The sequence below is a fragment of the Micrasema longulum genome, unplaced genomic scaffold (genome assembly GCF_059751315.1).
Source record: "Micrasema longulum isolate JH-2025_06_02 unplaced genomic scaffold, ASM5975131v1 h1tg000340l, whole genome shotgun sequence".
Classification (NCBI taxonomy): domain Eukaryota; kingdom Metazoa; phylum Arthropoda; class Insecta; order Trichoptera; family Brachycentridae; genus Micrasema; species Micrasema longulum.
Window position 1 is genome coordinate 2,164,667 of NW_028277543.1, and position 117,363 is coordinate 2,282,029.

The 117,363-nt window shown below is 35.6% G+C and overlaps 2 protein-coding genes across 2 annotated transcripts; both read left to right on the forward strand.

The window, feature by feature from the left end:
• The first annotated feature begins 38,093 nt into the window (after positions 1-38,093).
• LOC148282339 (T-complex protein 11-like protein 1) lies at positions 38,094-55,784 on the forward strand. Its single transcript, XM_088225275.1, has 9 exons — positions 38,094-38,572; positions 41,052-41,237; positions 42,156-42,276; positions 43,412-43,618; positions 49,051-49,201; positions 51,423-51,586; positions 53,722-53,906; positions 54,273-54,439; positions 55,051-55,784. The coding sequence occupies exons 1-9, from the start codon at positions 38,433-38,435 to the stop codon at positions 55,245-55,247; spliced, it is 1,518 nt and encodes a 505-aa protein (XP_088081401.1). The 5' UTR covers positions 38,094-38,432; the 3' UTR covers positions 55,248-55,784.
• A 5,696-nt stretch (positions 55,785-61,480) lies between these two features.
• Positions 61,481-112,630, forward strand: Tmem131 (Transmembrane protein 131). The gene is made up of 21 exons (XM_088225276.1): positions 61,481-61,708; positions 79,343-79,389; positions 81,785-81,994; positions 82,346-82,459; positions 83,623-83,745; positions 84,371-84,531; positions 85,392-85,524; positions 86,717-86,897; positions 87,759-87,891; positions 89,637-89,757; positions 90,757-90,927; positions 91,049-91,258; positions 91,786-91,977; positions 92,954-93,173; positions 93,853-94,001; positions 94,847-95,055; positions 96,309-96,695; positions 97,479-100,216; positions 101,653-101,808; positions 110,062-110,246; positions 110,756-112,630. Exons 1-21 carry the CDS (start codon positions 61,588-61,590, stop codon positions 110,909-110,911), a joined length of 6,117 nt encoding a protein of 2,038 aa, XP_088081402.1. The 5' UTR covers positions 61,481-61,587; the 3' UTR covers positions 110,912-112,630.
• Positions 112,631-117,363: the final 4,733 nt, after the last annotated feature.

Sequence of the window (117,363 nt, forward strand, 5' to 3'; positions counted from 1 at the left end):
TTCTTAAATATGGTGATTCTAGGAATAGAATAGACTTACAAACTATCATTTTCTTATAAGACGGCTTTAAATTTTGAAATATGTCTGAATCAGGGTGTCTATAAAATTGTAAAATGTGGTGAAAGAGTTGCTATGTATAAGCTGTTGTAGAATGGCTGGTGGAAGGGTGGTAATGGCTCTGGTTTGCTCGATCGGACGTGGTTTTCCTGGTCTACTGAGGGCCGGTTTTATAAACATCTGATCAAACTTACGTAAGTGTAACGAACCGTTGGCCGTTCGTTACGACAACCGACGGTTTTGCGTTATATAAACCATTTTTGTTAACGGACGGTCGCCGGTAAGCATTTTCATAGAAATTGATTTTTTTTGTAAATTGTCTGTGGAAAAACTTTTTTATCTAAGCTCTTTCTGTCAAATGCGAACGGTGCGCATTCGCATTGAATGAAAAAATTCATCAAATGCAAATACTCGACAATTTTGAACAAAGTATTTACACAAAAAAGAACTATGAATTGAGAGTACTATGAATTAAAATTAAAATTATTAAAAGCGAGCAGGTACGATGGATAGTTGTTACTATTATCAGTTATTTTAGTATACATTTATATCGATAAATCATGTTTAAAATTTTTTTAAATTAACTGCTGATTATATTTATCCATCAGACTAAAGTTGATTTTATACCACCACGCAGAGTAAAAAACATATTAAACTGGTAATTCAACTAAATCCCAAAATAATGACTATCTGCATGTTAATTGGGCGGAGATTTGATCAAATAACAATGTGATAAAACAACTGTCGTGTCAAATACGGCAGCGGCGCTGAAGGTAACGGATCGTAATGCATTTAACCGGCCAAAATCGGCCAGTAACCATTTAACCATAGATTTAACGGCTCGTAACGCTACGAACGTTTATAAAACGCAAAAATCGGCCGGTATACCAAATATTAGTTAAAAATGGTATCAAGTTAACGAACGGATGTTTATAAAACCGGCCCTAACAAGTTTATGAACTAACATACCCTTTCAACGTATTGGAAAAAAAGAATAAAGGTTGATGGGCAAATTAAATAATATAGACTGAGGTGCGCTAACAGTGTTATTATTTGTTTTTTTTTCAATATTTACGTAATAGTCTTAAATTCCTGCTGAGTTGTATACATACAACTCGTCAGCAGGTTCTTGTAAATTGCTTCGATTATTCATACTTAACCTACATAAATAATCATTTTATTTGAAAAACGTTAAATACAATACCATATTTTATTACATTATAAAAACTAAAAACTACCACTTCATAGCATACGTCTCACTCCTGTATTTAAATCAGTATTTTTAATATTGTTTGGTAACATGTTAAATATTTTAGGTAAACTATATTGCAGTGTCCTTTTGCCATATTAATTGCAATACCTAAGAACAGCTAACCCTCCCATACTAGTCAACCTGATTTTAAAACAGTAAGTGTAAATAACGCAAATCCTTTATAAATTAAGCACAGTCATGGTTAAGGGAGGTTTTTCACGTTTCACACCATCGGAATTGAATACTTGAACAATTAAATCGGGTTGTGGTCCCGTGGCTAGTGTTGCGGACTCACGGATCAGAGGTCCGAGGTTCGAAACCCACTTTTACCACGACTTGATTTCCATTTTCTTATAGTGAGTTATTTACAACTCGTTGAAAATGACCACCAAAATGGAAATATTTGGAAAAATTATGTGAACGCTAATACGTATTTAAAAAAAATAATAAAAATCACAATATTTGGAACGTGAAGGGTGCTTAGTAATGGATCTAGGTATATTCGTACGCATATCGATCTGTTTAATTTAGCATATGAAATGTGTTATTATTAATCATTGATTTTTCTGAATTTTATTTAATGCGTAATAATTATATGGGTGGTTTGGTAATGGGAGTCTCCCTATGTATTATACCCCTATCAGACGACGAGGCCCAATTAAAATAGTTAAAAATCACATTAAGTTTTTGTGTTCTCATCGAGAATCGAACCTTTAACCTTTTGTGCATGAATCAAGTGTCATAGCCACTATTATTATCATCATATTATTATTATAAAGCTCACTTCAAGAAGCAAATAATTACGTGTAAAATTTTCGACTCAAGAATTATAGAAAAACAAAAAAGTCCTAATATTTTCAAGACTCTGTAAAGGTTTGAAGGTACATGTAAAAAGGTGGGTGATGAAACAGCAATAAAACTGAGAGCGACAGATATATTTTATTACTCAGTTCGAAAAAAAGTTCCACGAACTCTCATTGGAGGAGAATTAAAAAGTGTACTTCAGATGTTTTTATTATAGAGTTTTTTACGAATTTTGATGAAGTCTTCGCGCCTTTTATATTCTCTGAAAACATAAATACTTTAATGTAAAAATATTTGTTTTACAGTTCTTGGTTGTTTTTTAAAGATATTTTACTGTAAAAGTTTACGCACCCCAATCCGGTAATCCAATCAAATATTTTGAGTCTAAGGAATTTTTCGTTGACCAAAAAGGGAGTTATTAATATCAATATATTACAACACAGATGAAAATTTTACAAAAGTCTAGACATTTACAGGGCTTTTCACCTGTTATTGGCTGGTTTAAGTGGCAACTTTACACACTGTGTAACATTCAACATTCTGCCTATGTTTAAACACATATATTCCTTCATTGTTTTTGTTTTTGAACACCTACATTGACCATAAAATTTTAGTCCAACCTCAAGTAGATAGTGAAAGTATATTTCTCCACATACCCGAAACAGTTTTAAATACCTTGAGCCTCCCTATTGGTTTCACTCACAAACAATATTAAAAAAAGCAATGTTTTTTTTGTCAATACTCTTTTAAAATTTAAAATTTTATAGATCTTTATTGAATTAAACTCTACTACATTCACTGCCTCTTACGCTAAGAGTTTGGTAAATTATATGTTGGACCGTTGTCGCATATTGTAATTTATCCTCCTGACCATATTGCAAACTTAAAAAGCACCAAAAACTGTATTTAAATTTGTTACAACAGAGCGAAAATATTTTTCAGAAAAGAATACGGAAGTCTAGGCATTTACAGGGCTTATTACTTGTCATTGGCTGGTTTAAGTGGCTCTTTCACACACTATGTAACATTCACCATTCTATCTATGTTTGAACATCCACATTTCCTAAACTTTCCCATCTGTTGACTTTTGCAAGTAGAAGATCTGAAACCTTAATCATGTGGGTGAGATTCATTCGTCTGAACCAATGTACCTACTAGGCTACGCTTAAAAACAATTTTCCAAATTTTAAACTTCTTGATTTACCAGGCAGTTAATTCAACGATGTTTCGAGTATGTCTAAACGCTTGCAGACTGGCTGGATTTCCTCTATCATGGATGTTCAAACATAGGCAGAATAGTGAATGCTACACGGTGTGTGAAGTGGCCACTTAAACCAGTCAATGACATGTCATAAGCCCTGTAATTGCCTTGACCTCCATATTCCCTTCTCGAAAATGTTATCCCTCTGTTGCAACAAATTCAAATATGAATAACTCCCTTGGAAGGAAATTCAGCCAGTCTGCAAGCATTTGGACATACTAAAAACATTTTTGAAAACTTGATTTACTTGTATCACAATAGCCTATGTCAATTAAACGTAGTTGTTATACAGAAAGCAGCCAGTTATAGAAAAGTTAAACTTGGATAATAGCACTTTTGTGAAAAGAGTGAATAATTAAGTTTACACAACAATTGGAATGTTTTTAACGTTGACAAATGATAAACAATGAATACATTAGTTTCTTCCATACTACAAACAAGATTCTTATTATATATTTGAGAAGTTTTAATGATTTCAATGTACCGTAAGATTTTTCTGGAGCTGGGGGTGTTTTCTGCAAACTGCGAAATGCCGTTTTTGGTAATAGCAGTAATAGCAGGGCATCATTAATGTGTTTTTGACCCGGAGCAAGAACTTTTATTTTCTTTTAAATATTATATAATATGCCAACACTTATAATCAATCTGTCTGTGGGTTCAGGAGAAGTAGCTATTGGTAGAAAATAGTCAAAAGTAACCACGAAAATTCCAAAAGTATTTTCTGTTGTCCTTCGAGCTCGTGATGATCGATAATTATCTACAGCTTTTAAAGGATCATGCAGAGATTGCTGTCTCGGATACGGTTTCATTAAGTTTTCGTGAAGAGCAAACGCTTCATCTTCTACAATCACATTGGATACGATATTGTTTGTTCCGGATAGTGCTTTTGGTCCTGGTATGTTGAATGGACTATTGTTATTTTTTTTCCAATTAGATGTCAGCATTTCATTCTCTACCATAGGAACCGACATCAATAGCAGTAAATTTGCAATCTGCATCTACAACTGCGAGCAAAACTATTTAGTACTACTCTTTATAATTGAAGTTTAATGATCCACTGCTTTTGGGATCTTTTATATTTATGGGGTTTCCATCTATCGCTCTGACGCAGTTTGGAAAATTTCCATTTTAAAAGATATTGGCTACTGATTTGCTGTAGTTGATCTTTTCAATGACACCGTTTTCCTCGGAAACCACTATTTAGTCAATGTTACGACGGCTGTCCACCGCATTACCGTTCATTACGGCCGCTAGATATTGACACCGCTTTCTTAGGAAACCAGAGCTTTCTAGGGATAAATATATATATTTTTTTTAAATTTCTTATTTGTTCATTTAAACTCCCTGTACGCTTTTACGTGTTTAACATATATTTATATATACAAAACGGACATATATTTTACATAAAAGTAGCAAAAAATTAAAAATAAATTAATAAGAACAAGAAAATAAAAATATTTAAAAACTAATCTTACATATAGTACATACATACATATATTCCAGTAGAGAGAACAGAAGTTTCTTTTTTCCCATCGATTATATTAAAAGAATCTTAAAATTAGAAGAACGTAAAAAAATAATAATTAAGAATGCAGATATGAATTAATAAAAGGTATACAATAGAAAACAACGTAGTATAATTTGAGTATTTAAATTTGAAGATATTGAATTGAGACACTGCCTTTTAAAATTAAAAAAGGTTGTATTAAATATATCTATATCATTTGCGTATTCATTTGCAAACACATGAATTCTCCTTATAGGCGAGTGTGCACTGTAGTATGTTGTAGATACATTTATATAGAAGAGTTTATTAAATCTCCCAATGTATTTATTAAATATGTCCCTTTGTATGATTTAACAAATAAAAATAAACAAATTTTAAAATCAAGTCAGTTGTTGGTAGGACGGTGCAACGTGTGACAATTTCAACATCAAGGGCAACACTACTTTCCTTTGATGGAAAAGGTTTCAACCGGACAGTATCACAACACCGTACTGCATTCCTTCCATGCGCCTTGAACGTAGACGCCGATAATATAAATCATACATTTATTCGGGAGACTCGCCAATCCAGTAATATATGTATCGAGCTTAGTAGATACTTAAATATTCAACTAATGTCATACGAAATGGACCATAATTCAAAAATTCCCAGCGAATTTCAGCATACGGTTTACCAAAAAGGATTTACCGAAAACTTTTCAACGCAGATTCGTCATGTAAAATAGAGTCCTTTTCTATAATAAATGTAATTCTCAAGTCGTAAATCCGAGACGCTTCATAACTTTCAGTAAAGGTGTGAAAAAAGACACTGAAAACTTGAAATAAGACATTTAACGGGCGCTTTCAGGAGTTTTCAGGTCCTCTGGAAAGGTTGTAATTATAAGTCGGGATATTTAAAACTTTTCAGCTTTCCAAAGCTAATGAATACTTAGAAACAGTATAAATACGAAGCTCTGATTGGTTAAGGTGATTTTACGCAGAGGGGGGTCTAATTTCGTAAACCCTGTTCAAACCAAACGATACGTTCAAAAATTTATTAAAGTTTTATTTTCATTTCATCAGTCAATCTTATACAATTTCTTTTAAGTTTTTTTTTTTAATAATTATTTTCATAGTGTTCTTTGTGTGTTTTCATGTTCATTATTTGTTTAGTTTTTAAATACATTTATAATATTATGAGTGTTTGAAAAATATATGATTTTCAGGTTATTTTTCGGAAGATCAAACAATTTGTAAAAACTTTTGCTTCATTCAAATTGACGAGTTGACGAAGTAATTTAGATGTTCTAATATAAACTTGTAGAATGACGAAAGTTAAATAATATTTATTTTTTCTTAATCATGAATTTCTTTCTTTATTATGATGTATTGTTTTATTATTAAATATTATATAGACTGCTATTTTGTGAAATTGTTAATGACTTTAATAAATACTTTATATACAATTCCTTCATTTTAATTAAAATGATCTATCTGTCTTATTTTCTTTTGATTTGTATGATTCTATTATTGTGTATATTGGATTATGTTTATTACTACATAATATGTATATCTCTTTTTTTTAAAGTATTAAAAGACATTTTTTTAAATATTTTTATTCTTAATGTTGCTATCATTTTATATTTAGGGCTTCCAGTCTTGAGACTAAGATGAAACTCGGAGGCCAAGTCTCGAAATTTCTAGATGTTTTAAGACTTCAAGATTGTTCGATTTTTTTGAAAATTCCTTTGAAAAATAGTGATTGTAGTAAATATAACATCTTAACATCATTATTATATGTCATAGCATACTTTTAATCAAACTATCAAAATAAATATAAAACATAATTAACTTTTCCTTTATCACCAAATATAGATCATAATAGCCTAACTAAAATAACATAATTAATTTTAATGGTACACTAATTATTTATATTTTTATGTAGTTCATTGCTTTATATTTGTTTTTTATTATATATTATACTATATTATTTATGTTTAAGTAACATTTATTCTTGGCACATATTTATACTTTATATTTGTATAATAACGATTTTTAATTTCTTACATTTGATTAGCTAGGCATTTATAATTAAGTAGTTTTTTTTTTTGTGTTATTGATTTTTTAGTAAAGGACTATTTATTTATTTATTTAACTTTTTGTACATAATGTTATTTGTACATTGGCGGACTTATTGCCAAATGGCAATTTCATCCAATAAAATAAAAGTTTTATTTTTATAATTCAAGTTACAGAACATATTTAATAGAAAATAAAAATATATAAAAATAGAAACAAACGTATTTGTTTATAAATTACCTTAAATCAAAACTATTACTCAATGGGAAAGGGGAAAAAAGAGGAAAGAGGAAAAAGGAAAGGAGGAGAGATTAAGGAAGAGAAAGGAGATGTAAAAGATAAAAAATCTCCATCTTAGAACAAGCTGAGCCATGTTAGATGGAGACTATCATAAACAGAGAACACTTCGTTTTCATTTAATATTTATTAGTTTTATATAGATTCCCTGTTATTAAATATGTAACCTAAATTTATGCAATAAATTTATAAAATAAACAAACAACAGAAAGATCTTCTTTAATCATCAAAAATGTAAAAAAAATAATAAAAATGAACTACTCATAACTACATCACAAGTTCTTCCGAATCAACCAATTATAGAGTGTTGCGATAGATTTCCTGTTTCTGTAAAGCTAACTCACCGATCAACAGAACTCCCGAAGTGAATTTGTGACGTCACACGCCGAGTTATTTAAAAAATTACAAAACTTTCTAAAATCATAGCGCTGGTAATACGATTCATAAATGAACGTAGTTATGCAGAAAGCAGCCAGTTCACAATTTTGAAAAAAATATATATTGGTGTTTTCGGATGCAGTAAGGTCAATTCTATGTTCTGTTAAAAACAGACAGGCTGCTTTCATATAAAAAAACTGGAATTGTCACATTCTGAAAATAGCGTCGATCCCAAAAACGGCATTTCTCAATTTGCAAAAAACATCCACAGCGTTATAAAAATCTTACGGTACTTTGATAATCATTAAAACTGGTCAAATACACAATTAGATTCTTGTTTGTAATGTAAAAAAACTTATGTACTTGTATTAATTGTTTATCATTTCGCTGCACTAGTTCTCAAGCTAATATGTTGATTTTCTTATTACGCGTTCATGTAACTAAAGAATAATTATTTTTTGAGAGCCAATCTCAGCTCACTGATGTACACATTTCATAAAGGTGGTATTACATAAGTTTCACTTTTCTATGGCTAGCTACTTTATATATATTTAAAGATTATCTAAACCGTAAAGTTTTATTGTCCTGGAGAGGCTCCTGAAACATTATCTTCGTGTAACAGATGATAAAAATACACTGTATTTGGTTTACAAATGCAGTGCCCTATGCATCACTGGGCGTGAAAAGGTGTTATGATATTTTTTGTCTATGAAAATAAATATTTGCGTTCTTTTGAAGTACCTTAATATTATTTGATGATTTTTAGACCGAAAATCATTGTATTGAAGGGTGTTTTTTTGTTTACTATCAGTAAGTACATACTTTAATTAAGTTATTTAGCATCGACTTTACCCTTGTGTATCTGTTTTTTTTCTTGGGATTATTCATAGAGCTCTGTTTTGTAATATGGTGAATTTGTTTCAAATAATCTATGCAATATTTTTGTGATTGTTTTCAAGTGTACATAAATTAATAAAATAAACAAAACAACTTTGTTTTTAACCACTAATTTATTTTAATTTTTCCCACTGACCGGTTTCAAAGCAAACAAGCTTCTTCGTCAAGGTTTACGTAACTTATTAATTATTTTCTATTTTATTTTTATCATATCTATCTACATAAATTATTTGGAAATGTATATATTTTAATGATAATTAGATAAAAGTTAATATAATGATATTCATGTATTATGTTTGTACTATTTTAAGATAAGATAATAAAAAATACATATAAAAAGTTAAAAACTTTGTGAAAAAAATAAGAAGATTTTCATTGAGTTTTAAATGAGAGACTATCACTCCCTCTCATTTCTGTTCAATGTACTTCATAGTCCTACCGCTCCTATATACCTGGGTGAAAAATTTCAACGCTTATCAGTTAGTTGTTTACCTCTTCGTTCTAATTCTCAAAACACCCTCTTAATTCTCATCCAGAACTTCTCTTTCTTCTCTAACTCATATAGTGTCCATGCCGCTCGACTGTGGAATCATCTCTCATCCACCATCAAAGATGTTACTACAGTATCTTTGTTGAAATCACGTCTGAAAAAACATCTCCTTTCTCTTCCTTAATCGTTCCTCTTCTCTTTATTTCTCTTTTTTCCTGTTTTTTCCTCTTTTTTCCTATTTCCTATCGAGTAATAGTATTCATTTAAGGTAATTTATAAGCAAAAACGTTTATTTCTATTTTTGTATACCTTTTGCTTTTTAATCTTCATTTTCTATTGAATATGTTTTGTAACTTGAATTATAAAAATACTACTATTATTTTATTGGTTGGTTGGAAGAAATTGCTATTTGGCAACAAGCCCGTCAATGTATATTAATAATAACTTTATGTACAAAAAGTTTAAAAAATAAATAACTCACCATTATAAAATGGAATTAAGGCAACCTCCGTAAAGTAATGGATAATATCTTAATATGCTGCATATGGTTAATAAATTAAGTGCTTTATGCACCACTACGTGCGGAAAGAAAAATGAAAAAAAACACTTTTAAGACTGTAAGTTTTCTTCTCGAATCCACCCCTCGAGCTGTGCAGGGTTGGAACACGTAACGTAATATTATGAAGTTCCGCGGGAAAGTTGTTGCTTCGTGCTTTGATTTTAATCAGTGATTAAAGCCCGTTTCATTTCCTTTGCCTTTGAGGTTTTTCAAACTTTCGCCCGATAATAAATTATCGGACTGCCACGGCGAGGTGGAGCGGAGGAATAAGCGACATCTGATGGCCGCGGTCCGAGATATCGGATCGGGAAATTCACCAAATATAGGGAAAATCTGATACAGGCTTCTCGGGACAGGTTGCGTTTTTACTTACAGGACATTCAGAAGGATAATAAAGGGATGTCTTGTTTAAGGGCGTAGAAATAACCCTGACGTATCGCTGATTGCAAATATAAAAATATACCAAAATTTTGACAAAAGATTAATGGGTATAGTTTTTTTTTTTTAATTTATTTCAACAGAGAGGGAAAACATTTTTGAGAAGGGAATATGGAAGTCTAATACAATAAATAACGAATAAAAAAAAATTAAAAAAATGAAAGTGGCTTTATCGATTGCATTTTTGTATTTAGTGTTACATTTACATTTTTACATTACACTTTTTTTTGCACCACAACAGGCCGGGAGGCCTAATTACAGTGGTGAATTACATCACAGAGCACCCAGGCTTGAGAAAAATCACATTTTTAATTTTTGTGTTCTCACCGGGAATCGAACCCGAAACCTTTCGTGCGTGAGTCAAGCGTCTTGACCACTACACCACGGAGGCCGCCACCTCTAGTGTTCTAAGGTGGTCAAAGATGCTTGAATGATAACATGTTTTATGGTACTTATACTACAATCTTTGAGTATGTCCAAATGCTTGCAGACTGGCTGGATTTCCTCCCTAGGGAGTAGGGAGTATTCATTCAGTTTATATTTAAATTTATTTCAACAGAGAGGGAAAACATTTGTAAGAAGGGAATATGGAAGTCTAGGCGTTTACAGGGCTTATGACCTGTCATTGGCTGGTTTAAGTGGCCACTTTTCACACTGTGTAACATTCACCATTCTACCCATGTTTGAACATCCACATTTCCTCAACTCTTCCATCTGTTGACTTTTGTGAAGTAAAAGAGCTGAAACCTTTATCACGTTTGTGAGATTCATCCGGCTGAACCAAATCACCTACTAGGCAACGCCTGAAAACAATTTTCCAATGTTAATACTTCTTATTTTACCAGGTAGTAATTCAACGATATTTTAGTATGTCTAAACGCTTGCAGACTGGCTGGATTTTCTCCCAAGGGAGTTATTCATATTTTAAAAATTTTCAACAGAGAGGGAAAACATTTTTGAGAAGTTTTTTTTATTGATTATTATAATTACATTTAATTTATTTTATTTTATCTATTAAACGAATTTACAGACAATATCTAATTCAAACAAATCAAATAAGAAAAAACAATAACAATACAGTAGCAAATAAATAATAAAAAATCAAAAGCGTTACACATTACGTCCCTATATAATAGACCAAAAGAAGATTTGTTAATATATGCACACACTCACGAATGCTTGCATATCAATCTACAAGACTGTAAATGCACAAAAATAGATCACGTATCAAAATATAAGTATTAAGGTATTATTATAGATTCCACTTTTAATTGGGAAGAACAGATAAAAACGGTTTGCAATAAGCTAAGAGTTTGCCTACTTAACATGTACCATTTAAAACCATACATACCATACCCAGTGCTGAGACTAATTTACTTGGGGCTAGTTGACCCAGTTATTCAATATGGATTAAGAATATGGGGACTAAGTTTTAAATCTCATACGAATAGAGTCTTGAACTTACAGGTACAAATTTTAAAAATGATCGTACCTGTAAAAATAAAGAATGAGGCAAAAGACAACAATGAAATATTATTTGATTTTGTTAACGTTTTGCCAATTAACAAACAGTGTCAGTATAAGATAATGACGGATCATTTCCTCGATTGCAATTTTAAATCCAAAATAAACCACCAGATCATGACTCGACAAGTATCGGCACAGCAGCTGATGGTACCACGACAGAAAAACTAGTATGGTGACAGAACAATGGGTAGCGTAGTACCAAAACTGCATAATTTAATACCAGCTAAAAATTGTTAAGAAAAAAACTCAATTTCATTAAAAAAAATAGTCAAAAAATTATTAAACAGCAAGTGAAACTTAAGTGTATAAATATATTTTATTCTTCAATTATTATTAAACGATGTACTTACTTATATATTTTTTTTATAAATGTAATGTAACCCGCAGACAAGCTTTGGCTTTGAGGGAACAAAAATACAATTATGTACGTTACTTATTTGTTAAAATGAATAAAACTTGAAAAAAAAAAAAAAATAATAATAATTAAGGTATACAACAATAAAAATATACAGTCAATTTTTTAGGAATATTTCTTCGGTCTATTTGTAAAAAAACTCAATTTACAATAAAAATAATTAAGATCTTGATTTTCATTACAAATCTTATCATTCTGGGTAGAGGCAAATGGAAACCATAACTAATCTTATAATGACCGTGGAACAGAATTTCATTATTTCCGAGTCTATGTAAAGGAACATAATGAGATATTTGTAAGAGAATAGTCGGGACATCAAATAAACTATTATTTTTTTTTTTTTTTTTATTTATTTTTCTTTTACAAATTCTAAACCATTTTGCAAATTAAATCTGCATTTAATTGACGTTGTGAGAGACTTGACATAATCAGGAAAAGTTTACTGTCGGTGTAGTTATAGTAATCTCTTGTGACGCCTAGTTTGTACGCAATTTTTTTTTTAATATCATAAGTGAGACTTGTTTTTTATTACTATAAAATCTACTTTTTACCATTTTTTTATGTTGAAGCTATTACTTTCCAAAAAATAGACTAGTTCTTGTGCTTGGAGAGTGACTAACACTATTTTACGGCAACAAGCTGGATAAGGTTAATAATAAAGTGTTTCTCCCGAAAGGTTTCACTTTTGCAGTTATACTCTAGTGTTAAATTTAATTATATGAAAGTCCCCTGACGGGGTTTAAAATATACGAAATAAACGCTTATTGGGTACCCACTTGTATAATTATTTTGTAAAAGTAGCCCACGTGGAGGAATGGGTAGCATTTAATAGCCATAGCCTGAGATTTCTATAAAATTGGGAATATAGTAAGTCAAAGCAAGTCTAAGAAGGAATCGTGTGTTAGAAATACCACATTGTAAAACGAGGCTAGCACAGAGACATGCATATGATATAGGCCCAATTTTTCTCTATTCTTTCTTTACTGATAATATTTTTCAATCTCCACTCACTTAGAAGGTTGCAAAAATTCTTACCCATTAATACTAAATGTACCCTTGTACAAGCATCACTACTACCCATTCTAGATTACGCTGATGTTTCCAAACTGATTTAAGGTGTGAGCAACTCAACAAACTTGAACGACTTCAAAACACATGCATAAGGTACATTTTTGGTCTTAGGAAATATGAACACATTTCTCATTATCGTAGGCAACTGAAATGGCTCAAAATCACTCCCTCTCACTTCTGTTCCATATACTTCATAGTCCTAACGCTCCTATATACCTGCGTGAAAAATTTCAACGCTTATCTGTTCATGGTTTACCTCTTCGTTCTAATACTCAAGGCACTCTCTTAATACCCATCCACATTTCCTCTTTCTTCTCTAACTCATATAGTGTCCATGCGGTTCGACTGTGGAATCATCTCCCATCCACCATCGAAGATGTTACTACATTATCTCTGTTTAAATCACGTCTGAAGAAACATTTCCTTTCTCTTCCTTAATCTCTCCTCCTTTCCTTTTTCCTCTTTTTTCCTTTTTCCCATTGAGTAATAGTTTGGATTTAAAGTAATGTATGAACAGATACGTTTATTTCTATGTTTATATATCCTTTGCTTTTTAATCTTTATTTTCTATTGAATATGTTCTGTAACGTGAAATTAAAAAAAATAAAACTTTTATTTTATTGTTTGGTTGGAAGAAATTGCCATTTGGCAATAAGCCCGCAATGTACAAATAACATTTTGTATAAAAAGTTAAATAAATAATATTTTGTTAATTTTAAACTTTAAAATTTTTCCCTCTTTTAAAACAATCGCACTATCCTGGATTAAACGAAAGATATTAACTCTTTTTTCTTATTATATATATTTTTTGTCCTTTAATAATAAGGAAAAATTTTATGTTTTTTTTTCAACAATTAAAAAATAAAAAAGGACCTCCTAATCTTTTATTGAATACATTTTCTTTTTTCTTTCTTATATTATATGAAAATATTAAAACTGTCTATTTATTATAGGAGCAAACAATTCATAAACATTTTGAGGATACCCTCAAACAGGCCATGTCTTTGGGGGATTTTTGTTTACTATTCTTATTAATAACATGTATTTCATTGCTCTGCAATTTTTTTTTATTGCATACTCTATTTTATGTCTCATATTAATTGTTAAAAAAAAATTAAAAAAACAATCAAAAAACAATTATATAGAAAAATTTAAGTTTCCAAATGTAATTTCAAAAAAGTATATTGTTAAGTGTCCTCGGCACTGGAAACCCCAGTGAAGTCACATAATTTTTATTATTAATTATAGTTTGTAAGCAAAAAATATGAATAAATAAATAAATTAAATATCAATTTAATTTTACTTTTTTAATTTAAGAAATACAATGTACTTTGTCACCACATGCTAAGGATTTATTCGAATGATTTAGAGAACAAGTTGGTTTTAAGTTTCTTCCGAAACATCACTTCACTCTTACAGTTTCACACCTCTGCTGGGAGAGCATTCCATGCCATAGGGCCTGCGACTGCAAATGCGCGTTCGCTAAATTTAGTGCGCTGTTTGCGTAGAGGTATAATAACTTTTCCTTTCGACATAGATGTAGCTGATCTAAGCGTAAGACGTCTGTCAGCTAGTTCATCTGGAATGCAGAGTTTCCTTAGATATTCCGGAGCAGAGTTGTGCAGTGACTTATACATAAGCCAACAGAGTTTGTAGTCCACCCTCTGTTGAAAACGTAGCTAGAGTAATTCCCGAAGTAGTGGAGTGATATGACTAAACTCCGAAAATAAGTTTCGCTGCGGCATTCAATACAGACTGTAGGCAAGTCATTTTATTCATTAATAGACCTGCAATATTAATATATTTATTAATTGGAAATGTATCGTGTATTATATATGTACGTACTTGAAATCTAAATCAAATTTAACGAAACATGTTACTAATTTCTTCTAGGATACTCAGGGATCAGAACATAAAGGGTTTTCTATTCAAGGAGCGCAGAAGTAAGAGAAATCTGATTTCCGCAATCTGAGATCAATTGAATTTGGAAATATTTTGAAAATTCGATACAGTCTTAACGAGAGCAGTTGCTTATTTACTTGCAAAATAATCCGGGGAAGAATATAGAATAGCTGTTTACTCTAGGGACGATGATTTATAAATTAAATTACCTGCTGAAATGAGTTAATTTATAATTTCAAAATGTACAAAAATAACAAAAGCAAACAACGATTTTTCGTCACGCAGAGAAGATACTTTATACATATTTACAAATACACTGCCGGTCGAAGCAAAAAGGCAGTATTTATTTCGACATAGATCTCAACGAATAATGGTAAATCCAATATAAACTTGATACAAAATACTGCTTTAAACAAAAATTAAAAAGGTTTTTTAATCCCTTTTGCCCCTTTTTTGGTGGTAATATTATGTCCAATGAGAATAAGTTTGCAGTTCTCGCGAACATCGAGAAGCTTAATGAGTATGTTTCAGGTTTCAGGCTTCGGGTCTCAGTTTTCAGAGGGTAAAATTTGAAAAGTTTAAATGACATTCACCATTCACACAACGTGGGCTGAGACCGTGAAACTTCAGAAGGCTTTGATGCACTTCCGTGCAGGTGCTTTTAATGCAATTATACGTATGGGTGACTTCCGGGAAAGTAATTAAACTTTATGAATTATTTCTCGACTAAGAAGGCAATTCCGTTGATGAAACATTACAGATTTTATATGAGAAATCAAAGAATATTTATTAAATTACGTAATTTAATGAGATTTTGAGGCATATATTTTTGTTTAAACGCTACGTGACGTCTTATGTCTTTAATTAAGAAAACTTATATTTCATTAATGTGCTCTCATCGGAAGTTAAACGTTAGATGTTTTAGCTACTACCCCACGGATTTGTATGGTAGATTTTTTTTTGTTTAACAATGATATCTGTATCACAATTGACAAACCTCAGGTATCACATTTATTTTATTTATTATCATTATATTACATACACAAAATTATAATTTATACAAAGTTGCGTTGACTGCCTAACTAGGGTTATATACCCCGTTCTAAGACAGTAAAAAAAAAAAACAGTTATCAATTTATAGAAACAGTTATAAAGATAGAGGACAAAGTGAAAAACAAAGAAAAAGTAATAAAAACATATTAAAAATGAAGTAAAAATGTAGTAAAAAACGAAGCAAAAACATAATAAAAACAAAGTAATAAATGTAGTGAAAACATTGTAAAAAACATTAAAAATATATAAATATTTATATGAAAATATTTTAAAACTCAGTAAAATGCGAAATAAAAACAGAATACATAGTAAGAAACATATTTAAAATCATACTTAAGAAATAAATATATGTGTATAGCAAAAAGCATATTAAAAAAAAACACATAGCAAAATACCGAGTAGAAAGAGAAAAAAAAAAATAAAGAAAAAGATGTAATAAAAAAAATTAAAAAGTCACGAGGATCATAAAAAAATAAATCGGTAGAAAAACTAAAAATATATTTTAACAATTTAAATTAAAACATATGTTGGCCATCTAACAGCCACCATCAACCCCTCAGACTTTCTGCGACCAATTTCACTGAGGAAAGTAGTCAGCAACCTCTTTAACTTGTGGTTCTTGCAACATTTCCATGGCTCTGGCATTATATTATATAACATCATACGAGATGTTCAAGAAATAAGATTTGTGATTATGCTATTTCCAAAACATCATAGCTTTTGACCTAAATGAGATTTCTATATAAAGGTGGTCCAACCATAACACACAATGTTAATTATAAATAAAACAAAAAGTTTTCAGAGAATTATATTAATTTTTTTGATTATGATAGAAAAAATTATGACAATTATGTGTGAAACAAAATACTGTCCAAATGCTCACCACGGCTTCGGTGGCATATCTCTATCCGATGGTCCATATTTTCAATGACGCTGAAGCATAATTGAGGTTAAATGTCGTTAATGTGCTGAATTATCTCATCCTTTAGCTCTTGAATTGCTCTTGGCTTATTGACGTACATTTTTTTAAAAATATCTTCAAAGAAAGAAGTCCAACGGTGTCAAATCACAAGATCGTTAAGGCCAATTGACATCGCCACGACGTGAGATAGCAAGGCCATTGAATTTCTGGCGCAAAAGAGCTACTGTTTTGTTGGCTGTGTGGCAAGTGACACCGTCCTGTCTTTTATTTCTGGCCACAAAAAGTCTGTTATCATCTCGCGATAGCGAACACCACTCACGGTAACTGCTTGGCCGACCTCATTTTCGAAGAAGTACAGCCCAATGACGCCGTCAGCGCATAAACCGCACCAAACAGTCACTCTTTTTAGATGCATCGGCTTTTCAACAATCAAAAACAAGTGTACGTCAATAAGCCAGCATTTAGTTGGACCACCCTTTACAGAGAACTTCCAAAATCAAATCATTATTATTTTCATTATAATAGTTCGTATTAAAATAGCGTATCTGGGACCACTGACATTTTTAACATTAAAATAAGGTGAACTTCAGGTTTTTATTTCAACATAAAAAATTTTTTTTATTTAAAATAATTAAATATAATTTTAAATAATATTCCCAAGGAATTTCGGGAAAAACGCATTAAGGGACAATCCTTTTATAACAAAATGTATTTATGGACGTATCAACCCTTTTAACCCTTGTATTGACAGAACGAAATTTTTTTTTTCAAAAATTTTATGGTAGAAAAGGCTCCAGAGCCCCAAACTAAAAAAATAAAATATTGATAATGCATTTGAAAATGAAAAATGTGATAAAACACTATTTACTGAATGCTGTTTCACTTTTGTTTTATTTAATGAGAAAAAAATAGATCACGTGTATCCCATAGAATACATTACCAAGAAAAGGGTTAACAATAAGTTATGAACGAAAATAAAAAATAAAAAATGTTATAGGTAGGTATATAAAAATAAATATCCTTATTTCATTACAATAAAAATATGAATATGTATATAAGTACATACTTATATATCGATGGCTCAGTTCTATAAAACAGTAAGTGGAAAATATAAAGTTTTGAGTTACAAAGTTCTACAAAGATATAATTTTTTTAAATTATTGGTTTTCTCTTGTTAGACGGTTGTTTTTATATGGAAATAAATAAACTTAACAATCTCTCAAATTCATAACTAATTAAATAGTTGCGATAGTTTCCATAGACAAATTAACAAATTTAATTCGTTTGTCATACAAATACACATAAACACACTCTTTTGTTGTACTACAATTTAATATGTATACTTTTTATATAGAAACTTCGCTGGTCTGTCTTTAAATATATTATATACGTATATTTTTTATGTAATTATATCATTGTCGGGTTTTGGTCCTGTGGCTAGTGTCTCGGACTCACGGACCAAAGGTCCGTGGTTCGAATCCCACTCTACCCCAACTCGATTCCATTTTCTAATAGTGAGTTATTTATGACTCGTTGAAAATAGCCATCAAAATTAAATATTTGGGTTAATCATAAGAACGCAAATATTTCTTTAAAAAAAATTGTCGACTGTTTGTTTCTGTAAAATAAATAAATAAAAGGCAACTTTACTCCTAAAACTAGTAACCATTGTGTATATTTTTCCCATAAATTTCTTTTTAGTTTATTTTTTTATTTACTCGAAGGCAGTATATTACACATTATCTGAGACATAAGACTTCTTTATTACCTTGTATATAATGTTCTTCGTCTCTGTTGTAAAACGTTAATATTATCAGCTCTCCAGGGAGTAGAATCCAGTCCATGTCTACAAAAATTTCGACAAACTCAAAATATTGTTGAATAGATTATAACTTTAAAAGTTAGTTTTGACTCGTAAAAAATTCCTTGAGAGAACTAAATTTAGTTCAGGTAAACAGTTAGTTATGAAGGTAAGGAAATAATGTAATGTTGTGAGCAGAGAAGAACAGAGAAAGAGACGAACGAGGATATAGAAGAAGAAAGAAAGATAGTTAGTTGGTTGGTTTCGCATGAGAATCACCAGAGGTGCTCCAAAGTTTGACTGGAAGTTTTAATTAAGTTCTTGAAGTAGACAAACAAGATGGGCAGTGTGTAGAGAGAGGAGAGGAGACAGAAAAGGAAGAGAAGGAATGCACAAAGTGGCTACTCACCTGGAGCTTTGCATTAATCGATATTTAAATCCACCTTTATTATGCAAATACTAAGTAGCCTTTAGTGACTAAATGAGATAATCCTATTTCTACTCATCAAACAAAGCGTTTTAACGATATTATCATTGTTTCGCACGGATATGTTATTCCTATTCTGACATTTCAGTTAATAATATAAAAATAGCAAATATTGCATTGCCCTCGGCGATTTCAATTCATTGATTTAATACTTTGATGCACATTATAAAAAATATATTCAAAACACGAAAAATTTCATTAGCAATGCAATTTAATTGTGATAAAATGGTAAAATAAAAACAGCCAGTAATAAGAGTAAAAGAAAGCTGGCCTCTCTGAACTTTCTTTCAGTAACACGAAATATGTCGATATTCGAAGAGATACGGTTGAGTAAAGACATTGCTCTTCCTACTGGTATTACCATTGGCAGGCTGGTTCTGCAAGGAAGATAAAACAGCTTAAATTGCCTATGTCTAAAGTACTAAAAAAATACTCTCCATTACACCAAATGAGGAAGTTCAGAGGTTTTTTTATTTGTTAATAGACTATCAAACTTAGTCAAAAAACTTACTCCGCCCTCCGCTTTTCTTTATGTATAAAAAGTTTTCTTACACGCGATAAAAATTTAAACATTTAATTGTAAGGTAAAGTTTCTCAAAAATATCTGAAATAAATACGTTTCAATAAAATTGGACTACTTTAGACGGGTACGAGGTTATCTTTTTAAGTGTCCTCGTGACGTCATTTTCATTTTATTTTTATTTTATTTTATTCAGAAAACATACAGTCATACAAAAAAAGTATTAAAAACAACGATTTTCTAACATAAAATGACCAATTAAGTTTTCATAAATTATGCAAAAGATTTAAACACTAAATGTGACAAAAAATAAATAAATAAGAAACTCAAGTGAGAAAATAATAATTGTTAACATTTGCGTTTTCCAAAGAGGTTATCATTGGTAATAAATGCACACCCCGAGCCATCCACGTACACACACATGAACTTACATAAAAACATACACAAACATATACATTACATGCGGCACATATACATAGCACAAACCACTCAAGATGTACATTCAGCAACTGTCCCAAATAATCAACTCCATGAAGAAATTTTCTGTATAAATGCAACGTGCAGTTAAAAATATCTACATCAATACTGAGTCCATTTTAATTTCTACAGGTACGTCTAATGAATGAATTCGTAGTATATTTGTTTTTACAAGTTGGTATATAAAAAAGGGAATTTAATCTGGTATAACGAAGAGGATAACGGAAACCAATATTTTTTTAAAGGTACGGTGAATCAGCCATATTATTTAGAATTTTGAAAAGAAAAATTTAATCATAAAATTAAATTACATATAAGACGTCTATTTTTTAATGATTCTAAATTAAATTAAATCTAAGATTTGCCGTAATCATTTTCAATGTTACCAATATGATAGTTTTTCTCCTGAGGGGGAGAAATTCAGTCTAGATTTGTGTACAGAAATTTGGAAAAATTAAAAATATTTTTGAAAAATAATTCGACAAAAATCAATCCTTCATATGTAATTTTACCGTGTCAATTTGTATTTGAACTATGCCACTGAATAAGCTTAAGATTAATCACCCTCCCTTTAAACTGATCGACATTTGCCCTATTCGGTATTCCACTACAGTTCCTTATGCACTACTGAATGCAGACATGTAAACGATAATAAACTTGTCTCGAGGTCGTTATTTTTGTTCTTGCCTTGTTTTTATATTTAAATAGCTTTTGTATGTAAAAAAATAATATTTTATTTTAAGTATATGGACTGATTGAATACGAAAAAAATAAACGCATTTTGTGTGGTTAGTAAGAAGTTTGCTTTCAGAAGTTAATTTAGTAAAACTCTATGGTCCTTATACAATTATAACTCTTGTTAATTTGCCCATTTGGGGCGCGAAAATCTTAACAAATTGGTAGCAATTAAGAATTATTTATTGTCATCCCTTTGGTTTGCTTTTAACGAATATAATTTCATCTTTTGTTAAAGATTCAATAAAGTAATTTACTGATTTGTTTTTAAGTGTCTACCTCTTGTGTGACTTTAATGTCACACTAGTCTGCATACTTTACAAAATTGAAATATCTTTCTTTTTTTTAATGATGAAGTTCTGTTTTTTGTAATCTTCAAATTGACATTTTCACACCGGATTTTTAAAGTAAAATTTGTATAACCATACTGGATTTTAATACAAAAAATGTTTATCCTTGCCACGCAAAGAATGAATGTGACTCGTGATGCCAATACAGCAAACATCTGTATAAGAGAGAGCACGAAGATAGAACTCATAACAATAAAGACAGAGACGATGTTCTGTGGCCGGTGTTTGTGAGAAGAGATTCAGTCGGTTATGGACATTGATGTAGGATTTGCGCACGCACGTAAGATGACCGGCGTATATATGATTATCGAGGGGTTCTAGACCCGTCGGTATAAACCGATGTACTTACATCGGAACTTGATGGTGGGGGGATCGGTGATTTATCTTTGTAGTCGGTCGGGAGAATTTTATCTTCAACTATCTCGTCGAACTGAAGCTATGTCATTTTAGAGCGTAGGTATGTGTTCCGTGAAGTACGCTTCCCCTTGTTTAAAAAAATGTACTACCCTGGCAACACTAACGAAATTTTCATTTCGTTTCTTCGACAATCTGACAGATGGAAAAATAATTCAATTTTTAAGTAATGTATTTGCTACTCACACATTCATTTGCTAATTACAGATGAAATGTGATCCCATCCTGTTTTTAAAGATCTTAGCAGTATTTCTATACTTTAATAGGACACAACACGGCATGGTTGAATTCAAATCAGGAGTTGCGTACTGAGCGACGTCTACAAAGAAACTAATGGGTCAAAACGTAAATCTATTCATTTATGATTAGTTTAGTCACCTTCTGTTTTAGCCCCGCCACACTATGCTCATTGCGCTGCTCATGCTCATGCTCCTAGCGCTGCTGCCCTCTCACCCGATGTTGCCTTCTCCGCCCACACACTGCTATACTCGCGCAATTAATCGCATTTGTCATTTGTCTTTCTTTACAATGGACGATGAAACTGTAACAGCGTGCGGGCTATGCATTTTTAGTACAGCTAATTATATCAATGTATATTAATATGGAATAATGGAATATTTTTATGTTTTACAGAATATTTTCTTTTCTCTTTCTTATATTACACAAAAATACTATTCCTGTTTATTATAGGAGCAAAAATTCATAAACATTTCTCTTATACTCACGAACAGGCCATGCCTTTGTGGGATTTTTTTGTTTACCTACTATTTTTACTGTTATTTTTTTTTTTTGACACTTTATATACATATACAATATATATACATATAAGGGCGGGCATATTGCCTTAAGGCAATTTCTTCCTACCTACCTAAACCGTTCAGTTTGAGAAAATTATGAATACATGGACATATTGAATTATACAATTTTATACAAAAATTAAAAACAAAGATTAACAAAATAAAAATATATATATATAAAATAAAATTAACACTATGCTATGAAGAGAGGAGAAGGGATGGGAAGGAAAGAAGAAGGCTAAATGAATAATTTAAATATTAAGATAGTGAAATTTCAAAAATGTAAAAAAAGAAGGTGGGCGTCTCTAACATTAGTGTGTAAATTATTCCACAATCGAGCGGCTACTACTGTGAAAGAGGAGGCAAGAAAATTAGAGCGATGACAGGGTATTAAAAGGGTTCTCTCGTTACTAGAACGAAGAGATAGTCCGTGTTGTAAAAGAGGTTGGATGAGCTCTCTCAGATAAGCAGGCGAAGTGGGAATATTCAAAATATTGTGAAGAAGTGATAGAATGTGAACGTTTCTTCTATGCCTGATACTGAGCCAGTGTAGTTACGTGCGATACTCGGTTATGTGGTCATATTTGCGAAGATCAAAGTTATAACGAATACAAATATTCTGCAATCGTTCTAACTTATCAAGTAAACTTTTTCATTAATATGTATTCCATTGCTTTGTAATTATCCTTTATTTTTTATTACTTTGTTTCACCTCTTATGTATATTGTAATAAAAACAACAAAAAAATAAAAAAATAATGTCGTACAAAGAAATATACATCATTCAAAAATGACGCGTGTGTCTTGTGTACGATTATGTGGCCACCGACTCGCGCTCATATTGCCGGTCCTTTGACTCGCGTTCAAAAACCGACAAAATAGGGAGCGGTGGGCACAACGAAGAGCATGACGTGCGGCATGACGAGTGATGTTGCCACACTACGTCTCTTCCTCCTTTCCTCGCTACTTACCATGCCACTCGTTGAGTGTGTGGCAGACCTATTTGATGTGCGTATGTGGTTTCTGAACAATTCTTAATTCTATGATTGGTGAATTGAAATAAAAATTATGACTGCCAGAAGATTGAAAAATAACGTTAGCAGCCAAATATTTCGAACAGGTACTTTTATGCTGATAATACTAGTTGATTCCGGGACCTCCAATACGCCATTTGCTATGAATTTTATATAAATTTAATAAATCATTTATAATTCTTGTTTACTCAAGGAATCTTTGAGACAAATTATCTATGTTTTGCTATAAATTAATGTTCATAATTCAAACATAGGCCAAAGACAATGTAATACAAAGTTTAGAAAATTAATTCTACACAAGTCCATAAAGTTAGGCTAATAAATGAAATGTACAAATGCCGTTTTCGTCCGCCTCTGGCACAGTACCTAACTAAAGTTTCCTTGTGTGCCAGGGGCGGAACATGTATTACACGGGCCTAAAAATCCATTGTTACTGGCTAACGAGGGTGAACCAATTCAGGGTATTTTTACAACTCTAGTAGGTTTTTTGACATTAGTAATTAGCCATACATTAAAATAAAAATATATTTCTAGAAATGGCGTATAATTGAATAGACACAATACAAGCAAACACGTAAAAGATGGAACTTCAGCATAAATAAAAATAGTATGCCTTCAGGAACCGTACACAAACTGATTATGAAAATTATATTTATATATATATATTATCCTCTGTACGTGTGCTGTCACTGAACTCCTCCTAAACGGCTTAACCGATTTACGTGCGGTTTTTAGAGAAATATAGATATTTGCGCTGTGCGTGTTCGTAGATATAAAAATCTTCAATCTTATTATTAAAAAATAAGTAAGGAGAATAAATGTTTTATTCATCGATCTACCACGGTTGCATTCAAAGAGAATATATTTACAAAAAATAGAAAGATGTTGTTTTTTTGTGTGTAAAAAAAGTTTGTTTTTGAATGTTTACAAACAGCATTTGTTTTTTGTGGATCTCATCATATCATCTATCAGATTCTTTCCTTAAATTCCTTATAATTACCAACCATTTATATCTTTTTATTGGATTTTTGGTAATACTAAAACAATATTAAATTCAATACATTTTTAAAAATCGTATTCCTTCACAGGTACACCCCTCTGTTGGTGAGAAGACCGAAGTTTGACGTTTGCAAAAAGAATGCCATATTTGAAAAAATATTTATTTTATGTTTTGGAATTCAACCATAAACAAGTACCTAGGTACCTACTTGAATTCAATATTAGAATATTGTCAGTTTTTAGTTTTGGAATTTAGTCACAAACAAGTACCTAGGTACCCACTTATCAATAAAAAGTATTTTTCAACGCTAATAGCAGGCAAGCCAACGTTAGGGCAGGACAACGTCTGTTGGGTCCGCTGGTACTTTATAAAAATTCAACTTTTCCCTCCAACAAGTTATTTAAGGATGTCGAACTTTTGGAACTAATAGACATTTATTGCCAACTTGCCGTATTTTCTAAAATATATTTTTATGCACCGACATTTATATCCTGAAAATCTGAATTGATCTAGACAAAAGATTTTTTTTTATTCAGAAAACATGCAGTCATACATAATTAGTGTTAAAAAAAAGATTTTTTTAATAAAAAAAAAACAATTGAGTTTTCATTAATTATGTAAAAGATGTAAACATTAAATGTTAAAAAATAAAACGAATTTTGAAAAGAATATTGAATCAACTGCTCCACAAGCGAATAGCTTATGTTATGTTTTTGTTCTTTCATATTGCGTTTTGTAATAAAAATAATATTGATGTACAACACTATTTTGCTTTTTCTAATCAATTGATCTATTTAACACGCCCCTTTATTTATTTAAAAATAAATTAAGACTCATTCTTTTTGGCTGCGATACGATAATTATAATAATAATAATGTTTGGATAATTTATAGAGCGCCATTTTTATGAAAATCACCTCACGATTCCACTTGCTATTTAATGATGCTCAAACTTACACACACTTAAACACTTAATCCCACACAAATACACACAAACACACCTCTACACTTACTCTTTTACAAATACACATAAACACACTCTTTTGTTGTACCACAATTTAAAATGAATGATTTTTTTTTAGAAACTTCGCTGGTCAGTCTTTAAACCGTATCCTTTTTATGTTATAACTTCATCATCGACTGTTTGTTTCTGTAAAATAAATAAATAAATAATCAAAATAATTATAATAAAAAATTAATAGGGTTTAAAACTGTCTGAACATTTTGTTAATTATCTCTGTTTAGTCTTTTTTGTTTATTCTCAATGTAAAAATATTTTTTAAAAGTATATTGTTAAGTGTCCTCGGCACGGGTAACCCCAGTGAGTTCACATTATTTTTATTATTGATTATGGTTTGAAATGGAAAAAACATGATTTAATAAATAAATTATCGTTAACGTTTTCATGGAGGAATTATTAATAATAAATAAAAATACCGAATACACACTCTCGAGTCATCCGTGCACACATATATGAACGTATACACATACTCACACGCATACACACATAATATATATAAAACATACACAAACGTATAAATTACATGCGGTATATATACATATTAAAAACCAGTCGAGATATGTTTTATTCACCAATAATCCTAAATAATCATCTCCATAAAAAAATCTGTAAAAACGCAATGTGCAGTGAAAAATTTCTACATTAATATTGAGTCTATTATATTTTTTACATTTACGTCTTATAAATTAATTTAAGGTATAATTGTTTTTACAAGTTGGTATGTCAAAAAGGGAATTTAATCTGGTCTAGCGAAGAAGACAACGGAAACCAATATTTTGTTAAAGGTACGGCGAATCAACCATATTATTTAAAATTTTGAAAAGAAAATACATGTAAGACACCTTTTTTTATTTAATAAGTAGAGTCTTTCATATTAAAAATCCTAGACTAGAGCAAAGACATTAATTTTTCATTGCTCCAAAACTGTTCAATGCATTCCTTAAGGATAATAGTGGGAAAAAGATCAATTGTTTGAATTCGTTTCGATTTTATCAAATTAAATTAAGGGTTAAAAAAACAGATTTAAATAGCATATTTCTTTAATGTATATTATTTATTATGTGTTAACATAAGTCGTTTTTTTACGAATTTCAAAATAAGCCCCAAAACTTAAACAAAGTGGTAGTGGCTATTTATCAACCAGTATTGATGTTACATCGGGTGTACCTCAGGGTGCTCATTTGGCACCCCTGCTTTTCAATTTGTTTATTAATGATGTTGCTAAATCATTCTCTTACTCTCGTTTTTGGCTCTTCGCGGACGACAACAAAATTCTCAAAATAATTCAAACTTTACAAGACTGCTTTCTTCTTCAATCAGACATTAACTCTTTTAACCGATGGTGTAAAGTCAATAAATTAGAACTAAATATTAAAAAATGCAAAATAATGTCATTTCATAGAACAAAACAACCAATTTCCTTCGAGTACCTATTAGAAAACTCCAAAATTGATGTAGTCAAGTCCATCAGAGATTTAGGAGTTGTTTTGGACTATAAACTGACATACAACGAGCATATAGATAATACAGTAAATAAATCACTGAAATTACTTGGCTTCATTAACAGAATATCCTCTGATTTTACTAATGTCCGTACAATCAAAACTCTTTATTGCTCAACTGTTCGCCCTCTTCTTGAATATGCCTCAGTGGTCTGGTCTCCATTCTATGTCAATCGCATAAATCACATTGAATCAGTCCAACATCGCTTGCTTCGAAAAATAGCGTGGATGCTTGGACTAGAGAGAGATAATTATTTTTATGCCGAAATAGAGTCAATGTTAAATATATCTAGTCTACAAAAACGTAGAACTAATATTGACTCCATATATATGTTCGGCATACTAAATGGTATAATCGATGTTCCATCATTACTGGGACAAGTAAAATTCAATATTCCGACTCGTAGATTGAGAAACAATGAAGTACTGTTCATCGATCAGCATAGAACAAACTATGGCCTAAATTCTCCAATGACCCGCCTTTGTCGTATTGTTAACTCAAGACAGGATCTGGACTTTTTTGGTTTAAGTTTACAACGATTTAAACGAGCACTAAATAAATAGTCCAGATCTTGTCTCGATGTCCCTTATGTTTGTCAATGCTTCTTTCTTTTTTCTTTAAATGTTTTAAACTACTCTTTTATTTGTAATATTTAAACCTTATAAATTGTATACATGGACAATGTCCGTTAATAAATAAATAAATAAATAAATAAATAAATAATGGTCATACGTCATTCCAAAGAAAATTTTCTGCTCTAAAGTAATTGTGTTTGCTTTTACGTTACGTGTATTATTTTATTTTATTACGAGCCTTTAAAATAGAATGTCAAGTAGCATAGAAAGTGAGCATTTTCAACACCTCCTGTTCGCGTTCAACTGAAGAAATAAAGCTGCCAAATTTGCTTGCGATATTTGCGCAGTGCACGGTGAAAATGTCATAAACTATTGACTGATTTGTCATTTTTTTGTTGTATCCTCTTGTTCTCTAAATTTGAAAAAAAAACGGACACAAGTCATAACACCAATTACATTAAAATCTTTTTTTGTAATTTTCTTTATTTAATTCATTTTTAAATCATTAGCATTTTATAAAAATTTGCCATTAAAAATTTATGTTAATGTATCGCAATATTTATCGAAATTCTTTGTCTTCACAATTTATGTAAACCGAAACACACAAATAATAATGTATACGTACATTTCTAAGTGGGCGAAAAACGTAAATTGATATCAAACTTTCTATTGTGCACATTTCATCTATAAACAAGAATGAACTTAAATCTAGCAATAGCAAGGTATTGCCGGGTTCAGCTCGTACATTTATAAATATTATGACACATCACAACTCCTTGAATTTATAACCAGAAGCACAACTGACTTCAAAAATATCAATACTTTTAAAACTCTCTCCTGTTCCCTAGTTCGCCCGCACCTAGAGTATTCCTCAGTTATCTGGTCTCCATATTATGATGTTTACATCAAAAATATTGATTCAGTTCAACATCGATTTTTAAAAAAAGATAGGCTTGAGTTTAGGCTTATCCAGAGACCAATATACGTAAAATGAGTTAAAAACTAGCTTAAATATATCTTATCTTCAAGACCGTCGAAATAAATCCGACCTTCAAGTCCTATTTAAAATTCTCAACTCACTATTTGATGCGCCTGAACTACTGAGCTCCATAAAATTAATAATCCCAACTAGAAACCTCAGACAAAATTTACTCTTTCATACCGATAACCACAGAACTAACTATGGTTTTCATTTCCCTATGCCCAGAATTCTTAGGTCTGCCAACAAACATACCAGTCTTGATTTCTTTGAAAACAAATTATCTTCTTTCAAACGATCACTGAATCAAATTCAATTATAAACACCTATATCCCGCTTTCACTCCCACCAAGTCTACTGTTTACCATTGTGTCTTTCTACTTTCTTTTATAATCATTTCCTACGTTTAAATATGTCCTTAAAAATGCCCATTGGGCGTATATATATAAATAAATGAATTTAAGAAATACTTAATAAAAGTGTAAACATGTCAAGAAATACAATAATTCCATAATGTTAGTTGTTCCATGGCAAGTTTAAATCCATGGTATGGTATTTTTGTGAAAATATTTAGACATGCTTAATATAATTTTTTAAATAATCAGGTACACTTAGCTTAATATCAAAATATGTTTCTGTAGGTTTACTAAACCCATTAGGCGCTGATCGGATTTATTCAATTCTGCAGAATATTCATAAAATAGATCAAATATTCACGTGGAGTATTTTAGCGTATTTCAATAGAATTTCAAACAAAAGGGTTGTAAACGGTTTGTACGTTTCTATGACATAAAGTAAAAATACTGGACGGCTCTTACAACAATGCGATGCATCTGTTTTTGATTTTATTGTTTTTATTTCATTTCCAGGGACCAAAGTGGCCATTTGTATTTCAAAACGACAGGTATCATCCTCAGGCATTTTAAAAGGACAAATGTTAACTATCTTACAATAATATATAATAAGTATTATTACCGAAGGTAAAAATGCTAAATAACTGATACGTCATTACGGCTGTAGTCTGGTAAAATGCACGCAAAATGAGGAAATCATACGATTTAGCCATTTTTAAACTAGTGTTTTTTTTTAGTCGCGCAATAATAAAAAAAATAAAAATCATAAATTAGATAAAAACAATGATTTTTAAAGGTATTTTTATTTTAAAAAATCAATTAAAAGTTTAAATATAATTACTTTTCGACCGACAGATTACGCTATTTCCAATTTAGACTAAACTTAGGTATCTGGGTTCCAGGGGCGAAACGTGTATAGAAGCGATTATGCGCAGGTTACTATTATATTTGACCAAACATAATAATCTTTTACTGTAACTTTATTTACAGAAAAACAAATAAATAATTACATCTTATTTTAAATCATTTTCTCAGTTTGTATGTTTATCCTAATATAAATAATAATATTAATAAACCGCGCCCAGCGCCTGCGGTGAGCCAAGAAACTATCCGATTATTCCAGCTTATTTTTTCATACAAATAATTATACCATATTTTGAATGTCTTCACCCCAGTGCGGGTTTTTTCTCCTAGATTAAACTTGCAGATTACACAAATTATTTGAAGATTCTTGATTTGGAAAACAGTACTTCAAACATTATTTCTTAAGGACTATTTTTCTTTGTGATGATTCTTTTGACATACGAATTGTAATGTTATTAAAAGTTTATATTAGTTCTTAATATGTTATGAACTAACTGAATAAAGCCTAAATAAATAAATAATATGACTCGCAACACACGTGGTGCTCGACGCGGCCGTTTTTGGCATTATTCATTTCTAGAACAAATCACACAGAACCACAGAGAACAATAGCAATTTATAGTATAAATAACTTACATTATATTATGTACCTACTATGTAGGTACAAAAAAATTATATTTTTGTATAGCTTACCTGTAAATAAAATCACCGTTTGTCACTGCTGGGTTCTCCCTTCATACCACTTTCATGTTCAATTTATTATCTTCAAATTATTACAACAAATTTTAGCTTAATACTTAGTATTTATATGAGAACCCTGATACCTAAGATTAGTCCAAATTTAAAATGGCGTAATCTGCTGGTCTAAAAATAATTATATTTTAGTTACATGAAACTTTTGAATTTATTTTTTAATAGAAATATCTTTAAAAATTATTGTTTTTAGCTGATTTGTGTTTTTTTATTTTTGCGCGATTAAAAAAAAATATTCGCTTTAAAATGGCAAAATCGTATTATTTCCTCATTTTGCGTGCGTTTTGCCAGACTACCGCCTTAAGAGTATGTTTTATAAACACCCGTGAGAAAGCTTGATTCCATTTTCAACTTATATTTGGTATTTGAGGGTATTAACTAAGAAATCTCCATTGGAGAAGTTACATATATTTGCGAAAAACTTTGAAAAAATCATTTTGAGATTTCTAATTATTTTATTTTATTTTATTAGGGAAATCAACAGTTCTACATACATATTTTTAGTAAACAAACAAATATAGTGTATAAACTCAGAACTAATAACAGATTTCCACATAGTATACAAAGTTAGTAAAGAAAATATATAACATATCAAATTAATACATACAATTTATACATATCAAAATGTTATTTTCATGTACTCAATAATCAAAGATTTTTTAAATATTAATTTTAAGAACATTAAGTTACTGTAAATTGGGCGGGATAAGGACAAAAATGCTTGAAGAGAGGATAAGGAGGGGAGGGGAGATGTAAATATTTATTATTATAATGTCTACTAAGTAACATAATACATTTATAGTGTAAATTTTAAATCTGACAGAGTGATGTTTGTGTAATCTATATTTTTTAATTTTGTATTGTACATTGAAAAAGTCCTATTATGCTTCACTAACTCAATGGAGAATGCTACTCGTAAATTTGCGATATCAAGTATCTAGTAGTATAATTAAAATCGGTTTTTGTAAGATTTAGGGACGGTTTTGAATTACGCTATTATTTATGTAGGCAGGTTTTTGTGTATAGTTTATTTTGGGATCAATAATTAATTTTCCGTTTTGGTGGAGATTTCTAAGTTTGCTCTTATACCCGCATATCGACCAAAAACATATAACAATATAACATTATCGTATTTATTTATTAATTTTGGGAGAACTAGTGCATCTAAACTACTTAATTGAGTATTAAATGCATGCCGTAATTTATTTTTATATTCAAATAGAGACGCATGATGAGAAACCAGCTTAGACCATAAAAAAGCCTTAACGGACAAAATATTCACAAATCTATATATTGAAATATCGGGTCGTTCTTATTACATTTTTAAAAAATATTAATTTGATTATTGAATTTTGAAAGATTTGAACGAGGTTTATGTTTGTATTGCTAGAAAAACGCAATGTAGTCTAGGAATAGGCAAATATCCTGAATATTGTAGAGTTTAAAGTTATTACGATACCACAATCAAACACACACGTATATAAGTTAATTATTATAACTGTTAAACCAAACAAACCATTCATTTAAATAATATCAATGCTCTAAATAATTAATAATAGATGAAATCTGTCATTCAAAGTAATTTGGTCGCAATTGTCACCAAATTGTCGGCCATGTTTAATTGTGAAAATGACAGCGCGGGAAAACGCACTCAGCGATTGGCGACACTGGCGCGAGAAACAAAAACCGCGGGAACAATGCACCCGTAATCGAGAATAATGGCGTTGGCTGTCATAATATGTATTTATAAATGCTGAATTCGGACTCAATATGCCTGCTATTTCGGGAAATTTGATATCTCCGGTAAAGCCTAGTAATTACGTGATTATTACTTTGTACGATGCATCAGTTTTAGCAAAATACGTGAATAATTATAGCTATATTAAATTTTATTACCAGACTGATATCTTTTAATGTTTCACGGATAAGTACATAATATTATCATTTATGTATTTATTATTGTAGTATTTTGAACGTACCTTTATGAAAAATCGACAATATCATAAAGTATAATGTATGCCTGGGGAACGAATTTGTGATAAACGAAAGTAAGTCAAAAGTGATAATATTTTAAAGGAGAAGTGAGGTTACTGACTGCATAATAAATGTAAACAACGAATGTCTTGAACACGTTGAAGAATTTGTGTATCTAGGAAGCATGTTTTGAGGAGATGTATGAAATAAAATATGTTGAAAGGAGAGTAAATGCGGCCAAAAAAATAATCGGCGCACTAAGCGCAGTAATTGATAATAAAAATATGTCAATCGAAGCTAAAGTGGCAGTGCACAACGGAGTTTTAGTCCCAACACTTATGTATGGAAGTGAAACATATAACTGGCAGAGGAAGAATGAAAGCCGGGTGAACGCGGCCGAAATGTGATCTCTTAGACGAATGTGTGGAACATTAATGGATGAAATCGGGTGAGAGTGTAAATCTGAGTCAGGTATAGTTGATAAGATTAAGAAAGGGTCTCTGATATGGTATGGCCATGTAGAACGAATGGACGACGAAAAAACGATAAAACAAGTATATATGGTGAAAATCTACGGTAACGTGAGACAAGGACGGCCAAAGAAGACGTGACATGATCAGATAAACCAAAATCTTAAGTCTGGTCATGGTCAAAGCAGGCAGAAATGAAGGGCATGTATGACAAGATGAATGTGATGAATTTAATATCTTTGATCTTCGCAAATTTGACCTCATAACCGAATATCGCACGCAACTACACTGGCTGAGTATCAGGCATAGAGGAAACATTCACATTCTATCACTTCTTCACAATATTTTAAATAATCCCACTTCGCCTGTTTATCTGAGAAAGCTCTTCCAACCTTTATTACAACACGGACTATCTCTTCGTTCTAGTAACGAGAGAACCCTTTTAATACCCTTTCATAGCTCTTATTTTCTGGAATAATCTACCCACTAATTTTAGAGACGTCTCTTCTTTATTTACATTTAAGTCAATATTGAAATGTCACTATCTAAATATTTAAATTGTTCCTTTATCCTTCTTCTTTCCTTCCCATCCCCTCTCCACTCTTCATAGTATAGTGTTAATTTTTATATATTTTTATTTTGTTAATCTTTGTTTTTAATTTTTGTACAAAATTGTAAGATTCAGTATGTTTATGTACTTGTAATTTTCTCAAACTGAACGATTTGGGTAGGTACGAAGAAATTTCCTTGGGGCAATATGCCCGCCCTTATATGTGTATAAATTGTATATGTATATAAAGAGTTAAATAATAATAATAAGAAATAATAATGTGGAATAAGCTAGAAATGTATGCCAGGATAGACGTGTATGGCGGTCCATTCTCTCTGCTTACCCCTACGGGGAAATGGCGTGATGGTAGTAGTACTAGTAGTCATAAAGTATTACTTACATAATCAATCTGACAGGGATTTTATGAGGAAGGCATAAATATATATATACCTACGTATTATTTTTATACGTATCTTTATTCAAACATTATAATTTTGAATTCGCTAAAATTATACTTAAAACTATAGGTTTCTCTAACTTAAATCATCCACTGCCCACTTTGAGAATGAAAAATTTGAGAAGAAAAAAAGAGCCCCGCAAAATGTGTTAACCTAACGTTGCTTAAATCTGTTGCATCAAGGTGATTCTAAACATGAAACTAATTATTCATAGATGGCGCTATTATATTTTTTTATTAAAAAATGCCATTTTTACCTTTATTTTCAAAGGAAATTTTACAAAACTTGGTTTGCGGAAACTTTACACTATATTGATTGTAACAAATACCATAACAATATAATTTAAGTCCTTTTTACAATATGGTGTACAAAACAAAAAATTGTATTTTTTTATAATTCTTATAGCAATAAATGGAAACATAATCTGTTGGATTTTTAACTTAGGTTTTCTTTTTTCAGAAACGTTTTTTAGATTGTATTATATTTAATTCGTTTCTGTAGCTTTTGTACTTTATTTTTTATTTCATTATTGTTTGCAATATATTGCATGCTGTGAACCATTTATTGAAAAAAAGTGCGGGTTGTAGACTTTCTGACAGGGCAATGATGTTTTGTATCTTGTCCCTTTGAGATAATAATTATTTATTTGTATATTTTTTAATATATTATGCTGTTTACAATATGTAACGTATGTTGATTTTATCATACTGTTTATATATTAATTAAACAAAAAGTTTATAAACCAATCCATAATTTATTTCATAACATGTCGATTGGTTTATGTGAAAATAAAAATAATTCATCTGTAAAAACGTTAAAAACAAAGAAATTGTTCAAAGAAAAACCAAGTTTTACAAATAATGAAATTAAAAATGATTTGTTTTATAACAACTATAAATATTAACATATTTATCGCTTTAAGAATTTAAACGCAAAATCAGAATAATAAAATGGTTTAAAGTTATTGTGAAGGAATTAAAAACATACCCACGCACAGAGGTCCAGCAACAGAGGCGTCAAAAGCGAATAATATTGTCAATTCAAGGCACAACACAATAAATTATATTTTAGAAATAAAGCGAAACTGCATAACCACAAATGACTTATTCTTACAAATACATAAAATACAGAAATCACAAATAACGTTTTTTATTCACTCACGGCAATGCGACAATATTTGTATCGTTACGCTTTTTTCAAAACGATTAAAAATAAAAAAATCCGCCCGCTCGTAACGAGAAAATTATTCGCACTGACATTTGACAGATAATACATTTTTTATACCATGCGCAAACCTATTTTTTAATTTTCAAAATATTGCGTAATAAGAAGTGAAAAAACAGCACATATTTTTAAACGTTTGAATGGATGAATAAAAATATTATTTTTAAAATAATTTATGAAACACACCGGAAAAATACTTTTGGAGACCTGTGATTGGTGAATTCATTTGTTTCTTATTTGTTGAAACTTTTTTTATGTAGTGACAACAAAACTTTTAAAAATGACATAAGGTATCGTATTAGTAAAGGGTAGAGTTGGATATTGGCGAGTCTTTGAGCTAAATTGCGTTTTACGACAACAAATCAACAAATATTTTCATTTCGATTGAATTTATAGATACATACATTTTTTAATTTTAAATCTTGGATACAACTGTATTTTTGGGCATAAAATTAGATTCTCAACTTCAATGGTATCCACATATAGCTGGTTTATCGAGCAGGCTTAGTTCTGTAGCCTACGTTGCGTCCTGTTTAAAAGATTCGACATCTTACTGATGTAGAAACGGCTAGGTTGGTCTATTTCAGTTACTTCTACAGATTTATGCCTTACGGTATACTGCTGTGGGGAAAGATGCAGATATTGATTCTGTTATTGTGCTGCAGAAGAGAGCTGTTCGATCAATTTACAATATGAATACCAAAGAATCGCTAAGAGATAAGTTTAAAGAACTCAATATATTGACAGTCACATGTCAATATATTTATGAAAACCTGATCTATGTACATAAAAATATTGATGATTTTAAGAGAAACAGGGATTTTCATGGGTTCAGCACGAAAAATAAAGATATGCTAGTTGTGCCCACTGCTAAACTGCAAAAAAAAAAAAAATATTTTGCCTTTTAACTGCATACGATTCTACAACAAGGTATCTCTTGAAATTCAGACTTTGCCAACAATAATTTTTAAAGATTTTGTCAGGTACAGGCTGTTTGGGAAGAGCTACTATGGAGTCGAGGAATATTTGCAGGACAAGACAGCTTGGCAATAGATTCGTGTTTATTGGTTTTATTTTGTTGATCTAAATAGTGTTGAGTTGTGTATTTTTCGCGACGTTCCGCGTTTGAAGTACGATCGAATGTTGTATTGTCCCAATGTCCTGTCCCGCGTGGTTAAGGCTGCTTATGGAGCTGGGACAGGACAGTATTATAATGCATATTATAAATATTGTCGTCTTGTGACCCCTGTTCAAATAAAAAAAATATATACGTAGGTGCACAACGTGACGGTATTTTTATAACTTTACTAAATATTCATGGACAAATTATAAACAATATCCGATACGCGGATTATACTGTCTTTCTAGCATTTAGTATGGAAAGCCTGCAGCTATTATTGGACAAAGTTCACACGGGTAGTTTGAATTAAGGGCTAGAGATGAATATTTCCAAGACTAAATACCTATATGGTTATTCGGAAAAAGCCACAAACATTCCCAATGACTTTAAAACTTGGTGCGCAGGTTATTGAGCAAGTTCGTTAATATAAATATTTAGGATGCTGGCTTAGTGATAAATGGGATCACTCGCAAGAGATCAAAGTCAGAATAGAGATGGCGCGAGACTGCTTTTTCAGGATGCGTGACCTTCTCTGCAATAGAGACTTCAATTTAGACCTCCGAATGCGCATTGCTCGATGTCACGTCTTCTCAATACTTTTTTACGGCGTCGAAACGTGGACACTCACCCAAAACACTTCAAAACAGATCGAAGCCTTTAAAATGTGGTGCTACAGGAGGATATCAAAAATCTCCTGGGTGGATAGAGTTCAAAACGATGATGTTCTCCAACGGATGGAAAAAGATAAACAGGTACTGAAGACCATAAAGAAAAGAAAACTTGAGTACTTTGGGCATGTGATGAGAGGCGAAAAATATATAAATTTTACAAGTCATTCTACAGGGAAGGATTGAAGGAAGACGCAGTGCAGGTAGAAGGCGCATCTCTTGGCTTAAGAACTTGCGCAACGGGTTCCATTGCAACACTCAGTCCTTGTTCAGGGCAGCTGCCAACAGAGTAATAATCGCAACGATTATTTTCAACCTTTATCGGGGAGAGGAACTCTAAGAAGAAGAAAAAGAGATTCAATCATAAATAAACTGAGATTTATTCATTTCAGAACAAAATTCATCTATAGTGTTGGATGAATATAAATCATGGGTTATCGATTATTTTCTATTAATGTTTTCAGATTCCTGCTGCATTAAAATGCATACCTACCTACTGCTTACCTAAAAATGTCCCGAGCAATTCCAAAGCACTGAAATACCTTCAAAAAAAGGTATTATGATTTAAAATCAGAGTAATATGTACCTATTAGATTTGTTTCAGATAATAGCCAATAGTTCTACATTCTTTGAAAACAAGTTGTCTTCTTTCAAACGATCACTGAATCAAATTCAATTATAAACACCTCTCTCCCGCTTCTTCTCCCACAAAGTTTACTATAAACCATTGAGTCTTTCTACTTTTTTTATAATAATTTTCTATGTATAAATGTATCCATAAAAATGTTCATTGGGCGTATATATAAATAAATAAATAATTATCTCCTTATATGTATTAGATTATCTCTGAAATATGCTGTAGTTAGTTATTATCACATACTTCATCATACAATCAAATTTAATATTATAAATTTGAAATCAATAACTATTTTTAAATCTAATATTTTATTATTAAGAACTGTAACTGAACTGTTCTGTAGTGGCACCTTTGAACAAAAATTTAAAGTAATATCACAATCTTTGCCAGTATTAAAAATAAAAAATAAAAACAGCTGATTTTAAAATTTGACGTTTGAGTTTTGTGTTTTGTCTACCTTCGCGTCTTGCATGTGCTTGCATTTTTTGCGTTTCTGTTTATTTATCCATATACAAAATTCCAGTTGTACTGTGCAGGCTACATGAAAATTTTAGTAAACATTCAAATATCTGAATGTGAATAAGTGTAATTTTATTGCGCAGTTTAGGTAAAATTTTATCGTCCATATTAACAAATGAGGTTATGTTATCTTGCGGATTCCGAAGGCGGAAGATCGTAAACAAAGGACTTGTTCGAGAATAACCTTCCACTATCCCCTAATAAGGCTTTGAAAACACTTGTTTTATTTTTATATCCTTAGTGTTTCTCTGTGCTTTGTGTAAAATGAGTGATGCAAGTCAAAACTCGTCGCAGAAAGATGAAGAAAGAAAAGATGAGCCGATGGAACAGGATCAAAATGTTTTACCTGTTTCGTCTCCTGGACCGTCCATTACCGCATCTATTGCATTACCGATAATCAACAGGTAGCTAATTAGACTTTTTTTTAAATTTAATGACAGAACATTCTAATTTATTCCGAAATTAAATGCGTATGTATCGGAGATAATGTAGAACTATTACTAGTTGTATGTATTGCACAAGCATTTGTTGAAATATGACTCACGAATCACCAACAACTAAATATTTCAAATAACAAGTTATTAATCTGACAAAACTGGGGATTTCTTGCATTAAAATTTATGCTGAATCTTTAAATGTTAAGGTGTCGGTGCATTGTGAGTTTTATCCTCAAATTTCCATCATAATTTGCTAACTACTGACAAATGATAAGAAAAAAAAAGGTGGCTTATCAACAAAACAATTTAAATCGGAACTATAACTAATATTTATGCTCTCACACTTACAAGTATCTTGTTTTGATTTTATAGGTCTATTTCAGTACCACTGTTTTAAAGTAATTATTTTGATTTTAAAAAGCCATTAGTGCAACATCGCTCTTTTATTAGACTGTACCTGACTACCAATCTTACTCGTACGTCTTATGATGTAGTGGTTAGGTTAATTTTTCTACAGTGGCTATGCTTTATTTATTGAAACCTATGGTCATATGCACAATAATACTGTTATAATGAAGTGTGTACTTTGCTCTGTTTCGATCCACTGCAACCTATGGAATAGCTGGCTGGGGGGGTTGTGCGGCATCCATTTTAAAGCCTCTCACAATTTCACAGAAATCATTATTGAGAATAATATTCTGGCGCTCTCCAACATACCCGTCAGAACAGTTTTTCCAATACATCAAGGTGCTGGATGTGAGACAACTGTACCTAAAAGAAGCACTTACACACTTCTGGTCGAACAATAAGAAGATATCTCAACAAAATATCCATACGAGGTTTTCCTAGAGCATGAATTATGTCATACCCAAAACCCTTAGGGCTTTTGCTCAGAGACATCTCTCATTTATCGCACTGAGAGTGTTAAATATTTTAGAAGAGTGTGTTAAGCTCTCGAAGACAAAAACTATTTTCAAGAGAGGAGTTAAGGACTGGATTTTCCTTAGAATTTGAGTGGGAAACTCCTTGATGATTTGAGTTTACTGTTTACCATATTGATGTGCCATAAGTATATATGATTTTTAAAATTATTTTTTGTGTTTCTGATCCTATATTTAGCGTGATATACTCATGTGTGTGTGTCAACTAATTGCTCGTTCCATCTCAACACACAACTTTTAGTCCCATGGAGTTGGGACTTATGTCTGAAATAATGTGCAATAAACTTATCTATGTAAATAAATTAATTAAAAAATAAAAACTTTATACTAGAATAAAAATTATATCAAATTTATATTTAACAATATACGTAATGTATCATAAGTTATATTAGTCAAAAATGGAATTTGGAAAACAAAAAATTTAATGTTTGTACATATTTTTTATGTTATTGTTTTATTAGTATAGGACTACTTATGCTCTAAAGATAAAAAATCAGAACAGAACAGGCTGAGCCATGTTAGATGGAAACTATCATAAACAGAGAATACTCCGTTTTCATTTTACATTTTGGAACAATTTAATAGTAATACATTCAAGTTTTCTCTCAAACATAACCATAATACACGCTTCTCGTATAATGATGATTTGGTAGTACCAAAAGTATGTAATAAGTATGGAAATAGAACTCTCAAATATTTAGTACATAGCATTTTTAATTTATTGCCAAAAGAACTTAAATTTAACTCACATTGTAACAAGAAGATAATAAGAGAGTGACTACTCGATCAAAAGTTTATATATGAATAGTAGCTTATGTGTAAATATTTTAATTTTTCATGTATTTTCTTGTATTTAAAAATAAAATTATGTTTTATTATTTATATAAACATGTATATTCTGATCTTTCCGGCTGTTAATTTTTATCTGTTATACGTTGTTTTTATAAATGTAAATAATATTATTAAGTTAGTATAAAAATAATCTTCACCAACAAGCTACAGAAAGTGGCTTGGTGGGATTTTAGTTTTAGTAAAAATATAACAAGTGAAAAAAAAAAATCAATTGTAAAAATGTATAACTATACTATTAAAATTAAAATAAATAAATAAATTAGTTTTATATAGATTCCCTGTATTTAATTTTATAACCACTTACTCGACTGTAAGATCTGTTTTAATATATTGATAAAAACATTTCAAAATTAAAAAACATGTAACTTTGTAAATTTAAAAGGAAAAATAGTATTTTACCTACCTATCATTACTCGCACACAACGATCACGTCGCAGTGACGTCACAAGCTTAGTTAGCAATGACCCACCTACAAGAATATGAATGTACCAAAATCAATTTGAACCTTATTGACATAATTAAACATCAGCGATATGGTACCGTATTGTTAAATTAGATTATAATAATTAGCAATCCATACGGGGGTCGTTTTACTCAGCATTTCCAAAAAAGAGTTTTGATTTTCAATCTTATTATTGCTTCGTTGTTTTCAGGGGACGATCAGAAAATATCCAATTCAGGGTACGAGGATCTACTATAACTGCTGCGTCACCCCCTAAGTTTATCTCTCTCGAGGAAATCATGAAGGCAGCCCACGGAGTGCAGGACATGGCATTGGCTCATGAGATAGCCATTGACCAAGACTTCAGACTGGAGCCTTTTGAACCACCAGATAATAGGTATGATATCCATTCAATCAAATCCATAAACCAGTGGAAAGGTTGGCTCTAAAAAATCAGAATTTTAGTTTAGAAGCCTAATTTTAGTATCAGTAGATGGATTGAACATTTGTTCCTCCTGGATTTTTTTTTCGTCATTGCATGTTTACACAAAATGCTGGCAAATTTGTTTGACATATCATATTTAGCCATCTAGAGCAAAGACGGAAAAACAAGATATATTTAAAATCCCATATTTAGCCATTTTTCTACAGACATGACATACCATCATTAGAAATAGAGTAATCGTTCATGAAACAGGATATGTTTGACATATCATATTTTGCCATCTAAGACTATTGACATGTCTGTCACATTGATGTCATGTTGACATGTCTGTCACGTTGATGTCATGTTGACATGACACGTTAAATGTTTGTTGGATTTGATCATGCCATGTCTTTCTCGGTCTTCCTCGTTTTTCTGCATCCATCAACATTCACATTGTGAATCATTTTGGCCGCTCATTCGCTCTACATGTTCAAACCAACGCAGACTCCTTTTTTTGTCGATATTGCGTATCTCATCATGACAATGCACCATGTAACACAATGCATGAATCTTGATATTTGTGCACCCATCGTGCATAATTTTACCACACATTTGTCTAAGAGATTGCAATTTGAAGCATTCAGCCTACTTTAATTCTTATTTTTCCAATTCTATTTATTTGCCAAGGTGGGTGCACCGTTCTCCCTGTTCTGTTCTGGACACTAAATCTTCTTTCAATATCTTTGTCAATATTTCCATCCCTAGTAAACACACTTCCCAGGTATACAAATTCCCCTACCTACTCATTCACAGTGATTGCAGTTTTATTAAATAGGATAAAATCCTTTTTAAAATTAAATCTTTTTAAATATATTTATTGTGTTTCAGTTATCAAAAGCTTGTCAAGGAAACAATGCATCGTGCATTCTTTGATATCCTACGAGAGGAATTAAACTCTAATCCTCCTATCTTCAGGCAAGCCCTGGTACTCCTAGATGATGTCAAAGAGGTATATTTATTTGAAAATTTTTAGAAATAGTTTTTAATTTTTTTTAAAAAGGAGTAACCCGCTAAGTCTCTACTTTAGAAGCTTATCAGCAGGTGGGAAATAGGATATGGAAGGAAGTTTTGAAAAATACCACACAATACCCAGACCAATTGAGGAAAAATCTTTCTCGGATTTTTTCTAGCAACTGGCGGGAATCGAACCCGCAACCCCAGTTTCACAGTTAGCTGTCTAACCAACTGCGCCACGGCGCCTGCCTGTTATTTAGTTAAATATTGTTGGGTAATTCCTACAACTAGGTAACTCCAAAATCATCATTTTTAGGTTACCCACTAAAAACATATTTTTTATTCTCCATGAATGCTACAAATAGACAAATCATCATATGATTTGAATAAATCACGACTTCTCTATTTTTAGCATTTATGGTGGAAGATACAAATATGTAACTCAATACAAATAGGTAACTCAAAATTGCTGATTTTAAAGTTACCTTACCTCATGAATGTGTGAATGTTATCAAAACGTATCTTATTTACCAGATAATAATTTATATATTTTATAATTTTTCTATTTAAAATGAAACATTTGCATTCTTTTTACTTACTCAAACATTTCGATTTTGGGGGGCATTTTCAATGAGTTGTAAATAACTCGATTAAACGGTACTGCCGATGTGTTCCAACAGCAAAGACAAGCATTCAAGAAGCAAGCAATGTTGGCACTCCTGACTCGCGATGATACACTTCCCATATCCGCCTAGATTATGCCATATTTATACCTTTGTAAATTTAAGTAGACTAAGATTGTTTAGATTAAATGTTATTATATAATATATAATCAATAATGAAAATCTGTTAGGGCTTTCATAAGCCTGTTGATTGGTTAAAAAAATAAATAAAAAATACCTTAATATTAGAAAATGGGAAACAAGTTGTAGTAGAATGGGATGCGAACCTCGGACCTTTGATCCATGAGCCCACGACACTATCCACAACCACTTAAATAAATAAATATTGTTTTTTTACCATCAAAGCCTGACATATTAGTTGACAGATTGATTTATTTTTGTAGATTTTGTATTTTTAATTATAAATTATTCCATTTTTGACTCCAGACTTTGTCAATTTTTTTCCAGGGCTTATTCTCTATTCTCTTGCCTCGGCACACTAAGATTCGCGTCATGATCGAGGAAGTCCTGGATCAGTCCTTCATCAGGCAACAAGCGGAGAGTGGGGTCATCGACTTCCCGAAGTACGCTGCCTTCGTCATAGACCTGATGTCCAAATCAGCCGCTCCGATAAGAGATGAAATGATTCAGGACATTACCAAACTAGAAGATACGGTAAGATTTCAAATCACATTTTTTTAAAGAAATTACAGTTTTCTCAACAACGTTTTTGAAAGAAATTGTCTATGAAAAGGTAAAAAATTACAGAGATTTTTACCTGTTAATGGCTCGTTTACATTTAATGGTTTCTCCCATAGTGTAATGGCTGTGACACCCCCCTCACATACGGAGGGTTCCGGGTTTGATTCCCGGCAAATAAAAATGTGATTTTTTTAAAGCCTGTATTCAGCACTGTAATGAGGAAGTTCAGTGCTACGTGATATTGGATATAAAAAATGTTTTCTTACACGCGGTAAAATTAGAGCATTTAATTGTACTGCAAAATTTCTCGAAAATGTACGAAAAAATGAATAAAAATATCAACATTGAGTATGTCCAAATGCTTGTAGACAGGCTGAATTTCCTCCTTAGGGAGATATTTATTTATTTATTTATTAGTGTGTACACGGCACAAATGCCTTTTATAAACATAAACATAAATACATTTAACATAACAGTGTGCTATTACAAAATTATGAAATAATAAAACAACAATATATCTATACATACTTGTATTACACAGTTGTTTTATACATTATTCTAAATAATAACTGTGATTTTAATACTTGATATACTTAGGTAAAAAAAAATATTTAAAAAATTTATAATAATAAAAATAAAGATAACGCAGTATATTCAAAATAGCAAAAACCATAAATCATTGATTTGATGGGATTGTTGCAATGTATATTGAATGCCCAGGTATAATACTAACTGTCTCCTGATAAGAGCTTAGGGGTTCTCAACTGTTTTAAAAATAAAATATAAAAAGAAACGAAATAATAAACCCTTTTAAAAATTAAAAATTAAATATTAAAAATTATAAAATAAAAAAAATAATTTTAATTTTAAAAACTATAAAAAAAAACAAATATCTAGTCATACGTTTATAAATATATTTGACATGTATTTATTTATCCATTTCTTTTTCTCTTTTTACAAATTAACATAAATAGCATTTAGATCAAAATTTATTACAACAGCGAAAAAATATTTTTTAAAAGGGAATATGGAAGTCTAGGCATTTACAGGGCTTATGACCTGTCATTGGCTGGTTTGAGATACCACTTTACTCACTGTTTAACACTCTCCATTCCGCCTGTGTTTAAACATCCACATTTCCTCAACTCTTCCATCTGGTGACTTTTGTGAAGTAAAAGAGCTGAAACCTTCATCGTGTGGGTGAGATTCATCCGGATGAACCATTTCATCTACTAGGCAACGCCTGAAAACAATTTTTCAATTTTTATCTTAAACCAGCCAATGACAGATCATCAAACAAACAAACCATCACGCCGTTTCTCCGTAGGGGTAGGCAGAGAAGATAAAACGCCATAACACTATCTTGGCATACAGACCTTGCTTCCTCTACATTCATACATCTTCTGATGCACGCAAGCCGATTATTCCTACTTTTGACATGTCCATCTTCAAGTATTTGATGGACTTGATCGTGCCATGTATTTCTCGGTCTTCCTCGTTTTCTGCATCCATCAACATTCGCATCGTAGATTCTTTAAGCCGTTCTTTCGCTGTCCATTCGCTCTACATGTCCAAACCAACGCAGCACCCCTTTCTTGATTCTGTCAATAATGCATGTCTCAGCCTTACACACTACACGGATCTCGACATTTATGCACCTATCATACATCGTTTTACCACACATTCGCCTGAGGGATCGCACTTCGACAGCATTCAACCTACTTTCATCATCATTTTTCCAATTCCATACTTCGCTCCCATACATTAGAGTTGGCACTAGAACTCCATTGTGAACTGCTAGTTTAGCCTCCTGCGATAAAAATTTGTTTGCCAAAGTAGATTTTAGTGCGCCGTTCACCCTGTTCCCGGCAATCACCCTTCTTGGTGGACTGCCGAAACTTATGTGCTATCAGCCTTTTGAGCGCTGTTGGAAATATTTATGGCAGAATACTGATCGAGAGAGTAAGAAAAGTGACTAAAGATAGAGTGTGGGATGTACAAAGTGGATTTATGAATGGAAGAGGATGTATGGATCAAATATTTGCTCTGCGAAATATGAAAAGTTATAAGTGGCCAAACATCAGAAACTTTTCTGTGCATTTGTCGATCTGCAAAAGGCATTTGATAGAGTTGATAGAGAGAAATTGTGGAAGGTTTTATCAAAGTATGGAGTGAATGGTAACCTGACAAGGGCTATTGCGTCTCTGTATAAGGACAGCACAGCATGTGTGAAGGTGAATGGGACATTTACATCGTGGTTTAATATTCCGAAAGGAGTCAAACAGGGATGTGTAATGTCAATGACAGATCATAAGCCCTGTAAATGCCTAGACGGAAGGCTTATGAACTACTTTAAACCATTGTTGGTTCTGGTTATAACAGCTGTTTAGAATAGCCATTTAATTATGTGATTTCCGGTTTTCTCTATTTCTTGTTTACAATTTTTTAAATTAATATTAGCGTTCTTATAATTTACCCAAATATTTAAATTTTGGTAGCTATTTCCAACGAGTTGTAAATACGCTTTTAAAATTAGTTTTTTTTTTTTTACAATACACATAAAGGGTAAAACAGAGTATTTAAAAAATAATTACATAGCAATGAAATATTTATTAACAGTAAAAATAGTAAACAAAAAATCCCACAAAGGTATGGCCTGTTCGTGGGTATACAAGAAATGTTTATGAATTTTTGCTCCTATAATAAATAGACAGTTATAATATTTTTGTGTAACATAAGTAAGAGAAAAGAAAATATCTTGTAAAAGATTATAAGGTATTTTGTTTTGTTTTTGTAGTAATTAAACAAGGAAATAAAAAATATCAAAAAACATAAAACTATTCCTTATCATTAAAGGGTAACAAAATATATCATAGAAAAAAGAGTTCATATCTTTAGTTTGAATCCAGGATAGTGCGTGTTTTTTAAAAGAAGGAAAATTTTGAAAGATTGGAATCAATTAAATGTTATTAGTTAAAAAAGAATCAACAATTTTAGGGCCTATAAAATATGCATGTCTCTGTGGAAATGGAAATCAAGTCGGGGTAGAGTGGGGTTCGAACCTCTGACATCTGATCCGTGAGTCCGCAACACTGCCCACGAGACCACGACCTGTTTTGATTTGTTAAGGGCACTGCAATATTTGTTTTATCTGAGATAGCTAGTAGTGTGTTTGTTTATTATACGTAATTGGATACATATACATTTTTTGTGATTAGAATACAAATACTTTTTTCAAATATTTTCTTTTATTTTATTTTATTAGGGAAATCAACAGTTCTACATACATATTTTTAGTAAACAAACAGATATAGTGTATAAACTCAGAACTAATAACAGATTTCCACATAGTATACAAAGTTAGTAAAGAAAATATATTACATATCAAATAAATACATACAATTTATACAAATAAAAATGTTATTTTCATGTACTCAATAATCAAAGATTTTTTAAATATTAATTTTAAGAACATTAAGTTACTGTAAATTGGGCGGGATAAGGACAAAAATGCTTGAAGAGAGGATAAGGAGGGGAGTGGAGATGTACATATTTATTATTATAATGTCTACTAAGTTACTAAGGCGGCCTCCGTGGTGTAGTGGTCAAGACGCTTGACTCACACACGGAAGGTTCCGGGTTCGATTCCCGGTGAGAACACAAAAAAAAATTAAAATGTGATTTTTCTCAAGCCTGGGTGCTCTGTGATGTAATTCACCACTGTAATTAGGCCTCCTGGCCTGTTGTGGTGCAAAAAAAAAAAAAAAAAAAAAATGTAAAAAAAAAAAAAAAATAATACATTTTTAGTGTAAATTTTAAATCTGACAGAGTGATCAAATATCTTTAAAAAAAAATAAACTTTTTTTCTTCACATGTAAAATTCCTACAACAGTATTTACAACATGTTTATTAACTATACGCAGTTGTTCATACAATCGTTTTATAAAATAATCTTGTTTGTTTTACAACATTAGTCATCTGATTGTTTATCTTGAAGACATTTGTCCAAATATTTTTGCATTATTTTCATTGAGTTTTATGTCCATGACTTTGACTTTAGCATTTTACATAATAATCAACATTTTCAAGCACGGTTATTTCCATCTGGTTAATGTTTCAAAAATTGAAATATTCTATTCGGGTCATAGAATTGATAATAGTCCAGAAACCGCATACGCACATCAAACAGAAGGCGACTCAACTACTCATAAATGAGTAGGTTTATGTTTCGACCCATTAGTTTCTTTGTAAACGTCGCTCAGTATGCAACTCCTGGTTTAAATTCAACTATGCCGTGTTTTGTCCTTTTCAAGTGTAGAAATACTGCTAGAATCTTAAAAAAAACAGGATGCAATCACATTTTATGTATAATTAGCAAATTAATGTGTATGTAACAAATGCTTTACTTAAAAATTGAATTATTTTTCCATCTGTCAGATTGTCGAAGAAATCAAAATGGACATTTCGTTAGTGTTGCCAGGGTAGTAATTTTTTTTACCCTACTTTGCTCATCCGGTGAGAGAACTAATGAAAATTGGACCTCGGATTAAACAACTTTGTGGTGGACATTTGGCTGACATTATCTTTAAAACATCAAATATTATTTAACATGATATAAAAATATCCGTTTTATGTAAAATAAAATTAGTTTTATATTTTAAGTTCAAAGTTCATTAATTCAATTACTCTTATTAAATGACCCTTTACTTATCTACTCTGTAGTGTCAATCAATATTTCCGCGTGCACAATAAAATTTTTGAGGAATTAACAGATTGCTTTTTTTTACCTTACATTTGTGTTATGATTTTTTCCCATTAAGCAACATTACGCAGCAACATCACGAATGCGCGCGGCAAAAGTGGGGCATAGTGGGGGGATTTTTGGACACAGCGGACTGTGTTGGAACGTATTCAAAAATGGTTCTACGCTCCTTCTGGACTATTCTTAACTCTATGATTTGGATTTATCATAACACAAATGTTTATTTTTAAAAAATATTTTTTATTTAAACGGAACAGTGTTTAAATATATATAATTATTTACAAATAATAATAATTCTGTCTACCAGATGCCACAGCAAAGGTAGACTGCAATCTTGTTCATCTGTTTGGTACTTTAATACTTACCACCCCTGTTAAATCAGCGATCTGGAAAAGCTACCGCTTTGCTGAACAACATCGCTCTGGATGTTGCTCTGTTCCATGTCTCCGAAGGGGTTTTCCGGAGCAAGATTCTCGTACTACTTTGACAAGAGTCTCTCTTATTTATTTTTTGTTTTTATAATGTGTGCGCCTTAAATTTAAGTTTGTGATGTCCATATTAGTTTTGAAATGAATTAATTTGAATTGAATAATAAACTGCCAAAATATTTTTAACTACATGTGTCGATTTTTTTCCCTTCTAGGTGGATATATTTCGCTCTATTTTAGAAACCCTGGAGGTTCTCAAACTAGATTTAGCCAACACCTTGATCGCAATGATCCGACCACATGTTCAAGCGCAGAGCGTTCAATACGAACAGGAGAAATTCAAAGAGTTTCTTGAAGTACAAGACGGTAAATATACTAGATATTTATTTATTTTCCATGACATGATTTATCTATTTACCAACTACATATTTTTTTCCATGTGTTTACCTCATTTGACAAAACCTGTATTGAGGTATTATTAATTTAATATTATTTTATTATTCTTTACTATCTCATTTATTTATTTGTTTTGACTAGTTTTTTATTACAAGCAACAGTTTAATTTTACATACACAATCACACAGTGGTTTTTATCTATGCAAATATACATGGTGTGTCCGGAAAGTAATGTCAGTGTTTTTTTTTTTATGATACTGTATGTCGGGGAAGTCAGCTAACGAACGCTGGGTCTCTCGGTCTTCTCCGGACATCTGGAGAGTAAGGACTGGCGTTTCCGCGGAAGTTGTTTTGTGACCTTGTGAAAAAGTCAAAATGCAGCGCTCGGTAGAGCAAAGGATGCCGATCAAGTTTTGCATAAACCTTGGCAATACTGCCGCGGAAACTGTTCAAATGATCAAGACTGCCTTTAAAGAAGATGCTTTATCCGATCGGGAAAAGCGGCGTCCCCTCGCCCCAAGGCCAGAATGAGCAGATCTAAAATCAAGGCGATGCTCATTGCATTTATTCCCAGATATTCAATGTAGTCAACTGGTTTTAAAATCTGGCAATAATAATTTATATCAAAAGACTGGTCCATCACGAGTTTGTACCACCTGGTACAACTGTGAAAGCTAAATTATACGTCGAAGTGCTAAAAAGACTGAAACACATGATTCATCGCGTCCGACCGGACACGGCTGCAAATTGCATAGCAACAACTACCGGTCTACCGATGAATAAAATGACTCGCCTACAGGCTGTATTAAATGCCGCAGCGAGACTTATTTTTGGAATCTCTAAATTCAGTCATATCACTCCACTACTTCGGGAATTGCACTGGCTACGTTTTCCACAGAGGGTGGAATACAAACTCTGTTGGCTTATGTATAAGTCACTGCACAACTCTGCTCCAGAATATCTAAGGGAACTCTGCATTCCAGATGAACTAGCTGACAGACGTCTTACGCTTAGATCAGCTACATCTACGTCGAAAGGAAAAGTTATTATACCTCTACGCAAACAGCGCACTAAAATCGGCGAACGTGCATTTGCGGTCGCAGGCCCTACGGCATAGAATGCTCTCCCAGCAGAAATCCGAAACTGTGAGAGTGAAGTGATGTTTCGGAAGAAACTTAAAACCCACTTGTTCTCTAAATCATTTGAATAAATTCTTAGCATGTGGTGAAAAAGTAGTATGAAAAAGTACAATTTTTTTCTTAAATTAAAAAGTTAAAGTTAAATTTATATCTTTATATAATCACTTTGTAAAGCGCCCTTGAGGTATTATATTATGAAAATGGCGCTATATAAGTTATCCATAATTATTATTATTATAACAATGCGCCGGCCCACAGCGCCTTCTTCGTCACCAACTACCTGGCCAAAGCAGGTGTTCTAATGATACCCCAGCCACCCCTACAGTCGGAACCTGGCTCCCCCCGATTTTTTCCACGCCTTAAAGGACCCATGAAAGGAAAGCATTTCAAGACTTTCAAGGGGATCCAAGCAGCTTGTACCACGGCCTTAAGGAACATTCCGGAGTAGGCCTACTAAGGCGCATTCGGTGCTTTGAATAATCGCTGGAGCTGATGCATCAACGCAGGAGGAGCCTATTCTGAAGAATTTCGATGTGTTGTAATGAATACTTTAATAATTTCTTTGTAATTTCAATTTCAATTTATTTATTTTAAAAACGTTTATGTACATAACAAAAAAATTCAATGCATACATAAAACAAAAAAATGAACACTAAAATTTAAATATACAAAAATGGTAAAATAAAAAATACCCAGCAATTATAGAGAAAGAATGCAATCCTCTCTGAACTTTTTTTCACTGTGTCGCAGACTCCGGATCTGGAGAACTGATGTTCGAATCCCGCTCTGTCACAACTTATTTCACATTTTTATACCTATGTTGATCGTAATACCACGGATCAATCGGAAAAAATACATAAGCAAGTATGCATTTCTTCTTTTCTCCAAACTATTGTAGCCAAGCATTCCCAGTATGAAGTCAGACGGTCAAATAATCGACTCACTGACATTACTTTATGGGCACGCCATGTAGATTGAAATCATGTTGTGTTGTAAAAATATCCTTTAGTTCTTGTACATCAAATATAAAATAAAAAAATGATATTTTTCAGATGGTTTAGAAAATACAAAGAAATGGTTACTAGGACATATAGATAAAGGTGTCACAAAGCCCACAGAATCTGATGGACTTTTTTTGAGGAACACGACATCGCAGACATTGGCCAAGGCTTATCTTGAACTTTTGGAGTGGGACATCAATAAAACTTACCCCGAGGTACTCCATCGAAAACATTAACCAACAATATTTTGAGTGTGTCCAAATGTTTCTAGACAAGACGGGATTTTACTCTCCAGGGAGCTATTAATATTTAAATTTATTGCAACAGAGATGGAAAACATTTTTGAGAAGAGATATGAAAGTTTAAGCATTTACAGGGCTCGATGGCTGATTTAAGCAGCAAATTTAAATATAATATTTGTATTCTTATAATTTACTCAAATATTTCAATTTTGGGTCCATTTACAACAAGTTGTAAATAACTCACTATTAGAAAATGGGAATCAAGTTGGGGTAGAGAGGGGTTCGAACCTCAGACCTCTGATCCGTGAATCCGCAACGCTAGCCACGGGACCACAATCTGCTGCACACTATAACATTCACCATTCTACCCATGTTTGAACATCCACATTTCTTCAACTTTTCTGACTTTTGTCTGAAGTTGTCATCAGTTGATGATGATGAAACATAAAATTATAAATTTGTACAAAGTTGCTTTGACTATGTAACTAGGGTATTTACCCAGTTCTAAGCCAGTCAAAAAAAATCTATAAAAAACAGTAGACATAGTGAAACACATAATAAAATACATATTTTAAAAAAACAGTAAACATAGAAAAATAAATAAAGGTATTAGACACAGTGAAACACATAGTAAAAAACATAGTTGAAAATGTAGTAAGAACAGTAAAAAATAAAGTAAAAATCGTATATAAAAAGCCAGTAAAATACAAAGTAAAAAGAAAATACATATTAAGAAACACAGTAAAAACAGGGTAAAAAATAATGATCCATCAAATACTTGAAGATGGACATGTCAAGATTAGGTAAATCGGCGTGCATGCATGAGAAGATGTATGAATTTAGAGGAAGCGAGGTCTGTACGCCAAGACAGAGTGATATGGCATTCTATCTTCTCTGCCTACCCCTACGGAGAAACGGCGTGATGGTTTGTTTGTTTGTTGTTTAAAAGTAATGAGTTTGCTTTTATGTTACATATATTATTTTATTGTATTAGGAGTCTTCAAAATGCAATGTCAAGTAGACGAAAGTGAGCTTTTCCGACGCCCTCTGCTCACGTTCAATAAAGCTGCCAAAGCTATTCACGGTATTTGCGCAATGTACGGCGAAGATGCTATGAATTATTGACTAATTTGTTGTAAAACAATGAAGGGAATATATTATTGAGTATTGTGCCCTCATGTTCTCTTTATTTGGAAAAAAACGGACACAACTTATCTTAACACCTAATGTTTCTGAGGAAATGTCAACAGATTTAAGAAATGTGGATGTTCAAACCTGGGGAGAATGGGGAACGGTACACAGCGTGTAAAGTGGCCACTTAATCAGCCAGTAAAAAAAAAAGCCTGTAAAATGGATGGTCTCATTTGCCCAAACCAATATTCAATCACCTGCTCCACAAACGTATAGTTTATATTATGTTTTTGTTCTTCTGTTCCGCCTTTTATAATATAAATAATATAGGTATACAGAAATTAAATATAAACATAAATACGTAGTGTTTAAAACATTTTGTAATTTCTCTCTGTATATTAAGTCTTCTTTGTATATTCTCACATGTAAATTATTATTTTTTTAATATATTGTTATTTGTCCTCGGCACGGGTAGGTCACCCCAGTGAGGTCACATTATTTTTATATTTTTTTATTGTTTATAAGGTGAAAAAAATTAATAAATTATATAAATGAGGCAGAGACGAGTTATGGTCCCGAGGGTAGTGTCGCAGACTCCGGATCTGGAGAACTGATGTTCGAATCCCGCTCTGTCACATCTTGTTTCACATTTTCTAGCATGGTTTTTTACGACCAAAAGAAACGACTCCAAAATTTTGTACATATTTGGATAAATCATAAAAACACAACAATTTCTCTACTATAAAAAAATTTGTAAAAAATAACAAGTCTTGCCTAGACCTCCTTCCTTTGACATAAATGTTTTTGCTCTCTGTTGCAATAAATTTTAATCTTAACAATTATTGTTAACTCATAAACCCTTTGATTAGTTTTTAGAATGTAACGATTTTCTCGGCACTTTTCAATCTTCTGTGACAATTTTATTCGATGTTTCTTTGTGAAACTCATGAATCTCAAATGTCTTTTATGTATTTCAGACTGTGATGATGGATGCGTCTCGCTTTGCAGACCTTGGCTATTCGATGTATCGACTCATAGCATCCGCGTGTGTTCTTCTCTCCAGCCCAACTTGTAGTTCAGCCAACGATGCTCTGGCTCTGAAGTTCAAAGTTGAACTGAAGAAGAAGATAGTTATTCTTCTTCAAACTGTTACAAACGACAGGTGTGTACAGCCATTTAAATCTTCAATAGTTTCTATTTTTGTGTGCGTAACAGGTAGTTTACAAATAAAATATTTAGTGCATACACAAACAAAAACTAATTTCAAATTGGTTGATTCTATCCTAAAATTCTGTCTTCTTCTGCTCTACTTAATCCTCATTCTAAACCTTCTTGCAGTGCTCTTCCTTTATGATTATTATTTAATATCTTTTAATATTATATTTCATATTTCTTCTCTGTGTGAACATAAATACTTAGCGTTGGCAACCAGTTTGTTTGTGTCTTTGGCTTTAATTGTTTTTTTTTTTAATTCCGTATTTCCTTGTTTTAATACTTTAAATCCATCAATCAAACCATTCATTTTTAGTGAGTTGGAGAACATCCTTCCGTCTCTCGCTGAGCAAGTTATATCTGATACGGACAAACTTCTCGAGGAGTTAAAGCTTGATCCTCTCGCCGACCAGATGAAAGATGTCATCAAAGGACAAGTTATAGCACTCAAGGATCCTCAACACAAAGTTAGGCAGCTTGTCCGTAAGTGAAAGTCCTTCATTATAAATAGTTTTAATCACCTTCCAAACTCCGATCGTAGATATTTTAAGACATGTACATATCACATTCCTTTTGATTTGTAGATATGAATATGTGGATAGCATAAGCAGTACTTCTAATAGCTTTGGTACACAGTGGATCATGATTCACTGTGTACTATGAACGTTTGATCCACCGTACCCTATGTGGCCATCTTGATTTTCTAATCAAACAAACACAAATTACTAACTTTGTTCATGATAGTGATGCTGTTAAATCTAACCAGAATACATGTAGTTTACAGTAAAATCAATGCCATATGAAAATGTTACGTGTAAATCAGACAAAGAACAAAGAAAACTTACCTTTTTAATTTAGGTGTGAGACATGAAAATGTTTTTTTTTTTAAAATAGACGCACCATGTGTATGCCCTGTCACAGCTACCAGCTGACTGGTTGTGACACATTTGCCTTATGATACCTTCATAGTGTTAGCAGAATGCAATTATAATGCTTATACTTTTACGCGCAGGGTACTTGATCCACTGTACCCACCTGAGCCTAAAAATTAACCAGTGTGTTTCCAAATAACCATTTCGTGTTTGTTTTCATAGATCAACGAGTGACAGAATTCCTGACAGAGATGCTCATATGTGGAGGCGGCTCCAAGCAAGTTCCTGTCGGTCTGTCCACCTTTAGTCCGGAACTAACTTCTATAGCCGGGACTCTTCTGCGTTTGGTCATGCATAATAAGGCGGTGTTTAGTCGGTATTACGCGGAGATCGTTGCCAGCGAATTGGATAATCACTAGAGACACAAGTTCATAATGTCTCATTTTGTCTTCTCCAACAAGATGGCACTGTGTCAGTTTTGTTGGAGACAGTTAATTTTATAACATTGAATAATAAATTAATCAAAGCATGTCAATTTGGCCGCCTTAGCGATCAATGTGTTTAATTAATCCTGAATAACTAATCAACACAAAACTATACCATAATCGACAAAACATCGTAACAGGAGCAATATTTCTCTTAGTTATAAAGGAATATGCTTTGAAAATCGAGTTTTGTTTCGAAGCCGAAACAGAGTTCGATTCTCAAAATATATTCCTTGATAATTGAGAGGAAAAAATGGTCTGTAAAATATTGTTTTTGTCGGTTATGATGTTTTGCTGATCGTGGCTTTATTTTATAAAATTACGTAATTTATGCAAAACAAATGTTTATATATTGCTTTATATAAAGTATCACACTACTGAAAACTAAACTACAATGTGTATAACATAAAATATAAGTGCAATATTGCCAATCAAATTAATAGGTTTTACAAATTATACAAATTGTACAAATCTTTTTTTTTTATTTCTGGCACCTACTTGCTTAATACTATAAAAATAAATACGTAACATGAATTCAACATATTGTATTTTTAATAATATGTAGGAATTTTTATTTTTGTATTTTAAATAACCAGTTAACCTTTTTAGCCCGGGGGTAATTAAAAAATACATGTTATTTAAGATTTATTTACTCCCATACCTACTGAAATTTAAAAGCGGAGAGTTTATGTTTTAATTACTGGTATCCTTGAGTATGTTTCTATTTATTTTCTGCTTACATTAGTAGTCGGCATTACACCGAAAAGTTTGTTTTTTAGTTTGACAGCTGACTTCTGGCTTGTTTGTTTTTGAACGAATTCTAGTCGTCTTTTTAAATGATATTTAAGCCAAGTTTTCAATATAATTCACTAAAATTTAACTAACTTAATGGAATAAACATACACTGTAAAATAATAACACGCGTTATGTGAAGTTTTTCGGTTCATTATCAATTTAACACCCATTGTTCATTGAAAGTTTGAGTAAAAAATAAATATGAAGTGTAAAAGATAAAAAAGTTCAAATATACCAACAATTTTAAAATAGTTCCTTTAGTAATTACAGAGTACAAAATATTTTTCATATCCACAGGAATTCATTCAGGTCTGAAAGGGTTCAATAAGGTTTTGTAAAAATTCAGTTTTTTTTGTTACAATATGAAACGATTTAACGGAAACATTAATCTCATTTTGTTTGGCATTATGACTTTATCCTTCAGAAGTAATTATTCCACTTTTTTATTAACAAATATTAATTTTAGGATACAATGTTTTCATCATAAACTACAGTAAAACCCCCTTTTTTACGTTTTTTAAGGGAACAAGAAAAAAAAGTGTAAAACTGAGGAAAACGCTAAAGCGAGGAAATGAAAAATGTATGGAAATAATAGAAATTATATCAAAATAAAATTGATTTGCTACACAATAGTGTATTTATCTGCTTGGACATAAAATAATATATATAGCCATGTCATTCGCTGTGCATAACTGTGTTTATTTAATATAAATTAATTAATTGGATTCCAAATTATTTTCTATTTTCCAAAAGTATTTTCCTAGTGTACAAATATACTTAAACATTTCGTTTTACTAATTATGGCTTGATATTGCTTTTTCAATATCAAATTGTTTATTTAACCAATAAATATATCGTTAATTTATTTCATTATCCTTAGTGATTATTCATTTTAGTAATTTTAAACTAACAAATTTACTTTAAACTGTAAAGACCGAGCAAAATAAAGTACATGCCTACTTTACTGTCATTTTAGTCAAAGACGAAATGTATTTATTTTAATATTTAGAATCTCCCTAAAAGTTGGCAATTCTGTTTTTTTCTAAATTTGGTAGGTTATTGTTTTTTGTCTCGTTTAGCGCTATTAGTTTCTTTTGTCTATGGTATCCAAATAGTATCTGCTTAAAAACAGAAGTTAAAATGCCGTTTTAGAAAATTCACCACGAAGCAGGATAAATAACCATAAAAATAAAACCCATTAACTTCCTTATATCATTACTCTTCCCCTTTTTGCATTTTTTTAGCAATCTGACCAAATAAATTTCACAATTTTTCAATGTTTTATTATCTGCTTTTCAGTTATGACCCGCGTTGCCAACCTCCATCAAGCTAAAATCGGTAGATTCAGAAAAATAAATTGGTAGATTCGTTTTCACCTGAAACAATTTCACAAAAATTAATTAATCTAGGTCTTACCGCGCTTTAGAAAACTGTTTTTTTACGAGTAGATTTATCATTGAATTTGGTAGATCAGTAGATTGCTCCCAAAATAGGTAGATCAACGGCAACGCTGGCATTAGATTGATGATGTTAGATTATAATTTAAGTGCTTCTGTTATAGATATAAAAAGATAAAAAAACATGATTTTTCTTAATTTGACTGCCAGTGTTTAAAAATAAACAAAAAAATGATTACCTAATATGAAACAAGCTCTGTGTGTGCCTACTATTTAGTGTTAACTTATAAATTTGAAATTTTTGACGAAATCGAGTTATGACCATTTTGCACTTAAACAATTAAATAACATGTAGACCACTTTTGCTCTAATAGATTTAATTGATTTAGTTCAAAAATGTTACATAAACCAGTTTAGTTCCTGGTTAGTCATTTTACATTTTTGTTTTTGGTCTTAACACAGTTATTTATTTTTACACATATCATTTTATTAATTTGGTATAGAATCTATCTTTTAAATGAAAATATCTTGTTTTTTTTCTAATTAAATTTCACTTTTGGTTTGTGTTGTGCAAATTTTCATAAACTTTTAAAACATTCAAATCAGCTTTAACTAAATGTTGCTTTGATTTTTTACTTTCATAAATAATTACACTATCAATTTTATTTTTTTCTAACTAGATACCATTGCAAATTAAGTTGGATTGTATAATTTGTATTGTAGGTACCAACATATGAATAAAGGGTAAACCAAAATATTTTTTAATAATAAAATGTTGCCAACCACACTATGTGTTTTGCCAATAAACATAAAATCTAACCCTAATTAATCAAACTGAAAGCTATGTAATATCATGTATTTATTTATAACAATTTTTATACCGATGAATAATTATATATCTACATAATATAATCATTTTTTTTTTTTTTTTAAACACCCCTCTATAGTCTTAATCAAATTCACTAACAGGAAACAGTCGGTGATTGTTGACTGTTTCTTGGTGTCAAATTCTATCTACCTTATTAAATTAATATGATAAAATAAACTGTTTTACTAAAAAGTGTTATTTCAATTTTAAGTCACTTTAAAATCAATATTTATAAATCACGCTCTTAGCCCCTTGAGGTATTATGTATATTATGAAAATGGCGCTAAATAAGTTATTGATAATAATAATAAATTACATGTGTTATTTAGACACATTCTTATTTTCGCAATGTAAAAAAAAGTTAGAACAATGTAAATACAAATATAAACATAACTGATAGAGAATGAAAATATTCAGTTCAAGGAAATTCAATGCAACATCAATAATAAATATTCTCATGACTCATTTGAATTGCAAGAGTTAGGAAATAATAACACCTGCATTGTAGGTAGGTACACAAAATAATAAAATGACTAATCAGTAAAAAAGGTCAACACTTCTTTCAAACTTTTCAACACTACTTTCAAACTTTTCAACTTCATAGTATTACCAACCCTGAACTTACTGGAATTAAATTACGGGGACAGTAATAAGCTGTGAGTCAGCAAATGAGATGAAATGGAAGAAAATACAAAAAAGACCCTTTATATTATATGTGTGTTACCATCGTGGACAGGGACTAGGCCTGCACTTAATAAAAGTATAACTGTGTTGATTCTCAAACACAAGTCTTATTACCTAAAAAAATTTTTTTTTTACTCAAATGCCATATCGTACCTGGGACTTCAAGCATGGTAGGTATATGATTCAACCACTTCATTACTGGGTGAAATGTCTTCACTCAATTAGATTTCAGGATTTTTATCCAGGTAGCCATTGAGTGGAAAACGTTTGTCCAGGGTTCTGACTTTATTTCACACAGAACTATATTTTTTATTCGCCTGGACATAAACAATTTAATAACACAAACAAAAACTCATTTTCAGTTTTTTTTTCTTTAGACAAAATTAGTTAATTTATTATATATTCACTAAACAAAGTAGTTGAAAATCCAAAAATAATTTTGATGAACTTGTTTTGAAGTTGGTACAGTAATATGGGGAGATTCGCAACTAAGGTACAGGATATCAAATAATGTGTTTTGCAGACCGCCAAAATCAAAACAATACTTCTTAAGCAATTTCCTGCTCTTTTTGCTATCATTGTGTACCTTAAGAAGTCAGTGGTTTTACGTTGGTGAACAAACTTTCAATAATTCTTAGAGATAACCCAAGGTAATGTAACAAATTATTACTTAAATCCATCCAGAGGCCAAACTAGAGGATGGGTCATGGGGTCTACCACAAACTCTGAATTCGGACAAAGAAATTTCAGGTTTCTGGACCCCAAAATATTCAACTTCTCACCCAAACAGTGCAAAACCGTGATCCGGATTCAATTGAATAAATTTGTAAAAAATTGGTTACTGGGTTTAGCTAGAGAAAAATCGGAAAATTTACTCAAAAACTTTTAAATAATAAATGAATATTATTTAACTGCATAGTAAATCAACTAGTAGGTAGTCTGCCTTAAATCATGTTGTACCTAGTTAGGCAGACTAGACATGATCCAAAGAAATTAATTACCTATCTGTGTATGTATTAGATAAAGAAATTGTTATTTTTGTAAATAAACCATAATTATTATCATTATTATCATTTATTAGTTTATCGTCTACAATAAAAATCACAAATATTAAGTTCACAAATGATAAAATCGGATAGACACTATATGATGTGAGGTGATGTCTGATTTTTTATGATAGAAACGGCTAGTGGGGTGAATAGAAACAACTAGTGTGATGAATAGAAATGTCTAGTAAGGTTGATACAAATGATTAGTAAGGTGAATGAAAACGACATGTGAAGAAGTAATAGTTCTACATTATCTTTGATGTGAAGTGAAAAAACATCTTAATTTTTAAAGAGATTTATTTTTGTTTGTACTTACTTGTCCTTTTTTATTTTAAATATATATACCTTCTTATAAACATTTGTCAGAGTTGTACTTTTCCGATTATTAAAATTAATTTAAATGTTTCCATTCACCCCATACGGCGTTGCTGTTGATTCATTTGAGGTGAAAAGCAAAAAGCCATATTTTATAATAAAACTTTGAAAAAGACTTATGTGAGAGCGACATAATTCAAGTTATTCCTAAAATTTTAAGATCTATAATTTGTTTTTATTTGCTTCACAATACCGATATTTACTAGGAAACTCTGGCTAATTTAAAGTCATTTTTTTTAACGAATGAAGACAGGTCTATGAATAGGTACAAAATTCATAATTACATTTTTTGTTGTTTTGTAAATAAATGATTAAATTTGATTGTACAAAAAAGTAATTACGTAAGCAAATAATAAAAAACAGTTTGGTGATAACAAAATACGCGCTTTGTATTTTAGTTATATGGGTTAATTTTCATAACAAAAATATACTTTAAAAAAATACATCTTAAAATTAAGCTATATCGTAATTTGGAAAAAATGCCCACCAAGACTTCAGCATCTGAGCGTTGGCCTTTCCTTTTTAAATATTTTTTCAGTTTATGGTATATAAATATGGTATGACATAACCATGAAAAAAAACATTTTTAACCCATGCTGCTATTATAAAAACAGGATTTATTTGCTGTTTATAAATATGATTTTTTACGAGTGGTTATCTGTTCTTTCCATGCTAATCTAGGATCTCAAACCCAATTTAAACTGTATCAGAGGTTTAATGCTTTGTAATTCCTTCGTTAGAAGATTAAAAGATTTTGGACCAACATGTAAAGAGTTATGTTATTGTTAATCTATAATTATAGTTGTTGTGGAGAGAGGTAGAACAAATAGTATTTTTCTTTAGAGATATTGACATTACAGTATAATTTAGGAAGTAACAAAACCACGACAATTTCTTATTTTTCATGAAGTACCTACTTACGACATTGATATTTTTGTACACGTCTCTATTTTCTTGTAGGCCTTACATTTTTTGTATTGTCAAGTTTGCGACATTGTTAATGTCATTGTTTTTTTCGCGATGCAATGTGAGTGAGATTTGTGAACGAAAGATTTGTAAAGTGTTATGTTTAAAAATGAGATAAATGCCGATATATTTTTAGTGAAATGTTAACAGTGAAGTATCATAAAATCAATATGAATCGGCAAATTGTGTGGTGTTACCTGTTTATGTTGACGTTAATGGAAGTCGTAAAAACTAAAGTGACAGAACAAGGAAATAGTCATGGTAAAAAATCGATTTTATTTTGGTTTCTTGACTCTTAAAATAAATGCAGATTCTTGATATTACTTTTTTTAGTATTGAGTTACGAGGAATCGTAGAACGCTCGAAAAGGATGCATTTTTATCGGTTGTTTTATTTTGGTGTAGATTTCGTAAATATGAAATACAGAGCTGCGTGGAATGAATTATCGCAATACGAAAATAAATTTAGTTTTATGTAATATTTTGGGCATATAACGACCTATTCATTATCAAACGTATTGTTTTTATACGTCGGCGTAGTTTTGTGTCTAAAATTGTAAACTTTTTTATGGTTTTGAATATTGACACTTATTATAGGTCAACTCTGCCCCCCATATGATTAATTATTACCACCCCAGTAGCTCTTTGATCGTTTTCTGGTTATTAAATAACAAAATAAAAACGTGTTACCATGTGAAATATTGTATCATACAAATTGTTTTGCATTCTTGCGAGTTTATTTATTTTTCATTTGTCAATATCCAATCAGTAAGAAAAATGTTAGTAAAGAAGTGTTGTTAATTATCATTCAATATTATCAAAACACTTTTTGAAGAGGTAACAATAAATTGGAACGAGAAAAAAAAGTTTTAACACCTACCTACACGAATATTCAACAATTTGCAATGTTTTTATCCCCATAAGTGATATAAGCAAAGGAGGCGGTCTACTCTGGAGACCCTCGCTTATAGTAATTTACTACCGCTGGGTGATCTCCTCGTTATGACGAAGGAGAAGCAACTGCGCACATGGCAAGAGTTTGGGTAGCCTTCTCCCAAGCCGAGAGTAGACATTTTTTCCAACTGAAGCAAAATGTAATAAAAAAGCCTCGGCTTTCCAAAGTGATTCTAAACAAGTTTGAGACATCCACCATATGCTGAATGCGTATTGGGCACTGTTGCAATGGTTCTCACCTGTTCAAAATCCATGCCCGGGACTCTGATATAAACCATGTTTTTTTTAATGCCCCGTAAATGACTTTTATACGGACTCCTATCCGACCTCTCTGATATTAACATCCCATTCCCTACTCATATTCTAATTCTCCCGTCACCACCCAATAAATATGTATTTAAAATTATTTGGTGTTAAGTTGTAAATGTTTTTTATTTTTTTTTTTTATTTAGAAAAACCACAGAAAATTTATTAAAAAATGTATGTCGTTATGCAGAAAGAGTCCAACCCTCAAAATGCTAAAAATTTGTTCAATGCCGATTTCGATAGCTTACCATGATATCTTTATGTCCTGAAATCGTCCATGCTCCAAGTGCTGTACTTTTTTCCAATGAAAAAATTTAAAAAATAAAAAAAAGATCTGCAGAAAACAGTCAAACCACTTAGATATTTTTAAAATTAATATAACAGTGATAGCCGTGATGTGGGTTAGAAATTTCGTTAATTGGCAAAAAAAAGTATAACACTTGAAGCTTAAAGAGTATGAGTCCAATTTCAGTTTTTCACGACCATACGGGTGTTCTTTAAATCCCGTCACATCCGAAACCACGATGATCAGTATGAGCAAGAAGACATATTGGCACATTAAAATATTTTTTTAGAACGAATAAAATTTAAAAAATAAAATATCCAAAAAAGCAAATGGTTGCTTACTTCTGCAGGGGTGAAATGAGGAGGGGGAAGGGGGAAATCTGATACTGCGCCGCGCTCCCCTCGTTTTTCCCCTGTAAGCAACGATTTGTTTTTTAAAATATTTAAAAAAAAATTTTGTTCTAAATATTATAAAAATATGCTAATTTGTCTTCTTGCCCATACTGATGGTGACAGGGTTTAAAGAACACCTGTATAATACTTTTTGTAGACATACTAATGAACAAATAAAAAATAGAAATATATATTATTAAATAATAATATTTAAAGAATATCAATAGAGATAGTTAAATGAAATAATAATGATTTTGTTCTCAAAGCGTTAGGAGTGATGATTAAGATAAGAAAAGACTAGGATAAAATAAGGAAAAGAAGGGATTATGTTGAGGAGATTACCCTTAAAATGTCTATAAAGAATAGAAACAAGAGAATGATGTGATAGTAATACATATTAATTGAAGTAGTTGTAATTTTAAAAAAATAATGAGAAAGTTGAATAAAATATATCAAGGGAGGAACAAATTTTGTTGTATTCTGTGCAGCTACGGATAATGCAGGAATTTTGAGTGAGGTTATTGGATGGTACAGTATTGTAAAAAAGTCGGACTTGTCTGGTTAATCTGTTAGCGCAGTTTAGATTGATGTTTTCCAAGAGATAAGTACTTTCAATTATATTATTCAAGATCTTGAGTAAGAAGCACAAGTCAGAAATATTATATAATATGTAATGTTTTCTAAATATTAAATACTTACCCACTGACTTGTAGATATTACTAACACATGTGTAAATATCTAAATAAACAAAAACTCGACGCTGGCTAGAACACCCCAGTTGGGAGGTGAAAAGGCCATATAAAACAAAGAAGAAGAAAAAATTCCTATAATTGGATTTAAAATTTATATTCTTTAATGCGCTTACTTTGAAACATGCCAAATATTTAATATTTGTTTACAAAAATCGACGATGTATGCAAGAGGAATGATTTGCCGATGAATGTCGATTAATCCAATGTGATGGTTTTGGAACGATACGAAAGTATGACAAAATGTGAGATCACTGGGAATGGGGTTACATTGAAACAGGTAGAGTAATTTGTATGTCTGGGAAGTATGTTTACTAGGGATGGAATGACAGAAATATATTGAATGGAGGGTGAGTGCCGGGAACAGAGTGAATGGTGTACTTAAATTTGCCTTGACAAATAAATGTTTGTCGCAAGAGGACAAATTAGCAGTTCAAAATGGAGTCCCGGTGTTGACCTTGAATTATCGGAGCGAAGTATGGACTTGGAAAAACAAGGATGAAAGTAGGTTGAATGCTGTTGAAATGTGATAGGTCCACAATGCCGAGATCCGTACATTATGTAAGGCTGAGAGAAGTATTATCGGCAAAATCAGGAATGGAGTTCTACGTTGGCTCGGACATTATTATTTTGAATAAAATAAACTTATGCAATGTATTCCGAAAGTAGAAATGTTTCTGAAACATTCCGTAGGGCTTTTATATAAGTTCTTATACATTTAAAAAAAATGACATTTTAAAATAAAAAGAGAAAAAACATAGCTATCCCAGTTAAGCTAGAACCGGACTGTATCCAGTGGCTAGTGTCGCGGACTCGTGGATCAGAGATCCCAAGTTCGAACCCTGCTCCCCACAACTTGATTCCTGAACTCAGGTCGCGAACATAGACTACTTATATTCTACTTTTTTTTAGTTTATTTCATACATCCTTCTTTCTTCTACTCGGAAAATGGAAGAGTTGAGGAAGTGTGGATGTTTAAACATAGGTGAAATAGTGAATTTTACACAGTTTGTAAAGTGGACAGCTCATAAGCCCTGTAAATGCCTAAACTTCCATATTCCCTTCTCAAAGATGTTTTTTCTCTCTGTTGCAATAAATTTGGGTCTAAATAAAACTCCCTGGGGAAGAAATCCAGCCTGTCTGCAAGCATTTGGACATACTCAAAACATTATTCGGCGGCCTCCGTGGTGTAGTGGTCAAGACGCTTGACTCACGCACGGAAGGTTCAGGGTTCGATTCCCGGTGAGAACACAAAAATTAAAATGTGATTTTTCTCAAGCCTGGTTGTTCTGTAGTGTAATTCACCACTGTAATTGGGCCTCCTGGCCTGTTGTGGTGCAAAAAAATGAAATGAAAAAAAAAAGAAAAATTATTTTATAATTTATTTATTTTTTTATTTTCATTTCATTTTTCCCTTTCCGCACCTAATGGTGCACAGTGCACTGTATTGGTACATCAATCGCAGCGTATTCTGTTTTTTTTTTTGCATGAAGATAAGATGATCAGTCTTACGCTTCAGGTACCAGTTCAGGGACTATGTAATATTCTGGTGTGAAAACACCCTTTTAAATAAATATTTCATATCAACCATGACGGAAATTGAACCCGAGACCTCTTACACATTATTTGAGACATTAGTCCCAACTCCATGGGACTAAAAGTCCTGTGTTGAGTTGGGATGAGCAATTAGTTGACACACACACATGAGTATACCATCACAAATATTATATAGGATCAGAAACACAACAATAATTATAACAATAAAAAAACAAATATATGGCACACCATTGTATAATAATTTATGAACATGATATGAAAACATCACAGTGTTGATATACTTTTATGTCGCATCATTGAGTAGTAATATTAGTTATCAGGTATTGTTATTTGGTAATTATTAACTCACACGAAATATTCCGCAGTTAATTTTTATCTCCAACTTAATATCTTATTCTTTATACATATCTTAATCTGACTAGTCAAACCTTTGCAGTATATCAATATTTGAATTTTTATCTTCATATGCAAATGTTATTGTTATAAAAGGGCACAAAACATTTGAATTTGCAATAAGGAAGTTCAGCTGTATTCATTTAATTTTTTTTTGTTAATAGATTATTAAACTAAGCCTAAAGTGTTAAAAAATATTTTTATGTTTTGTATTCTCATTGCTATGATTTTTTAAAAAGTTTTGTAATTTTGAAATTACTTCGCCCGTGACGTCACTAGTTCTCATCGCTGAGTTGTCCTGACATTTGAAAATAGAGCCCCGTAGCTGTCAAAATATACTAAACATTGAAAAAATGTCTTCCCGGAAACTGAAAATCTATCGCAACACATATCAATGCTATCATTGATTGGTTGATTGACAAGACCTTGTGAGGTCGTTCAAAGTAGTTGTTCCGGACGCGTAAAATCGAATAAATTAAAATAATACATTAATTAGAAAGGATCCCCGGTAAATGTATAGAACTGATGGCTGGGCTCTCAATAAAGATAAAATGGTCACTTTCGAGCCTGGCCTCAGTATTACCGGGGAAAAATAGCTAGGTTAAAATGAATAAAATGTACAAAAATATATTATGTAAATGTCATGTTGCGCGCGTCGCGGCTGCCGACGAAATGGCCCGTACGGGCATTGAGCGCCCGTATTTACGCCACCTGCGGCCGGCGGCATGTAGCGAGTGGCGGGGAAAGATTACCCCCACCACTCCGAGGCAGCCGGCGCGGGTGGGATGGCCGACTCACGGAGCCCGACGCGCACCGCTTTATAAGGCGGTCAATTGGAGATATTAAATCAGTTGAGTTCCTAACTCTGAACAGTTCACACGTGTTTTATTCCGTTCTCCGTCCTGTTCGCCTTCCTGCACTTCGCTCTTCGCTCCGCTCTGCCTGCTGACTGCCTTCGCCTCTCTGCACCACTTGGACCGGGTGGAAAGTCCTTTTCAGGGCTATTGAGGTTGACTTGCGGTCGGCGCAGCTGTGCTCCTACCTTCCGACTTTGTCTTTGGCTCTGTCTGGGAGGGCGGCTTCCCACTTACGCCGGGAAGCTTGACTGCGGCAGACGCGGGTGACGAACCGGCGAAACTTTCATCGTGGTAACGCGTACGTTACATTTGGTCCTTCGGAGCTAAGGATCGTCGCCAGTGGTCTCCAGTCTACAACACACCTACAGCATGCCGGTCAACAGATCGCCTGTGTCGACGCGTTCGGGAACGCGTCGAGACGCCGGCACGGAGCACGAAGAGGAGCTTCAGGAGCCCCAACCGGGGTCTGTACGAGCACATCAGGAGGAGCCCCAGCCAGGGCCTTCACACGACTGCCAGGAGGAGCCTCATCAAGGACTTCTGGAGGAACAAAAGGACTCGGACGAGGGATCCGCACCCTCGGAGCGGTCCATCTCATCGGCGACATTTCGCCGACAGATGGAGGAACGCGAGGCGCATCACGAGAGGCAGGTGAGCAGCCTCAACGAGATCATCGCCGCGCTGAAGGCCGCCAACGCGAGAGAGGACGCCAGACGAGACATGGCAACCCCCCTCACGCCCACCATCGAGAGGGACCTCACATCGCACGGGACGTCGGAACCGGCTCACAAGCCGCTGCCGCTGACGTCAGACGCGTCTAGGACCGACGCAGCCCTCAGTACGAGGGAGGCTGCCGCCGCACGCCACGCCGCACGCTACGCCGCTGATCCGGAGGATACCGGAGCGGCGTACATCCAGCAGCCGAGCCACTACGACAGCAGCCGGGCGAGAGACGGGGCCGCTTGGAAGCGCCCTGTCACCGACGCGGAAGCAGCCTTCAGCACAAGGGAGGCCGCCGCCGCACGCCACACCACACGCTACGCCGCTGATCCGGAGGACACCGGAGCGGCGTACATCCATCCACCGAGCCACTACGACAGCGGCCGGGTGAGAGACGGGGCCGCATGGAAGCGCCCTGTCGCCGACACGGAAGCAGCCTTCAGAGCAAGGGAGGCCGCCACCGCACGCTACGCCGCTGATCCGGAGGACACCGGAGCGGCGTACACACTTCCGCCGAGCCACTACGACAGCGGCCGGGTGAGAGACGGGGTGCCACGGAGGCACCCGGTCGCAGAGGCGGACTCCAGGACGAAGGAGGCCGCCAACACACGCTACGCCGCTGATCCGGAGGACACCGGAGCGGCGTACACATTTCCGCCGAGCCACTACGACAGCGGCCGGGTGAGAGACGGGGTGCCACGGAGGCACCCGGTCGCAGAGACGGACTCCAGGATGAAGGAGCCCGCCAACACACGCTACGCCGCTGAGCCGGCCTACGCCGGAGCGACAAACGCACATTTACAAGGCCGCTACAATGAGCGGCATCGGGACAATGAGGCGCCACCCGCACACAGCCGAAGGGAGGACGCCGACGTACGCTACGCCGCCGGGCCAGGCGAGCCCGTAGCGGCACGTACTATACCACTGGGGGGCTACGAGTTTCGTGACCCGGTGAGCGCGTGGGTACAAGAGGGGCTACCCACGGAATACATGCCGCCGGGTGCCACCGGCGAGCCTGTGACGAAATACAGACAGCCGCCGGAGTGGCACACGTTCATGGCGAGGCAAACCGGCGCTAGGGATCTACCGCAATTCTCCGGCGACCCGCTAGAATGGCGAATATTTAAGGCGCAATTTGATCAATCGACACAGATGTGCTCCCTTACAAACGCGGAGAACATTCTCCGTCTGCAACGAGCCCTCACAGGACGGGCCAAGGCCACAGTGTCGTCTTTGCTGGTAGATCCCCGAAATGTGCCGGACATTGTGAAGATGTTAGAGGCCGCCTTTGGACACCCGGAGATCGTCGTGGACAGAGTACTGGAGCGGATAAGAAAACTCCCTAAACTGGCCGACAACGCATCCCTGGAGGCCCTGACGGACTACGCGGTCGCGATAAGAAACGTCGTATCGACCGTAGAGGGCCTCGATGGAAGCCACCTCTCCTCCCCGAAGCTTCTGTCCGAGATGACTCAGAAGCTGCCACGAGTCGAGAGGATGATGTGGATTATGTCACGAGCGGATACCGTGAGAAAAGCTACCCCCAGGGATCTGGCACTGTGGCTAGCGAGACTGACCGGTGCAATACCGAATGCGGGTTGCATCGGGATCAGCACGGAACCCGCCCGAGTGGAGAAAAGGCGTACCCAAGAAAGGCACGTGTTTCTCACTCAGGACAAAAAATGCCTGTTCTGCGACATGAGTGGACACGCATTCGGACAATGCCGGAAGTTTCTCCGGAAAACGGTAGAGGAGAGGTGGACAATTGTGCGTGCCAAGTTCGTGTGCTACGGATGCCTGGAACCGGGACACAAAACGACCACCTGTGAAGCGGCGAAGTGCGACGAGTGCCACGGGCGGCATCATCGGTCGCTACACCGCGAGAGAGGGGACAGTACGCCGAACGAGCAAGTCTTATTGACAAGGCGAACGGAAGTCCCAGTGACCTTCAAGGTAGTGCCAGTAACCTTGAAGGGCCCGCGTGGGTCAATGGAGATCCACGCACTACTAGACGAGGGTTCATCGGTAACTCTCCTCGAGGAGGATGTCGCCCGTGCAGTGGGCGCCACCGGGGCCTGCGAGGAGTTGAGACTCATCGGTGCCAGTGGGAACACGGACACGCTACAATCACAGCGTGTATCCGTAATCCTCGTTAAAGGAAACAAAGAATTTGGTGTCCAGGCACAGACGGTGCGGGTCATGGATCTGCCGCACCGCAACCGAAAGAGCACCAAGACACACGGACCAGGCATCAAGCCGAAGATGTTAATCGGTCTTGATTACGCCACCCTAATGGTATCTACAGGCCCGCCAGTCCTACAAGAGGACGGGCGGCTAACCATCGAGACGGCCCTAGGAGCCGTCACCTACGGCGGGGCTGTGCACCCCGCCTTTGAATTACCCCCAGACGGCCAGGGTGAAAGGGACTTAGCGGAACTGGTAAAGAAGAGCTTCGCCGTTGACTCGCTAGGTGTAACCACCCTGGAACGTTGCCGCGCCGCAGATGTGCGAGCGGCGGAGCTCATGAGCAGCTCAACCACACAACTACCATCCGGACGATGGGAGACCGGTTTACTGTGGGCGAAAGACGGAGATTCTTTGCCCTGCAACCGGCAAGCAGCCATGAAGCGGCTGCACTCCCTGGAAAATAAACTACGGAAGGATCCGATACTGGCGATCGCATATCGCGCCAAGATGGCGGACTACATTGAAAAGGGATACGCCGTCAAACTAAGCCGCGAGGAGGTAGACGCCCACCATTCGCGCAAATGGTACCTGCCCCACTTCGCGGTGACAAACCCCAACAAGCCTGGCAAGATAAGGGTCGTGTTCGACGCCGCCGCCCAGTTCCAGAGGACGGCGTTGAACGACCATCTACTGACGGGACCTGACCTGCTTTCATCCCTCCTCGGAAACGTGATCCGCTTCAGAGAGAGACGAGTAGCCATCGCGGCCGACATACGGGAGATGTTCCTGCGGATAAGAATCCGGGAAGCCGACCAGCAATCGCAGCGGTTCCTATGGCGGACGCAGGACGGGCAGGAGCCCGACACGTTTGTCTTCGCGTCCATGATGTTTGGAGCGAAGTGCTCACCCAGCAGCGCGCAATTCGTGCGAAACACAGTCGCACGAGCACACGCGAAAGAATTTCCCGCCGCAGCAGAGGCGATCGAGCACAATATGTACATGGATGACTACCTAGACGCCACAGACAGCGAAGAAACAGCTGCAAGCCTGGTACGAGATGTTACCCTCGTACTCGGCAATGGCGGGTTCCGGCTCACCGGGTGGGCTTCAAACAAACCAGATGTCCTGAAGAAGTAAAGGCCGACGACCGGCCAATACAGCAGTCACCATAGGGGAAGAAGTAATGACGGAGCGGGTCCTCGGGATCGTATGGGATCCCAAGAGCGACCTATTTATATTTCGGCACGGAGCCGAAAGTGCAGCCATCCCGGAGCGACCCACCAAGCGCGGCATGTTGAGCGCCGCCATGAGTATCTTCGACCCAGTAGGCTTCATTGCGTGCCTCACGATACGGGCGAAGATATTGCTGCAAGCCATCTGGAGGACAAACACAGGTTGGGACCAACCGCTGCAACCGGACCACGCCGAAAAGTGGTTGGAATGGCGCGACCTGCTGGCAGCGAACGGCTGTACAATACCGAGATGCTCGCTGCAAGGGCAGAAAGAACCCGTGACACTGCACGTGTTCTGCGACGCGTCAGAGCAGGCATGCTGCACAGTGGCATACTTTGTGGGGGCCGATACCACAAGTTTCGCAATGGCGAAGTGCAAGGTGGCCCCCCTAAAGCCTCTGTCAGTGCCTAGACTAGAACTCCAGGCAGCGCTACTAGCGGCAAGGATGGCCGCCACCATAAAAAAAGAGAGTCGAGCTCTCATCACCCAAACCGTGTTCTGGACGGACTCGAGCACGGTCCTGTGTTGGCTGCGAACCGACCCACTGCGGTACAGCACGTTCGTCGCAAACAGGCTGGGCGAGATTGACGAGCTCACAGACGTACGGGACTGGAAATGGGTCCCCACCAAGGACAACCCAGCCGACATAGGGACCCGCGACAAGGGCCCACCCGACCTTGCGAGGTCGGGACTATGGTTCGGAGGCCCCGGCTTCCTGAGAAAAGGGGAAGCCGACTGGCCGAAAGAGAAGAGGTTACTACAACAACCGGACGAGAAGACGCTGGAGCGGAAACAACCCCGCCACTTCGTGGGCCACATCAGACGGACGGAGGCCCTACCCCAGGTGCAGCGCTTCTCGTCGTGGACCCGACTCGTCAGGGCGACGGCATGGGTGCTGCGATTCATCGCACGATGCCGCCGCCACGAGTCCCTGCCGTCCCCAGGGGGGACCTTTGAACTTCACGCCTCAGAAACACGGGCCGCAGAAATCATGCTGCTGAAGCGGTCCCAGGAGACGGCTTTCGGAGAAGAGCTGGAGCTCCTGAGACGAAAGGCGCCTATCCCGCCGCACAGCCGCCTCCATGCAGCGGCACCCTTCTTAGACGAAGAGGGAGTCATCCGGATGGGAACGCGCATCCAAGCGGCACAGAGCTTCGCAGAGGACTGCAGCGCGCCGCCTATCATGGACGGGACCTGCCCATACACCCGGCTGCTGATCACGCACAGCCACCGGAAGGGTGGCCACCCGGGAGTCGAGAGGACGATCGCCGACCTGAGAGCCAGCTACCTCATCCTGCGACTCCGCGGGGCTGTGAGGAAGATAACACGATGGTGCCCGCTGTGTAAAATGCTGCGCAGCCGGCCCCAACCCCCGCTGATGGGGCAACTGCCTGAGGCCCGACTGGCCTTCAGGACGCCGCCGTTCACGCACTGCGGGCTTGACTTCTTCGGGCCGATGATGATCACCAACGGCCGAAGAAAAGAAAAGCGCTATGGGGCACTGTTCACCTGCCTCACCACACGCGCGATCCACCTGGAGCTAGCGTCGTCCCTCGAAAGCGACTCCGCCATAATGGCCATAAGAAGGATGGCCGCCCGCAGAGGCTGCCCACACGCGTTATACTCGGACAACGCTACCAACTTCAGGGGAGCGGACAAAGAGCTGAAACAGGCCGTAGACGAGCTCCTGGCGGACCCCAGAATGCTCGCCGAACTTACAGTTCGCAAAATTGAGTGGAAATTCATTCCGCCCTCATCACCTCATATGGGGGGAGCGTGGGAAAGACTCGTGAGATCTGTAAAACGAGCCCTCCACGCAACCCTCAACGAGCAGGCTCCAAGAGAGGAGACCCTCAAAACCATATTGGCTGAAGCAGAGTACACCGTGAACAATCACCCGCTCACGCATGTGTCAACCAAGCCCAACGACGAAGCACCGCTGACCCCGAACCACTTCTTGCTCGGGTCAGCCAACACACAGCCAACTCTGGCATATTATAACAAAAGGGAAGAAGGGGCCTGCCTTCATAAGCAATGGAGGATCGCCCAGAAAATGGCCGACATGTTTTGGCGCCGATGGCTGAGGGAGTATCTTCCCACCTTGGCGCACAGGAAGAAATGGCGCGAGCCCGCGCCTCCAATACAGGTCGGGGACCTCGCGCTCATCATGGACCCAAATCTGCCGCGGAATTCTTGGCCTCGCGGCAGAGTCACCCGTGCAGAACCAGCAGCTGACGGACAAGTACGAGTCGTCGAGGTGCGGACCACCAACGGCACCTACACCAGACCAGCGGTGAAGATCGCCGTACTAATGAAGGAAGAGGAACAACGCGCCCAGCAGGAAAATAGTACAGACTAGCTGCACGGGGGGAGTGTTCCGGACGCGTAAAATCGAATAAATTAAAATAATACATTAATTAGAAAGGATCCCCGGTAAATGTATAGAACTGATGGCTGGGCTCTCAATAAAGATAAAATGGTCACTTTCGAGCCTGGCCTCAGTATTACCGGGGAAAAATAGCTAGGTTAAAATGAATAAAATGTACAAAAATATATTATGTAAATGTCATGTTGCGCGCGTCGCGGCTGCCGACGAAATGGCCCGTACGGGCATTGAGCGCCCGTATTTACGCCACCTGCGGCCGGCGGCATGTAGCGAGTGGCGGGGAAAGATTACCCCCACCACTCCGAGGCAGCCGGCGCGGGTGGGATGGCCGACTCACGGAGCCCGACGCGCACCGCTTTATAAGGCGGTCAATTGGAGATATTAAATCAGTTGAGTTCCTAACTCTGAACAGTTCACACGTGTTTTATTCCGTTCTCCGTCCTGTTCGCCTTCCTGCACTTCGCTCTTCGCTCCGCTCTGCCTGCTGACTGCCTTCGCCTCTCTGCACCACTTGGACCGGGTGGAAAGTCCTTTTCAGGGCTATTGAGGTTGACTTGCGGTCGGCGCAGCTGTGCTCCTACCTTCCGACTTTGTCTTTGGCTCTGTCTGGGAGGGCGGCTTCCCACTTACGCCGGGAAGCTTGACTGCGGCAGACGCGGGTGACGAACCGGCGAAACTTTCATCGTGGTAACGCGTACGTTACAGTAGTTCACTTTAATTTAAACCATTTTTATATATATTTTAAAAAAATATATTTTGTTTTATTTTTATTTTTTATCTTATTTTGGTTGCATTTATGAGCACCCACTACTTTAGCATTTTTTCCTTAAGTTTCAAATATATTTATAATATATTCAAGTACATGTTTATTCTTTAATTTAATTTTTTTTTCTGTTTTTCTACTTAAAAAAAAATGTTTTAAACCACTTTATTTGGTTTTTGTTGAGTTGTTTTTCTTTCTTTCTTCTTAATACTGCTTCTTTATCAAGGTATACTTAATTAGTACTTAACTTAACTTAATTAGTACTTTGATGAAGCCGGTCGGTAGAAAAAATAGTGATTAATAACAAGGTTTTTAAAATTTATTTTACTATAATGGATGACCACAAAGTTAGTGCTTCAAATATAAAATTTATAAATAATTATGTATTCATTATTTTATATGTGTACAATATTGTGTTAACTTTTTTTATTTGAATCTTAATAGAAACTAATGTCTGAGTACCTGATGACAAACTATTATTTGATAGTTTATCGGGACAAATATGTTTTAATACTTTATGTTTTTATTCTTATAATGTATTAATGTTGTAATATCGTGTGTATTTTATTGAATAAAGACTCTTATTATTATTATACATTTTTGAGAAATTTCGTAGTACAATTAAATGCTCCAATTTTTACCAAATGTTTTTTCTAAGAAATATAAGTTTAAAATGTGTTTTACTCTGTAATGTTTCACTGTCTCTGGACTGGCACTCGAAGCATAAGACTGATCACCTTACCTTCATGTAACGGATGATGGAGATATGCTGTATTTGATGTACTAATGTAGCACCTGGGTACCAAATCTCCGACCTTGTGCTATGGTTTACCAACTTTACGGAGTTGAGTTATATTGACCTCTGGCATTCCTCATTCTACTCTGCCTACTTGCTTTTATTCACATTAATAATCCAATCACTACTTGATATGTACTTGCCATAAACTAGAAAATAAAAACAAAATGATTCAGTTCAGTGCCGAAAATCGGCGTTTATTATAGTAAATAATACAATATGTTCTGTTTGCAAAAACAGTGAAAAAGGGTGCAATTAAGTCCAATTAGGTGTAGTACAATTATGTAAAATTAAATTATAAGCAAATATATTAGGTTCTGAGGTAGGCAGCATTTATTTATTTTTATATAATAAAGCATATTTAGTTTAGTCTTAGTAATGTAGGGATGATTTAAATACGGAAATCTTATAAAATATGAAATGATATTAACAATTAGACAGCGGAGAGACTATTACTCCCTCTCATTTTTGTTCCACACTTCGTAGTCCTAACGCTCCCATATACCTCCGTGAAAAATTTCAACGCTTATCAGTTCATGGTTTACTCTCTTCATTCTAATTCTCAAAGCACTCTCTTAGTACCAATCCACAATTCCTCTTTCTTCTCTAACTCATATAGTGTCCATGCGGCCCGGCCCGACTGTGGATTCATCTCCCATCCACCATCAAAGATGTTACTACAGTATCTCTATTTAAATTACGTCTGAAGAAACATCTCCTTTCTCTTCCTTAATCTCTCCTCCTTTCCTCTTTTTTCCTTTTCCCCACTGAGTAACAGTATTGATTTAAGGTAATTTATATGCAAATACAGTTATTTATATTTTTAGATATCTTTAGTTTTATTATTATCTGTTGAATATTTTTTGTAACTTGAATTATAAAAATAAAACTCTTATTTTATTGGTTTGTTGGAAGAAATTTTCATTTGGCATTAAGCCCGCCAATCTACAATTAGCATTATGTACAAAAAGTTAAATAAATAAAAAATATATATTTAAAAATATGAAAATCTTATAAAAATTATGGAACAAAAAAACAAACTGTCCAAAGTGTATGAAACTGAAAAAAATACATACAAAAAAGTCCAAGATGATAGACAAATAGTAGAATCCAGTGAAATATAATAATATATTGAGATATAATAGGAATTTTACAAAATGTTTTTTTTTTTAAATACGACACACTTACAAAAAAAATTATGAATCACACATAAACTATTAATTGCTGCTCCAACTGGCTTCTTCCTATTTAAAAAAGCCACTCTTTTGTATGCATTTTAAATTTGTTTTTAGCTGAGCATAATATATCTTGTGGGAGCATATTGTATACACGAGGGCCTATAAAAATTGAATGCTTTTGGACAAAAGAAGTTTTCACCTATTAATTCGTGGTTTTATGTATTTATATCTTAGTATAGAGGGAACGTACAGATTTACAATAATATTAATAACTCATCGCGTAAAAAATAAAATCAGTAACCAATACTTGAGTGTTTTCAAATTAATAGCACAAAAAATATTAGAATAATTTGAACCTGGTTGAGGTACCGCAGCTAGTGTCGCAAACTCACGGATCAGAGGTCTGAGGTTCTAACCCCACTCTACTACAACCTGATAAAAAATTTCTTTTGAGAATTGAACCTGAGACCTCTCAACACCCGTCCAGGGTTCCAGTTCTATTTTACACACATAACTGTATTGTTCTTTCATACATATTATTCTTCTTATTTACATTAATAACAGATATATCTTCGGTATCATTGTATTCAATATTTTATTATGACGTAAAATGAATCTTGCTTATCACAATAAGAATTAAAAATTCACATAATAAACAAAATATTATCAATATATTTTTTATTTTTTGTGTGGGAGTTACAGTATAATTGACCTTGCTTATAATGTAGGTGTTAACAAAAATAAAAATAAAAAGTTTTTTATAATTTGAAAGAAAATTTTCTGTTCTACGACATTTTGTGTTTGTTTTTAAGTTACATTTGATATTGACAAATTACAACAGGGATGGAGAATACCTTAAAGAAGGGAAATGGAATTCAAGGCATTTACAGGGCTTATGACCTGTCAATGGCTGGTTTAAGTGGCCACTTTACACACAGTGTAACATTCACCATTTTGCCTATGTTTGAACATCCATATTTCTTCAATTCTTCCGTTTATTTTAGTGAAGTTAAAGAGCTGAAACCTTTATTGTTGTGAAGAGATTCATCTGACTGAATTATTTCACATACTAGGCAACGCCTGAAAACAATTTTCCAATTTTTAAACTTCTTCTTGGACCAATTGGTTTCATTACAATATTTGAGTTTGAGTTTAGTATTTTTTTTATTACATGCCTTCAAAATAGAATGTCAAATAGACAAAATGAACATTTTCGGCACCTTATGACGTTTGAGGAGGCGAAGTGCTGGCTAATGATACGGCCTCCTGAAAGCGTCTGGTGATGTCCACATGAAGAAAAAAATAAGAACACCTGCAGCTTCACCTCTAGACGCGCCTGCGCTCGGTCAATTTATTGATCGTTAACTATTAATTATTACTATTGTAATGTAATATTACTATTGTTTTTCATCACAATTTATTCATATCAAAATTTTGTAAAACCAAAAATAAATGATTGATGTGCGAAGTTTATGATATAAGTTTGTTTATATATCTACGATCATACCTACTAAAAATAAGAACATGATTATTTTTTGTCAGCATCCCTACTGATGAAAGTCACCGCACGCGTCTGCTCTCTCCCGATTCCACTCCCACCAAGTCTACTATATACTTTCCTTTATAATAATTTTCTATGCATAAATATGTCCTTAAAAATGCCCATTGGGCATATGCATAAATAAATTAATATAGCTAGGCACCTACAAAAAAGTCAATTAGATGAATATCACCCGCATAAATAAGGGTTTTAACTCTTTAACTTCACAAACATCAACAGATGAAAGATTTTAAGGAATGTAGATGTTCAAAATGGGCAGAATGGTGAATGTTACACCGTGTAAAGTGGCCGCTTAAACCAGCTAATGATTTTAATTACTTTTCCGTACATTTTTGAGTAATTTCACCTGACAATGGAATGTTCTAATTATTGTCGCCTGTAAGAAAACATCTATTATATACAATTTCTCATTCCACTGGACTTCCTCATTAGCGGAACTGTCGTACTATTATTTTGGTTAAGTATTTACCAGGACGTTGGGTTTAATTTAGAACGGGCCTTTTGTCACAATAATACATGTATCACATATACCTACTGTACACTTTGCTGATGTTTTTTATCTATATTTTCTTGATTATTAATTGTGGTGTACCACACAATGTTTATTGCTCTTATTACAGATAAGTAATATATCTGCCATAAATAACAAATTGTGCATATACTATAGAAATGAAATATCTTTTAACTAACCAAGATTCTGATTCTGTTTCCTATTCACACACATGAACAAGTTATGTGAGGGATTTTTTTTATTTATAACATGAGTAAATGAAAATATTATTAAATAATAAAATTATGTCCGGGGTAAAAAGACTTGGTGACTGATACACTATTATAGCTGAAATTGAGTTATATATATATTTATACCACTGCTTTTCTCAGAATTTTAAGCCGTGTCATATCGGTGGCTTTTCCCGACTAACTTCTTACTAGGAATGCTGGGCTACCAATCATTGTTGGGGAGAAGGGATATTCATTTGGGTGTTCACTTTTTTCAACTCATTGGTGGTCGCATACATAATTCCGATATTCTGAATAAATTCGGTCTATTTGTCCCTGATAATTATCTTCAACAAAGGCAACACATGTTCTACATACCACGATGCAGAACCAACCTTCTAATGGTTATGCCGGTTGAGAGAGCAATTGTGTTATTCAATCTTATCACCTCGGATGTCGATATATTTCATGACAGTGGGATTTCTCTTAGCAGTGCAATTTTCAAATTGTAATATGTATGTTCATTTTACATGACTTTTTTTCTCTTTTCTGTTTAATACATCTGATATGTATATTTTGTAATGTGTTGAGAATTAATTGGATACTCTGTAATGTTCTCAATGTTACTAAAAATAAATAAATGAAAATGAAATAAATCAGCTGACACTCATGGATGTGGATAAAATATGCTAATTTTTAAGTTTACCTCAAAAACTCTCTTGCATGGCGTTTATAAAATCAACAGACTTGTGATATCACACTTTTTTATATGTTAATGAATATCCCAAATCACTCAAAGTGAAAAAACTCACTATTTTATTAACATGTTCCTAATATGTAAATATATTTTATTTTCAGGTGGAATTCAGGAATCACTTTTGGATGGGGTGTCAGTTACATACCAGGTAAATTATCAATTTAATTTGCTAATTTTTGTGGTAATTTTGAGCCCTTTTTTCATAAAGCTTCTTTCATCTTTTTTTAAAACTTTTTTTTTAAATCTATTCTTTTTTTATTTTATTTATAATTTTGTGTCGTCTTGTTAGTGTAGTCATCATGTGCTTTTTAAGGTTGGTTTAACTCTTTATAGGGCAAATGAATTATTTTTGAATTTGAATTTCAAATGTTATATTTCAAAATACTTGCCCACATAAAATAAATTCAATAAAATACTTTTTAGATTTTCAGAAAAACTAAATTTTTCGTCGGCCAATATCGACTAATGATTGTTTAGTCATGTTAGAGAATAAATTTATATCATAAAAATACACAGATATTCTTTACAAAATATTATTACAGAATACAAACAATTACAATTTTTTTTATTTTGTTTTTTATTTAAATAATATACATGTTTACAGTTTTCAAAATTTCAATTGTTATATTTTTACTAAAACTAAAATCCCACCAAGTCACTTTCTGCAGCTTGTTGGTGGAGATTATATTTATATGAACTTAAATAATATTATCTACATTTATAGAAACAATGAATAACAGATATTAATTAACAGCCGGAAAGATCAGAATATACATGTATATAGTACAAATAATAATATATATATTTATTTTTTAAATACAAGAAAATATATGAAAAATTAAAATATTTACACATAAGCCATTCATGTATAAACTTTTGCTAGAGTAGCCACTCTCTTATTTTCCTCTTGTTACAATGTGAGCTAAATTTAAGTTCTTTCGGCATTAAATTAAAAATGCTAGGTACTAAATATTTTAGAGTTCTATTACCATACTTATTACATACTTTTGGTACTACCAAACCATCATTTTTATTTTTTTTTTAAATTTATTTTTCAAAAATATTTACAAAATATTCTTAAATTAAAGTCCTGCTGAGTTGCATACATACAACTCGTCAGCAGGTTCTTATAAATTACATTGATTATTTACACTTAACCTACATTAACAATAATTTTACTTGAAAAACAATTACAGATTATATTTTGAAAAATTAAAAACTATCACTAATACAAAAAACTTTTTTCTAATAACCATAATTTGTGCAAACGTCGAACTCTTGTATTTAACTTATACGTGAAGCGTGTATTATGGTTATGTTTGAGAGTAAATTTGAATGTATTACTATTAAATTGTTATAAAATGATGCAAAGCTGCAGTAATCCTCGAAATACATGTATAAATATCAATAATTACATTTTTTTTACTGCCGTTTTGACAACAGCATAAACACATGAAACCATTCTAGGTAACCACGCCAACTTCACGCGGTTGGAACAATAACTTAACCAATGACAACGCATTGAAGTAATATAGTTGACATTTCTATAGGCGGTATTGGAAATATGACCCTTAAAGCGACTGGTCCAATATATTAATCAATTTCGGCCTTTGCCCTATAAAGGTTTAAATTTGTGTCCAACATAATTTTTCAAGTAGTAAGGTCATTGTAGTGTTTAAGTCTATTGTGTAGTATATTTAACTGTCCTGCGTTTTTTGCCCGAGCAGAGAAATACTACGCCCATCTCCAAATCTGTCTAGAATAATAATTATTGTGTGTATTAGGCATATCTCACTCACATCAAAGGCTTTAAAGATTTCTATAGACGGGGTTCTCATTGGTACCTCGAGAATAATTTTATAATGAATGCATTTTCTTAAATTTATTTATATATATATCTTCGAGTACAAAACATAAGTACTTTGGCGGATTAACTGCTTAAAGCAATATCTTCCAGCCATTAAAAAAACAGACTGTTCAAAAGAAGAGTTGGTCAAAAATTTGTATTAAAAAACAAAATATATATCAAAAGATATACATACATACATAAAAAACTAATTAATTAAAAATAACAGCTGTTTTTTAATGAGGGGATAAAGCTTGCACATATTAATTTTAATAAAAATCAATATCTTATACATATAAAAATATGAGGAATGTGGAATAAGGTAATAAGTTTGGAAGGAGAGAGAAAGTGAAATCAAGGAATGAAAATGTTTTTAAAAAAAAAAGTGTAATTTAATTATTTGTTTAAGATGTGTTGGTGCATTGGATCCCTTACCTATTATTCCATGTTGCAAATGTGATTGGCAATGTGCTTAGTACACTTTTTCATATAAATTTTGCTTATGATGTTTCTAACGGACTTTCAAAAATACATATGAGTTTATTAACCTTCTTGTTAATACGAGTGTCCCATCTTAAGTTCTCATCTGTTTCAAGCTTAAGATATTTGATCATTTTTAAGTGTGCCATGGTAGGACCGTTGCAATTTTATTTTAAATCTTCGATTGTTTTTGTAATTGAGTTTGTCTCTCCTTCAGGAGCTGGGCAGTGCGCGGGAGTTGGGGGGTGACGGGCACGGAGAGGGCGCGCTGGCGTTCTCGCCGCCGCGCCTGCAGTTCGGCGCGCGCCAGCTCGGCGTGCCGCACGGCGAGCGCGTCACGTTGACGAACCGTGCCAACCGCACGCTACGCCTCACCTCCATATCCGGCAACACTATGCACTTCCACAGTTCCTTCTTCGAGGACAAGGTAATTAACCATCGAGTCGCTTATTTACAAAGTTCATCCAAAATGAAGACGGGTTGAACGATGAAGATGGTGTCAATCAAATTAAACCAGCTGATCCGTGATAGTGGAGGTAAAGTACACCTTATTTAGCATTTAATTCTTATCGTCAGCCATCAGATGGTTATCCTGGCGTGTCGATAATATGTTGTGCTTTTGACTCCTCGTATCTATAAAAATCTGTGAAAAATGTAATTTTTTAAAAGTGCAAAATAGAGAATTATACAAAAGTCATACATGCAATTATTTTTCTTTCCCTTTTGCCCTCCATATTATTAGCAACATTAAAAAAACAAATTTAATTATTTTCTTAAGGTGCTTCCGCCAAACAGCAACACTTCATTCAACGTGGTGTTTCTTGGTAGAGAAAGAGGACATGTCGAAGCTAGTCTCTTCATTCACACGTCTGATGGAGTACACAAATATATGGTGAGTTTAGGGTTTATTATTTTGGTATATTTCTAAACTAAAAATAATCATCGTCATTTCCCTACAGACATTTATGTACAGAGTCATGTTGTGGTTTTTCGGTAGTGTCGCAGACATACGGATCAGAGGTCCGAGGCTAGAACCCTGCTCTACTCTACCATAAATTTATTACAATTATCTCTTACAAAAATTGCTTAAAATTAATATTTTTGTGTAAATGATAAAAATGTTAATATTTCTTTTATCAATTAAATATTGCATCTAAATAATTTGTTGTACAAGGATTAGACGACCAGTCTTATAAACTCTTAAGAGTCAGTCCAGGAACCATAAAACATAGCAGTTAAAAAAAAAAAATCCGTGTCATGAATTTAACCCGAGAGATCTCGTGCAAATATTAGTTTCAATAATTGTTATATAGATTTTTTTTTACATATTAGTGACTAGAATAAGTTCTTGCTGTTTCCCGATAAATGGTGTTATCTACATCGGGCAGTACTACAGCCAACTTCATTGTGAAGTTCCACTATTAGGCTTGAAATGACAGTATAAGATGACAAAAAATGGCTCGACTCGTGGATAACCTCAAAAGATGACAAGTTATTTTGAGGTGGTATTCGTATGCTGCTAGAGAGATAGAAGAATGTAGTCCCTGGCTATTGACAGTATTTTTAATGACATTTTCTTTACAAATTTTTTCAAAGCATTAATTTTCACCAAAACAGCGAGAACTTATCCAAGTACTCAATACATGTAACTAAAAGGCTCTTAAAAAAACTAAGATAAAACCTCGCAGGCTCAAAAAAAAGTATGTGCGTGGCGCGCTGGTGGGCTAGATTAGACCCACTTTTAAATGTCACTTTTTGGTAATTTTTTGTGGGTTTTAAAAAAATATTATTTTACCATCAAAATGTGCTCCGTATCATTAAAAAGACGTTTAGTAAAGTTTTGTGTATGCTTTTTTTATGATTTCGTTAAATTATAATAATATATCAGAGCGTGCCAATCTCTGGTGGAGTTTAAATACATAATTAATAAAATAAAGTTTAAGAAATAATAGAAAAATAAATAACTTTAAAAAAATATGTATCATAAATCAACACCATTGCATACATAATTATTGTTTCTTTGCATTTTGTATTCATAATGTTATATGTTTTCAGATGTCGGGAACGAGCACACCGAGCCAGTATCGGTTGCAACCATTTGTAGGAATTCGGTTGCCCCAAAATGCCTCCTTTTCCCCGCTCATATATATTCACAATCCTCACGATTATCTACTACAGGTATTTATTTCTGACATCTTGTATTGACTACCTTTTAAGAAGAGAATATGGGAGTCTTATAATCCGTTTATGGCTGGTCTTATGTAAACATTATATTTGAAGTCAATATTTATCCTCTTGAGATCTGAGACAAACATGGCCACCAAAAAAACTTATTTTTTCTTTATGAATGACGAGGGTGGTAAAAATAAACAAAAACGAAGTCTAGGCATCTACAGGGCTTATGACCTGTCATTGGCTGGTTTAAGTGGCCACTTTACACACTGTGTAACATTCACCATTCTGCCCATATTTTAACATCTATATTCCTTCAATTCTTTCATCTGTTGATGTTTGTGAAGTTAAAGAGCTGAAACCTTTATTTATGCGGGTGAGATTCATCTAATTGAATTATTTCACCTACACACTAGGCAACGCCTGATAATTTTAAATTTTGTCAAATTCTTTACTTCTTCATGGACCAGGTGGATTTATCAACAATATTTTTATAGCTGAAAAATATTTTTATAGCTGCTTATTTTTATAGCTAAAAAAAAAACAGTTCAAATCAAAAAATATCCAAATTCGCAAAACTCAAAATATATAATACATTTTTATTATTCGCCCTTCCTCTTGTCCTGCCCAGATCACCGAAGTGTACTCTTCAGGAGGCGGCGTGGAGCTGGAGTTACCAGACGGATGGAGTGAGGCTCCGCGTTCGCTGTGGATGCTGCCCCCCCACTCTACGCGGCCCGTAGTGGCCGTGCGCTATCGCCCTCATCCGGCACAGCACATGGCTTATGTCAGGTAGAGTTGCTCCTTCAGCAATGAAGAAGTTTAATGCTACATGAATCTGATTTTTGTTAGACATGACAACACTGTCATTTGTTATAAAAATCTATTTAAACATTTTTATAAAAATACGCCAGATCCTCTTTTTTACTTTCTGTGGTTCTACGCTAAAATATTTCATTGTTCCTTGACAGGCACCTGAAGCACTAGACTGAACTCTTTAACTTCCATACAACAAAATTTACCCATATTATGCTCCAAAATGCTTAAAATAACATATACAACTTTCCATATAGAATCTCAAAACGGAAATTTGTGTCTTCTTTGACAATATTCTTAAATATAAATGTTTTTGGATACTCTAATAATAATTCATATTTACACACAACACTAAATAAGTATGGTGGGAGCATGAAAATTAACTCTTTGTAATGGAATGGAATTAAAACGTCCTTAATTTCTGACTCACAGAACTTACCTTAAGAATCGTTTCACCGGCGTTACTTTTCTACACTTTCAGCATCTTTAATAATAAATTTAAAAGCACTTTCCCAACACTTGTAAAACAAAAATGGCTGATAAACGGAATCTGTCGCTTTTAGTTCTTAAATTTTTCACCGCGGGACCGCTTTCGTGGTGCGAACTCTATTATGCATTGTTAAATTAATGTTCAAATTAAAAAAAAATAAAAAAATAGCGTGTTATTTTAAAACCATATAAAAAGAGGTTCCGGTGTATATTGGATATCTCGATCATCTGTTACCTGAAGGCAAAGTGATCAGTCTCACGCTTTGGACAATGAAATGTTCCAACAAAATACTAGCTATTAAATCATGTCGACGTGTTGATTAATATTTTCTTATTCTTCTTTGTAGAATAAAGGTGGATGGCATACAGACAGTTCTGGTTGTGGCAGTCGAGGTGATGCTCTCGGCAGAGACAGGTCCCTACGCAATACCTCACGTCATGGACTTTGGCTATGGTGGCACTAAGGACCCGCCCAAACAGGTATGATCGATAGCCATCATAACTTTTAGGTTTTTTTTAAAAAATACACTACATATAACAAAAATTCATAAGTTAAATTTATTTACCAAAATCATTTTCCTGATGAAATTTAAATGGTACCTACTGAGTCTTTTTACATTACTTTTGATGTATATGGGTATTTTTCTCCTGTCTATGCCAACTTTAGGTGATTTTTCTGTACCTTCGGTGATTTTATAGATGATTTTTCCATATTTCTTTTAGTCTAACATAAGGTAGTATTAAAACCACGCAAAAACGTTGATTTTTTTTTGTTGCATAACATTATGTAAAATAAAGATTAAAAAAGCTGGAAGCTAAATTCAAACTCTAACCGACTCGTCTTTGAAATGAACCTGACTAAAAGTATAAAATTCTTCAATATAAAATCAAATCCACTAACGGTAAGTCGTAGCAATGTGAAATTATAAAATTTAATACCATTGTGGTATGAAATTACATACCAAGGCATACGAAATTAAAATAACAGTTTTTTTTTGTAACCAATGAATACTGATATTAACTCTTTTTCACGAACAAAAAAAATCCCCTGTGAAAATTCTATTATATATGTAAGAAAGAGATAATAATGGTTTATCAACATAACATAACAATTTCTATAATCTACTACATTTTTGTGGTACATAATAGATTTCTCTGCCTTGTGTGTAGTCTGCCTAACTAGGTTTTAAGGCAGACATTTTTATAAGCAATACAAAATAATAATGAAACTTGACTACTTGCTAGTGTATTTAATGTACAAGTTCAATTATCCATACTATTATTTATTATTATTATTATTTGTTATATAGGCAGGCAGTCTTTGCCGGTGCTTTTTGTTTGCATTCTACCTTTTATAAAGCATGCAAACGGTTTTTGAACTGGTTATTTATATGGATAATTTACATAGCGCCATTTTTGTGAAAATCACCTCAGGGGAGTTGACGGAAATAGAATGAACAACTAGGCTTGGAAAATTATTACAGTCTGAAATCACCCTGCTGGAAAGAAAGAGTTTTTTGGGATTGGGGTGGAATCGGGGACAGCTGGAAGCTTCCAGCTATGGCACCGTAAATTGGAGTTGGAATTTAAATGATACATCTAGGAGCAGTCATAGTAGATGTTTCAATTTATTCTATGATTGACTGTGAATTTTTTTTCTTCGTGATTTCAGCTGCACATATACATGGGCAACACGTCTCCGCGCCCGGTCCGCATCACTTCTGTCTCTGTGAAAGCGAATGGTGGCGCCAGCGTAGAGGGGGCCGTGCGTACTGTGGCCGCCGGTTCCTGGCCAGTCACTCTGCCGCCCTCCTCTCTGCCCCACACGCACGTGGCCACCCTCGCCATGCACTGTGAGATATTTGCAATTATTAATACCCGCTTAAACAAGAAAAAAAACGCCTGATTAAAAAAATTATACCCAAGAAAAATGCCGAAGCTACTAAAGATAATTGAGGTTTTCTGAGTTATTGCGCAGTGTTGATAGTTTCAGGTACTGTAGTGCAAAAGAACTGTTTCAGGACAGTAAGGTTTCTTTTTTCTAAAATGCAGGAGATCCTTAGGTTTCAAGCGAAAGCCTGAAAATCATGTTACCTCGTGATTTTTGCGGTCCAATAAAAAAAATGTTGTTAAAAATCTTTAGACCTTTAACTGTTTTTCTACGTACCATATTTTGCAGACAAAAAGTCGCATTGGACCGTAAGATGCACCCCAAAATTTCTCTATCAATTTTTATTTAAAAAAATATGTTTTGGACGATACAATGCATCAGACCATAAAACGTATCCCAATTTTTGGTCAGTATTTTCATAGTAAAAAATGCATCTTATGGTCCGAAAAATATGGTAACTCCCATCATTTTATAGACTCTCTTGTCATATCACAGTACAAGGTTTTGTATTACCTCTACATAAAAGAGTACCGCCCTCTAGATAAAAGGGGGAGTCCAGTTCATTTGTCGTCGAACATATCCAGCAACCTTCATACAAACAAGTGACTTTTGCCCATGTCCCTATATCTACTAATACACATTTTATCTGCAATGATTATTGGTCCCAGTGTTTTTAATCTCTTAGTATGGCATCCATTTTAGCTTGAATTTGGGGATTTTAGTAAGTAGCATATCTCCAGTTGCTCATGTTTGTAGGGACTCCATTCTTGGTACGCTTGGTAATAAAGGTCTTTTATAATTAAATTTATTTCTTGATATTTAGGGCAAGAGGCTTTTGACTCTGGCCAGTGCTGTGGGAAGATCATCATCAGAACTAAAGGACAGCACAAGATTGTATTGCCATACATCTCCCATGTTCTCAGTGGGGGGTTGACATATGACGAGGCCATCACAAGGTAACTTTACGTGATATACATTTATCTTTGTACAAATTTATGTTCACATGTGTTTATTTGCATTATTTATGTTTCTACACAGAGTAGACTGCCAATAATTCGCATTTTGACAGCAGGAATCCCATTACAATGGGAATTTAACAGAGCTATCTTCAATTGTCTGTAAAGTACTTTTTTTTTGCATGAAAATGTATGTAGTTGTATGAAAATTTTAAATACCTTAGCCGGTAACCTGTAATAAATTGAACATGTTTTAAAAACAATTTTATATAAATATTCAATTTTTCATATAGGAAAGTTGATTTAACTATATTGACAGTCGTTAACTTCCAATTGTAATACGTGCCCAGACTATTTTCATATTTATGCATTTTTTTTTTACACAAAAAATAAATATTTTAATTTTATTTCACTAAAATTAAAATATTTATTTTTATATTCACTTAAATATTTCATTTTTGAGGCCATTGTCAACTTTTTTGACTAATACTGCTTAAAAAAACTGCAAAATCAAATTATGGTAAAGCCGGTTTCACATCTTAGACCTTTGATCCATGTGTCCAAGATACTATTTATCAGAAACTGTTTTATTTCTAATTTAACAGGAATTCACTTACTATATTTGTTTACTTATGTTATTTTATTTTATTTTTATTTTATTAGGGAAATCAACAGTTCTACATACATATTTTTAGTAAACAAACAGATATAGTGTATAAACTCAGAACCAATAACAGATTTCCACATAGTATACAAAGTTAGTAAAGAATATATATATTACATATCAAATAAATACATACAATTTATACATATAAAAATGTTATTTTCAAGTACTCAATAATCAAAGATTTTTTAAATATTAATTTTAAGAACATTAAGTTACTGTAAATTGGGCGGGATAAGGACAAAAATGCTTGAAGATAGGATAAGGAGGGGGGGGGGGGAGATGTACATATTTATTATTATAATGTCTACTAAGTTACATAATACATTTTTAGTTTAAATTTTAAATCTGACAGAGTGATGTTTGTATAATCTATATTTTTAAATTTTGTATTGTACATTGAAAAAGTCCTACGAAAAAAAGCATTTTTAACATACGATGTTTTACTGTTTTATGTTTGTAAATGATCCCTGGGGTGGTATTCCAAACACTCTTGCGGCCATATTATCTCGCGTATTTACATACAAAGTAAAAGAGAAAAACTGATTTCTCGTGCTACGAGAGGGGTTCAGAATAGCACCCCTGGGCATTTATGGAAAATTAAACAAATGCCCAAACATTTCGGCGTAAAAAGCGGGAAAATATCAAATTTAAGAACGTAAAACCGAGGTTTTTCTTTAAGTAAAATGAATAAATACCTACTTTACAAGCAAGCATTTGAACATTTATTTGTTATTGACAGTTTTTTATTTTATTATTTAAAGCATTAGCTTTGTGGTCAAACATTTTTTAAAATATTTGTAAATAACCAATTACCGACTTTTCTATGTCTACGGGTTCTGAGACAGGTACATCTTGTAGATATAATTACATTTATTGGTAAATCTCTTACAGTCCCTTTGTGATTGAGAGTCAATCAGACTCATTTCTTATGTTCTGTAATCTGGCCCATGCGAAAAGTATTTATTTTCCACAATACATTTTAGTATGACAACTCTGTTTCTAGCACTGACATCCTTCTATACGTCTGTTCCGAGTCTTGTAATTTTATCAAATTATTAATTATGTTTAATTGTTGTAGGTACTTAACCTGCGATGGTGGATTGACGGCAATGAGAAACGTAATTGTGAAGAATGAATACAAAGTACCTGTTTATTTAACGGATATTGTTATAGGAGAAGGCATCGAAAAATATTTCGAAGTAAGTGTCATTATAATTAATTCATTAAATACCCATTACTTCTTTTAAATAGCTAGTGTTTATTCTGTAGTGCATATTCTATTTTTTTTCCCCTCAATCCGTCGGCGCTTAAAATCTCCTCGGGTTATCCCTGATCACTGGCCTATCCAGGTTTCGTCAGGTCCTAATTTAATGAAAAAAAAATCTTTTTTTAATGTTGTGGATTCCCCTTCTTTTCGGTTTTGGCCCTTTCCATATCTCCGTGAGCTGTAGCTTTCAAAATATACTAAATGATGAAAGAGATGGCATCCCGTAAACCGGAAATCTATCACAATTGACAAGAACTTGTGATGTCGTTCAAAATAGTTAATTTTTGTCAATTGAATCGGCATTCACTTTGTAACACTTCATTATAAATTATTATGAAAATAAAACTTTGTTATTAGTGTTACACAATTTTTATTCTTTTACAAGAACACTACTACAGTTTCAGGAGAGCACTCCTCCCATCAACGGGTGATATAAAACTAATATAGTAAACACAGAATATTGTTCACAATGTCATGGAATTTAAACAAATTAATCAGTGAAACTTAAAGCAGGGGGGTTTTATTCCACTTATCTAAGGTGTTAGCATATATATGGATAGTTATCTAAAGTACAGATATGAAAACATGATCAATGAGGAAAAGGACGTTAAGTAGAATTTTTTTCTTAAAATGGAAGGAGTGCTCTCCCGAAACTGTAGTAGTGTTCTTTTAAAATAATAAAAAAATTGTATCAGTAATGACAAAGTTTTTATTTTCATAATATTTTAGTTAATTTTTATTGATTTTTCATGCATTTTTGGGAAACTTGGCTGTACAATTAAATACTCTAATTTTTACTGCGTGTTAGAAATCATTTTTATATAAAATTTCCCATAGCACTGAATCTCCTCTATAGCTTAACAGTTGCAGAAAATGTAGTATTTTATTTGAAATATAATTTTTCCAATTCAAATGTATAATTTTTTTGCAGATAAAAGATTTCTGGGCACAGAATTTGAACCCAGATGAGTCAACAGAAGCATTCAAAATAAGACTGAAAAGTTGGACGGAATCGCTGAAATTCGAGTCCAAGATCACTCTAAACACAAATGTTTCTTCCTTAGAGATACCTGTTTTTATCTACAATGGGAAACTAGACATGGTAAGCACAATATAAATCTAAATAATTCCTCCGTGTCCGGGCGGGTGATGAATGCAGTTCTGTCTTAACGCCCTGTGCATAAATCTACATTGGCAGGCCTTTTAAAATTATCAATTTCCAGACTCTGTCAATCAAGCCACACGCATCCAGCCCCACTACCCTAGACCTGGGTCTAGTAGGGGCGTCGAGCACCGTCGGTGCCACTGTATCCCTCCACAATGCCAACCCAGCGCCCGTGTGTTTGAAGCGCTGCGGCACGGACATGCCCGGGGCGGCCGTGCGCTTATTGGGATGTGCGGTCGACCGGACCGAGCAGAACCTGACCACTTGCGTAAGTAAAAATAACACACGCTTTTCTTGAAAAATTGCAAGTATTGAATGTTAGACATATCAACGAAGAAATGGCCAATTCACTGATGTGTGATAAAGTTTTGCAGGTCTGCAATCGTTTGATAGTACTTTGTGATTTAACTGCGAACAAAATACATCTGCAATAGCCAACAATGTTGTATCGGTGTTTGCAAACATTGAAACAGAGCGTGTTAAAATTGTTATCATGAAAATCAAACTAAACATATCAATATTCAAATAATAATATTCTATTAAATAATAATATTCTAGGATTAGATATATGTCCTTAGAGCCATTGGGGTTTAAGTGACATTAAACATCATAACATTAATCGTAGTCACGGTAATTTTATATAAAAAACAAAAGTCATAAATGCTTGGAAGGCATTTTGCCAAAACTGTTTAAATATCGCTTAAGTTCCTCTGACTCTCTGTGCCTCAATTATGAAAAAGTTTTTACTGTCAAGACAACAACATTTCAATAACCTCGGTATGCCATCCTCTCCAGACTTGTGTGCCTCCGGGTTGGCGGGCCGTGTACGCGCTGTCCGTAGTGGCTCCCGCACGGGAGGCAGCCCTGCGCGGGGAACTGTGGCTGTCTACCGCCCACCAGCGCCTGCTGGTTCCCGTGCTGCTGAGCTCGGCGAGCGGGGGCCGCCTGCTGCAGCCGGAGCCCGCATACGTCCACCCCTGCTTCCCTGTAAGCCACTCGTATTTTTAACCTCGTTTACTCTTCTAATTGTTAACTAATATTTAATACCATACCAACATTTCAAAAAGGCTTAAAAACCAAACCAGATCTTATTTAAACTTTAAATATTTTTATTGTTACATTTTAAACATCGCAATTCATTGATATTAAAACTTTATTATGTCTAAACGTTTGTCAACTGCGCATCATGATTTGTACAAGTCAATGTGACGTTTTTGTTCAAATGAAAACTAAGACTAACCTTAAAGGAAGATACTTAAACAAAAAGGTCAATTACACTGCACCTGCTTGAATTTAGGTTACGGAAATAATTTATCCTCTATTAGTTGATAACCTGTTTTTATTCTTCATTCGTCTAGCACACGCGGTGGCGTGCGGACCGCGGCACCATTTTATGATGTAATTTTGGCTTTTTTGACTCATCGAATGAATTTCAAAAAATAATAAACGTGAAACCGGGGTGAAAAATGTAAAAATCGTTAATTGGGGAATATTTGTATGAGAATGTATGAAGAAAAATATGTCTTGAACATTTTGGTGTAAAAAGCCGGAAAACATAAAATTGAGGAACGTAAAAACGATGTTTTACTGTATACAAATTTAAATTCATACATAATCGAGAGCATAGCACTTATTTTTATTTTTTTTATACCTAAAGTATTCTTCCAGTACCTTTTTACTTCCAATGCCCTTCTTCTTCCCCCAGGACCAGCATTGTCTCTTTGTTTGCCTTCAGCGCCCCCCAGTGAGGCGGATACACCTACTTTGGGAACCTGTGCTCTATAGTGTCTCAGGTCTATCAAAAGCTCACTGTTCTTGTACCAATAACTTCCCCAGGGAGTCCATTTTGCAATCCCACAACTTTATTAGGCAGGGAATGCTCCCTGGCATGAACAGGCGAATAGGACGACGTGTGATTTAAAATAATAAAATATCAATGACTAATTTTTGTCGACATTTCCAGGGCACAGAATGCTCATTGGCACTGAAGATCCGCTCCACGTTCCCCGTGGACATGTCAGTAGTGAGCGTTGAGGGGCACCCAGCCTTGGCTGGGCTCCATCACGAGGCAGGGCCCCCATTGCTGGCCGCCAGGGCCACGTCCTCCCCCGGGCAGTTGAGACTGCGCCCTCACGAGGCCTGCCACCCCCACTGCTACTCAGGCCTCCACCTCAACACTACAGGTAATAATCTTAACCCTTTTGTGGCTAAGATGTCACATGATTCTATGTACATAGAATACAAGACTTGATATACATCTGTTTTTATGATGTACACAAATATTTTTTATTTTTTATTATTGGCCATTTTCAGCGAGTTGTTAGAGAATCAAGTGGGGTTGAAACCTCGGACCTCTGATCCCTGAATCCGAGATTCTAGCCACTGGACCACATCTTGGTTCATAAATAATGATAATAATTAAATCAAATAGTCGTATTTTGCTACAACAACCCTAAATTATATGATAACTTTTCATAAATTATGGAAAATAGATTATGAAACAGTATATGTATGTGTTAAATTGTTATTTTTAAATACCTGTTTAAAGCCATAGGTATCATCTTTTGCTTAATGCAACATGACGTTACAGCATCATCTCTAGAATAATTTTTTAGCAGTCTTTTAAGAGTTCATCAATACTTAACAGGAGAACTAAGCAAAAAATATACATTGGTTTTTCCCCCTAAATTTAGGGAAATTTTATTTAGATGGTATCACTTTTTTTTACTATCATCAGCTAAAAAATCGCTGGAATGTAGATTGTGTAAAAACTGTTCCATACTTTAAACTTTAAATATTTCTTTTGCTACATTTTGAACTTTGTGCATCGCAATTTATTAAATTTGTTTGTTTCTTCCTTAGTCGGTCAACAGTGGCTGTCCCGCATGAGCCTCCCTGCTGATACCCTGGAGCAGGATACTATTCTAGTCAACTCTCGCTACAGTCTCTACCTGAATCTCACTGCCAAGTCTCCGTACACCAATATATCAGTCAAAATGGACACAACGCAGGTACGGAACATTGGCATTTGTAACATTGCTTCTAATTAAAGAACTCACAAAGGAACAGTCAATTGAAGGAAGTGATATTTTTTAAGCATAGAATATTTTGCATGGTAATACAGCTAATCATCATCATACCCTTTTCGCACCCAGCGGTGCATAGAGCACTTGATTGTTAAACCAAAAAAAATAAAATATAATGAATTAGTAATCAATAATTGATAGTATATTCACCGTACACTGTGCGAATATTGCAAGCAGCTTTGGCTGTTTTATTTCCTCGATTGAATGCGAACAGAAGTTGTGTTGAAAATGCTCACTTTTGTCTACTTGACATTAAGTTTTGATGGTTTGTAATCACACAAAATAATATATGTAAGATGAAATCCAATCGGGTTGTAGTCCCGTGGCTAGTGTCTAAGACTCACGGCTCGAAGATCCGTAGCTCAAATCCCATTCTACCCTAACTTGATTCCCATTTTCTAATAGTGAGTTTTTTACAACTCATTGAAAATGGCCCTCAAAATGGAATATTTGGGTAAATCATAAGAACGCGAATATTTATTTTGTATTATAAATAATAAAGCAAACGCAATACCTTGTAGAGCAGAAAATTTTCTTTCAAATGACGTAGGACCTTAAAGTTTTTGTAGTTCTTTTGGTGCTCATTTTTATATCTAGAAAAAACGGACACAACTTATGTTAACACATGTTTTTTCTATGGTAGATATTTTTTTTGACGATTTGTTATTTTTTTAGCATACTGACTATTTTTACTCGATGTATGGAAAGTATCCATTGTGTAAAAAGAGGTTCTGTTGTACGCTGTAATATAAACCAATGATTCTTTCTAGGTCCGCAACCACATGCTGTCCATGCGCATGTCGTACACGTGGCCGCGCCTCACGGGACAAAGCACCCTGTTCCAGGCTCCGCTGGTCCAAGTGGGGCGGGCTACCCGCTTTACAATCCGCCTGACCAACCCCTCCAGTATCCGCCCCATCTTGGTGCAGCTGCTCCTCGACTGGATGCTGCCCCAGCACGAAACTCTGCTGGACAGCCGGTAACTGCGCTTTATAAATATTTTCATTTGAAAGGACATTCTATTATTTAATCATCAACATATAATCTAAAATGATGCATAAATATTACTGATAATTGGGGATTGTTAATATTGTTTGCCTATTTTCAATGATTTCACTAAAAATATTTGTATTTTTTCAAACAATATTACGTAATCTGTATTTTTATTTGACTTAAAATCAGCATGTTAAAATTATTTTATGTGTAAATAAAAAATCGGCCTCGTGGTGTAGTGGTCAGCGCATTTGCCTACCATGCAAGAGGTCTCGAGTTTAATTCCACACATGATTGACATAAAATATTTATATAAAAAGGCATTTTTACGCTAGAATATTTCATGATCCCTGGACTGGCACCTGAAGCGTAAGACCGATCATCTTACCTTCATGTAACAAAAATGATCAAGATACACTGCAATTAGTTTACCAATGCAGCACGGAAGTCCAAAAGCTGCGGAAAGGGAATGATAATGATGAAATTAAAAATAACAGAAATAATATTTTGGATTTGGATAAAATAATGTACAATATATTTTCCCCTAAATGTTGAGAAATTTTATTTATACCATATCACTTTTTTTTCTATGGCATCACTAAAAACAACTGTCATATAGATCGCTGCAAAATGGTTTCACACTTTTATGACAACTTTTTAAATCATCTTTTTTATAACTTTAAATATTTCTATTGTTATGTTTCAATCGAAATTTATTGATATTAAAACTTCATTGTTCCTAAACGTTTGTCAACTGCGTATCATAATTTGTACAAGTCAATATGACGTTTTTGTTCAAATTAAAACTAAAACTAATCCTGAAGAAAGACACTTAAACAAAAAGGTCAATTACACTGCACCTGCTTGAATTTAGGTTAAGACAATAATTTATCCTCTATTAGTTGTTTACTTGTTTTTATTCTTAATTCGCGTGGCAAACGCGGTGGTGCGCGGACCGTGGTACCATTATTACAACCTAATTTGGACTTTTTTGACACATCAAATGAATTTTAAACGTAAAACAAGGGTGATAAAAAATGTTAAAAATGTTAATTGGGGGGAATATTTGTATGAGAATGTACGAAGAAAAATGAGTCCTGAACATTTCTTTGTAAAAAGCGGGAAAACGTAAAATTGAGAAACGTAAAAACGAAGTTTTACTGTAGTATGAATTTGTGTGCATTTGTTTTATTTTTTATAAAAATATTTGTTGTTAAATAGATTACATTTCATTTTCAGACTATCTCCAGAAGAGTGTCCGTCCAGTTGGGCGTGCTCGCGAGCCGCTCCCCTCGCGTTCCACTTCCCACACGACACTGGCCCGTGTGTGCCTCCCGGCCCCGACTGGCCCACGGTCCAGCTAGAAGGGGACTGGCCCGCTGTCCAGCCAGACGGGGACGGGCCCACCGTCCACCCGGACGGGGACGGACCCACCGTCCACCCGGATGGGGACGGGCCCACGATCCAGCCGAATGGAGACAGGCCCGCCGTCCAGTCCGGCAAGGATTGGTCTACGGCCCAGCCCGAAGCGTGCTTCTTCAGCCTGCCGCCTCTAGCTGAAAGAAATGTCACCGTGGAATTTGTGGCTAATTATTCTGGGCACTTCTCCAGTCTCCTGTATATTAGGTAACCTTCTTACCAATGAAACATTATCCTTTTCATAGTTTTTTACCCTTTTAATTTTTTTTCACACTCACTGTTTGTTTAAACTAGTTCTGAATGGGGTGCTGCGTTGGTTTGGACATGTAGAGCGAATGGACAGTGAAGGAACAGTTAAAAGGATCTACGATGCTAATGTTGATGGATGCAGAAAACGAGGAAGACCGAGAAAGACATAATCATCAGCGTGCGTGCATGAGAAGATGTATGAATGTAGAGGAAGCGACGTCTGTATGCAAAGACAGAGTTATGTGGCGTTCTTTTGCAAGAACAGAAAAACTTCTTGCAAAAGAACAGAAAAAAATATGGATTTAAAAAAAAAACAAACCGTCACGCCGTTCCCCGCAGGGGTAGGGAGCGAGGATAGAACGCCACATCACTCTGTCTTTGCATACAGACGTCGCTTCCTCTACATTCATACATCTTCTCATGCACGCACGCTGATGATTATGTCTTTTTTGGTCTTCCTCGTTTTCTGTTTCCATCAACCATCGCATCGTAGATCCTTCTAACCGTTCCTTCACTGTCCTTTCACTCTACATGTCCAAACCAACGCAGCACGCCTTTCTTGATTCTGTCGATATTGCATGTCTCAGCCTTACATAGTTCATGGATCTCGATGTTTATAATCAGTATTTTGTATCACAATGTATGGATAATGTTTTTAATAAATAAAATGTTAAATGCAACATAACTCAGATGTCCAATATTATGTTTTATTTAAACAAATAATGTTTGTTTATTTTTCAGAAATAATCTGACGATATTAGAAGTGCTTCGATTGACTGGACACGGGGTACTACCCAGCCTAAAGTTTGGTAATAGAAAGCCAGGTTCCAGTACTCCGCTACTGTTTGATCTCACCGAAAAGCATTTAAAAGATTGCGATAGGGACAAGGGCAAGAAGACAGCGGCTCCGCCCAACCTAACTGTCAAAAGAACCTTCGTTGCTCGAAACACGGGAGAAGTTCCCATCATGATCACCAAGTTCTTTATTAATAGTATAGAGTGCGAAGGTTATGGTTTCAAAGTGTTGAATTGTCAGCCTTTTGGGTTGTTACCTAACGGAACGTGGAAGGTGGATATAGCGTTTACACCGGATTTCACTTTAACTAAAGTAGAGAGAATGCTCATTTTAGAAACGACGCTCAACACGGCCGTAAATTATTCCTTAATTTCATCCATTCCCGCTTCTCTGGCGGGGAGGTGCGCCTCGGTACTCCGGCGGCCGCCGTGGGAACCCTCGCTCCGGAGTGCCGCACTCTCGCTCCTCACCTGTATAGGAGTATGTGTGCTTATCGCGGGATTCTACGACTCGGATAGAATACTGAAGGTGGCCACGATGGCCCTGTCTAGAGAGAGAGCTGTCGTGCATCCGCCGTTCAACCTGAACGCCCTCGCGACGATGGACATAAACAAAAAAGTGGAGGCGTGGGACTGTTGTCCGCCTCCCGTAGAAAAGAAACCGAAGGTCCCAGGCTGGAACTTCGAAGAAAGAAATAACTTTCTCATGGAAGTTTCCAAAGCTAACATTATTCAAAGTCAGAAGTACGAGGAACTTTCTCAAAGTGTCAGTAAAAGTAGAAAGAAATTGGGAAAGAGAAATTCCAACGCTTCAGATGGTACGGGGGCAGATATTGCTGCGGATACCGAAATAGCTCCGCAGAAAGACAAAGATAGAAAAATAGTAGCGTCAAAAGAACAACAGTCTAATAATCACGCGGGATGGAAAAACGTATTCGCTAGAAATAATATGATCGGAATAAAAACACCGGGAAAGCCAGTATCGCAAGATAACTCGAGCGACTCGAGTGACACAGTCAAACTAGTGGAGAGCACGCAAGAAACTCCGCACGACAAGCGTAACAAGCTGCTAGAAGTACCCAAGAAACTAGCCAGTCTTTACAATGGGAGTGCAGACAGTCAATCGCACAGTACGCAGACTCATCATGTCAGCAACAACAAGAAACACGCCAAAGCAAAATGTCTCACTCACGTGCATCAATCTCACAATAGTTGCGAGGAGGATACTTCCTCTACAACGACCGAAAGTTCGAACAATGACGAGGCGGACAAAGAAAATGAGAACTCAACTTCTTCGTCTATCAAGAGTGTAAATGTCGGTTGTAAAAAGCCGCCGCAGATGGCAGTAAACAAGAAGCCCAAATTACCCGTTCAGTACAAGGATAGCTACGAGGGAGATGGCGAGGATGAAGAGTACGATCACAAGTCTCATAATACCCAGGGTGTAACACAGAACGAGCCCAATCAAAGATGGACAAAGAATAGAGAAAATGTAAATACTTCGCCCCAAGTTAAAATAAGCGCAGAAAAGACTATCGAAATAGACAAACAAAAACTTATTGACATAACTAAGAACAGTGTGAACATTGCCACCGCTAATGAAAATCCACTACCAATTAAACAAACCAAAAAGGAAACTCATAAAACTAACAGCAAAAAGGACAAACAACTGCTCTCAAAAAAGCGTTCTCTGGACAAAAGTTTCATATTCGGGAACAAGAACGAACAAAGCAACGCCACTGTTCACACACTATCCGGATTCAGTCTGGCTAGGACTTCTCCCAGCACTCCCCCAGCTATACCCACAGTTTGGGAGAACAAAGCCTCATTCAGCGATGTGGTAGCACGTACAGACAACTCTCTCTTCTCGCACAGCTTTTCAGGACACAAAGATCTCGGATTCCAAAGAGTAGAACCAAAACTACAGCCAATCATTCAAGGATCGAGTGTCAATCAAATCCACACTGGTATTCCCTACCCGCCTCCGGAAATAAAGAAACCGGATTCTCAAATCAAAGGGAGTGGGGATCTGGGACCTATCGGCTCCAACTTTTGCCTGAAAAAATCGCCTACATCTTGGACCGAATCTATACCCGATAAAACAACTAGGAAATTTAATAACAACCTTGCTATTCCACAACCGATCAAGAAACCCCAGCCGCAAAAGGTAAACGAAGATATAGGAATAATGAACAACAACAGTTTCTTCTTGAACTCTCCGTACTTCAATTCTAACAATCTTGTTGATTTGGGGAATTCACGACCTACGCCTATAACGGAAATCAATAATGGCCACTACAGCTCTGTTGCATCATCACACAAACCTAGCAACTTGAACCCCATCGGCTCATCGCTAGGAATCATAAACAAACCGTCTTCGTCCAATATCCAGCACTCCCTGAGGAACAAACACACGGACAGTTATACTAATACCATGCGCGATAATAACTCTATTGAAGCAAACTATGGCCAAATGGGTTCTTCTACAAAACTTCCCGAAATTGGCCCTAACTCGAGCCTCCTCAATATGAACTCTGGAAATGGTGTGGAGGAGCTGACTGGTATGGAAGCCTTTGACTCTCCGATGCCGTGGAATGGTCCCGATGATGTGAATATCGGACTCCTGGGGAATGATTTTGAGAGCATGTTTGATCTGCCGTATGGATCGAGGAATTTTTATCAAGGTAATTTTAAAGTTTTTTTTTATTACTAATTAAATCTAGGTTATCCAAGCAATATACTCTACATTAATATGTATTTACTTTGATGATAAAACGAAAAAAGATTTGCCATAAAATTAATTGAAATTGTAATTGCCTTAATTACAATTTCAATTAATTTTATGGCAAATCTTTTTTTCTTTTATGGAATCAAAAATGGAAGTGTCGACAAACCCTTTAAAATGAATTGATATCGGATCGGAAAAAAATATTTATTTTAGGTAATTTAATTATTTTGCACAAACCTCAAAATATGAACATTTCACCACACATACCTGTGTCAAGGTATTAATTTACATTATTAATTTTATGTATGGAATTTTTGAAAATATTTTCCCAGTTATGTAATAACTTACATTTACATTACATACTCTTACACGTCAAATAATCTTTATTTAAAAAGTAAACAAAAATATTTTACAAATACAAAAATGAATATTTTATAATGTTCAGTTTTAATGTTTTATTTAAATTGTTGATTTGGGGTGAGCTTTTGACTTTATCCCTCTCTCCCCGGTAATGTGTAGCTAGTACACATTACGTCTAATAACTATAATATCTTTATAAATATAATAAATATTGGGTTTAGATTTTCAGTATTCCTCCATTACACATTTATGTATTGACTGAAATAATGTGTTATTAAATAATAAGTACTTAATAGTTATTAGGCACAAAAAAAGCATTTTATCGGAAATCGGACATAAATTACAAATATCATCAAAAGTATACTCACCGTATACCAATGTTTCGTATTGTTGCGTATGAAGAAAATAGTAAAGAATTTATGCCTGTCGCAGAGTCAGTCACGTAGTCCAGTACTAGCTACTTAGTAGCTCTCGAGAAGTTGTCGCGGGTCGTTAGCGATACCCATTGGTTTTTTCATGTTTTCAGCGTTAGTTTTGAAATATTATCATCTTTGAATTAAATTATGGTTGATTAAAGCCATTCCCTATAAATATTCCATTTTTCCCTTTTTAAATCTCTTATTTTTTTAATCTGTAGTGACTACACAGCACCGTAACGCGCGGGTGTTTTTAGGACAGTAATGGAAAGGTCAAAAGTGCAATATCTCACAACTAATACAGCGTAGTTACCAATTTGTACCAAAAACCTGATGGTATATACCACACTTTAGTTTTGTTGATATTTACACCTGATAACAATCAATTTTAATTCCATAACTTAAGTATTGGTAAAGCAAATGAGTCCATGTTTTTAGAATTTTTTATTTTTTTAATTATTAACTATTATTACATAAAATTATGCGTTGTTTTTTTTTTTTACGTTTTTTAACTTCTTTTTTAAATATTTTGAATTCCTGACTTTACTTATTATTACCTTTGTTAATTTCATTGTATCGTTTAATGATCATATTCATATTGTACGGATACTTCCAGACAATAACAAGTCTTCCTCGGCTTGGAGTCCAGCGTCCAGTCTCTGGGACCAGTCCCGGGCAGGAATACCGTCCTCCAGCCACGGCGCATCTCACGATGGTCACCTCCTCAACAGCACTACTCCGCTACAGTCGTCCAGCAACTCCAACAACTTAGGTAACCGACCAATAACATTACGGAACTCACCCACATCAAAAAAGGTTTCAGCTCTTTAACTTTAACATGCAGGATTTGAAGAAATACGGATGTTCAAACATAGGCAAGATGGAGAATGTTATACAATGTGTAAAGTGGCCACTTAACCCTTCAAGCCGTATGGCGACAGTGGACACTCGTGAAACACTATCCTCACTCCTCTTTTTAAGTAAATATGGTTGTGTTTACTATATTTTAGCCACGAAATATATGTTTGTAACGTACGCGTTACCACGATGAAAGTTTCGCCGGTTCGTCACCCGCGTCTGCCGCAGTCAAGCTTCCCGGCGTAAGTGGGAAGCCGCCCTCCCAGACAGAGCCAAAGACAAAGTCGGAAGGTAGGAGCACAGCTGCGCCGACCGCAAGTCAACCTCAATAGCCCTGAAAAGGACTTTCCACCCGGTCCAAGTGGTGCAGAGAGGCGAAGGCAGTCAGCAGGCAGAGCGGAGCGAAGAGCGAAGTGCAGGAAGGCGAACAGGACGGAGAACGGAATAAAACACGTGTGAACTGTTCAGAGTTAGGAACTCAACTGATTTAATATCTCCAATTGACCGCCTTATAAAGCGGTGCGCGTCGGGCTCCGTGAGTCGGCCATCCCACCCGCGCCGGCTGCCTCGGAGTGGTGGGGGTAATCTTTCCCCGCCACTCGCTACATGCCGCCGGCCGCAGGTGGCGTAAATACGGGCGCTCAATGCCCGTACGGGCCATTTCGTCGGCAGCCGCGACGCGCGCAACATGACATTTACATAATATATTTTTGTACATTTTATTCATTTTAACCTAGCTATTTTTCCCCGGTAATACTGAGGCCAGGCTCGAAAGTGACCATTTTATCTTTATTGAGAGCCCAGCCATCAGTTCTATACATTTACCGGGGATCCTTTCTAATTAATGTATTATTTTAATTTATTCGATTTTACGCGTCCGGAACACTCCCCCCGTGCAGCTAGTCTGTACTATTTTCCTGCTGGGCGCGTTGTTCCTCTTCCTTCATTAGTACGGCGATCTTCACCGCTGGTCTGGTGTAGGTGCCGTTGGTGGTCCGCACCTCGACGACTCGTACTTGTCCGTCAGCTGCTGGTTCTGCACGGGTGACTCTGCCGCGAGGCCAAGAATTCCGCGGCAGATTTGGGTCCATGATGAGCGCGAGGTCCCCGACCTGTATTGGAGGCGCGGGCTCGCGCCATTTCTTCCTGTGCGCCAAGGTGGGAAGATACTCCCTCAGCCATCGGCGCCAAAACATGTCGGCCATTTTCTGGGCGATCCTCCATTGCTTATGAAGGCAGGCCCCTTCTTCCCTTTTGTTATAATATGCCAGAGTTGGCTGTGTGTTGGCTGACCCGAGCAAGAAGTGGTTCGGGGTCAGCGGTGCTTCGTCGTTGGGCTTGGTTGACACATGCGTGAGCGGGTGATTGTTCACGGTGTACTCTGCTTCAGCCAATATGGTTTTGAGGGTCTCCTCTCTTGGAGCCTGCTCGTTGAGGGTTGCGTGGAGGGCTCGTTTTACAGATCTCACGAGTCTTTCCCACGCTCCCCCCATATGAGGTGATGAGGGCGGAATGAATTTCCACTCAATTTTGCGAACTGTAAGTTCGGCGAGCATTCTGGGGTCCGCCAGGAGCTCGTCTACGGCCTGTTTCAGCTCTTTGTCCGCTCCCCTGAAGTTGGTAGCGTTGTTCGAGTATAACGTGTGTGGGCAGCCTCTGCGGGCGGCCATCCTTCTTATGGCCATTATGGCGGAGTCGCTTTCGAGGGACGACGCTAGCTCCAGGTGGATCGCGCGTGTGGTGAGGCAGGTGAACAGTGCCCCATAGCGCTTTTCTTTTCTTCGGCCGTTGGTGATCATCATCGGTCCGAAGAAGTCAAGCCCGCAGTGCGTGAACGGCGGCGTCCTGAAGGCCAGTCGGGCCTCAGGCAGTTGCCCCATCAGCGGGGGTTGGGGCCGGCTGCGCAGCATTTTACACAGCGGGCACCATCGTGTTATCTTCCTCACAGCCCCGCGGAGTCGCAGGATGAGGTAGCTGGCTCTCAGGTCGGCGATCGTCCTCTCGACTCCCGGGTGGCCACCCTTCCGGTGGCTGTGCGTGATCAGCAGCCGGGTGTATGGGCAGGTCCCGTCCATGATAGGCGGCGCGCTGCAGTCCTCTGCGAAGCTCTGTGCCGCTTGGATGCGCGTTCCCATCCGGATGACTCCCTCTTCGTCTAAGAAGGGTGCCGCTGCATGGAGGCGGCTGTGCGGCGGGATAGGCGCCTTTCGTCTCAGGAGCTCCAGCTCTTCTCCGAAAGCCGTCTCCTGGGACCGCTTCAGCAGCATGATTTCTGCGGCCCGTGTTTCTGAGGCGTGAAGTTCAAAGGTCCCCCCTGGGGACGGCAGGGACTCGTGGCGGCGGCATCGTGCGATGAATCGCAGCACCCATGCCGTCGCCCTGACGAGTCGGGTCCACGACGAGAAGCGCTGCACCTGGGGTAGGGCCTCCGTCCGTCTGATGTGGCCCACGAAGTGGCGGGGTTGTTTCCGCTCCAGCGTCTTCTCGTCCGGTTGTTGTAGTAACTTCTTCTCTTTCGGCCAGTCGGCTTCCCCTTTTCTCAGGAAGCCGGGGCCTCCGAACCATAGTCCCGACCTCGCAAGGTCGGGTGGGCCCTTGTCGCGGGTCCCTATGTCGGCTGGGTTGTCCTTGGTGGGGACCCATTTCCAGTCCCGTACGTCTGTGAGCTCGTCAATCTCGCCCAGCCTGTTTGCGACGAACGTGCTGTACCGCAGTGGGTCGGTTCGCAGCCAACACAGGACCGTGCTCGAGTCCGTCCAGAACACGGTTTGGGTGATGAGAGCTCGACTCTCTTTTTTTATGGTGGCGGCCATCCTTGCCGCTAGTAGCGCTGCCTGGAGTTCTAGTCTAGGCACTGACAGAGGCTTTAGGGGGGCCACCTTGCACTTCGCCATTGCGAAACTTGTGGTATCGGCCCCCACAAAGTATGCCACTGTGCAGCATGCCTGCTCTGACGCGTCGCAGAACACGTGCAGTGTCACGGGTTCTTTCTGCCCTTGCAGCGAGCATCTCGGTATTGTACAGCCGTTCGCTGCCAGCAGGTCGCGCCATTCCAACCACTTTTCGGCGTGGTCCGGTTGCAGCGGTTGGTCCCAACCTGTGTTTGTCCTCCAGATGGCTTGCAGCAATATCTTCGCCCGTATCGTGAGGCACGCAATGAAGCCTACTGGGTCGAAGATACTCATGGCGGCGCTCAACATGCCGCGCTTGGTGGGTCGCTCCGGGATGGCTGCACTTTCGGCTCCGTGCCGAAATATAAATAGGTCGCTCTTGGGATCCCATACGATCCCGAGGACCCGCTCCGTCATTACTTCTTCCCCTATGGTGACTGCTGTATTGGCCCGGTCGTCGGCCTTTACTTCTTCCAGGACATCTGGTTTGTTTGAAGCCCACCCGGTGAGCCGGAACCCGCCATTGCCGAGTACGAGGGTAACATCTCGTACCAGGCTTGCAGCTGTTTCTTCGCTGTCTGTGGCGTCTAGGTAGTCATCCATGTACATATTGTGCTCGATCGCCTCTGCTGCGGCGGGAAATTCTTTCGCGTGTGCTCGTGCGACTGTGTTTCGCACGAATTGCGCGCTGCTGGGTGAGCACTTCGCTCCAAACATCATGGACGCGAAGACAAACGTGTCGGGCTCCTGCCCGTCCTGCGTCCGCCATAGGAACCGCTGCGATTGCTGGTCGGCTTCCCGGATTCTTATCCGCAGGAACATCTCCCGTATGTCGGCCGCGATGGCTACTCGTCCCTCTCTGAAGCGGATCACGTTTCCGAGGAGGGATGAAAGCAGGTCAGGTCCCGTCAGTAGATGGTCGTTCAACGCCGTCCTCTGGAACTGGGCGGCGGCGTCGAACACGACCCTTATCTTGCCAGGCTTGTTGGGGTTTGTCACCGCGAAGTGGGGCAGGTACCATTTGCGCGAATGGTGGGCGTCTACCTCCTCGCGGCTTAGTTTGACGGCGTATCCCTTTTCAATGTAGTCCGCCATCTTGGCGCGATATGCGATCGCCAGTATCGGATCCTTCCGTAGTTTATTTTCCAGGGAGTGCAGCCGCTTCATGGCTGCTTGCCGGTTGCAGGGCAAAGAATCTCCGTCTTTCGCCCACAGTAAACCGGTCTCCCATCGTCCGGATGGTAGTTGTGTGGTTGAGCTGCTCATGAGCTCCGCCGCTCGCACATCTGCGGCGCGGCAACGTTCCAGGGTGGTTACACCTAGCGAGTCAACGGCGAAGCTCTTCTTTACCAGTTCCGCTAAGTCCCTTTCACCCTGGCCGTCTGGGGGTAATTCAAAGGCGGGGTGTACAGCCCCGCCGTAGGTGACGGCTCCTAGGGCCGTCTCGATGGTTAGCCGCCCGTCCTCTTGTAGGACTGGCGGGCCTGTAGATACCATTAGGGTGGCGTAATCAAGACCGATTAACATCTTCGGCTTGATGCCTGGCCCGTGTGTCTTGGTGCTCTTTCGGTTGCGGTGCGGCAGATCCATGACCCGCACCGTCTGTGCCTGGACACCAAATTCTTTGTTTCCTTTAACGAGGATTACGGATACACGCTGTGATTGTAGCGTGTCCGTGTTCCCACTGGCACCGATGAGTCTCAACTCCTCGCAGGCCCCGGTGGCGCCCACTGCACGGGCGACATCCTCCTCGAGGAGAGTTACCGATGAACCCTCGTCTAGTAGTGCGTGGATCTCCATTGACCCACGCGGGCCCTTCAAGGTTACTGGCACTACCTTGAAGGTCACTGGGACTTCCGTTCGCCTTGTCAATAAGACTTGCTCGTTCGGCGTACTGTCCACTCTCTCGCGGTGTAGCGACCGATGATGCCGCCCGTGGCACTCGTCGCACTTCGCCGCTTCACAGGTGGTCGTTTTGTGTCCCGGTTCCAGGCATCCGTAGCACACGAACTTGGCACGCACAATTGTCCACCTCTCCTCTACCGTTTTCCGGAGAAACTTCCGGCATTGTCCGAATGCGTGTCCACTCATGTCGCAGAACAGGCATTTTTTGTCCTGAGTGAGAAACACGTGCCTTTCTTGGGTACGCCTTTTCTCCACTCGGGCGGGTTCCGTGCTGATCCCGATGCAACCCGCATTCGGTATTGCACCGGTCAGTCTCGCTAGCCACAGTGCCAGATCCCTGGGGGTAGCTTTCCTCACGGTATCCGCTCGTGACATAATCCACATCATCCTCTCGACTCGTGGCAGCTTCTGAGTCATCTCGGACAGAAGCTTCGGGGAGGAGAGGTGGCTTCCATCGAGGCCCTCTACGGTCGATACGACGTTTCTTATCGCGACCGCGTAGTCCGTCAGGGCCTCCAGGGATGCGTTGTCGGCCAGTTTAGGGAGTTTTCTTATCCGCTCCAGTACTCTGTCCACGACGATCTCCGGGTGTCCAAAGGCGGCCTCTAACATCTTCACAATGTCCGGCACATTTCGGGGATCTACCAGCAAAGACGACACTGTGGCCTTGGCCCGTCCTGTGAGGGCTCGTTGCAGACGGAGAATGTTCTCCGCGTTTGTAAGGGAGCACATCTGTGTCGATTGATCAAATTGCGCCTTAAATATTCGCCATTCTAGCGGGTCGCCGGAGAATTGCGGTAGATCCCTAGCGCCGGTTTGCCTCGCCATGAACGTGTGCCACTCCGGCGGCTGTCTGTATTTCGTCACAGGCTCGCCGGTGGCACCCGGCGGCATGTATTCCGTGGGTAGCCCCTCTTGTACCCACGCGCTCACCGGGTCACGAAACTCGTAGCCCCCCAGTGGTATAGTACGTGCCGCTACGGGCTCGCCTGGCCCGGCGGCGTAGCGTACGTCGGCGTCCTCCCTTCGGCTGTGTGCGGGTGGCGCCTCATTGTCCCGATGCCGCTCATTGTAGCGGCCTTGTAAATGTGCGTTTGTCGCTCCGGCGTAGGCCGGCTCAGCGGCGTAGCGTGTGTTGGCGGGCTCCTTCATCCTGGAGTCCGTCTCTGCGACCGGGTGCCTCCGTGGCACCCCGTCTCTCACCCGGCCGCTGTCGTAGTGGCTCGGCGGAAATGTGTACGCCGCTCCGGTGTCCTCCGGATCAGCGGCGTAGCGTGTGTTGGCGGCCTCCTTCGTCCTGGAGTCCGCCTCTGCGACCGGGTGCCTCCGTGGCACCCCGTCTCTCACCCGGCCGCTGTCGTAGTGGCTCGGCGGAAGTGTGTACGCCGCTCCGGTGTCCTCCGGATCAGCGGCGTAGCGTGCGGTGGCGGCCTCCCTTGCTCTGAAGGCTGCTTCCGTGTCGGCGACAGGGCGCTTCCATGCGGCCCCGTCTCTCACCCGGCCGCTGTCGTAGTGGCTCGGTGGATGGATGTACGCCGCTCCGGTGTCCTCCGGATCAGCGGCGTAGCGTGTGGTGTGGCGTGCGGCGGCGGCCTCCCTTGTGCTGAAGGCTGCTTCCGCGTCGGTGACAGGGCGCTTCCAAGCGGCCCCGTCTCTCGCCCGGCTGCTGTCGTAGTGGCTCGGCTGCTGGATGTACGCCGCTCCGGTATCCTCCGGATCAGCGGCGTAGCGTGCGGCGTGGCGTGCGGCGGCAGCCTCCCTCGTACTGAGGGCTGCGTCGGTCCTAGACGCGTCTGACGTCAGCGGCAGCGGCTTGTGAGCCGGTTCCGACGTCCCGTGCGATGTGAGGTCCCTCTCGATGGTGGGCGTGAGGGGGGTTGCCATGTCTCGTCTGGCGTCCTCTCTCGCGTTGGCGGCCTTCAGCGCGGCGATGATCTCGTTGAGGCTGCTCACCTGCCTCTCGTGATGCGCCTCGCGTTCCTCCATCTGTCGGCGAAATGTCGCCGATGAGATGGACCGCTCCGAGGGTGCGGATCCCTCGTCCGAGTCCTTTTGTTCCTCCAGAAGTCCTTGATGAGGCTCCTCCTGGCAGTCGTGTGAAGGCCCTGGCTGGGGCTCCTCCTGATGTGCTCGTACAGACCCCGGTTGGGGCTCCTGAAGCTCCTCTTCGTGCTCCGTGCCGGCGTCTCGACGCGTTCCCGAACGCGTCGACACAGGCGATCTGTTGACCGGCATGCTGTAGGTGTGTTGTAGACTGGAGACCACTGGCGACGATCCTTAGCTCCGAAGGACCAAATGTAACGTACGCGTTACCACGATGAAAGTTTCGCCGGTTCGTCACCCGCGTCTGCCGCAGTCAAGCTTCCCGGCGTAAGTGGGAAGCCGCCCTCCCAGACAGAGCCAAAGACAAAGTCGGAAGGTAGGAGCACAGCTGCGCCGACCGCAAGTCAACCTCAATAGCCCTGAAAAGGACTTTCCACCCGGTCCAAGTGGTGCAGAGAGGCGAAGGCAGTCAGCAGGCAGAGCGGAGCGAAGAGCGAAGTGCAGGAAGGCGAACAGGACGGAGAACGGAATAAAACACGTGTGAACTGTTCAGAGTTAGGAACTCAACTGATTTAATATCTCCAATTGACCGCCTTATAAAGCGGTGCGCGTCGGGCTCCGTGAGTCGGCCATCCCACCCGCGCCGGCTGCCTCGGAGTGGTGGGGGTAATCTTTCCCCGCCACTCGCTACATGCCGCCGGCCGCAGGTGGCGTAAATACGGGCGCTCAATGCCCGTACGGGCCATTTCGTCGGCAGCCGCGACGCGCGCAACATGACATTTACATAATATATTTTTGTACATTTTATTCATTTTAACCTAGCTATTTTTCCCCGGTAATACTGAGGCCAGGCTCGAAAGTGACCATTTTATCTTTATTGAGAGCCCAGCCATCAGTTCTATACATTTACCGGGGATCCTTTCTAATTAATGTATTATTTTAATTTATTCGATTTTACGCGTCCGGAACATATGTTCTTTAGTATGTGGTGTGGCACAGTGGAGTTGCAGTGTGAAACATTCTGTGGAACTAATGGTGAATATTTTAGTTAAAAAAATAGTTCATAAAAGACAAAAACCCTCATATTTGAAGGGTTAAACCAGCCAATGACTCCTTATTTTCTTATTCAAAATGTTCTCCGTCTGTGTTGTAATATCGTCATCATGGTGGTGAAGAGAGCCAACCCATTTTTTTAGAAAAATGAGTTCGTTGCGCTAAAAAGAGCTAAGTGATTATATTAATACAATACTGAATTTCACTAAAACTGTGCAAAAAGTTCATCAGAAAAACGTGAAAAAAAATATGACTAATGTGTGTAATGTGTACAGAGCGCAGCCATGCCGAGTGGCTTTGGGGTTACTCCAGTTCGGGAGAGGGCCCCCTGGGGCTGGGGGCCATCGGCAGCGCGCCGCGGCCTCCCCCCGGCCTGCCCCCTCCCGCCTGCCCCCCTCGCCACCACCACCCGCAGCAGCAGCAGCCCTATCAGCACCAGCCCCTACCACCTCAGCAGCAGGTAAAATCTTTTAAAGTTTCGGTAATTATGTCTTTCAAGATGCAAATCGCTGTTCGATCAATTTATATTGTGAGTCAAATTTGAGAGTATAAATGAGCTTACGTGCCATTTATCTTTAGTACATTTTATGCATTGTAAAGAATAAAAAGGTTTTTTTATTTCTTTATTATTTTTATTATGTAACCACTTTTTTCTAAAAAGATTGTTTTTTTATATACATATACAGTCGAACTTGGTTATTCTTACGAGGAAGATGGGACTGACTGAATTTACTTTATATTACTCGTTATACCAGAGAAAGGTTTATTTTTTACCAACGCAGTGGCCTACGTACTGTTTTGTATGGATAAGCGTAAAAAGTATTAATTAAGGGCCTCGCAGGTATCAATTTTTATTCAAAATGAACATTGGTTTTTTAGTTTCTTGGTTGCCACATCAAATCTATAATTTCAGATTTTAATACATTTCTCTAGTGCCCAAATTTACTTAATTTTTTATATTATGTGCAGGTTATTCGTGCATTTGACCCGTTCCACTCTCTGAGCTCCATTTGGTCTCCCGGCTCTTCGTTGGACCTCTGGGCTCCGGGACAGAATAGAGACTCGAGCAATAGCCAGGAACACAATCAAGGAAACAGCAACCCCCACTCCGGACAGTTTCATTAAACATTCATAACCTTACACTTTGTGGCAAAATCTAACAATTCAGTATAAAGCAGTAAGGAATTTCAGGCTGATAGCTTAGTTGCGGTGGGTTTTATTGTTTTTGCTGAGAGTCCTGTCAGTGGAGTTTATGTCCACTCCTGTCTAACATGACTGGTCAGCACACAATTATTGTACTCACATTTCATACAAAATATGAATGATTTAGCTTTGAGATTAATGCATAGATTTATGCTTTTTGATACCTACAGTGATGTGAATTTAAATAATAAATTTTACCGCTTTATTTAAGCTGTCAAAATTCAAATCATACTTCAATTGAAAAATTCACTACGTGAAGTGATGTAAATAAAATCTTATCTTATTAATCAAAGTAACAATATGTTAAAAAATATGGTTTTAATCTTCGCACAATTATTTTATCCTCGTATAAAAATGAAATCACTAATAAAATTCTTCGTAATATATGTATGAATTTTTTTCTTCTGCATCGTTACTGTCTTGTGCATTTTGCTATAAATTGTATTTGTGTTTTAAAACTTGCCTTTTCTATCAAATATTAGTGATATTTATGAGTTTCACAAGAATTAGGTTGGCCCAGCCAGAAATCGAATACAAAACTGCTGATAATTGTTTCGACATTTATTTTGTAGAATAACAAGATCAAATGAATAGTACAGAGTTACTTTGTTTTTTAAGACCCTAGATACACATTTTATCATTAATTAAATCCAATCATGTAAGATTTGCAAATTAAGAATCGAGGACAGTTGTAATGTTAGAAGTATTTTTATTTATGTGTAATCTTTTTGATTGTGAATGAATTAATGAACGTAATTTATTGTTATGTGTGTTTTGCTTTTTACGAAAGCCTATCCTATTGCATCATTGAATATTTTTAACTACATATTTAGATTTTTTTCAATATAAGAGAAGGGCTCTTTAGCAATTATTTGCAATTAAATAAAATATTTTAAGAAATTTCTTCAGTGCTTCTTCAACTATTATAATTATGGTTAGATTTTTCTTTATGGAAATGTGAACAGTGTTAGATCACGCAATACTGTCAAAATAAAATAGAAGTAATAATGATAAATATGAAAAAAATGATTGAGAAATAAGCTGCGCATTGCATCTATAGATTTCGCATTTATAATATGTTATACCTAAAATATTAATACAAACATGTCTGGAGTAATGAGGAATTCCAGCCCAACCCGGAATGAAATTTTAAAAATGTTTTCGTGTACACGTGAATATTTAAAAATTTTGGAGTAGGATGAAATATCTCAAAAACGCACGCAAAAATAAATAAAAAATGTAAAAAATATTATTCATTTTAAAATCGTAAATAATGACGTCACTCCTTATATCTATGTGTAGTATTTCCGGTTTCCGCTTAAAGCCCCCGCAACGTTTTGACTATAGAAAAAAAGAGTATAATTTGACATTTCAACCAGAGATTATGTCAACTTTCTAGGTTTTTCTAAATCGAAACGTTCGTAAAAACAACTATAACATAGAATGAGCAAATTACGATCAACTAAATGAAGTAATCAAAGCAATATTCCATAGATTCTTGTCAGGTCAGTGAAAGTAAGAACGCCAACCGTTTCATGACGTCACTACTGAAAAGTGACACTGATTACAGTTATTTGGCGCGGTATTTGATTTATGTAACTTTAAAAAATCATATCTTTGTAAATAACGCACAAAAAAAAATATATATATAAATATAATTTTGCTTAGTTAAATAGTACGCTAATAGAAAAAAAAAATAGGAAACAGTGGAATTCCTCATTGAGCAGTTTAGAGGTTAAATATCTCATACAAATTATACATTTCATACTTCGAAAATAATCAAACACCCATTTCTTTATGTATTGACAAATTCATCAATGCTCTTTATCAACCAATAATATTTCATTTACATAATCTAACTGTAGATATTTTTCCTAAAAAGTAAAAACGGTTGCATTAAATTCATTAATAATAGTGGAATGCATACTGTTTATAATTTTTTTTATATAATTTGCCTTATGTTATGCATGTTACGGCAATTATTACAGTAAAACCCCTGTTTTACGTTTTTCAAGGGAACAAAGTTTAAAGTGAGAAAATGAAAAATGTATGGAAAAATGAAATTTCATTAAAATATAATTATTGTACAAGACTATACTAAATATACTGCAGAAAAACTGTAAGAACTGTCATAATTGGGGATTATTCATATTTACCAATGATATAATTAAAAATATTTTGTATTTTTTCAAACATTACTGCAATGTGTTATTTTTTATTGAATTAAAAAAAAATACATGCATAAATAATTTTATCTAGGTACTTAACCTTAAAAATACGAAAATAAAAATTTGAATTTGCATAAAATGCATACAACGACTTTTTCCCTAAATATTGGGAAATTTTATTTATATGGTATCACTTTTTTTAGTATGGCACCACAACATTTCAACTGTCATAAATTACGTAAACATCGCGGACTGTTTCACACTTTAACAATAACTGTTTAAACCATCTCCTTTTCACATTATGTGTGTATAACATTAAATAATATTTATATTGCCAATTTTTAAACTTTCTGCATCGTAATTTATTGATGTAAAGACTTTATTCTTCCTAAACATGCGTCAACTGCATGTCACTATCTCGTAAAATGTCAAAATTGCAAAATGTTCAATTACACTGCACCTACTTTGAATTTAATTTGAGACAATAATTTACACATTTTTTTATTTACCTCGATTTTATTCTGCATTCACGCGGCGGCGCGCGGCTCGTCTTTTGACAGATCGAATGAGTTATGAAAAAATTTCGACGTAAAACCGGGGTTATGAAAAACGTTAATTGGAGAGAAAATTGAATGAGAATGTATGGGACCTAAATATTTCGGTGTAAAAAGCGGGAAAACGTAAAATCGAGGAACGTAATAACGAGGTTTTACTGTGTATTTTTTCTTTATATTTAATTTAATTCTGTTCCTGCATATTTTTTAAGGAAAGGCAAGTTTAAAAAAACAAATTGTAATCATTGTCAACCATTAGACTAATTATATAATACTGAAATCATCTGGAATATTTTGTAATTAAATAAATTATTAACTTTGACTTATCAATATATCAATTTTGTATTATTCTGGGTAAATTGTATGAATTTATGGCAGTGTACAATTTTGCCATTAACCACCAGTTAAATTCTTATGAAAAGACAGATGAGAATATCTGGTATTTGACACTCGTGGAAGCCCGGAGGCTATGTGTAGAGTGTACATGGAAGGTGTGTATTTGACACAGCTTATTTGTATTATGTTAATGTGTCAAATTCTAACAGAAAAAAAAGGATAGTGAAAAATATGGCTTGTGTTTACTCAATTTGTGATGTGAAATAATTTTGCCAAATATTTTGTAACAGGAAAAATTACTGGATGATGAATCTAGAAATATTTACGTTAACTGAAGGCTAAGTAATATTTATTATGTTAGAAAATGCATAGTTGAAACCTTCCATTATCCTTATCATCACATCAATTTTTCTACACAACGTTTTAAAAAATAAGTCAAAGTTGATCAATAATTTGTTTAAATTATGAGGAATACAAAAATAACAAGAAATCTGAATGAGTTATTGTAATAATATCTTTTTTCAGCATCCAATAGCGAATGATTCCACATTTTAAACATGATAATTTTATGATCAACTCATGTTTGCTTCATGAAATTCATATGCTTTAATTGTGCGATTTTTACAACTGTCGACCCGTGCTTGTTTCCGATATGTAAACTGAAAAAAACCTGTGAACTTTTAGAATTTATTTAATCTAGTTTTTTAAACCAAAGACATCTGTTAAGTATAACAAAAAAATGTGTTTACAATATTGGATGCTGAATGTTAAAATATGTTAATTTACAATATTTTTTGCATTACAAATTACGATCTTAAATTTTGTCAAAAGCTGTTTTTCAGAATCTCAAAACTAAAATCAAACCATTTTTTTTAATATTGTGATTTTGTTATTATAATTCTTCACAATTGCGTATTTGTTTTTTAACTTTGTTTTCTTTTATTTTTATAAAATATACTACATATTTTTCAATTTCATTATGATGATCTCATATTTCACAAAATATTTATTTACGATTCTTGTTCTTACAGCGATGTTTGATTTCTTAATGTGAGGAATGATTGTTCAAAAGGTCCTATTTCCACATGTATAAACTAAACATTTAACCATAGTGGAACTATGCCCCTTAAAAAATACATATCTGTGTATCACTTGAAAAATCTCTCCTCAAATGTAAATATAATTTTGTAGTTTTTTTTTATTGTTATTTATTCTAGAACAAGTTTTGTATGAAGGAAAATGATTCCTTTTCTTTAATTAGAAATCTTGAGATTTTGCAAAAATATTTTAACAAATGCCACTGCCCTAAAAACCAAAATATTTGGCCAGAAACAATTACATGACATTATCTTAGCTATTCCTTACGTAAAAAATGTTATTTTTGTTTTGACAAATATAATGGAACAAAGGTTTTTTTGCTCAGCCTGATGAGTATGTTAATACAATAGAATTTAATGAATTTACCGCATAATACAGATTTTTCTAGTCATAATCATTTTTACGTTTCTGGCCAAATAATTGTCTTAAAACTTTTGAAAGTAGTGTAAAATATACTCATTTTAGTTTAGCCCCTTCGAATATTGAATGATTGGGGTGGGCAATGTTTTACTAAACAAAATGAAAAACCCACTAACTGTGTATAATATTTTGACTCATGGAACATTTTGCTGTTTACGCTTTTTTACCAAGCAAAATTTCACGATTAACACATGTTTGTATCACGATTTTCACATGATTAAACCGTGAAAAAGTCATGATTAACAAATACCCGTCTTAAAGCTAATATTTCAACTAGGTTAAAAGTGACTTTTAAATGTCAGAATGATATTGTAAGTTTAAAAGGGTATAAATTGGCATATTTGAAGAATAGGGTAAACAAACTAACCCATTGACAAGAAATATTTTTTCTAATGTAGAAAAATATGTATACACAAATTCTTTATCTTTTGAGAAATTCTCAATCGTATCGCTAGACACTCTTTGATGTATTTAAATTTTCAACATAATTAAGAGTTAAATGGTTTACCTAACATATTTTTAAGATGTCAACAGATAGTATAATGTTGAAATGTGTTATAATTAACATTTTCTCTTTCTAGTTGCAAAATTATGTGAAAAATATTTGAATTTGTGTGGGATTGAAAAACATCTGAATTTACACGTGTAATAATTAATCAAATCTCACACATATTTTGACAAAACTACCCGATTGTGACACATGCTAACGCATTGGCTCGGATATTTAACCGGCAAAATGTATGTAGCTTTTGTATATAATACTTTGTTGTGTTTATTTATTGTATTTTGCAAAAGCTGTTCGACGTACGAACCAGGTTTTGTAATAAAACTTATAGTCGTATGTTTTTATTTCGCTGTAGAAGAAATCACTCATTATATTTCATGATACATTTTAGTAATTTAATTTTTATCCACGGCAATGTTTTTACCGTGGAAGTTTATTACTAGAACACCGAAAAAACTGTTTGGACATTTACTGTCTACTTTTTATTTTGTGTTAGACTTCAATCTCTTGAGTTGTGTTTTTTTATTATAATTTGAAAAAATTGATTCATCACCTTTTTTTATTTCCTACTAACCCGCTAACTGTTAATACATTCAACATTCCTTCACCTAAAATCCTGCATATCATTTATTTTATTTTATTTATTTGTATACCCAAATTCAAACATTCTTTTACAGAACTCATTGAATAAATTATTAAAAGGTTATGAATAGTGTTTTTTGCCTTTTTTTTTATCTGTGAGTCAAAGGTTTTTTTTTATCATTTGGCACCAAAAAGAAATTATGATTTTTAAAAAGTGCTTATAATTTTATCAGAACTAACTAGTTTTGTCTACTATACATTGCCTTTTTTTAGTGCATCTTATAAATATTTTGACAAGAAATGTAACGACATATTTTGAGATTTTAAACGATAATATAACATCTCTGATCATTTTATTTAAGTTTGTTTCTTTTCCGAGTGAGAATAGCTTCTACAGCGATTTTGATGAATTAAATTTTGACTAAGGTTGTGTTCAGTAAAGTGTATCATATTGATTTTAAAATGTGAACTATATAATTACTCGATCACAATTGGACTTTGCTCGATATTTGGATATGTACTAATCATTTGTGTATTTGGTCCGTAAGACAATTGATCTGATGGACTTATTTGAATGTCAAAGTATTTCTTCAGTGATGTGGATACTATTTATCCAGTCGCATCTGGTTGTAGAAAAAAATAAGAATGATGAATCAAACAAAATACATGTTTTATTTTAAATCCCCAAATCCTATAGAAGTTTATAACTAA

Coding starts and splice junctions, on each gene's coding strand:
- Tmem131 (XM_088225276.1), top strand. CDS start 61,588: ATGTTAACAGTGAAGTATCATAAAATCAATATGAATCGGCAAATTGTG. Junction 81,995..82,345: donor GTTCCTTCTTCGAGGACAAG/GTAATTAACCAT, acceptor TATTTTCTTAAG/GTGCTTCCGCCAAACAGCAA. Junction 84,532..85,391: donor CAGCACATGGCTTATGTCAG/GTAGAGTTGCTC, acceptor TCTTCTTTGTAG/AATAAAGGTGGATGGCATAC.
- LOC148282339 (XM_088225275.1), top strand. CDS start 38,433: ATGAGTGATGCAAGTCAAAACTCGTCGCAGAAAGATGAAGAAAGAAAA. Junction 41,238..42,155: donor TTTGAACCACCAGATAATAG/GTATGATATCCA, acceptor ATTGTGTTTCAG/TTATCAAAAGCTTGTCAAGG. Junction 51,587..53,721: donor TCAATAAAACTTACCCCGAG/GTACTCCATCGA, acceptor TATGTATTTCAG/ACTGTGATGATGGATGCGTC.